The 123,772-nt window shown below is 38.2% G+C and overlaps 1 protein-coding gene across 2 annotated transcripts; it reads right to left on the minus strand.

Moving 5' to 3' along the window:
* Positions 1-36,502: 36,502 nt before the first annotated feature.
* LOC134382601 (cytochrome P450 2C18-like) lies at positions 36,503-88,028 on the minus strand. Of its 2 annotated transcripts, XM_063103302.1 has the most exons (9): positions 87,861-88,028; positions 85,807-85,969; positions 85,487-85,636; positions 75,794-75,954; positions 74,408-74,584; positions 58,794-58,935; positions 55,712-55,899; positions 38,381-38,522; positions 36,503-36,684 (listed from the first exon to the last, which is right to left on the minus strand). In XM_063103302.1, exons 1-9 carry the CDS (start codon positions 88,026-88,028, stop codon positions 36,503-36,505), a joined length of 1,473 nt encoding a protein of 490 aa, XP_062959372.1. The 2 variants fall into 2 exon arrangements, with proteins under 2 accessions (XP_062959372.1, XP_062959374.1); XM_063103304.1 differs by lacking the exon at positions 74,408-74,584.
* Positions 88,029-123,772: the final 35,744 nt, after the last annotated feature.

The raw sequence follows: 123,772 nt of genomic DNA on the forward strand, positions 1-123,772 counted from the left end.
ACAATTAAAATATGGGCAAAGGAGTTGAATAGACATTTTTTAAAGGAAGACACACAAATGGCCAATAGGTACATGAAAAAATGCTCAACATCACTAATCATTTGGGAAATGCAAATCAAAACCCCATTGAGATATCATGTCACCCCTGCTATATTGGCCAGTATTAAAAAGAGCAAGAATAACAAATGCTGGTGAGGATGTGGAGAATGGGGAACCCTACTACACTGTTGGTGGGACTGTAAAATAGTACAGCCATTATAGAAACAGTATGGATGTTTCTCAAACAGCTACAGATAGAACTACCATATGATCTTGCAATTACTCTCCTGGATATATACCCAAAGGAATGGAAATACTCATGTTGAAGGGATACCTACACTCACATGTTCATTGCAGCTCTATTTAAAATAGCCAAAAGATGGAACCAATCTAAATGTCAATCAACGAGTGACTGGATAAGTAAAATGTGGTACATATACTTACTAGAATACTAATCAGTCATTAAAAACAAATGAAATTCTATCATTTGCAGCAATATGGATGACCTTGGAGAAAATTATGTTAAGTGAAATAGGCCAGACATAGAAAGAGAAATACCTCATGTTCTTACTCATAAGTGGATGCTAAGAAAGAAGGAATGAAAGAAAGAAAGAAAGACCCACAATAATACATTGATCTTTCAGACGGAGGGAACAAACCTGTGGTAACTAGAAGTGGCAGCGGAAGGAGAGGGTAGTTGGGAAGAGATTCAGTCAGGGGCATAATGAATAATTATAAGTTGTATAATGAATATGCTAATAATACTGATTCAATAAACGCATGTTGTACACAGGTGATAGTAGTCAAAGCTGTACCCCAGAAATATGTATAATCAAGTATGCTGCAATTAAAAAGAAAGAAAAAAGAAAATGACAATGTGAAAAACAAACAAACACAAAAACACAAACAAATAACAAAAATAATCATGCTGGCCTTTGGGCTCAGTGGGTTAGAGCACAGCATTGTAATACCGAGATCAAGAGTTTGATTCCTCTTACTGGATAGCTGCCAAAAACAAACAAACAAACAAACAAACAAAAAGAAAGGTGGAAAAAAATATCATTTACTTTAGGAAAATACCTAATGAAGCCACTTCACTGAAAAAAAAAAGATAACTGAAAAAATAAACAAAGCCCAAATAAACTGGGAACATAACCATATCTATGAATTGAATGATTCCAAATGTCAAGATGTCAGTTCTTTCCAAATTGATTTATTTATTTATGTCACCCCGATAAAAATCCTAGCAGAATATTTTGGGAAATTGACAAACCAAGACTTTCAACTTTTATTTGAAAATATAAACACCTAGAAGTAGCCACAAAATTATTAAAGCAGCAGAACCATTTTGGAAGACACACATTACCAGCTATCAAGACAATAACATGAGAAAGTTTGAAATATTCAATATAGGGACTCATCAACATACCAAAAAAAAAAAATTTTTTTCTATCCAGTCCTGTAGGCCAGCATTAATTTAATAAATCTCTTATAACTTTCATGTGACCTGTGGCACACCTAATATTGCATAATCAACTTCACTGATACAAACTTATTGCTACCAACATCTGTAGTTTCTAGGCAAAGTAACCAGCCACATAGGTAACATAAACATCGCACAGTTTTCTAAATTTGTCAACTTGAAATTACTCTGAGGACGAAGAAGAATAGAGCACTTACAGACCAGTACTAATACTTCCATATGCTACAGTGCAGTTGAGGAATCAGTGTTCACATACACATAACCTATTAAAATTTAAGCTAGCCTATACAAAGCATTGTTGAAATTATAGAAAACCTAGACAAATGGGAAGACATTCCATGTTTATCTAATATAATATTTAATATTGTTAACATGGCATTATTCCCCAAATTGATCTAAAGATTCAATGCAATCCATATCAAAATTCCTGCTAGCTTCTTTGCAGAAACTGACAAGGTTATCCTGAAAGTCATATGGAAATTTAAATGACCAAAGTTGTTAAGAACAAAAACAATCCTGGAAAATAATAAAATTGGAGGACACACACTTTCCAGTTTTAAAACTTACAGCAGAGCTATGGTAATCAAGAATGTGTGGTATTAGTATATAGAAAAAGATCTATAGATCTCTGAAAGATAATTGAAAATTCTAAAATAAACCCTCACATTTAAGGTCAATTGATCTTTAACAAATGTGCCAACACCCTCAAAAGGGAAAGAATAGTTTTTTTTTTTTTAACAGATGCTGCTGAGACAACTGGATATCCACATGCAAAAGAATGAAGGTGGGCCCATACCTCACAGTATAAACAAAAATTGGCTCAAAATGGATCATAGGCCTAAGTGTGAGGGATTAAATTATAAAGCTCTTAGGAGAAAACTTGAGTTTAATCTTCATGATCTTAGATTAGGTCATCATTTCTTAGATATAACACCAAAATCACATGCATCCAAAAAATAAACAAATTGGATTTCATAAAATTAAAAGCTTTGGTGTTTCAAAAGACACTGTGAAGAAAGTGAAAAGACAATCTACAAAAAGGGGAAAAAATGTCTTCTTATCATATATCTGATAAGGAATTTTTACCCCGAATATATAAGAAGTTTTTCAGTCTTGTTGATTATAAAAATTCCAATAACCCAACTGGGAAAAGAATGTGAATGGACAATACAAATGGACAATAAGCACCTGAAAATATACTCAATATTATTAGTCACCTGGGAAATGCAAATCAAAATCACAATGATAGACTACTGCACACCCACTAGAATGGTTAGAATCAAAGAGACAGATAAGAAGCATCGTCAAGGACATGGAGAAATTGGAACCATCATACCTGCAGTGAGAATATAAAATGGCACAGCCAATTTCATGCTTAGATTTTCTTCTAAGAGTTTTATATTTTTAGCTCTTACATTTAGGTCTTTCATTCAACCACAGCTCCTCCAAAGGTTCAACATAGTTACCATAGGGCCCAGAAATTTCATCACCAGGAATATACCCAAGAAAAATAAAAACACAAATATGCACAAAAAGTTGAACACAAATGCCTATAGCAGCATTATTTATGAGAGTCAATAGGTTAAAACAAGCAAAATGTTCATCATCTGATGAAAGGAAATATAAAATGTGATGTGCCCTCTCTGGAATATTATTCAAACACATAAAAGAATGAGATACTGACACATGTTATGACATCAATGTACCTTAAAAACATTATGCTAAGTGAGAGAAGGCAGAAATAAATGACCACATATTGTATAGTTGCAGTATATGAAATGTCCAGAATAGCAGATCTTAGAGACAGAAAGCAGATTAGTGTTGCCTTGAGCTGGTGGGTGAGGGGACAATGGTGGGTGACTGCTAAAGCAATGGGTTTACTTTTCGGGGTGATGAAAACTGTTCAGAAATTGATTGTGTTGGTGGTGCACAACTCTGTGAAAATACCAAAACTATTGAATTGTACCTCATATGTATGAAGGGTGTGGTCTGTGAATTATACTCAATAAAGATGCTATTCCCCACCCCACAAGTAAAAGCTAGACTCTGAATGTTAAAGTAAGGCCCAATGAACAATGTAGTTTTAAAATATACTATTGAAAAAATAGCCACTGGAAATCAAAATACCAGACCTTAGCATCCTCCTTAACTTGGGATTAATGGAGAGCCATCATAGAATTAAGGAAAGCACTCAAAATATGGGCAAAATACTGAAAACTCCTTTTAGTGCATTCTTCTGGAAGGGTGTCCATACTTTTAACCAGATTCTCAAATTAATTGGATGCCAGAAAGTTAAGAATCATTGCACTAGGAGCTGAGAAGACAGAGAGTAGGGATAATTTGCTTCTCTCTTCCTCCAGTTTCTTCAAACCAACTCATTTTCTTCACTTTGTTCCATCTGGAACAGAGGACTCGAGCAGACCAGCTCAAATTCCATAGAAAATTCTTTGAAAGTCACATTGATCAGCATCTATAATCCTTGACATTTTATCTTGCTAACTGATTTCTCATTTATGCTCAGTGCTACAGAGAGGTTGAATAAAATAATGGTAGCTCCAGAGCAAGGATTTTTTTTCTAGAGTTACCTCTTCTCAGTTTGTTTCTGGTTCAAGTAGGACTTTGCACCTGTGTAAGTGTCCTTGTGACATCTGCATTACCCTTCTCATGCAGTTTGCGTATTGACCTTACCACTATTCAAATTCTTCATCTGAAACTGGTTTCATTACTGAGATTGCTTATACAATGCTTACAATTTGGCTCCCATCCACTCCTATAACTATAACTAATATTTATAGATCTCTGAGGTTATAACAAGATGAACAACTTACCTTTATTTTAGAATCTGCATTTTCATAGTCCAGACATTCATCAAGCCAAAGTCCACAGGAATGAAAAATCTTGCCACTGGTCCTTGAGCTCCATTGTCATCATACAGATTATTCTACACAACTCCCAGGATAATTATCTCCAGCGATTTTATACATTCCACTCTTTTTCTTGCTCACACACATATTTAATCAGATCAGAACCCTCCATGCCAACATTCAGGTTTGCAGGGTACTTGACAGGTACCTCAAACTCCATTTCAGCCTCAACGCATTTTTGGTTCCACTCGATTAAGGCTTCTCTCCTCCATCTGTTTGTCTTCACACACCTCTGAACCTCTTTACACCATTCCATGCTCCTTGAATCTCTTTCCTTTTTTCTCACTGTAAATATTTAAAGATCTATATCAAACCTCAGGACATGCCGGAGGCCCAACTAGTTTCAACTGTCCGATACACTGTGTGATATAAGCATGTCCACCTTCATTTCATGGTTTGATATTTTATATTTTCTAACTTGTTTGTATTTCTGTTTCACCTGAGGTGTGCATTCTGTTTTTCCTCAGGTATGTTATTAGTACCTACAAACAGTGCCCATGTATTTGAGTTATTTAACAATTCACTTTTAAATCTTCTGTGATACTAGTTCAGATCCACGCAAACAACAGATAGTTAAAGTGCTTGCTGAGCATTTCTTACCTGACCATTTAAACATCCCCAATTAAGTACAGAACTGGTCAATGAACCATAAAATTCAGGCAAACAAATAACATTTTACCTGTTCCATTTTGATTAGGAAACAATCAATGAATTCCCAAGGATTGTTAATATCCGGGTATTCCTGGTGTTCTTTTATTTTCTCCAGAATATAACTTTTTACCTAAGCAAAAGGTTTAAATACTGTGATCTGTTCATTTTCATGCAGTTGAAAATATTTTTAAATTTCTCTGGAGATTTCTCTTTGACCACTGTGTTATTTAGATGTGTGTTGTTTAGCTTTCATATACTTTGCGATTTTTCAGCTGTCTTTTGTTATTAAGTTCCAGCTTAATTTCATTGTGGCCTGACAGCCTACTTTGTATGATTTCTGTCCTTTTAAAATTGTTAAGGTGTGTTTTATGACCCACAGAGTGGTATTACTTGAGGACTGTTTCAAGTATGTTTGGTAATAATGTGCAATCTCATGGTGTTGGATGAAGTGTTCTACACATGTCAATTCTATCCAGTTGGTTGATGGTGCTGTGAGTTTAACTATGTCCTTACTGATTTTTTAATGCCGGATCTGGCCATTATTGATAGAGGGGTGATGAAGTCTTCAACTATAATAGTGGATTCATCTGTTTCTTCTTGTAGATCTATCAGGTTTTGCCTCACATATTTTAATACTCTGTTCTTAGCCACAAACATTCTAAGGATTGTTACGCCTTCTTGGAGAATCAAACCCATTATCATTATGTAATGCTCCCTGTTATTCCTTGTTTTTTTTTTTATTTTTTGGCTTTCTTTTCTAAAATTAATATAATTAATATAAGTCTGTCTTTTCTAAAATTAATATAATACTCTACCTTGTTGTGATTAGTGTCATCGTGATATAAAAAAAACCACGAAATATTAGTTTTTCTGAGTGTACACCCCACTGACTCTGTTCACACATAAAAAGGTGCCACATTAAAAGGAAACCAATGGTCACGGCAAGAATAACAGAGACATGGCTGCTTCAGTGAAAAAAAGATCGGGTTCTCCCCTCTCCATCACTGCCAGAGCATGACTTCCTCAGCAAAACTGAGGAAAGGACCAATCTCAGAGATTTAGTGGGGAGGGGCTGAGAAACTGACTTCTCCTACCTCCCAGTCACCTCCAGATACAGCTGCTACTTTTGCCTTTTTGGCGCATCATTTTAAGATGTAGTGGAATAAAGTAAGACACAGAAAGGAAGGGACATTACAGAAAGAACAACAAATGTGTGCTTTGGTGGTGAATGGGAGGTAGAGACTTCATTCAACACACCCACAGCCCAGAAGGACCACAATATGCAGGTCTGAATAGGAAACAACACTTAGTGGTCATGAGGGTGTATACATCACTGGAGTGACATTACTATATCTCTATTGGTAATACTTGTACAAAAATTCTTCTCTAAAGATATAATCATATTTCTTCTAAATTCATCAGTGTATTTATTTTTATGGTATTTTATTGAGGGAAAACATTTTTTTATTGGTCATGAATATTCGTAAGATACAAAGCTCATTGTTACCCCTTGTGCCCATGATGTGGGGGCCAGATTCATACCCATTACCACAAATTGCATTTGTAGCCCGTGTCCCCCACCCAATTATCCTCGACCTCCCTCCCCCTCCACCTTCACCCCCACACCACTTCATAGGCCATAGAATGTTCTCTCCCTCTGCAAGTCCAATGCACTACTGTGGTCTTTCTTTCCCTCCTTCTTTCTCTCTTAGCTCCCACATATGAGTGAGCACATGTGGGAAAATTTTTTGTTATTGTTAAGACCCCTTTTACAGAATGTTAATCCCCATATTACAGGCAGACTGACATCTTATACCAAATTTTAACATCCATACTATTTCTTTTGATTCCTTCAACTACTGTTTTCTAAGGGAAAATTATTCCCATTTTAGGGATGAAAATTTCAGTACCTTGGTCACATACGTATGGAACACAGGTGGTAGAGCTGAGACAACAACACATATCACCTAACTCTTTTGCCCTTTCTTCTGTGTAAAAAGTTTTGTTTCCTGGGATCAACACTTACTGGGTTTCTACTGTGATTCAGTATATTGAGATTTAACCTAAATCAATACTTTCAAAAAAAACCATTGAGTTAATGACTGCAGCACCAGTTATTTAAAAATGGGGTCAGACAAGCAAACAGAAAGGACATTGTTGGGGGGAGCGGGAAGGGAGGAGGGAGGGAGGTTTTGGTGATGGGCAACAATAATCAGCCACAATGTATATCGACAAAATAAAATTAAAAAAAAAATGAGTTTAGCACTGCTTTAGAGAAGGCTGACTGGTGGTGGAATCTAAAACACAACAATAGGAATCTGGTCTGTATGCCATCCTTTTCCTGGGTGTTTTTTTCTTAGAGGAAGTTGCTGCAAATCTACACAAATCAATAGTAGCACATTGATAGAAGAGATATTGTTTGGATGTGCTAACAGCACAGAGTGTTCAGGCAGTAAAATGTGATGTAATTGATCCATGCAGCCCTTGTTGCTTTTTAGCAACATTATGCATATTTATATATTTATATGTGACTAACAATCAAGTAAATGAATGACACTGACAAAAAAAAAAGGGGTCAGAATAAATTCATTTTGTAACCTTTGAAACTTGAGTTAGTTCAGGTCTCAGTAAATCTTTTGCCCAGGACAAACAGAAGCATTAACTTCCTGCTTGGCTCACACGGCAATACAATCTGAAAGACCCACAGTAGCTTATACTGGATAAAATAAGCTCAGTCGCTCTCTTTAGAGCAATCAGTTTATTCCCAAACAGATGGGTGTCTGCCCTGCTTCTCCTTTCATCTGGAAAGTCTCTTGTACATCTTGCTTGCTGTCTTTGCGACTCATGTAGCAAGCTGCAGTTTGAAAAGCTTACAGGCATGTGTGAGCCCTTAAGAGAATCTTTGTAATATCATATGCATGTGTGTGTGTGAGGGCCCTTCCTTCTCAGCCTACCAGCTTTATTTATATTTGTTAGGCTGAGACACAAACTCCATTTTGATTCTGACAACTTTCACACTCACAACATTCAATTCATCTCGATCTAGTTTTTTTTTAATAGTATGAGGAGAACCTTACCCCTTTGAATAAAATTGACAAATAGCAACAGTGTTCTTTCAAAGTTTCCCTATAATGTCAGTGTTGGGCTGGATCGCAGACCCCTGTGCCCCGTCCTGTGCAGTTTGTGAGCCAGGTAGTTGAAAACAGATTCTGGTAGCTGATAACAGGACAGACATGCTTTTATTCTGACATGAGCTCTGCGGGCCAGCAGATCAGAGCCACTGTCCTCCACACTGAAAGTAGACAAAAGGGGCAATGAGCCGAAGAGTATATGGGAGCGCATGCTCAGTTACACCACTTTTATATAATTTGTTTATAATGGATGTGTTGAATAAAATCCAGCTGAATATGAGGCGAGGATGCCTGACTATACTAACTCCATTTCTCTTACACCCACATATGGGTCCCACCACCCTAAGCTTGCACCTTACTATTCCTGTCCCTCTCCTTCCCTGAACACCTGTAGGTTCCAGGGACAGGGTCTTCAAGATGTAGAGGCTCAGTGATGAGCCAGGCACAGGGATAGTTGAACCCCCAGAGCTGATATCTTACTGCTAGAGCTGTGGCCTCTGCAGAGCTCACATTCAAACTAGGAACCAAGTGGACCTGAGGCATCAGAGCTCCTGGAGATAAGAAGACCCAGGAAGAAGATGGATGGAAGAAGGGCACACTCTCCATGAAGCTTCTCTGCCTCTTTGCTATCCAGACACCAGTGTCCAGCCCTGTCATGTCTTCTGCTAGTGGGCATAGAGGCTAGTGACCTGGGACTGTTGATGTGCCACCATACAGGGCTGTGGACTTGAGTGCCAGGAAGTAGAAGACTTTCTGTGGGATGTGCCTCCATCTGTGCCAGAGTAAGGGTTCTGATGCCTCACGGTTGGGAAGCTGGACCCAGGATGGAAGGGATGTGTTGGACCCCCAGCCTGTGGGATATTCCCCAATTGCACATGTGGAGTTCCTTAGAGATTATAATCAATTTTTCTTTGTATTGCGTATTGTTGAGAGCACAGACATTTGCAATGGAACTTGGTTTTTGCAATTCTTTTGTAGGTCTCAAATTTCATCAGCAGTTCAACATGAAGTCAGTAGCCCAAGATGGAGCCACTGATGTCAAACCCAGATCATGGCTAAGCTCACATTTCTCCCTTTTGAACAAAATGTTTCTCCCAGGAGAGAATATTTATGATCACCATAGATCCCTTCTGCACCCATGTTTACTTAGTTTGGCATTGGTTCCAACCTGTCAAGTTAGTCCAGGGTGAAATGAGGACTTATGCCCTTGGTCCTTCATGGCCCACAGAGGGGGGAAATTATGAGCCATTTCATGGCTTCACAGTAAAGCTTATAGTTCCAGGTACCATAGCTTTTTTTATTTTTTATTTTTTTTAAAGTTCAGAACAGGCTAGAGGAATCTGGGCCAAAATCAGGTGAATGGGCAGTGTTAGTGCTCATTGTAAGCACTGAGACAAATTTTTATAGATTAACAAAATTATCAGGAATGATAATGCAAAAATGATACCAACTTGTAATAGAAGTCTGATCCAGGAAATGATCCCTTCTGGCAGTGAAGTAAACAAGTCAAAGTTTGGCTTTTTCATAGATAGCTCTTGTTGTATCCAATCTGCCTGAACTTCAAGTTTATCAAGGTCAATTTCAGCTCCTTCAGTAAAACATGAGGTGTTAGCTATCACACAACAGACAATTGAGAACAATTGTTATCTAACACAATTTTTACTAATGAATTTAAAGATTATTGATGAGTGGCAATCTTCCCCATTTTATAGTGGGATTTGGTCCCTGTGGTGGGTATGTGTCAGTTTTGCAGGCCTGGGGTTGGCTTCACACAGGCATGCGGTGGAACACACAGGCATGCACTATCTTCGTAAGAATCATTCTGGCATAGAGTCTAATTTGCCACAATTAGCATTCTTCAGTATGATAGGGGTTACATAAGAAGAACCTTGGTTATTATTTTTGAAACCAAGATTACAAATAAACTTGTTCATTTGGTCAGCAAAACAGGCATTTAGTAGTCTCACTACAGCAACAAGTGGTTTGTTTGTTTCTAATCTAATGGTGACAATGTTAAGTTGAAGCAGGGTAAACTTAGGTAATAGTTTTCCTTTATATACAACAATGAACAGTAAAATCAGCATACAGTAGCTGTACTATGGCATTAGTAATTCTCTAGTAGTTTGCAACAATGATTATCCATGGGTCCTAAAGGGATGATAGAGATCTATATATGTCATGACAGATCCAACCGTCTGACAAATTACCACGATATGCGACAGAATTTGAAAATTTAACTAAAGCATTTTCATTCCAACTATTTACAAATGATATAGAGATCAGGAAAAGTAGCAGATATTCATTGTCTGTTACAACTTCGCCAATCCTTTTTTAACAAATGAACAGCAGGGGTAGGCAGTAAGATGGTAGACTAGAGGTGCCCAGGGCACGTTCCTCTCACAAAAAAGGGACCAGAACAACTAACAGACAACTAAATAAACAACCAGTAGACAGCTAAATGGAAGTGTCTGTAAGAGAGTGCAGGAATGCAGCAGAAGATTAGTGAGATCCCTGTGGAGCACAAAAGCCCAGGATGGCAGCATAGAGAGGAGAGAGAAGCACACAGCCTCAGCCACCAGGTCCCCACCACTGGCATGGGTACAGGATGAATTTTCTCTTACCAGGGGAAAAGGTAGGCAGAGAGCTCACACCAAACCCCATCCTCACCACAGAGGTCTGTAGTTCCTATGGCTGGAAAATCCCATAGGCCCTGAAAGCCTAGAGTAAAGTGTGGGAGCTACCTAAAATACATGCACTGTATTGTTCCAGAACAGGAGCACATACAGTGCCCTTCCCACCTCCACCTACATTACCCAAGCCCATGCAGTAAGGCACCATTTTCAAACTAGAGAATTTGTGGGAGCACACCCTTCCCTAGGGCCAGTATCTAAGGTGCTTCCCCAGCTTAAAGGCTTCCTGGTCATCCCTGCACACTCACCAGAGAGAGTAGTACAATGCCCTAACTTCAGTAGCTTCAGTCCTGGACTCAAGGGTGGCTGTGCCTTCACCCCTGCATATCTGGAAGCCAACCCCAGGCCTGCAAAACTGACACATACCCATATCTTCAACCAGAGATCAGATAGGCAGGTGTCCCAATTCTCATCGATCCACTCCACCAGTGGGCTGAGTTCTGTGAATCGAAGTTCCCAAGCTTTCAACCCATAAAAACAGATCACCAGTTCCTACCCTGAAGAACACACCCCCAGGTCAGTGGAAGTAAAGAGCATATGGTGCACTCTCAGAGAAGCAGCCAGGAGGTCTTGCCCTCCACAGTCCGATCTAGCAGCATCATCCACCACTCCAGAAGCAGCTGGTGGGGCCCCCTCTGCAGCCCCATCTAGGGACCTCCCCATTGTCCAGGAAGTTGCTGCCAGTGCCTCCTATCACCTGGCCTGCTCTCAGGCCTTGCCCACTTCCTGGGAAGCAGCTGGCAGTACCTCATCTCTGCACTGCCACCTAGTGGTCTCACACTACCCAGTCAAAACCCAAAAACGTATTTGCACATTAAAGTCTTGCCCCATGCAAACCCTCTACCACATTCAGAGATGACTTTTCCAGCACATACACAGATAAAAGTTCAGGAAAACAAGAAACAAGGAAAAACAAGGAAACATGACACCACCAAAGAAACAAAGTAGTGCACCAACACCTGATCACAAAAGAACTAAAAATTTCCAATTTGCTGGAAAAGGAATTCAAATTAACAATCTTAAGGAAACTCATTGAGCTACAAGAGAACACAGACAAAACATTCAAAAAAATCAGAGAAACAATTCATGATGTGAATGAGAAATTAAACAGAGAGACAGATATACATATAAAAAAATCAGACACGATTCTTGGAATTGAAGAATACCTTAAATGAGATAAAAAACACATCCAAGGGTCTCAACAACACACTAATTCATACAGAAGAAAAAACTGATCTTTAAGCCAACTGTTTTGATATAACCTAGGAAGACAAGAAAAAAAAGAAAAAAGATAAAAGAAACTTTAAAAAAAATCTTTATTGGTTGTACATATTCATGGGACACAGAGCTGTCAGCACCTGTGACCAAGATGTGATGATCATAACAATACTATCAGCATACCCACCACTTCAAATTGCAATTATTCCCCATGTGCCCCTCCCAGTCTCTCCTCAATATCCCTCTTCCTCCCCCATATTCCCCGGCAACCCTAGTTCTGTTCTCTCTCTCTGCAAATCCAGTGCACCACTGTGATCTTTCTACCCTTTGTTCTTTCTCTCTTAGCTCCCACTTATGAGTGAGGATGTGTTGTATTTTTCCCTCTGTGCCTGGCGTATTTCACTTAACATAATTCTCTCCAAGCTCATCCATTTTGCTGTGAATGGCAGAATGATATTCTTTTTTATGGCTGACTAGCATCCCATCATGTACATATGCCAAAGGACATTTAGGTTGGTTCCATATCTTGGCTATTGTAAATAGAGCTGCGATGAACATGGGAGGGTACGCATTCTTTCTACATGATGATTTTCACTCCTTTGGGTGTATTCTCAGCAGTGGGATTGCTGGGTTATGTGGCAGCTCTATCTCTAGTTATTTGAAAAACCTGCATACTGTTTTCTATGGCGGCTGTACTCATTTACAGTCCCACCAACACTGCAGAAGTGTTCCTGTCTCTCTGCATCCTTGCCAGCACTTGTTAATCTCAGTCTTTTTGACCATAGCTGGTCTAACTGGGATGAGATAATACATCAATGTGGTTTTAATTTGCATCTCCCTGATGATTAGAGATGTCAAGCATTCTTTTTCAAGAATCTGTTGGCCGTTTGTATGCTTTCCATTGAAAAATGTCTATTCAACGCTTTTGCCAATCTTTTAGTTGGGTTATTTGTTTGTTTGTTTTTACTTGTAGTTGTTTGAGTTCCTTGTATACTCAGGATATTAATCCCTTGTCAGATGTATTGTCTGCAAATATTTTCTCCCATTCTGTAGGTCGGCTTTTCACTGTTGACTGCCTCCTTTGCTGTGCAGAATTTTTTTAGTTTGATACAATCTCATTTGTTTATTTTTTCTTCTGTTGCTTGTGCTTTTGGGATCTTACTCATAAAGTCTTTGCCCAGTCAAGTCCTACTTCCTGTAGTGTTTCCCATATGTTTTCCTTTAGTAGTTCTATAGTTTCATGTCTTCTATTTAAGTCTTTAATCCATTTTGAATTGATTTTGATATATGGTGAGATGTGCAGGTTGGAAATCAACCCACATGCTTATGGCCAACTGATCTTTGACAAAGGCACCAACAACATACACTGCAGAAAAAACTGCCTCTTCAATAAATGGTACTGAGAAAATTGGATATCCATATAGAGAAGAATGAAAAAATAACTTTGAAAAATGAACAAAGCCTACAAGATTTATGGATGCTATCAAGCCAATGAATATTGAATGATGTACATTCTCAAAGGAAAAGAAAATACAGTTTTTGAAAACATGCTTAATGAAATAATAGCTAAAACATTCCCTAGTCTCAGGAAAGATATGAACATCCAAATCCAGACAGTTCAAAGATCCACAAAAAGATTAAACGAAAAACCACCCTGTCCAAGACACAGTGTAGTCAACTGTTGGAAGTTAAAGACAAGGAAGAATTCTAAAAGCAGCAAGAGAAAGACATCCAGTAACTTACAAGAGAATTTCCATTAGTCTAACAGCAGACTTCTCATCCTAAAACCTACAGGCCAAAAGAGATTGGGCTGATATATTCAAAGCAGTGAAAGAAAAAACTGCTAGTAAAGAATTTTATACCCAAGAAAGCTATCCCTCTTGGTTGAAGGCAACAAAAATTCTTCCTCGGACAAACAAAAACTAAGGAAATTCATCACCACTGGTCCAGCCTTATGAGAAATGCTTATGTGAGTCCCATATATAGAAGGGGAAGAACAGTAACAGCCATCAAAAAATGCCTGAAAATATAAAACTTACTGGTTCTATTGATACACAAACAATAAAGAGAAAGGAATGAAACCTCATCAGTACAGAAAACCCCCAATCCACAAGGGTAAAGAATAAGAGAGAAGGAGAGGAATTATATACAAAATAATGAGAAAACAACTAACAAAATGACAGGAGTAAGACCTCATATACCAATAATAACCTTGAATATAAGAGATTAAATGCCCCCATTGAAAGACATAGACTGTCTGAGTGGATAAAATAAATGAGCAATTCATCTGCTGCCTACAAGAAAAACACCTTTCCTAAAAAATGCACATAAACTGAAAGAGAAAGGATGAAAAAAGATATTCCATGCAAATGAAAAACAGAAGTGAGCAGGAGTAGCTATTCTTATATCAGATAAAGCAGATTTTAAGTTGAAATCTGTATTAAGAAGTGAGGAAAGTCATTGCATAATGATAAAGTGATCAATATAGCAAGAGGATACAATAATTCTAAGGCATCACCCAACAATGGAGCAATCAGATATATAGAGCAAATATTACTGGATCTAAAGAGAGAGGTAGACACAAACACAACAATAGTTGGGAACGTTACCACCCCACTCTCAGCATTGGAGAGATCATCAAGACACAATATCAACAAAGAAATATAAGATTTAAATGGCCCCATAGACCAGACAATTCTAACAGATATTTACAGAATATTTCATCCAACAGTTGCTGAATAAACATTCTTCCCATCAGTACATGGAACATTCTTCAGAACTGACCATATGCGGGACCACAAAACTAGTCGCATCAAGTTGAAAATAATGGAAATCGTATCAGGCATCTTTTCTGGCCAATATAGAATAAAACTAGAAATCAATAGCAGGAAGAATTTTACTTTGTTTTATTTTATCAATATACAATGTAGTTGATTTTCATGTCTTTTGCCAATTCCTCCCTCCCCCTCTGTATACCTCCCACCCTATAACATCATATCTGTTCACTTGTCTTAACAAGTTCAAGGAATTGTGATTGTTTATCTTCTTCCCCCCACCCCCAATTGTTTGTGTATTTATTTATAGCTCCCACAAATAAGTGAGAACATGTGGTATTTCTCTTTCTGTGCCTGACTTGTTTCACTTAATATAATTTTTTCTAAGTCCATCTATGTTGCTGTGAATGGCAGTATTTCATTCTTCTTAATAGCAGAGTAGAATTCCATTGTGTAGATAAACCACCTTGTCCATATCCACTCATCTGATGATGGACATTTGGGCTGGTTCCAAATCTTGGCTATTGTAAACAGTGCTGTGGTAATTATTGGGGTACAGGTATCCCTTCGACATGATGATTTCCATTCCTCTGGGTATATACCCAGCAGTGGAATAGCTGGGTGATATGGTAGATCTATCTGCAATTATTTGAGGAACCACCATTCCAATTTTCCATAAAGACTGCACCATTTTGCAGTCCCACCAACAGTGTAGGAGGGTTACTTTTTCTCCACAACATCGCCAGCATTTATCACTCTCAGTCTTTTGGGTATTAGCCATCCTAACTGGAGTGAGATGGTATCTCTGTGTGCTTTTGATTTGCATTTCTCGAATGCTGAGAGACTTGGCATATTTTCATGTGTCTGTTGACCATTCCTTTATCTTCTTTTGAGAAATGCCTATTCATCTCCTTTGTCCATTTTTTAATTGGTGATGGAGTTTGGATGTGTTGTCTCCTCCAGAACTCATGCGGAAATTTGATCAGCAATGTGGCACTGTGGGAAACTGATTGAGTTACAGGGGCAGATTCCTCAGGAATGGATTAATGCTCCCTCTGGAGGAGGGAGAATTAATGAGTGAGTTCTTGCTCTATTAGATCCCCTGAGAGCTGGTTGTTTAAAAAGACCCTGGCACCTCCTTTCTCTCTCTCTCTCTTTCTTCCTCTCTCTCTTGCTTTCCTCTCACCATGTCATATGCTTGCACCTGCTGGCTGCGTGCCATTTTCCATCATGAGTAGAAGCAGTCTGTGGCCCATGCCAGATGCAGCTGTCACAGAATCATAGCCTACGTACAACTCTTTTCATTATAAGTTACCCAGTATCAGGTATTTCTGTTATAGCAACACAAAACAGACTAATGCAACTGGGGTACTTGATTTTTTGCTGTAAAGTTGTTAGAGTTCCTTGTATATTCTGGATATTAATCCTCTGTCAGATGTATATTTTGCACATATTTTCTCCCATTCTGTTGGTTGTCTTTTAAATCTGTTAATTGCTTCTTTTGCTGTGCAGAAGCTTTTTAGTTTGATATAATCCCATTTGTTTATTTTTCCGTTGGTTTCCCGTGCTTTTGGGGTCATATTCATGAAGTCTGTACCCAATCCTACTTCCCAGAGTGTTTCCCCTATGTATTCTTTAAGGAGCTTTCTGTTTCAGGGTGTATATTTATAATCCATTTTGAGTTCATTTTCGTATATGGTGAGAGGTACAGGTCTAGTTTCATTCTCCTGCTTATGGATATCCAGTTTTCCCAGCACCATTTGCTGAAGAAGCAGTCTCTTCCCCAGTGTGTAGCCTTGGTGCTTTGTCAAAGATCAGATGGCTGTAGGTGTATTGATTGATTTCTGGATTCTCTATTCAATTCCATCGATCCATGTGTCTGTTTTTATGCCAGTATCATGCTGTTTTGCTTATTATAGCTTTGTAGTATAGTTTAAAGTCAGGTAGTGTTATGATTCCAGCTTTATTTTTTTTGCTCAGAATTGCTTTAGCGATTTGTGGTCTTTTGTTATTCCATATAAATGCCTGGATAGTTTTTACCCATTTCTGAGATAAATGTCATAGGAATTTTGATGGGGATTGCATTGAATTTGTAGATGACTTTGGGAAGTATGGACATTTTCACAATGTTAATTCTTCCAATCCAATAGCATGGGATATCTTTCCATTTTCCTGTGTCTTCTTTAATTTCTCTCAACAGTAGTTTGTAGTTCTCCTTGCAAAGATTTTTCACATCCTTGGTTAATATATTCCTAAGTATTTTATTTTTTTGGTGGCTATTGTAAATGAGTGAGCTTTCTTGATTTCATTTTCTGCATGTTCACTGTTGGAGTATAGAAATCCTACTGATTTTTGTGTGTTGATTTTGTATCCTGCAACTTTGCTGAAATCAAATATCAACTCTAAGAGTTTTTTTGTAGAGGCTTTAGGCTGTTTGATAGATAGGATCATGTCATTTGCAAAGAGGAACAGTTTGACTTCATCTTTTACAATCTGGATGCCCTTTATTTCCTTCTCTTCTCTGATTGCTCTCACAAGTACTTTCAACACTACGTTGAATAGGAGTGGTGAGAGTGGGCATCCTTGTCTAGTTCCTGTTCTTAAAGGAAATGCTTTCAGCTCTTCCCCCTTCAGGATGATATTGGCAGTGGGTTTATCATATATGGCTTTAATTGTGTTGAGATACTTTCCGTGTATACCTAATTTGTAGAGAGTCTTTGTCATGAATGAATGATGAATTTTGTCAAATGATTTTTCAGCATCTATAGAGATGATCATATGGTCTTTGTCTTTGATTTTACTGATGTGGTGTATCACATTTATTGATTTGTGTATGTTGAACCAACCTTGCATCCCTGGGATGAAACCCACTTGATCATGGTGTATAATTTTGTGTATGTGTTGCTGTATTCTGTTAGCTAGTATTTTACTGAGGATTTTTGCATCTATATTCATCAAGGATATCAGCCTGTAGATTTCTTTTTTGTTGTATCTTTTTCTGGTTTTGATATCAAGGTGATGTTTGCTTCATAGAATTAGTTAAGGAGAATGGCCTCTGTTTCAATCTTTTGGAATAGTTTGTAGAGAATTGGTATCAGTTCCTCTTTGAAGGTTTGGTAGAATTCTGCAGAGAACCCACCTGCTCCTGGGCTTTATTTGTTGAGAGCCTTCTGATAACAGCTTCAAACTCTTTTATTGTTATTGGTCTGTTCAGATTTTCTGCATCTTCTTGGCTCAGTTTTGGTAGTTTGTGTGTGTCCAGGTATTTATCCATTTCCTCCAGATATTCAAATTTGTTGGTGTATAGTTGTGTCTAGTAGTCTCTAATGATTTCTTGTATTTCTGAGGTATCAGTTATAATGTCACTTAATTCATTTCTAATTTTTGTTATTTGAGTCTTCTCTCTTTTTAGTTAGCCCTGCTAATGGTTTGTCAATTTTACTTATCATTTCAAAAAACCAACATTTTGATTATTTGATCTTTTGTAACACTTTTGGGGTTTCAATTTCATTAAGTTCTGCTCTGATTTTAATGATTTTATTCCATCTGCTAACTTTGGGCTTGGACTGTTCTTGTTTTTCTAGTTCTTTAAGGTGAAGTCTTAGGTTGTTTACTTGCCATCTCTCCATTCTTCTGAAGTAAGCATTTAATGCTATAAATTTCCTACTCAGTACTGCTTTTCCAGTATTCCACAGGTTTTGGCATGATGTATCATTATTTTCATTAGTTTCAATAAATTTTTTGATTTCCTGTTTAATTTTTTCTTGGACCCATATGTTATTAAGTAGAATGCTATTTAATTTCCATGTGTTTGTATAGTTTCCAGAGTTTCATTTGTTATTGATTTCTTTTTTAAAAAATCTTTCCCTGACTAGCAGGGAACCGTGACCCTTGGCACTTTGTTGTCTGCATCATGCTCAGACAGTTAGAGCACCAGCCATCCCCTTATAGGACCTGAATCCGCGGCCTCATCGCCACCAGTGCCATACTCTCCTGAGCAACCACAGGGCCGGCCCCATTTGTTATTGATTTGTAATTTTAATCCATTGTGATCTGAAAAAATATGTGGAATAATTCTGATTTTTAAAAATTTGTTGCGACTTGATTTGTGACTCTATTAATCCGTTTTGTGTTACTACAGCAGAATACCTGAGACCGGGTAATTTATAAAGAAAAGTGGTTTGTTTGGCTTATGGTTCTGGGACAGCTGCATCTGGCATGGGCCTCAGGCTGCTTCTACTCAAGGTGGAAAGTGGCAGGGAGCCAGCAGGTACAAGCAGATCACATGGCGAGAGGAAGCAAGAGAGAGAAAGGGAGAGAGAGAGAAGGTGCCACGGTCTCTTTAAGCAATGAGCTCTTGTGGGAAGTAATAGAGCAAGAACTCACTCATTAATCTCCCCTCCCCCAGGGAGAGCATTAATCCATTGATGAGGGATCCACCCCCATGACTCAATCAGTTTACAACACTGCCACATTGGTGATCAAATTTCCACATGAGTTTTGGAGGGGACAACACATCCAAACTGCTTCAGTAAACTAACATGTGATCTATCCTGGAGTATTTTCCATGTGCTGATGAGAAGAATGAATATTCTTATGTTTAGATCTTGTGTTTCTCTGCTGAATCTTTGCATAGATGATCTGTTCAATATTGAGAGTTGGGTGTTCAGGTTCCCTGCTATTATGGCATTAGTGTCTATCTCATTCATTAGGTCTAATACTGTTTGCTTTATAAATCTGGCTGTTTCAACATTGGGTGTGCATATATTTATGATTATTATGTCTTCTTGATGGATAAATCCTTTTATCATTACATAGTGGCCTTATCCCTTTTTATAGTTTTTTGTTTAATGTCTATTTTATCTGATATAAGTATAGCTACTCCAGCTTGTTTTTCATTTCTATTTGCACGGTATATCTTTTTCCATCCTTTCACTCTTAGTCTACGCATGTCTTTATAGGTGAGGTGAGTCCCTTGGAGAAGACTATAGTTGGGTCCACCTTTTGAATCCTGTCAGTCTGTGTCTTTTGAGTGGGGAATTTAATCCTTTTATATTGAGTTGTTGCTGAAAGGTATTGACTTACTCCTAGCATTTTATTGATTTTTGTTTGGATGTCTTAAGTATCTTTTGTCCCTTTCTTTCTGATTTACTCTTTGTCTTCTGTATATGTAAGTTTCTTGGGGTGGTAGATAACCTTTTTTTTCTCTTTATTGTTATCAGTTTAATTTTACTAGTGGGATTTGTTTCCTCTTGAGTATTTATGGCATTGGTGGTTGTTTATCAGGTACCAAACTCAGTACTGCCTTGAGATTTTCCTTTAAGGCTGGCTTTGTGGTAGTGAACTCCTGGAGTTTTTGTTTGCCTGAAAAATATACTATTTGTCCTTCATTTCAGAAAGATAGCTTAGCTGGGTAAAGCATTCTTGGCTGGCAATCTCTGTCTCTTAGTATTTTGAATATATCATCTCATTCCTTTCTTGCTTTAAGGGTTAGTGATGAAAGGTCTGATGTTAGTCTGATTTTGGCTCCCTTATACTTGACTTGATGCTGCTCTCTTGCAGCTTTTAGGATTTTCTCTTTGTCTTTGAGTTTTGCCAATTTGACTATAACATGTCTTGGAGAGGACCTTTTTGGGTTGAATATGTATGGTGATCTATGAGCCTTCTGATTCTGAAGATTTGTGTCTTCCCCTGCACCTGGGATGTTTTCTGCCATTATTTCATTGAATATGTTTTCAATGCCATTTCCTTTTTCTTCCCCTTCTTGAATACCCATGATTTGGATATTTGAGCACTTTTATTTCTCTTAGATTTTCTTCAGTGTTTTTAATTCTTTTTTCTATTTTTTGTCTGCCTGTATTATTTCAAACAGCCCATCTCCAAGGTCAGAAATTCTCTCTTTTGCTTGTTCTAGCCTGCGGGTTAAACTCTCAGTTGTGTTTTTTATTTTGTTGAATGAATTCTTCAGCTCCACAAGCTCTTCTTCATTCTTTTTCAGAGCATTGATTTCTTTGTACATTTCTTCTTTCAGGTGCTGTATAGTTTTTCTCATTTCATTGTGTTGTCTAACTGAGTTTTCTTGTGTCTCATTTAGTGTCCCTAGAATCATTGTTTGAAATTCCTCATTAGTCATTTCAAGGACTTCCTATTCTATAGGATCTAGAGCTTGAGAGTTATTATTGCTCTTTGGTGGTGGTGTACTTTCTTGATTTTTCTTATTTCTGTTATCTTTCCTTTGGTGTTTAGTCATTGTGGTAGGGGAATTCATGGTCTGCTTGTTTGACCCTAATGTCTAGTTAGCATCCTGCTGGGACTGCCAATTTGCCATGGCTGCCTTGGTGCCTGTGGGTGAGAGGCTTGGGCCTCTCAGGGCAGTGTGGACTGGCCTGGGCTAGGAGTCCTGCACCTACCTGCTCTGGCACAGTTGCATTGGGTTTTGTGAGCCCAGCAGCTCTTAGTACTCTCTGGGGGCCTCTCTCAAGGCAGCACACACTGGCCTGGGTCAGGAGTCCCATGGTGGCATGTACCTGTTCTGATATGGGTGGCTCAGGGTCCTGTGGGCCTGGTGGCATTATGGCCTCTCTGAGTAGTGCACACTGGCCTGGGCCAGAAGTCCAGCAGCAGCACTTACATGCTCTAGTGTGAGTACCTCAGGGTGCTTGGGCATGGCAGGTCCTTCTCTCAAGAAGAAATTTTGAAACTAAACAAATGCATAGAAGCTAAACAACATGCTTGCATATGGCCAATGGGAGAAAGAAGAGATTAAAAATAAAATTTTAAAAATTTATTAAAACAAGGAGGACAGAAACACAATGTACCAAATGTTATGAATACAGTCACAGCAGTATTAAGAGAAGTTTATAGCAATAAATACCTACATCAAAAAGAAAGATTTCAAAGAAACAAACTAACAATGCACCTCAGGGAACAGGAAAAGCAAGAACAATGTAAACCCAAAATAAGAAGAAAAAAATTAATAATAGAAATCAGAGCAGCAATAAATAAAATTGAGACTAAATATACAAGGCTCAAGATGAATCAAATGAAAATTTGTTTTTTTGAAAAGATAAACAAAATCGGCAAACCATTAGCCAGACAAGCCAATAAAAAAAGACCAAAATAAATAAGATCAGAAATGAAAAGGAGAGATTATAAATGATACCACTGAAATACAAAAGATCATAAAAGACTATTATGAACAATTATATGCCAACAAATATAAAAACCAAGAGGAAATGGGTAAATTCCTGCACACATATGACCTACCTAGACCGAACCAAGATAAAGTTGACAACATACTTAGACAAATAAGAAGTAATGTGATCTAATCAGTAATAAAATTCTCCAAACAAAAAAATCCCAGGACCAGGTGGCTTTACTGCTGAATTCCACCAAACATTTTTGAAAGAATAAAATACCAATACTTCTTAAATTATCTCAAAAAATTGAAATGGATGAAATTCTCCCAAACTCATTTACTGAGACCAGCATTACCCTGATACCAAAATAAGGTATGAACACAACCAAAGAGAAAAACAAAACAAAACAAACAAACAAAAAAACCCCAACCAACTACAGAAAAATACCCATAATAAACAAAGATACAAAAATCCTCAATAGAATACTAGCAATTGAATCTAATATGTCAAAAGACTACACATCATAATCAAGTGGGATTTATTGCAGGGAAGCAAGGATGGTTCATCCTATGCAAATCAATGAACACAATACATTACATAAATAGAATGAAAGAAAAAAATATGATCTTCTTGACAGATTCAGAAAAAGCATTAGATAAAATTCAACACCCTTCATCACAAAAACTCTCAACAAATTAGGTATAAAAGGAAAGTAACTTAATATAATAACAGATATATATATGAAAAAATGACAGCTAACATCATATTAAAAATATTTCAACTTTCCCCTTAAGAACTGAAACAGGACAAGTACAGTGGATTGAATGGTCCCTCAAGTCACTGAAGCTTGATCCCAACTGTAATTGTTGAGGGCAGGAAATCCTATTATAATAATTGGAAGGTGGAGCATTGAAGAGGTGATTAGATTGTAAGGAATGTGCCCTAGTTCGTGGGTGTGGTCTGAGGGTTTTTAAAGGAGAGGATGTGAGGGTATCTCTCTCTCTCTCTCTCTCTGTGCTGCCATTTTCTGCCATGTGATACCCCTGAATTGTTGTAAAACCATCACCACAGAAGACCCTCAGTAGATGTGTTCCCGTGAATTTGGACTTCTCAGTCTCTGAAATATAAGCAATAAATTGTCTTCTTACAAATTATCCAGTTCCAGGTATTTTGTTATAAGCAATAAAAATAAAATACCTAGGAATAAATTTAACCTAAGAGGTGAAAGATTTCTACAAGAAAAAGTATAAAACATTGAACAAAGGAATTATAGAAGACACACAAAAAAAATGGAAAGATATCTTGATCACATTGATTGGAAGAATCAATACTGTCAAAATGGCCTTACTACCCAAAGTTCTCTGCAAATCAAAGCAATCCCCATCAAACTATCAACTACATACTTTTCAGATATAGAAAATACAATGGAAAAATTTATATGGAACAACAAGAGACCCAGAATAGCCAAGTAATCCTGAGGAAAAATAACAAAGCAAGGGACATCACAGTCCTTGACTTCAAAATATCCTACAAAGCTATAGTAATCAAAACTGCATGGTACTGGCACAAAAACAGGCATGTAGACCAATGGAAGAGAACTCAGAATGCAGAAATAAGTCCTTTTACCTACAGCAAACTTATTTTCAACAAAGCAGTGAAGAACATACATTGGGGAAGGGACAGCCTTTTTAATAAATGGTGTTAGGAGAATTGGAGATCCATATGCAGAAGAATGAAACTATACTCCTATTCAAAATGGATTAAAGACTTAAATGTAGGACCTGAAACTATAACATTTTTAGAAGAAAACACCGGGGAAACACTTCAGGACATAAGACTGGGCAAAGATTTTATACATAAGACTTCCAAAACACAGGGAATAAAAGCAAACTTTAACAAATGGGAATATGTCAAACTAAAAATGTCTGCATAACAAAGGAAATAATAAACAGATTGAAAAGACAACCTGAAGAATAGGAGAAAATATTTGCAAACTACATTTGAAACTACATTTCAGACTATGTTTTAAAGAGGATTAATATCCAGAATATATAAGAAATCTAACAACTCAAGAGTAATAAATAAATAAATAAACTTATCTAAAAATGGGCAGAAGAGCTGAACAGACATTTCTCAAAAGAGGACATACAAATGGTCAACATGTATGTGATAAAAATGCTCAACATCACTAGTCATCAGAGAAATGCAAATCAAAACCACAATGAGATGTCACCTCACCCCAGTTAGAATGGCTGTTATCAAAAAGACAAAAAATAACAGATCTTGCAGAAGATGCAGAGAAATCAGAACTCTTGTATATTGTTGGGAATGTAAATTAGTACAGCCATTGTGGAAAACAGTGTGGAAGTTTCCCAAAGAACTACAGAGACTAATACCATATAATCCAGTAATCACACTACTGGGTGCATATCCAAAGGAATGGCAATTTTCACCTTCAAATGATATCTGCACTCTCAAGTTTATTGTGGCTCCATATCATAATAGCTAAAGTTGGAAACAAAGGTATTCTTCATCAGCAGATGACTGGATAAAGAAAATATGGTAAATATACACAATGGAATGCTACTCTGCCATAAAAAAGAATGAAAATCTACTATTTGCAGAAACATGGATGAGCTTGGAGAAAATTATATTAGGTGAAATAAACCAGGCACAGAAAGACAGATACCATATGTTCTCACTCACATCTAGAAGCTGAATAAGTTGATCTCACAGATGTAGAGAGTAGAAAAGTGGTTGCTATAGACTGGTAAGGGGAGAGAAAGAGGGTATGAGGAGAAGGTGGTCAAAGGACACAAAAATTGTAGAGAGAGAGGGAGAATAACATCTAGTGTTCTGTAGAAATAAAGGGAGACTACAGCCAACAAGGAATTACTGTATAACATCAAGCATCTAGTTGTGAGGATTTTGAATGTTCCAAACACAAAGAGGTAAGAAATGTTTGAGATAATGGACATGCTAAACACCCTGATATGATCATTGCACACAGTGTAAATGTACCCAAATATCATATTGTACTCCATAAATTATATGATTATCATGGGTCGATGAAGAAAAAATAAGTTAAAAAGAAAGAAAATTCGGAGACATAGCATTAGAAGCTATCAGAAACTGGGGGGAAAGAATAATGAGAAATTATATGCTTAATGGGTACAGTTTATATTTAAGATGATGAAAAATTTTGGAAATGGAGAGATGTAGTGGTTACACAGTGAATGTAATTAATTCCATGCAATTGTATGTTTAAATGCTTAAAATGAAAATTCTTATATATGTATATTACCACAATAAAATTTTTTTGAATTAAAAAATAACTTCAAAGGAAATCCTAAATAAGTGCTAACAGTTAGCACAATGCCTTTAGCAAATTGTCAGTCTGTGGTACTATACAACCAATCACTTTGAGGATTTGGTAAACTGTAGCTTCAGGTCTCCAATTGAAGTTTTTGTACATGTGGTTTTGGGTACTTTTTTAAGGTGACAAATATGGATCTAGGAATTTCTTATCTGTAATTTAGCAGCACAAGGATTAGTTAGTGATACTTGATAAGGCTTGTCGTACTAAAGTTCCAAAGAATTTTTGGATGCAAAGTACTGCTTACAAAGTCTCTCGGTTGGATGTGCTGTAATGTGTCATCATCACCTGGAAACTCTTTCAAAAAAGCATCTTTGGGCCCGACTCCATGGCGCACTCGGGAGAGTGCGGCGCTGGGAGCGCAGCAGCGCTCCCCGCCGCAGGTTCGGATCCTATATAGGGATGGCCGGTGCACTCACTGGCTGAGAGCAGTGCGGACGCCACCAAGCCAAGGTTTGCGATCCCCTTACCGGTCACAAAAAAGCCAAAAAAAAAAAAAAAAAAGCATCTTTGAAAAGCTGATTGTTACAATTGACTCGGGTGATTAGTTCCTCGAAGTATTGGTCCTTTAAGAAGGAGGGAGTCATAAAGAACCAAGATTGATGACACACGTCTTTCTGTAGCTATTTCGAAAGAAGATAGGTAGTGTTTTCTTAATAGACTAGCTCTCAGATTCATCAATATTAATGGTAAACTGTTTAGTCAAGGTAATTGAAAAACATCCACATATTTTCCCAACTGGGTATTTCTTATTTCATTGGATTTTTAAACCAGGTCTGTAGATTGAGGATGATATGCAAAATGAAGGTGCTGAAATATAGGTCATGCCTTGCAGAGAAGTTGGAGCCTGTCCAGTAAAATGAGTAGCCAGTGACTGTATAGCTGTTTAGGAACACCCCAGCTAGGCTTTTTTTTTTTTCTATCCATACTTTTACAAAAACCACATCAGTTGCTTGACAACAAGAGCAGGCCTCTACCTAATTTGAATACATACAGACCATAACCAAAGCATATTTGTAATCTTGAGAGGGGTGTGGCTGGGTGAAATCCATTTGGCATACATCAATGGGTGCTCCTGGCAGGACAAATTTTCCCCTTGAAGTTCTTAAGGGTTTTCCTTTCTTTTTTTTTTGACTAGCAAAATAGGAACTTTATTTTTTTTTATTTTATCAATATACAATCTAGTTGATTTTCATGTCCCTTTACCAATTTCTCCTTTTCCCGCCCTTCTCCCCCGTCTCACTCAACATCATCATCATATCTGTTCACTTGTCTTAGTAAGTTCAAGGAATTGTGATTGTCGTGTCTTCTTCCCTGCCCCCCCATTTGTTTGTCTATTTATTTACTTATGTTTCGCTCCCACAAGCAAGTGAGAACATGTGGTATTTCTCTTTCTGTGCCTGACTTATTTCAGTTAATATAATTTTTTCTAAGTCTATCCATGTTGCTGTGAATGGTAGTATTTCCAGATTGAATTTTGGATGGGCTGTGCATGAATTATCTTGTCATTGTGCCTCAGAACAAAATTTTCTCCTCTAACGTTGTTTTGAATATTAATTAATTTATTAGCTGTCCAGTGAGTTAAGTCAAGAAATTTTTCTAACTAAAACTTTGTGAAAGTTTTAGGTAATATTTTTTTACCCAATGCTTTGCATTGGGGCCTTTCCAGAGGTCCTTTTTTGTATTCAAATAGCACTCTTGTTCTTTCAATTTATTAATCTCATTGACATATGCATGCTGATGTACACACATTCTTATAGTTTCCACAGATTCCTCAAGGATCACAGTGGATTCCAATGAGGTCATGTAGCACATATTTGTACTCGGCATATAATAAAGCTAGGAATCATAAGTGCTTGCTTAGCCAAAGAATTTGCCAAGGCATTTCCTTTCGTCTCTTTAGTATCTTTAGTGCAGTGGGCTGGTACTTTAACAATAGCCACTTTCTTAGCTAATCAAATGGCATTTAGTAATGTATTAAATAGAACACCATTTTTTATGGGGTGTCTGGATAAAGTTAAGAAAACTCTCTTGCTCCAAAGCATTCCAAAATCATAGACAACATCAAAGGCATGTCTCCTACCTGTGTTATACTCACATTATGTCCTCTAGGTAGAATATAGGCCATGCTTATTGCATATAATTCAGCTTATTGAGCACTCAATATGTGAAAAAAGTCTGCCACTCTCAACTTTGTGTTTTTCTGAGGCTGTATCATACCCAATAAATCACCACCTTAATTCCAAAGTCAGGAGCCAACTGGATATCACTCAAAATCAGCATTTTTAAAAGCTAATTTCTGTAAGTCAGGACTTGGTGTGATTACATGATCAATACAAGCTATACAATCATGTTCTAAGGGATCCTGTAACTCACATGGTAAAAAGACAGCAGGATTAAGACTGGTGGTTTAAAAAAATTTTATATTAGGTAAAGAGAGAAGAATAAGCTCATATTGTGTAGGGCAGCTTGTATATCAATCTCAAGTATACAACAAACAAGAAGAAAAAGAGATCAAGAAAGCAAGCCCATTTACAACAGTCACCAAAAAATAAAATAAACAAATAAATAAGATAAAATACCTAGGAATAAATCTAACCAAAGAGGTGAAAGATCTCTACACTGAGAACTACAAATCACTACTGAAAGAAATTAAAGATGACACTAAATGATGGAAAGACATTCTTCACTCATGGACTGGAAGAATCAATGCAGTAAAAATGTCCATTCTACCCAAAACCATCTACAGATTCAGTGAAATCCCTATGAAAATACCAATGGCATTCTTTGCAGAAATAGAAAAAGCAATCATAACGTTCATACAGAAAAGAAAAAACCCTGAATAGCCAATGCAATCCTGAGCAAATAAGTAAAGCCAGACGCATTACACTTCCTGACTTCAAACTATATTACAAATCTATAGTAACAAAAACAGCATCGTACTGGCGTAAACACAGACATATGGACCAACAGAACAGAATAGAGAACCCAGAAATCAACCCATGTATTTACAGTCTACTGATCTTTGAAAAGGGCATGAAGAACATGCACTGGGGAAAAGGCTGGCTCTTCAATAAATAGTGCTGGGAAAACTGGATATCCATTTGTAGAAGAATGAAACTTGATCTGTACCTCTCACCATATACCAAAATCAATCAAAATGGATTGGAAACTTAAATATAAGGCCTGAAACTTTAAAACTCCTAGAAGAAAACATAGGGGAAACACTCCATTATTTGGGACCGGGCAATGACTTTATGAATAACACCCCAAAAGCACAGGCAACAGAAGAAAAAATAAACAAATGGGATTATATCAAACTAAAAAGCTTCTGCACAGCAATAGAAACAACCAACAATGTGAAAAGACATCCTACAGAATGGGAGAAAATATTTGTAAACTGTGCATCTGACAAGGGATTAATATCCAGAATACACAAAAAGCTGAGACTACTTTACAGCAAAAAACCAAATAATCCAATTAAAAAATGGGCTAAGGAGCTGAATAGACATTTCTCAAAGGAAGACATACAAATGGCCAACAGATATATGAAAAAATGCTCAACATCACTAATCATCAGGGAACTTCAAATCAAGACCAACTTGAAATAACACCTCACTCCAAACTGACTGGCTATTATAAAGAAGACAGAGAATAACAAATGCTGGTGATGATGTGGAGAAAGAGGAACCCTTCTGCACTGTTGGTGGGACTTTAAATTAGTACAGCCATTATTGAGAACAGTATGGAAAGTCCTTAAACAACTACAGATAGAACCTCCATACGATCCAGCAATCCGACTACTGGCGATATATCCAGAGTATTGGAAAACACTAGGTCAAAAGGTTACCTGCACTCCCATGTTTATTGCAGTTTCATTTACAATAGCCAGGTGACGGAACCAACCTAAATGTCCATCAATGGATTCTCGATAAGGAAATTGTGTTATATATACACAATGGAATTCTACTCAGCCATAAAATTAGAATGAAATTCTCCGATTTTCAGCAATGTGGATGAACCTGGAGAAAATTATTCTAAGTGAAACAACCCAGGTACAGAAAGAGAAATACTGCATGTTCTCACTCATAACGGGAACTGAATCCATAAATTAACAAATGAACAATAAAGAAAGACAGAGAGAAAGGAAGAAAGAAACAGCAATCACAGTAATATGTTGAACTTTTAGAAAACTATATGTGGAAAAGGGGAGGGAGGGGAGGGAAGGAGGGGGGCTAATGAGGACTTGGTCAGCTGACACAAAGAATGATTGCATATTGTAAGGTTGAATAAGCTAACTGTACTGATCTAACCACCACACATTGTACACAATTACTGAAAAACAACGTTGACCCCACATGTATGTAAAATAGATTATCTAAACATAAATAAATAAAATAAAAAATATATATGTAAATAAAAAAAAGCAAGTCACAACAGCATGTGGAACATAAAGGTGCAGGAGTTATCCAAAACTCTCTCTAATACTGCCTTGACCATAAAGTTAGTGGCAGAGATGGCCCAACGACAAGGAAGAAGTGCTTTATCAACTGGGCCAAGTATATGACTGAAATAGGCAAGAGGTCTCTAGCCATTGCCATGTTTCTGTGTTAGAATACCCTAAGCACATCCCTCATTTTCATATGAATATGAATTAAATTCTAATCATAATTAGAATGTCCTAAAGTAGGGAAAGAGCAAAGCGATGCTTTTAATTTTACAAAAGCTCCCTCTATCTCTGCTGTTCATTTTACTTGGTCTGGATTTCCCTTTAGTGCATAATGAAGGAGTTTAGATAAAATAGTGTATTAGTCCGTTTGTGTTGCTTATAACAGAGTACATGGAACTGGGTGATTTATAAAGAAAATGAAATGTATCGCTTATAGTTTCTGAGGCTGAGAAGTGCAAAGTCCATCTGATGGTGACAGTGACCCAGGGGTCTCACCTTGCAAGATGGTGGAAGTAGAGAGAACAAGAGAGGGGGAGAGAGAGAGACTGTCTTCTTTTAAAGCCTTCAGAAGCATGCCCCTGACCACCATTCTTAATCCATTCACTACAGCATAGTCTGTGATCCAATCACCTCTTCAAGGCTCCACCTTTCAATTACCATAATAGGATTGCTGACCAATTTAGGGGCTTGCAAAACAAACTAAGCTTCAGTTACCTTGGGTGGCTCTAAAAGAGAGGGTGTGAGACTTTTGGAAAAGGCAAACAGTAGTTTTGCCTGTGAGGGATATAAAGAGGACATTGGAGGTGGACATTCCCCTGAAGAATTTAACTTAAAATGTTCATTTTCCTTTACCAATTAAGAAATGTTATCTTGGATAGAAGGTATTTTACATTCACGATTCATTTTTGTAGCTTCAGAATACCAATTAAAGTATGCGTCCCATTTGTTTTGGGAGGCCAGACGTTTGATTCTCAAGGTGTTTTAAAAAAATAAGCTTGGGGGCCGAGCCCGTGGTGCATTCGGGAGAGTACGGTGCTGGGAGCGCAGCGATGCTCCCGCCGTGGGTTCGGATCCTATATAGGACTGGCCGGTGCACTCACTGGCTGAGTGCCGGTCACAAAAAAGACAAAAAAAAAAAAAAAAAAGAAAAATATATATAAAAAAATAAGTTTGGAAAAGTGAAATGAGCCCCCAAAGGACCACTATAATTTCAAATTAGTTGTAGTCAAATTATGCCATTTGTATAAAAACAAACAAGAAGAAGTCAGGAAACGTTTAAATAATAAACAGCTGTGGTCACTAGGGGCGTGGTGGCAGGAGAACTTTCAATTTGTATAGAAGCAAAGGTTTCCATTCTTAGCTCATCCAAACTTAAAACAAAATGGGAGCAAGCAAAACTCAGACAAGAAGTGGTACTGACAAATTCTGAACCAAGGCAAAGACACCAGCCGAGATGGTAGTTCTTTGGCATGCAAGGGAATTTAAATCTCCAGATTTCAGTTGGTGCCAAGATCTTAGAGTACAACAGGCTTTTTGTGGGTACCTCACAGATGTTAAAGCCTGCCAGAGCCACAGAGGACAAAGTCATTGTATTCTGCTTGTGACACCAAATGGCAACTCTGAAAGGAGGAATCTAAAGGTCAGGAAGCAGTCAGAGACTGTACCACCCAAGAGGGGCAAGAGGGCTTACATTTATAGAAATCAACTCAGATTACATACATGGTTTGTCAGATTATTTTATTGGTTGATTAAACAAAGAAGTCTATAATTATTAGTAGAACAGTGCATTTGTATCAGTTAGCAAGAAAAAGCTTTGTAGTGCCCTTAAACACAAGGATTAATTTCTTTGTATTGTGTATTGTTGAGGACATGAAGGTATGCAAAAGGAATGTGGTTTTCACAGTCCATTTGTGGGTCCCAGAGTTCAATAGCATTTCAAAATAGTAAGCAGCTCAAGTTGGAGTCATTTAGAACATTGCTAAGCTCATTGCTAAACTTGTATGACTTCTGAGTGAGGGCCAAGGCAAGTGGACAATCCAGGCTCTGCAGAGCCAACAGGGCCAAGACACGCTTATCCTCCTCAATGACAGGCTGCATCAGTGTCTGTTTGGAGCAGGAGAAGCTGAAGGACACTGTACAAGTGATTATGGGGAACATGCATCCCGTCTACCCTGACCTCAATCCGAGTGTGTCACTACTCAGCCTGAGCCTCAGCCAGGAGAGCTGCCTTAGAGGCCTCCTCCACACTGGTGCCAGGGGTCAGTGCACACCCATTGGCCTTCATAAGTGTGGGTTCCTCAGAAGCAGACACTGGGCCTAAGAAAGGAATGTGGCCAAGGAATAATCACTGATAGGGGAGGGAGAGGGGAGACTGGGAATTGAAGGGAACCACCGCAGGCTGGTGCTGTGGGCAACGGAGGCACCAGCCCTGCTGTTCCAGCCTCCTGCTCTCCACACACAAGCACCACCATTCAGTCCCATGACCAACCAGTCCTTAAATTACCTGCCCTTTATGAAGGTCCAGAAGTACCTTCTGCCTTCTCTTAACATGGTACTGTAAAACCACCATAACAGGGAAGTGAGGTTTGATATTTCAAATAATTCTGGTGTTTGGACTGCTCTTCTTTACAAGAAAGTAGACAGGCTTGCAGAATTAAATCTACTACCCAGACAGTACAACAGAATGTGAAGAAATTAAATGATGTTTATTCACTAAAGGTAGCCTGAAAACTATATACAATCAAGATACAGAGTGAGCAAGAGTAGAGAACTTGCACTAAAAAGTTTTTAATGTAAAAATAAATTTAACATAATTTTTGAACAAAAGGGGGAATCAAAGTGATTTACAGTGCTCTCTTTATTTCAGAGTTGTACAACTAGAGTCGTGTCAGGCTGGCTGAACCAAAGAGATGACTTACTTCTATTTTCACAATGGGGATGGAGGTTTCCATGGAAAAACCTGGGCCATGATGGATGAAAAGGGGGACAGATGTGTGAGCCAGCGCCCTCCAGAGAAGTAGCCTGACTGTCCACACAGGCCCTAGAGCTCATTGTGGATACCCTGAGCCTTTTGTCACTTGTCAATAATAATTTTAACTGTGTTTTAGCTCTTTCCGTAAGAACCCAAATGCCCCAAGGGATCACACCCTGATCACATAAGTCCTTCTCGGCCACACCCCATCATGGCGCTGGTTGCCCTTCTCTTCCATATTCTCCTTCCCGCCAGCGCGAATCACACACCAATCAGCTCACCCCAAGCCCCATGTGGTATGCTAAGTAGGGATTGTATTTTAAGCCAATCAGCCTTCCCTAGAAGCCCTATATATATGTGTGTGTGCCGCCTAATAAACGAGCTCTCTCCGGTGGATCGTCAACTGGTGTCGACTCATCCTTTCACTTTCTATTTGTGATTTTGTGGAGTTTGCTTCCCTCCTGGAGAGCCAGGAGCTTTCTTGCAAGAATAGACATGAACTGCTCTTGCTCTGAATATTGAGGGGATTTTTTTCCCCAACAATGTTTTGTTTTAATGAATATATATTTCTCAGCACAAGAGTGGACATGTCCAGCTCACCAGACAATTCTGCGTTTTTATCTTCCTCCAATGCAGGGCAAAACTTGCTGGTAGTGTTTCCTTTTTCTACAGCTAGTGCTGAACTACTCACTGTCTCACTGTAGAGAAAGCCTTTCTTTGACTGCCTAAAAAATTCTGCCTAAAAGCAAGAGAGCTGTGAACACATGAAGTATCCGAGCACTCTCCACCATTTCTCACATATATCCAGAAACAGTGAGACTTGGTGTCTCATCATCAGGGGATTCTGCAATGAAACTCCTCAGCATCACTTGGGCTTGCCAATAGTCAGATCACCAGCAGGATGAAGTCCCTCCATAGTGGCCCAATCTCATGCAGAGGCCCCTGCAGGCACTATAGCCAGCTTGAACATATCACACTGCAGAGATCACTGAGCTGGGTTCCATCAGAAATCAATTCTGCACCAGGAAACCAGAGCTGACCATAAAACAATTATTATAGTGGAGGGGAAAAAAATAATAAACACAATGAGAGTTAATAGCACAATATGAATTAACCTTGAGTATATTATGCTAAGAGAAATAAGCTAGTCTAAAAAAACCCCAAATATAATATGATTCCACTTATATGATGTACTTAGAGTAGTCAAAATTATAGAGACAGAAAATAGAATGATGGTTGCTGGGGGCTGGTGGGACAGGGAAATGGGGAATTATTGTTTAACAGCTCTAGATTTTCAGTTTTACAATATAAAAAGTTATGGCGGTTGATGTTGGTGATCACTTAAAAAATAGTTATATGGCAAATTTTATGTTATATGTATTTTAGCACAATAAAACTATTGGGAAAATAGTTAATATAAAGTTGGTTAGGAACCTCTGCTTTCCAGCCAGACATCCCTGGTTCAACTCCTGTGCCTGCCACTTACAAGCTGTGTGACTTTGAACAAGATATATAACAAAATATAACCACAGTTGTTTGGAGGTAAAATGGCTAATAACATAGTGTGGTATGTTGAGTAATGATCTTTTCTACCACCAAAAATGTCCATATCCTAATCCTTGGAACCGGTGAACTTGTAACTATGTTACTTTACATGGTAAAAGGAACATCCTGGATGTGACTTAGCTAGAGATCGTGACATGGACATGTTATAGTAGATTATCCAGTGGAGCTCAATGTAATCACAATGATCCTTACAACAGGGAAATAAAAGGATAAGAGTCAGTACTAGAACATGTGATACCCCAAGTAAGAAACTGAAATGATGTGAAGAAGTCATGTGCCAAGAACCAGTCCTGCTGACACCTTAGCCCAATGAAACTCATACAGGACCTCTGAACTCCAGAACTGTAAGAAAATCATCTTTACTTTTTTAAGCTAAACTTATTTAACTAACATAAAACACACAAAATACTAGCAACAGTGTGAGGAGAATCACAAGTTGATTGAAGGGGTAGGTGCTGTTGGAGGGGAGATTACAAGTTTCAATAAGATACTCAGGATAGGCCTCATGGACAAGCTGACTTTGTACGTGTGCAAGAGTGCCTGCCTGCCCACAAGTTTACCAACACTTATATTAATACATTTTAATTTTCCAATCAAGTAGGTTCAGAAGATATACAATGTAGTTTTAATTTTCACTTTTTACTTTTAACCTATTTTTGTGTTTAATAACCATTTTTATTTTCTCTTCCCTGTTGTTCATTAGAAGCATTTGTCATGATTTTACTAACCTGGGGGTTTTCCTGACATATTGTTTAGTAGAAAAGCTGAAAGTTGTAGAAAATATATGTAGTATGAGCCTAATTTTACAAAGAACCTCATTTAACCCCATATATACGTGTGCATGTGTATATATATGAGGGTACTTCATAAGGTTTGCGGAAAAATAGAATTAAAAGATAACACAATCTTTCCATGAAGTTTTTGAAGTGCCCTCATATATTATGTGTATGTATTTACATGTGCACTTACATACAGATACATATATACCTATACACTTACACGTTAGCCTTAAAACACAAGACAAAGTGGCTTCTTCCGGGAGATGAGCTTGGAAAGGCTAATGAGTGATGCCACTTCTCATCTCATACAATTCAGGACAGAATGGAGGGAAAGTGATGACAAGAATTTGACGTGTGTAAGATCTTCTGTCATCTGTGCTTTAAAGAGACGTCATGAAGCTAATGGTTTGAGGGCTATAGCATCAGATTCACATCACATTTATTTTATGAATAAAGCATGCATAGGAAAGTATAAGAATAATAAAATCTGATGAGGCTTTCAGGGGTTTTGCTCTTGTTTGAAAAGAGATCAACTGCACTCCAAACCTTGATTAACAATACAAAACCATATTTTACTCTAACTTGGACACAAGAAGTGAAAAGAATATTCCAAATCTTTACTCTGTGTTCACACTAAATCAAAGCAGGGGCACGAGTTCTAATACTTCATACTTACATTAAGTGTTAGTAACATTGCTCTTCATGGCTGATCTTCTCAATATTTCCCTACAGGTGGGAGCAGCTCCTGGACACTCTTTCTGTCTCTCTGAAATCCAAACCTCCAGTAACTCCAGGTGATGCTCAGCATACAGAGGTTTCTACCCTTGTCCCCTTTGTCCCTCTCTGTGCTGATCATTATGAGGAACAGCATGGCCTCTTGAGACTCTATTGTTTTTTTCATTTCTTAACTGCATTATGCAAAAAAGAAGGAAAGTCTGAAAACTGACCCAGCAATTAATAATGCTTTTTATTTAGAACATGGAGAGGAAAAATGGCTCTAAACTGCCAAATACAAATTATTTTTCTCAGTGATATATGATAGCATATTAATAGCCTCACCATTAGATAAGTGTTAGCATATGTGTTGATTAACACCAGTGTTACAGAGTACAGGAAATAGCAGATATATTTTTGCAGTGAAACATAAAGCACTTTTCTTCGTGGAGGCTGGATGTTCACTAGATCTTGAGGGAATCGAGAGATGCAAGAGGAGAGGTCAGAGAAGGCATCCCTTATATTAAGAAGGAGGTGGACAATGCCCCAAGGGGAGCTGCAGACAACAGCACAGCAGCGCAGAAAGTCTGCCCTTTTTCACACAGGAATGAAACAGAGCTGGTACGAGTGTGGCACACACATTAGCCCATTGAAAACTGAGGCAATATTGAGGTCCTTTGGGTCAACCAGAGATTTCAGCTTAAAGTTCTGTAAAATGGTGGTCAGGAACAAAAACAGCTCCATGCGGGCCAGGCCTTCTCCCACGCAAATTCGTTTTCCTGAAAATAACAAATACAGAGGGTAGTAACTCCATGTGTGTAACTGTGACTCTGACAAACACTGTGTTTGTGACATTCACAAATAGAATACACAGTAGCCGTTTGATGAATGATTGGATGGATGGATAGATAAAAAGATGGATAGAAGGCAGGATGTCTAGAAGCATGGCTTGATTGGCAGATGAATGAACAGACACACATGCCACCCACCTAACATCTGATCTTAACAGGCATCCTTCATTCAACAAATATTTCTTCAGTATCATCTCGATGCCAAATACTTCATTAAGTATTGCCACATTATAACTGCTCCTCTGACACTTTGTTTCCACCTGTATTTTTTTAGAAAAACACCTACATTCTTGTGTTTTCTGTTCCTAGTCTGATTTCATGATCTTTCCTTCCATTTCTCACATCCTGTGTGCTCAGCTCCAGCCACACACAATCTTCATTAATCTCAGACACACGGTGCAGTTTCAAGTTTTAGCTCATGTTAATGCTTTTGGCTAAGATGTGCTTTTTTCATACCACATTCAGGACCTGGGTCAAATTTCACTTCCTGTCCACACTCTTTATTATTTGCTCAAACAGTAAAATCTTTCCTTCTCTGGGTTTCTCCGATACCATATGCGTGCTTCCATTGAAGCATGGATCATTTGGCAACCTTACTCTCTACTTATTGCTTTTTTCTACTGTGCTAAAATGAGAATTCTTGAAGAGAGTTCTCTGTGCTTGCTGTGTTGGTGTTTACAGTGCCAGATATAAAGCTGACATCAGAAGTCACAGAATAAGGAAAGGAGATTCCATGGCCAGAGTCTCAGCACACACACATTGCAGGTGTGGAGATCCAGCACCCAAGACATATGGCCATAATTGAAGGAAGAGCAGAGTGCTCTGAAATTGTTGCAGAGTATCCTGCCAAATTCCCCCTGTTTCCCTCAGCCTTTTGTTATTTGGCGGAAATTCAGACAAATTGATGTACAGTAAATGTTCTGCTCTTGTGGTTTATTACCTCCATACCATGCCTCTTCTTTCCCTTCTCTCTGCCCCCATTAAGGCAGTTTAAATGCCATTTCTGCTATTAGAATGATGCTTACTCAATTTTATGCCTCTCTTTGGGGTATAACAGTTCAAGAAACAGGCAGCTTCTCCCCAACCCCCTACCCCACCAGCCACCATTGCTTTCTTCTCTCACAGAACTCGCTCTACTGGATGACAATGATCTGTTCACTCATTTACTTCTCTAACTAGGTGTGAGGCCCTTTGGTGCCCTTTGTGTGTTTGTGGATAGTTGTACAGCCTGGAGTGGGTTTTGGGGGGACACCACACAGAAGATACTCAAAGCTGGGGAGTTAGGAACCTTTCCATGGCAGGTGAGGAAAGTATAAATGAGTTTCACCTTCTAAGAGGAGCTCTTGGGTACCTTAGTGTTATGTCTAGGTACAGAACCTGATCAACCTATACTCTAGCTTTCTCAATTTGGAAGAACCAGGTCAACTCACCAAGCACCACTAATCTGGCCCAATAATTAGGATGTATCATGAACAGGAAAAGTGCATGGGCATTGGGAGTGGTGCTCCTGATCATGGACAAAGAGCAATTCTACCAGCCCCAGATGAGGCATCACATGAGTTCCAACTGAGCCCAACATGTGATCTTGTCCACTGAAGTACCAATGGGAATAAATTTCTATTACCTGCTGAGAAGGGCATGAAGTAGTCACTTTTCTTAAAGTTGCCATTCTCATCCAGAAAGTGGCCAGGGTCAAACATCTCTGGGTGTGGGAATTCTTTGTCATCATGTAGCACTGAGGTCAGTGATGTTAACACAGTTGTGCCCTGGAATGAACAGACAGAGGTAAACTGAGTTATAAAAAGTTTTGGATCGGGCCGAGCCCGTCGCGCACTCGGGAGAGTGCTGCGCTGGGAGCGCGGCGACGCTCCCGCCGCGGGTTCGGATCCTATGTAGGAATGACCAGTGCACTCACTGGCTGAGTGCCGGTCACGAAAAAATGACAAAAAAAAAAATAAATAAAATAAAAATAAAAAGTTTTGGATCTGAAAGAAACAATGGAAATCACTTGGTTCATTTTTGATCTACAGAGGAGAAAACCCTTGTCCAAAGAAGAGCAGTGACATTTCCAGCCAGCCAGACCACAAAATAAACAGGGATGAGTTTAAGGCCAGTGGCAGTGATCTTTCTCATGTGGCTTCTAACCAGGAACCATCTCATTACTTGAGGAATGTAAGATAACTAAAAACAACATTAATGACATGTGCCCTCACCTCACCAATGTGATTGAGTGGGACATATGTAGCACCTTTGGTGTTTTCCTGCCAAAATCGTAACCAGAGTCAAGTGTCTGGAAAACATTCACATAAAACCAGCCTGAGGAAAATTTTTATTTATTTTTATTTTTATTTATTATACATATTCATGGGGCAAGGGCTGACTGTCAGCACCTGTCCCCAAGATGTGATGAGTAAATAGATGCTATGAGCATGCCCACCACCTCAAGTTGCAATTATTACCTGGGTCCTCCACCCAACCTCTCCCCAATGCCCCTCTCTCTACTCCCCTGCTCTGGCTACCCTAGGTCTGTTCTCTCCCTCTGCAAGTTCTTCACACTAATGTGGGCTTTCTTTCCTTCCTTCTTTCTGTGTTAGCCCCCATGTGTGAGTGAGGACATGAGGTATTTTCCCTCTATGCAGGGTTTATTTCCACTTAACATAATTTTCTCCAAGCTCATCCATGTTGCTACAAAGATGAGAATTTCGTTCTTTTTTATGGTTGAGTAGTATTCCATTGTGTTTATGTACCACACTTACTTTTTTTTTTTTAATTTTGTTGATATACATTGTAGCTGATTATTGCTCACCATCATCCCTCCCTTCTCCCTCCCCCATCCCCCCCAACAATGTCCTTTCTGTTTGCTTGTCATATCAACTTCAAATAATTGTGGTTGCTATATCTTCTCCCCCCCCCCCCGGTTTGTGTGTGTGTGTGTGTGTGTGTGTGTTTGTGAATTTATATATTAATTTTTAGCTCCCTCCAATAAGTGAGAACATGTGGTATTTCTCTTTCTGTGCCTGACTTGTTTCACTTAATATAATTCTCTCAAGGTCCATCCATGTTGTTGCAAATGGCAGTATTTCATTCGTTTTTATAGCTGAGTAGTATTCCATTGTGTAGATGTACCATATTTTCCGTATCCACTCATCTGATGATGGGCATTTGGGCTGGTTCCAACTCTTGGCTATTGTAAAGAGTGCTGCGATGAACATTGGGGAACAGGTATACCTTCGACTTGATGATTTCCATTCCTCTGGGTATATTCCCAACAGTGGGATAGCTGGGTCGTATGGTAGATGTATTTGCAATTGTTTGAGGAACCTCCATACCATTTTCCATAGAGGCTGCACCATTTTGCAGTCCCACCAACAATGTATGAGAGTTCCTTTTTCTCCGCAGCCTCGCCAGCATTTATCGTTCATAGTCTTTTGGATTTTAGCCATCCTAACTGGGGTTAGATGGTATCTCAATGTGGTTTTGATTTGCATTTCCTGGATGCTGAGTGATGTTGAGCATTTTTTCATATGTCTGTTGGCCATTTGTATATCTTCCTTAGAGAAATGCCTACTTAGCTCTTTTGCCCATTTTTTAATTGGATTGCTTGTTTTCTTCTTGTAAAGTTGTTTGAGTTCCTTATATATTTTGGATATTAATCCTTTGTCAGATGTATATTTTGCAAATATTTTCTCCCACTCTGTTGGTTGTCTTTTAACTCTGTTAATTGTTTTTTTTTGCTGTGCAGAAGCTTTTTAGTTTGATATAATCCCATTTGTTTATTTTTCCTTTGGTTGCCCATGCTTTTGGGGTCGTATTCATGAAGTCTGTGCCCAGTCCTATTTCCTGAAGTGTTTCTCCTATGTTTTCTTTAAGAAGTTTTATTGTTTCAGGGTGTATATTTAAATCCTTAATCCATTTTGAGTTGATTTTAGTATACGGTGAGAGAGGTATGGATCTAGTTTCATTCTCCTGCATATGGATATCCAGTTATCCCAGCACCATTTGCTGAAGAGGCAGTCCCTTCCCCAGTGAATAGGCTTGGTGCCTTTGTGAAAGATCAGATGGCAGTAAGTGTGTGGGTTGATTTCTGGATTCTCTATTCTATTCCATTGGTCAGTGTGTCTGTTTTTATGCCAGTACCATACTGTTTTGGTTATTATAGCTTTGTAGTATAGCTTAAAGTCAGGTAGTGTTATGCCTCCAGCTTTATTTTTTTTGCTGAGCATTGCTTTGGCTATGCGTGGTCTTTTATTGTTCCATATAAATGTCTGGATAGTTTTTTCCATTTCTGAGAAAAATGTCTTTGGAATTTTGATGGGGATTGCATTGAATTTGTATATCACTTTGGGTAGTATGGACATTTTCACTATGTTGATTCTTCCAATCCAAGAGCATGGGATATCTTTCCATCTTCTTGTATCCTCTCTAATTTCTCTCAGCAGTGGTTTGTAGTTCTCATTATAGAGATTTTTCACATCCTTGGTTAACTCAATTCCTAAGTATTTTATTTTTTTGGTGGCTATTGTAAATGGGCAGGCTTTCTTGATTTCTCTTTCTGCATGTTCACTATTGGAGAAAAGAAATGCTACTGATTTTTGTGTGTTGATTTTGTATCCTGCTACTGTGCTGAAATCATTTATCAATTCCAACAGTTTTTTTTGTAGAGGTTTTAGGCTGTTCGATATATAGGATCATGTCATCTGCAAACAGGGACAGTTTGACTTCATCTTTTCCAATCTGGATGCCCTTTATTTCCTTCTCTTCTCTGATTGCTCTGGCTAGTACTTCCAACACTATGTTGAATAGGAGTGGTGAGAGTGGGCATCCTTGTCTAGTTCCTGTTCTTAAAGGAAAAGCTTTCAGCTTTTCCCCATTCAGGATGATATTGGCAGTGGGTTTGGCATATATGGCTTTAATTATGTTGAGATACTTTCCCTCTATACCTAACTTATAGAGGGTCTTTGTCACGAATGAGTGCTGAACTTTATCAAATGCTTTTTCAGCATCTATAGAGATGACCATATGGTCCTTGTGTTTGAGTTTATTAATATGGTGTATCACATTTATTGATTTGCATATGTTTTACCAACCTTGCATCCCTGGGATGAATCCCACTTGATCATGATGAATAATGTTTCTTATGTGTTGCTGTATTCTGTTTGCTAGTATTTTAGTGAGGATTTTTGCATCTATATTCATCAAGGATATCGGCCTGTAGTTTTCTTTTTTTGTTATATCTTTACCTGGTTTTGGTATCAGGATGATATTTGCTTCATAGAATGAGTTTGGGAGATTTGCGTCCGTTTCAATCTTTTGGAATAGTTTGTAAAGAATCGGTGTCAATTCCTCTTTGAATGTTTGGTAAAATTCTGCTGTGAATCCATCTGGTCCTGGGCATTTCTTTGTTGGGAGCCTTCTGATAACAGCTTCAATCTCCTTTATTGTTATTGGTCTGTTCAAATTTTCTACATCTTCATGGTTCAGTTTTGGGAGCTTGTGTGTGTCCAGAAATTTATCGATTTCCGCCAGATTTTCAAATTTGTTGGCATATAGTTGTTTATAGTAGTCTCGAATGATTCCTTGTATTTCAGATGAATCAGTTGTAATATCGCCTTTTTCATTTCTAATTTTGCTTATTTGAGTCTTCTCTCTTCTTTTTTTTTGTTAGCCATGCTAATGGTTTGTCTATTTTATTTATCTTTTCAAAAAACCAACTTTTTGATTCGTTGATCTTTTGCATTGTTTTTTGGTTTTCAATTTCATTCAGTTCTGCTCTGATCTTAATGATTTCTTTCCGTCTGCTAAATTTAGGTTTGGATTGTTCTTGTTTTTCTAGTTCTTAAAGGTGAAGTGTTAGGTTGTTCACTTGCCATCTTTCTATTCTTCTGAAGTGAGCATTTAATGCAGTAAATTTTCCCCTCAATACTGCTTTTGCAGTATCCCACAGGTTTTGGTATGATGTATCATTGTTTTCATTAGTTTCAATAAACTTTTTGATTTCCTGCTTGATTTCTTCTTGGACCCATATGTCATTAAGTAGAATGCTGTTTAATTTCCATGTGTTTGTATAGTTTCCAGAGTTTCGTTTGTTATTAATTTCTAGTTTTAATCCATTGTGGTCTGAGAAGATACATGGGATAATTCCAATTTTTTTGAATTTATTGAGACTTGATTTGTGACCTAATATGTGATCTATCCTGGAGAATGATCCATGTGCTGATGAGAAGAACGAATATTCTGAGGTTGTTGGGAGGAATGTTCTGTAGATATCTGCCAATTCCAATTGGTCTAGAGTCTTGTTTAGATCTTGTGTTTCTCTACTGATTCTTTGCCTAGATGATCTGTCTAATATTGACAGTGGAGTGTTCAGGTCCCCTGCTATTATGGTATTAGTGTCTATTTCCTTCTTTAGGTCTAATAGAGTTTGTTTTATAAATCTGGCTACTCCAACATTGGGTGCGTACATATTTATGATTGTTATGTCTTCTTGATGGATCAGTCCTTTTATCATTAAGTAGTGTCCCTCATTGTCTCTTTTTATGGTTTTTAGTTTAAAGTCTATTTTGTCAGATATAAGAATAGCTACTCCAGCTCATTTTTCTTTTCTGTTTGCATGGTAAATCTTTTTCCATCCTTTCACTCTTAGTCTGTGTGAATCTTTATGGGTGAGGTGGGTCTCTTGTAGGCAGCATATAGTTGGGTCCTGCTTTTTGATCCTGTCAGCCAGTCTGTGTCTTTTAATTGGGGAATTTAAGCCTTTTACATTAAGAGTTGTTATTGAAAGGTGTTGATTTATTCCTAGCATTTTATTGGTTGTTTGGTTGTCTTAGGTGTGTTTTGTTCCTTGCTTTCTGATTTACTGTTTGTTTTCTGTGTTTGTTGGTTCCTTAGGTTGTAGATAGTGTTTTTGTTAGCTTGTTTTCTCTTCATGAATGCCATTTTTATTGTACTAGCGGGTTTAGATTTTTCTTAGGTTTTTATGGCAGTGGTAGTTATTTTTCAGGAACCAAACCCAGTACTCCCTTGAGGATTTCTTGTAAGGGTTGTCATGTGGTAGTGAACTCCCGCAGTTTTTGTTTGTCTGAGAAATATACTATTTGCCCCTCATTTTGGAAGGATAGCCTTGCAGGGTAGAGTATTCTTGGCTGGCAATCTTTGTCTTTTAGTATTTTGAAAATATCATCCCATTCCTTTCTAGCTTTTAGGGTTTGTGATGAAAAGTCTGATGTTAACCTGATTGGGGCTCCCTTATAGGTGATTTGATGCTTCTCTCTTGCAGCTTTTAAGATTCTCTCTTTGTCTCTGAGTTTTGCCAATTTGACTATGACATGTCTTGGAGAAGGCCTTTTTGGTTTGAATACGTTTGGAGATCGTTGAGCTTCCTGGATCTGAAGATCTGTGATTTTTCCTGTACCTGGGAAGTTTTCTGCCACTATTTTGTTGAATATGTTTTCAATGGAATCTCCATTTTCCTCCCCTTCTGGAATACCCATGACTCGGATATTTGAGCGCTTGAGGTTGTCTGATATCTCTCTCAGATTTTCTTCCATGTCCTTGATTCTTTTTTCTTTCTTTTTGTCTGCTCGTGTTATTTCAAACAGCCCATCTTCAAGTTCAGAGGTTCTCTCTTCAACTTCGACAAGCCTGCTGGTTAAACTCTCCGTTGTGTTTTTTATTTCGCTGAATAACTTCTTCAGTTCAGCAAGTTCTGCTACATTTTTTTTCAGGACATTGATTTCCTTGTACATTTCCTCTTTCAGATCCTGTATACTTTTCCTCATTTCATCACGATGTCTAGCTGAGTTTTCTTGTATCTCATTCAGTTTCCTTAGAATTATCACTCGAAATTCCTTGTCAGTTATTTCAAGGGCTTCTTGTTCTATAGGATCTAGAGTATGAGATTTATTAACTTTTGGTGGTGTACTTGCTTGATTTTTTGTATTTCTGGTATCTTATTTTTGGTGTTTATTCATTGTGGCAGGGGGTTTCACAGTCCACCGGTTTGAGACTAATGACTAACTAGGATGTTGCTGTGGTTGCCAATTTGGTATGGCTCCCTCCGTGACTGCTCAGTTGGCCTCTAGTGTCTTGTGTGTGTCGTTGCCTCGGGTCTTGGGCTTCTCCGGGGAGCCACCTTTCTGGTCAGCTTGGACTCTGCTGGGCTGCTGGATCACGTACCACAGGGTGTGTGATCTCTGTTGAGCTTTCACTTCCTGTGCAGGACTTCTCCCCATTCCGTGTGCTCTGGCCCAGGCTGTTAGATCGTGCACTGGCAACCCCACCAGGTGTGTGGTTTCTGTCGAGTCTCCGCCTCCCTGGATGCATGTCTCCCCCCTCTGTGCGCACTGTGCTGGGCTGGGGCATGTCTTCTGCACCCCTCGTCTATCAGCTGGGCCTTCAAGACCCTGCTCGGCACTGCCTCGCCCAGGAAGTCTACCAGGTTTCTGCTAGGCACAGATGACCGGTCTCTCTGGGTGCCTTTGTAGCACTGTGTAGATCTTTCTCGGGTCTTGTTCAACTTTGTATCCCCCTGATATAAACCGAGTCTAGTGCCTGCCTGCAACCAGCTCTCCGGCAGGTTCAAGCAGACCTGGGAACTCTCCTACCACACTATTCCCAAACAGAAATTCGTTAGGCTTTTTTCCAAACTGGTGGCCACAGAGATGGTATCTGCCTCCCAGTAACAGGAAGTTTACTGGGGCTGGAGTCCAGGGTGTGGTGGAGTGACAATTGGCCTGCCCGTACTTCGTTGCCCTCCCAACACTGGCTGGGGATGCCCCACGCCCCCAGCCCCGCCAGAGAACCGCGGAGGGAGTGGGAGCGGAGGCCGGCCCGCAGGCTCTGGAAAGCCCCGCGCAGGGCCAAGCAAGTGGGAGGGCTCAGTGATGGCCGAGCAGGGCGGAGCTGCCCGCACCTGGGAAAATGGAGGCAGCACCGGGGCAGTGAGTGGCCTGGTGGTGCAGGCGGGAGCCGGGTGGGCATCCGCCCCCCGAATAGAACTGGGCCAAGGGTCACTCACAAGGTTGTGCCAGGTCGGGTGCTCGCTCTCTTTCTCTGGTTTGTCGCCTTCTGTGTTCTCGGTGCTGCCGCCTCGGGCTGTTCAGTCGCGGCGCGGCTCGGGCGCTCCCAGGAATCTTCTTTAATGCCGGCCTGAAACCTCGAATCCTGAATAGGGCAGCTGGCCGCCTTCAGCGTGGCCCCGGCCTCTGGGATCCTGTCTGCATCCACAGCAGCCCTGGTGCCGCGTTCCCTGTTTTGAGAATCGCTTTTGCAGCTAAGAAACAGTTCTTTTCCTGCTCCACACTTCAAAGCTGTGGCCTGTAAATGAGGCAGCCTCTCCTGCCGGGGGCAAAGTGGCTTTGAGCCCCCACAACCGGCCAGCAGCTGTAGTCCTCCCTTAAGAGATGGCGAGAGGAAGGTCCACAAGTTTCCCAGCTGCCTGAGGCCCAGTGGCCGCCTTTTCCACCTCAGCTACTCCGCGCCAGCTGCCGCAGCCACCACCATCTTGAAACTCCATAATGTTCGTACCACACTTTCTTTATCCAGTCATCCATCGATCGACATTTAAGTTGGTTCCATATCTTGGCTATTGTAAATAGAATTGTGATAAACACAGGAGGGCATGTATCCCTTAGACACGATGATTTCCATTCCTTTGGGTATATACCCACACGTGGAATCACTGGATTGTATAGCAGATCTAGCTGCAGTTGCTTGAGAAACATCCACACTGTTTTCCACAGTGGCTGTACTAACTTACAGTCCAACCAACAGTGTAGAAAAGTTCCCCTTTCTTCACATCCTCAACAGCATTTGTTATTCTCAGTGTTTTTGAGTATAGCTAGTCTAACCTGGATGAGAGGTTATCTCAATGTGGTTTAATTTGCATTTCCCTGGTGATTAGTGATGTTGAAGGTTCTTTCAACGACCTGTTGGCTATTTGTATGCCTTCCTTCAAAAATGTCTATTCAGCTCCTTTGCTCATTTAAAAAATTGCATGATTTGGGGTTTTTACTATGTAGTTTTTTGAATTCCTTGTTTATTCTGGATATTATTCCCTTTTCAGATGTATAGTTTGCAAATATTTCTCCCATTCTGTAGGTGGCATTTTCACTCTGTTGATTGTTTCCTTTGCTGTGCAGAAGCTTTTTGGTTTGATATAATCCTATTTATTTATTACTACTTTTGTTGTTTGTGCTTTGGTGTCTTCTTTTCCACAAAGATAATTTATTATACATATTTGAGTGGTACAACGTTGACTTTCAGTAGTTGTGCACAATGTGCAATGGTCAAATCAGGATAGTTGGCTTATTCATCATTATAATACATAATCATTTTTTGTTTCCCTGAACCAGTTTCTCATTAACCCCCTTCTCTTTTCCATTCCCCTCCCTTTCCCACCTCTAATAACCACAGTTAGGGTTTCTCTTTCCAAAAGTTCAATATATTATAGTGATTATTGTTTCCTTCTCTCTCTCTCTCTCTCTGTGCATATATATATATATATATATATATATATATATATATATATATATATATAGTTTATTTGTTTATTTATGGATTCAGCTCCTAATTATGAGTGAGGATACATGATATTTCTCTTTCTGAACCTGGGTTGTTTCACTTAGCACAATTCTTTCCTGGATGATCCATATTGCAGAATTGGCACAGACTCCAGCCCCAGAGGGACCTGCCCACAGCCCCAGGAGGCACTGAGGTGAAAGAAGTCCTATGTGCCTTCAGGGACCCAGAGTCCAGCCTCAGAGAGACCAACCCACAGCTGGAACAGGAGCCAAAGTTGTGTACCATAGCCACTGCCACACCTACTGTCACCACAAAGATGGCTCACAACCACAAAGATGGCTCACAACCACAGTAGCAGCCAGGGCCACTCTATAGGCAACCCACCACATACTCAACTACATTGATAAAAGAAGAGCCACATGCAGAGCCTGCAAATAGAGGAGGAAATCTTTATCCTCATAGCCAACCACAGAGTAATAAAAGAGGCAAATGCTCTACAAGATGACCACATATAAAGAAAAAATACTAGAACTACCAACAAACAAGAAGATATGACACCACCAAAGGAGTACAGTAATGCTCAAACACCAAATCCCATAGAACAGGAAACCCTTGAAATGTCTGAAAAGGAATTCTGAGTAATGATCTTCAGAAAACTCACAGAGATAAGAGAAGACTCAATTATAGAACACAAAGAAACAAGAAAAAATATCCAGAATATGACAGAACATATTTACAAAGAGATTAATACCTTAAAAAAGAATGTAGCAGAACTCTGAGAAATGAAAGATTCACTCAGTGGAACAAAAACCACAACAGAGCGCTTGAGTAGCAGGCTAGAGCAAGCAGTAGGAAGAATTTTGGATCACAAAGACAGTCTTTCAAAATAACCCATGTTGCAAACTTTCATTCTTTTTTATGGCTGAGTAATATTCCATTGTGTATATATACCACAATTCCCTTATCTCCCACCCATTGATGAACATTTAGGTTGGTTCTATAGCTTGGCTTATGTAAATAGAGCTGCAATAAACATGTGAGTGCAGATATCCTTTTGACATGATCATTTCCATTCCTCTGGACTAAGTAGTGGGATTACTGAATCATATGTTAGTTCTATCTATAGTTGTTCGAAGAACCTCTATACTGTTTTCCATAATGGCTTTACTAATTTACAGTCAAACTAACAGTGTAGAAGGGTTCCCCTTTCTCTGCATCCTCACCAACATTTGTTTTTCTCAGTCTTTTTGATAATATCCAGTCTACCTGGGGTGAGGTGATATCTCAAAGTGGTTTTGATTTGCATTTCCCTGATTACTATTTAAAAAGTCTTTACCTTGTCCTATTTCCTGGAGTGTTTCCCCCCATGTTTTCCTTTAGTGGTTTTATAGTTTCAGGTCTTATATTTAAGTCTTTAATTCATTTTGAGTTGATTTTGGTTCATGGCAACAGGCGCAAGTCTAGTTTCATTCTTCTACATATGGATTTTCCATTTTCCCAGCACATTTTATTGAAGAGGCAGTCTTCTCCCCAGTGCATGTTCTTGCTGCCTTTGCCAAAGATTGGTTGTCTGTAAGTATGTGGGTTGATTTCTGGGATCTCTATTCTGTTCCATTAGTTCGAGAGTCTTTTCTAATGCTGGTAATGGTACCATGCTGTTTTGGTTACCACTGCTTTGTAGTATAATTTGAAGTCAGGTAGCTTTATGTCTCCAGCTTCTTTTTTTATTTTCGGAAGGTTTAGGATTGCTTTGGCTATTTGGGGGTCTTTTGTTTTTCCATATGGATGATTTTTCTCTTTCTGCGAAGAATGTGATTGGCATTTTGGGGGGATTGCATTGAATCTGTAGATTGTTTGGGGTAGTATGCACATTTTAACAATGTTGATTCTTCCAATCAAAGAACATGGAATGTCTTTCCACCTTTCTGTGTCTTCCCTAATTTCTTTCAGTAGTGATCTGTAGTTCTCTCGTTGTAGAGATCTTTCACCTTCTTAAATTGATTCATAGATATTTATGTTTTTTGGTTACTATCGTAAATAGTCTTGCTTTCCTGATTTCTTTTTCTGCTAGTTTGTTATTGGACAATAAAGATGCTACTAATTTTTACATGTTGATTTTGTATACTGCAACATTACTGAAATGAACAGCTATAAGAGTTTTTTAGTAGAGTCTTTAGGTTTTACTGTATATAGAATGTTGTCATCTGCAAACAGGGAGAGTTTGAATTTGTCTTTTCCAGTGTGGATGCCCTTTATTTATTTCTCTTGCCTGATCACTCTTTCTAGCACTTCTAACACTATGTTAAATAGGAATGGTGATTGTGAGCATCTTTGTCTTGTTCCTGTTCTTAAGGAAAAAGCTTGGAGCTTTCCCCCTTTTTGGATGATATTGGTGGTGAATTTTTTGTATATGGCTTTTATTGCATTGATATACTTTCCTTCTGTACCTAATTTGATGAGAGTCTTTATCATGAAGAGATTTCGAACTTTGTTGAATGCATTTTCTGCATCTCATTGAGATAATCATATGGTTTTTGTCCTAGATTTTGTCGATGTGGTGTATCACATTTATTGACTTGCATTTGTTGAATGATTTCTGTTTCCCTGTGATTGATGAATACCATTTGATCATGGTGTATAATTGTTTCGATGTGTTGTTGTATTCTGAATGCTAGTACTTTGTTGAAGATTTTTGGGTATATGTTCTTCAAAGATATTGGCCTATAAAGTTTTGTGGTTTGGGGGGTATTTTTTTTTTTTTTTTTTTTTTTGTGTGTGTGTGTGTGGTATATTTCCCTGGTTTTGATATCAAGATGATGTTGGCCTCAGAATGAGTTTGGGAGAATTGCCTTTGTTTCATATTTTTAGAATAGATTGAGGAAAGTGGGTATTAATTCTTCTTTAAAGGTCTTGTAGAATTTAGCAGTAAAGCCATCAGGTCCTGTGCTTTGCTTTGTAGGGTGACTGCTGATGACTGCTTCAATTTTGTTGCCTGTTATTGGTCTGTTCAGATTTTCTGTTTCTTCTTGGTTCAGCATTGGTAGTTTGTAAGTGTCCAGTAATTTTTCCATTTCTGCCAGGTTTTTAAATTTGTTGATGTGTGGTTGTTTGTAATATTCTCCTTGTATTTCTGTGGTATGGGTTTTAGTGTCTACTTTTTCATTTCTTGTTTTTGTTGTTTGAGTCTTTCTCCTCCTGTTCCTTCTCCGCCTCCTCCTTATTAACCTAGATAATAGTTTCTCTATTTTATCTCACCAAAAAGACAATTTTTTTTGATTCATTGATCTTTTGTATTGTTTTTTAGATCTTTATTTCAGTTAGTTTTACTCTGATCTTTATTTCTTTCCATCTACTAACTTTGGGATTGGATTGTTCTAGTTCTTTGAGTAGTAGCATTAGGTTTTTTATTTGAAATCTCTCTACTTTTTTGATGTGAGCATTAATTGCAATACACTTCCTTCATATTATCACTTTTGCAATATCCCACATTTTTGATATGATGTGTCTTTACTTTCCCTGGTTTCAATAAATTTTTTGATTTCCCACTTAAAATCTTTTTGGACCTATTAGTTGTTCAGGAGCCTGTTGATTAATTTCCAAGTCTTCATATAGTGTCCTGAGTTTCACATGTTATTAATCTTTAGCTTTAATCCATTATGGTCAGAAAAGATGCTTGGGATAATTCTGATTTATTTATTTCTGTTGAGACTTGATTTGTAACCTAACTTGTGGTCTGTCCTGGAGAATGTTCCATGTGCTGATGAGAACAATGTATATTCTGTAGTTGCTAGATGAAGTGTTCTGTAGGTATCTACCAGGTCCAATTGTTCTAAAAGTGTAGTTTAAATCCTGTGTTTTTCTGTCGATTTGTTTTTCAGATGATCTGTCCAGTGGAGAGGGGTGTTCAGGAACCCCACTATTATTGTATGGGCTTTTATCTCTTTCTTTACATCTGATAGTGTTTGCTTTGTGTATCTGGATGCTCTGGTGTTGGGTGCATATGTATTTATGATTGTTACATCTTCTTGCTAGATAGATCCCTTTATCATTTTATAATGGCTTTCTTTGTCTCTTATTCTTGTTTTTGGTTTAAAGTTTATTTTATTTGAAATAAGAATATCTATTTCTGCTCTTTTTCCAGGCTCCTCTGTTGACCACTCTCCTTGTGTCACTGCAGTTGTATATGGGACAGGCAACCTGCAGGGTGGTCATGGCTGCTACTGTAGTGACTAGCCATCCTTGCAGTGGTAGAAGCTGTGGTGGTGGCTGTTATGGATGGACTACATCTTCAGAACTGGTGCTGGGCCCCTTGATTGTAGTGTGCAGATGGCACTGTGTCCTGCCTTGTTTGTAGGTGGTAGGTGGGATTCCCAAAGTTTTTTCCCTGACTTTGCATCCCCGATTGAGGTGGTCAGGCAGGTGCTGGGACCAGCCTTATGGGAAAGGGTGGGTGGGATTCCCATAGTATTTTTCACTGCCTGAGAATCCCTGGTTGGGATGGGAGGGTGGCACTCTGGGTCCTGCCTTGTGGGCAGGTAGTGGGTGGGTTTTCTGAGAAATATTTTAAATGACAAATGGCCTGGACTCTTCATAAAGGTCAAGGTTCTGAAAGGAAACAAAGGAAAAGGAACTCTTCTTGAAGACAGTAGACTAAAGAGACAAGATAACCAAATCATATGCTTGTTCCTTGAGTGGATAATGAGTTGCAAAAGAAAAAGAAAGCTCTAAAGAATTTTCTGGAAAAATTGGGATAATTTAAGTATTAGCTATATATTGGATAATTTTACTGTGTTAATGATACCTCCTGAGTGTTCATGCTATTATTATCATGTAGGACAAAATACTTGTTCTTGGGACATACATATTGAAGTACTGAGGTGTAGTTAGGTAGATATAAAAGTAGATATATACACACATATGTATGTATATGTTTTACTTTTGTTTAAATTTAAATTGTCTTTAAATACAAAGGTGGAAGGAAATCCCATCCTCTGAGTTTATCATATAAAAGCCCTATCATTTTGTTTTAAAATTAATCCCTTTAATATTTTTAAACAAGCCATACATGAAAATGTTTCTTTGAAATAGAAAAGTATATGTATATGCATTTTAAGAAATGTCACTCAAAAAATTGGTATTTCATAAGGAAGAAAATGAAGCATGACCATTACTCCATACAACAAATAAATATCAACTTGCAATGTATCATTGATCTAAATATGTGAGCTAAAACAATGAAATTTGTAGAAACATAAAAGTAAGTATCTGGGACCTTGTGCTGTCAAATTTTCTTCAGATAGGACACAAATGCACAAATACAACTCCCATCACTGCACACACTTCTACTGGACAGGAATGTCTTATACCAGATATTCACAAACAACATGCACAAATCCATCCTGCCACCTGCTTTTGTATAGGCCATAATGTCAGAATGTTTAAATTGAAAAAATGCCCAAGAGGAATACTATTTCTGACCTGTGAAAATTATGTGAAATTTAAATTTCAGGCTCCATGGAAACTGGAAGATAGCAATATCATTTATTTATACATTGTCTATGGCTATTTCCATGTTATAAAATATCTAAAATATACTATCTGGCCCATTAGAGAAAAATCTTGTCATCTCTTGTCTGAGATCATTATCTCCACCTAGATCAGTGGCTCCAGCCCATGGTAGAAGAAATCATTTATCTGATTTCTAAGAGGGTAGATTCAGCCATGCAGTGTTGCATGTTTCTATATGGGGCTGTCCCATGCAGAAGGGAGGGAAAGGGTCATTTCCTAGAGGCTATGGTATTCTAGGCTCAAAAGTCACCAGACATTGCAGGAGCCAGCATGGAAAGGGGTGAGTGGGTGACTTCAGCAGATGCAATGCTCCCCTCAAGTAGCTCACAAAGCTGATGCAGTGGATGTGAGAGTGGCAATCCCTGCCTGATTCCTCAGCTTGTTTCCCATCTAGTTACTAATAGAGAGAAAGACAACTTTCATTAATATTACCTCAGACTCTAATGTTAAGGGGCAAAAGTGTTCTCCTAGTTGTGTCCATTGGTGAAAACAGAGTGCAATGAAGTCTTAACCCTTGTACCAAATCTGTGATTATCAAGGCAAGTCCCATTACCTCTAGGTAGAATCATGAATTCTGTCTTATCCACAGGATGACTTTAGTAGCTGCAACCTTACTAGTTTCACTACTTTTTTCCCTATGAAAACATAATGCTTGGTTATATTATTTTTAATTTTAATAATAATATGCTTTAGCTTCAAGTGGTATAGAGAAGCTTATAGATAGCAAATAGAGCGTCTGGATAAACACAGAAACCATACACTAGAAGGCATTGTAAAGCTTCTAAGACAAAAATTAGTTTCAAGATTCCAGAGATGGGAGAACCTCAGAGAGGTAAGCTAACAGCTGCAGTTAATTTCTATTTATTATTTATTTTGTTTTTTTGTGCCTGGCTGGTTCAGGAATCTGAACCCATGTCTTTGGTGTTATAACACCTGCTCTAACCAACTGAGCTAACTGGCCAGCCCCTGCAGTTAATTTTTGACTATGTTCACCTCATACCCAATTCAGAACCAGGGTAGGAAGTGTTACATAATTATGACTGCCTGTGGGAGAGAAATGAAGTCATTCTGGAAGAAGAGACATCATCAGAAACTCTGAATTTTCTCATATATAATACCTGTATTTCTCCAAAAGTTACTATGCATTTCAAAGATACAGCTAAGTGTCCACAAGCAGATGACTGTGGGGAGGAGAAGGCAATAAAAAGAGACCATGTTAGAGAACATTTCTCTCAATATTATGAGGTCAGTACTATCTTCGTACCAGAAATCTGACAAGAAAATATTGATGAAGAAAAATCACAGACCAAAATCTCTTATGAATATAAATACTGAAGTCTTCAACAATATGAAGCAAATCAAATAGAGCTGTATGTGTCTACTTATGTATATTTATTAAGGAAAGTGAGGTTGATATATACAATCATACCAACAGAACCAAGGAATTGATTTAATAAAATTAGACACACTTGCAGAACAAAAATTCATATTACAATAAGACAAGAGAACAAATTTTCCTAATCTGGTAAGGCATATCTCTCAAAATTCACTTAAAATATAATATTCCATAGTTAGATGTTAAACCTCCACCCCTTCCTGCTTCTGTTTCAGAAATGAAACATGGATGCACACTATGACAAACTTCATTCAACATCACCCTGGAAATCTTAACCAGTGCAATAATGCAGAAAGGAAAAATTAAGGACAATAGAATCGGAAGATAAGAAACAAAGCAAATATCAATTCAGATAGCAGGATAATGTACGCAGAAATTTCTGATGAATCTACGAACATCTAGCAATGATTATTAAATTTACAATGCTTGCTAAATATAAGTTCATAAATGGAAAAGGCATTATCTAAATTTATAACAAAAAATATTATCTCAGAAAAACCTAAGAAAAGATTTGCAAGCCACTGCACTGAAAATACATTACTAAGAAAATAAAAGAAAGCTCAAATAAATTGGGAGCTTAACTGTAAGGTCCTCCAATTCCTACTGCTTTCTTTCTGTATCCTGACCAAAAATCACAGAGTGCCTCGACTCTCTGTGACCCAGCCAGCAGCAGGTTCCTCCCAGCAGGCTTGAAACAAAACTGGGGCCTTAAACATTCCCAAGTACTGATAAAGATATCTAGGTTGCTACCCAAACCGCTAAAAGAAACTGGTCCCACCCATTGGCCAAATTCCTTAAACCCTCATGTAAACTCCACTCCTTGGCCCCCTCACTGCTGACATACCTGAGTACAATATCTCTTTTCTCTTGCTGCCTGTCGTGAGGATATGCTGCAGGACTCTGTATGTAAGTTCTTCCAATAAATGCTTTGGACTGATGATCCTGGCATTTAGTGCTTCTTTCTTTGGAATCCCAATCAGCCCCATCTTGGGCTGGTTTGGAACACTCCCTTGTGGGAACTCCTCTGCCATCACTTTTGCAGTGATTCCAGCCACAAGTTAAGTAGAATAAAATAATAACCATATCTATCCTAATTGGAAGCATAATCACATTTATGAACTAAAAAATTCAACATGTCGTGGTGTCAATTATTTTCAAATTGATCTAGAGATTTAATGTTACCCTGATAACAAACTGACAATTTTAACATTTATTTGGAAATGTAAACACCTAAGAATGGCCAAAACATTAATAAACAAGTAGAACAAATTTGGAAGACTTACACTACCAGGTACCAAGACCTTTTAAGAAGCTTTACAACCCCAAACTGTAAACAGCATAAAGTCCATTAAGCTGCCATGCATATGAATTGGCTCTTCTCTCATACTGTGTGGGTAGAGGTCTGGAACCACACTGTGAAGCTGGAAATTTCAAGAGCACTGAGTTGGAATACAGGAGAAACAAGCTTACCTTGGGGATGAGGTAGTTTCTGAATTTAATGTCACAGGTCACTGCATGGGGTGCGTTGATGGGGACGAGGTCAATGTATCTCTGGATCTCATGCACCACAGCATCTGTGTAGGGCATGTGGCTCCTGTCCTGCATGCAAGGGCTCCGGTGTCTGCCAACCACACGTTCAATTTCTTCTTGGACTTTAGCTGATAAGACACAAGGAAGAACTGATGCAAAAAGAGAAAAATGGCACCTTTGTTGTAGCAATTCAAGGATACATAAAGCATTACAAAGGTATCCTAACATCATTATACACGTAAATTATATGAACAGATGTACTCCTAAACTTAGAGAAACTATTGCTATAACACAAATGCATGTATTTGTGCCATAAGCTAAGCATAAAGATTAATCTGCACATACATATATAACAGCATATATGATAAGTAATGTCAATAGAAATTATGAAATGTTTGCAAATATAAAGTTAGCATATAATTAGGTAAAATAATTACTCTTGCTGAAAGAGAAACAGGAATCATGTTAATTTCATATCAAAATGATTTATGGTGATTAAAAATTAAATTCTGCTAGTGAATCTATGTGTATGTATGTGTTTGTGTGTTTTGTGTGTCTGTGTGTGTGCACTTGGCAGTGGTACTCTCTTCATGTTCCCGCTTCCCGAATGTGGCCACTTTGAGTACTCTAGTAGCTTCTGAATAATACATTCATATTTCTGAATCAAGACCATCTGTTTCTATTTTCTATTTTTTCACTTATCCATTTCTAGAGAATATGTAAAGATTTCCTGATATAACAGATAAAAATTCGAATCTCCATCTCTACATCATATTTAGACACACACCCACAAACAGATACAGACACATGCACACACACATACACACATGCAGGTCTACTCACTGTGTTTCTTAGAATACCAGGGTACATCAAAACATTCAGGAACAATTTGTATTATCTTTTCATTCTATTTGTCCACAAATTTTTTGTAGTACTACGTAATATGGTTTTATGACTGATATGTTTTCTGACTACATATATATGGTTCACTGGTAAGACAACTAGGATACATTTCATTTTTGAATTTTTGTTGGACTTAAGCATGTCTCTCTTTAAATCTGTAACTTTCTAAGAGGGTGCATCAAAAAGTTCATGGAAAAATCAAATTGAAAGATAATATGAATCTTTCCATGAACTTTTTAAAGACCCCTTATATTACCTGAGTTAGAATTATTTCCCAATACCCAGGTAGATGTTTGAAATTCCTAGGAACAATTTCTCAGTTATTGAGAAACCTCATAAAATCCATCACGTCTCCTTTGTTCTTGGTGTCGGTCCTCACACCTGCATTGTCCACCTGGTCCTTTCTGAAGGAGTGTTTTCTAGGCCTGGTGCCCAGCAGCCTCCCTGACAGTCTCATCCTCCTACATGAGGCCTCCTGATTCCTGGAGCCCTGACTTCTTCTGACTTGGTTTCAGACATTTGGATGGAGCACATCCTCCAGGATTTTTCTGAGAAAGGGAATATAGGGAGTAAAAATTTTGGCAAATGTGCAGGTCTGAAAATACCCTTTTTCTATTGATACACAAGGTAATAGTTGCGCTTGAGAATTTTGATGCTGTTCTGAATCCTAATTCTTTATATATGACCTGGTATGTCTCTCCAAAAGTCTTTTATGATTTCCCCTTTAATCCCAGTGTCCTTAAATTCCATGGCCCTGGTTCTTGGGGTGAATATTTTTATTTTATTCACTGTGCTGGACATTTAGAGACAATTTTCTCATTAGCTGCAAAAATAGCGGGCTTATTTTCTTTTCCCTAAAGCTATTCACTCTCAGAAGGATATGTCTGGCTGCTGAATTTCAGAAAGCAAGATGGAGAGAAAAGCTAAGAGTCTCTGAATTCAGGGACAGAACTCTTACCAAACCTTCTTTCCCAGCCCGCACCTCACTTTTTCTGTCACTGCCCAGTGTCCCTGAGTAGAGGGATTCTTAGACATAGTTTTTCTAGAGACTGAGTCTCCCTTTCTTTGGGGGATAATCAGTTACCTGATAAAAGGAGTCGTGGACGGAACCGGGACAGGAAAAGCCTCCTTTTTCAGCATCATTTTTCACTTTCTCTGACACTTCCTATTTCAAAATATGGAATCTTATGGGACTGTTGGGACACAGACTGGCTTTACTTCTTTCATTTGTCTTCCTTCTCTGACACTAACGTTACAACTTCATCTCCTCTGCTGAGTTATTTTTATACTCCAGTCTGATTTCTGTGTTTTAGAAATTTGCTGAAGAGTTGTTGGATGTTCCAAGCACTCCTCTCCTCCTGCTTTAATAAGACTAAACTTCATGCGTAATTAGGTTATTATTATTTTGGTGGAATCCTATCAGGATTCCATTCTGCTGCTTAGCGAGAACTCTTTAAAGGTAAATTTCTAAAGGAAAGTTATTCAGAAATGATAAAATTATTGACCCTCCCCCCCCAAATTCTTATTTTTTCATACCCTACTTTTATAAATACAAACTTCTGGAATAAAAAATTCCTTTAGATACATCTTCTGCCTAAAGGTAAACATTTTTCTTATGAATCTAACTTTTTAGAATACTTCCCTGGCTAGAAATGATCTCAGACAGCATAACTAAATTTCTAGGATTTTCATTGGTACCTCCAGGAAAAGAGCTTACATTTTCCCAGCATTAGAGCACTAAATATTCAGAATGAGGAAAGGAATTTGCAAGAACATGCCTACTCTACAAATTGGTCTTTTCATAATAAAAACGATACGCAATCCCAGGCCAATTGATGCTGGCTGTGTCTGCCACAAACCACCTCCCATGAGATCCAGACATGACACCAGAGATTTATTCCTTCTCCTACTACCATGCTGTCTTTACTTCTCTCAGTCACCTTCACATATTCTGCAAAGATGCCCCATCTTAATCATATCCTTAAGATTGGACAGATTGCAGCTGGTAGCACAGATGTTTAATAATGAAGCTTGCCTAAGAGAAAGAATGTGGAGGACACTAGCAGGATCTTCCCAACATCTTTCCTGAAATTCACTCTGCTCATCACTATGTTCATACCTGTGACCTCTGGGTACTTCAGCAGGAGCAGGAGTCCATATCTCAGGGTGGTGCTTGTGGTCTCTGTGCCAGCTCCAAACAAATCAAAGACAGTAATGACCATGTGTTCAAAGGTAAACTCCAGCTGCTGTTGGTGCTTTTCCTAGGAACATTTTGATGCAATTATTTGACAAATTATTTGTTAGCATATTTAACTGCAGTGAATTCAGAATAACTCACATTGTTATAAAATTAGCCAACACAGAATCTAGAGAATACAGTATTATAACAAAACACTGTATTATGTGGCAGAGACTGTAGGTCAGTTCATCCAAACTTATTCACTGTCCCCTTACTCCTTGCTTGCCTAAAATTTCCATTCATGAGGGTCTTTACAGCTAGATGAGCCAGGCAGCATATTTCCTTCCCAAAAAAGATGTAAGCAGAAGCTTATTGGTGCCCCTTCTTCTATTTCCTCCATCTCACTCAAAACACAGATGGAAAGAGGTAGGTAAGGTAGATATCACCTTGGGACATGAAGATTTAACCATGAAAATGAAGGCTTATATACTAAATATGGTGAAGAAAAATTGGAGGAACTTGACTCTTTGATGCTTCAAAGGTGCTGTATTAGCTCTGGACTAGCCCATCATGGGAATCTTTATATTTGTGTTAAATAAACCCACTCTTTCTTTATGTCATTATTAAGTTGAATTTATCCTATTTGTAAACAAACACAATATTAATTGATGTAAGTACGTAAATTAGGACCACATCATGAAAGATGTTATGAGCCTGAATCAAAAGTTTGCCGTTCTTGACCTGGCATTCAGCCAGAAGCCACCACCTGTCCTATCCCACCACCTGGAGCAGGAGCCAGCTGAGGGAGGAACACACACAACCCACCAGCCAGTTGTAAGCAGTCACCAGCCCCCTCCGACTGCCCCAAGCAGGAGCCAGCAAAAGTAGCAACTCACATGACTCTGCACCCAGCCAGAAGCCACTGCACACCCCCTCCAGCCACTCAGAGCAGGACCCAGAAGAGATGGTCTACCACCACCACTGCCATAGCTACTGTCATCACAAGGAGGTCCCACTGCCACCGTAACAGCCTGGACCACCCTGCAGGCAGCCGGCCACACACATTTTTCAAAAGAAGACACGCAAATGGCCATAAAGTAGTTGAAAAAATGCTCGACATCACTAATCCTCAGGGAAATACAAATCAAAACCACACTGAGATATCATCTCACCCCAGTTATACTGAGCATTATCAATAAGACCAAGAAAAAGAAATGCTGGAGAGGATGTTGAGAAAAGGGGACTCTTCTACTGTGCTGATGGGACTGTAAAATAGTAAATCCATTATGGAAAGCAGTATGGAGATTCCTCAAAGAACTGCAGATAGAACTGAAAAATGGTCCAGCAATCCCACTTCTGGGTATATACCCAAAAGTATGGAAATCATCATGTTGAAGGGATACCTGGACTCCCATGTTCAATGCAGCTCTGTTTACAATAGCCAAAATATAGAACCAACATAAATGTCCATTGACAGATGACTAAATAAGAAAATTGTAGTGTATATAAACAATGAAATACTACTCAGACATAAAAAAGAATGAAATTCTGCTATCTGCAGCAACATGTATGAGTTTGGAGAACATTATGTTAAGTGAAATAAGCCAGACAAAGAAAGAGAAATACCACATGTCCTAACTCATAAGTGGGTGCTAAGAAAGAAGGAAAGAAGAAAGAAACAAACAAAAAAAGGAAGGAAGGAAAGAAGGAGAAAAAGACCACAACAATACATTAATCTTTCAGAAGTAGAGATCAAATCAATGGTTATAAGGGGATGGTGGGGTGGAGGGAGAAGGGGATGGAGAGAGATTGGATAAGTGGTATAAAGAATAAAGACTATGATTTGTAATAATGAATATGCTAATAATATTGATTTGGTTAAAATATGTTGTACACTAGTGATGGTAGTCAATGTTGTATCCTGAAAATACACATGATCAATTATGCTTCAATAAAAAAGAAAAAAAGAAATTAGAATTTTAAGTTTCTAGAAATCAGCTAATGATTATACAGTATTTAATGAGCCTCAATCTTGTATCCAGAGTTCTATCAGATATCATGAATATGAAAGGTGATCCTGGGCACCAAAGACAAAACCATTTTATTGCAGATTCAAAGTTTACATTGACATAAATCTGATAATCTTCATACAATAGCCAACAAAGCCATATTTGTTGGTATAATTAGATTAGACTGTACAAAGAAATTGAATCAAAGCAACTAGTTGCTTAGCTCATGTCAAAATATATATTGCATAGGTTAATCCAGACTTATTTCTCTATTCTTTTTTTAAGAAAATTTATTTATTTATTAATATTATTTTTTTTACATTCTAAGATGTTGCAGAGCAGTTGGGGGGATGGGGAGAGAGGAAAGGGGAGGGAAATAGGGTGGGAGGAGGAGGAGAGACGGGTCTGGTTGAGGCCCATCGGATCCCCATCAGAGACATGGGGCCTTCCATTGGCAGCTTGGTTGCTGCTGGGTTGGTGCAGTTGTTGGGGGACATGGCTGAAGTCCTTGGTCCCCCACCACCCCAGCTTGGGAGCCCAGGGTGCTTCCTGCAGTGGCTCAGTCGTCATCCCTGGGCTAGGTGCATTTGTTGGGGTGGGGGTGTCTGAGGCCCATGGCCATCTCCCCTCCCCAGCTTGGAAGTCCAGGGGGCTCCTGGTCCTTCTAGGTTGCATAGTTGTTCTTTGGTGGTGTTAGACTTATGAGTTAATATTAAATTTTGTCTTTGATCTGTGGGTATTTTGTTTTTCCTTTCAATTCTATTTTGTTTTTTCTTTCAGTTCTGTTCTGGATTGTTAGCTGTTCCTATCACTCAAACTCTGCACTGGAACTAAGTTGTCCTTTGGTTACTACTAAATGGGGAAACTTCCTGTGGGGACCAGCAGTTGACCCTGTGGTTGAGCTAAATTTCTGCTTTGCTGCTGGTTCTCTGGAGAAGGCTTTTTGTGCAGCTCAGGTTTAAATTGTTGACCATATCAATACTTCTGGGTATTGTGAGGTCCAGTACACCTGGATTGTGTGGAAACTCTGGTCTGGGCCTGAGTCTTTTCAGTAAACTTCACACCCTGCAGTTCTATATACCTGACCATTCTACATTGAGTGGGCCTGTGCTGATTGCAGGGCATATCAGCTGTCCGTGCTTTGCCCCAATGTTCCCCTGGTGGGCCCATCTCCCCCACTGCCCATACTCCAAACACTTCCCATAGGATGGGTCATGCACCTGTCCCTTGCAGTGACTTACCAGATTCTGAGTGGCTCCTTTTTTCAGTTGTCTGTGGACCCTGACTTCTATGTGAGACCATGGAACCCTGTTAGTGGTCTTGTTGGCCTGGGGTCCGCTAAGGCTCTCTTCTCCCCTGCATCCTCCGAGCAACTTCATATGAAGGGCACAGCTGTGGCTTTTGCTAACTCTTGGTCCATGTGTTCACTAGGGCCAGTCTTGGAGCAGCCTGGGATTGAAATGCTGGTAGTGATCCTTTTTTTCTTTCATCATGGTTTCTCCTGCTTTCATGTCCTCCATAGGTCTCTCCTCCTCTTCCCCTGAGCTCTAGTGGCCCCAGTTTGGCTATTGTTGCTTTTTAATAGCTGTTAATTTGTTGGTTTGTGGGAGAGAGTGATGCTGGGGACCATCTATTCTGCCATCTTGACCGCAAGTCATATCTTTATTCTTAAGAATCATTTTAACAGTTCATTTCATATAAACAAACAAAAAAGAATGCAAAAGTTTGCAATTCTCTTTTTCTGTCAAAAGTTTATGTAAGCTCAATATTGCCTGCAGACTCATTATGAAATTATGCAAAACTAATATGGCAGCAAAACCTAGGATGGATTATATGGAAAGAAACGGAATCACAAAGACACAATACGGCCAGCAGTGTTGTATTCCAGAGGCAACAGGCAACTAAATCTAGGGATTAGTGTAGGAATAAATAGGAATATACAGATTGAAGAGACATTACAATCAAGAAGACAGAAAGTTGAGGTATTAATAGTTCATATGGAATAAAGGGGAGACTAGGGGTAATGCAGGTGCCAAGGCTAAGGAACTAATTGGATGGAGCTCTCATATATTGGAAGTTGGGAGAGAGTAGTTGACATGGACAAGTAAGTTTAGCTTAGGACTCTGAAGGAGATGTAACAGAGAATTAACAACAAGGGGGAAGTTTTAAATATTGAGTACAGGGGATTAGTAAAATACAAACGTGTATTTTCTAATTAGGTCCTAGGCCAGCATTAAATTAATAACGCTTTTATAATCTCCAGGTGACCTGTGGCACATCTAATATTATGTAATCAATGTCATTAAAATAAACTAAACCCTCTCCACACATGTACTTGCTAGACAAAAACATTAATCTCCCTTCATAATATCAGCTTCACACAGTTTTCTGAGCTTAAGTTAAAATTACTCTTAAGTCAGTAAAAAATATCAATGCATTCATAGACCGATATTAATATTTGCATCTATTGAAGTTAATTTGGAGATTTAATGGTTACACACACATAACTTATGAATAACCTAGTCTATATAAGATAACTGTTGCAAGACATTAAAGAAAGCCTAAACAAATGTAAAGATATTCCGTGTCATAGATAGAAACACTAATATTATTATGATGGCATTACTAAAGTAAAGTGACCAAGATGATAGATCGGAAAGTTCAGGAATAGTTCCCTCCACCAAAATAGCCATTAATTATGCCATTAGCATAGCATAATCTGTCTAAAAATACAATTTTGGGCATTTGGAATCTAGTCAAACACTTGAAGCTTCAGGGGAGTGATAATGCTTGGTAAAGAATGTGTCTGGTAAATTTTAGAAAATTTGGCATCTCACATGCAAGGGAGCTTCAAAAGTTTGTGAAAAAATAGAATTAAAAGATAATAGAATCTTTCCAAAAACTTTTGAACACCCCTCATGGAGGCTAGCATTCCTCATAGCCGAGAACCATGGCAGGTAGTTTTGGAGACAGTGCACTATGTTGCAGTGCAACTTGCTGGTCCCAGCAAGTTGAGCAGTTGGGACTTTTTCCTTCAAAACCTAGGGTTTTGGAGTTCTGGTCAAGATGGTGGAATAGATGGTCCTCAGCATCACTCTCTCCCATAAATCAACCAATTTACAACTATAAAAGTGTAACATCAGCCAAGCTGGGGCCAGAGGAGCTCAGGGAAAAGGAGTAGAGACCTATAGAGCTCATGAAGGTGGGAGAAACAACAATGAGAGAAAGTGAAAACCGCTCTGAGTGTCTCATGCCATGGTCACTTTAAGGCTTGAGCTGCTGAGCACATGGAGCAGGAGCTAGCAGAAGCTGCAACTGTGCCCTTCAGATGGAGTTACTTGGAGGCAGCAGGGGAGAAGAGGGCCTTGGTAGCCCCCAGGACAGCAAGACCATTAATAAGGTTCCCATGGACCCTCACAGGAGTGAGGAACCAGAACAGCTGAAAAAGGGGAGCCATTCAGAGGTAGGTAACAGTGCTGGGCCCATCCCAGCTTTGGAGCATGGGCAGTGGGAGAGACGGGCCCACTGGGAGACCACTGTGACACAGCATGGACAGCTGATCCACCCCCCAATCATCACAGGACCACTCACAGAGGATTGGTCACGAATGCAGAATTGCATAGTGCAGTTTGATAAAAAAACTCAGGCCCAGATCAGAGTTTCTACACAACCCAGGTGCATCCAGTTTCTGGAAAGCCAGAAGTAGCTATAAGGTCAACCATTAAACTCTGAGCTGCACAAAAAGCCTTCCCTAGGGAAACAGCAGCAAAGCAGCAATTTAGCTCAACCACACAGCTCAAGCGCTGGTCACCGCAGGAAGTTCCCCCATTTTAGAAGTAAGCAAAGGACAAAAAATTAGTTCCAGCCCAGGCATACCATCAGCTCCTTGGGACCTGCCAGGGGACATGAGGCTTGGTGTCGGGAACTAGACCCCTGCCCACAACCACTCACACCACCAGCGCCTCAGGGTCCTCCCAGGAAATCAAGGCTTGGAGCTGGGGACCAGACTCTACTCCCACATCAAGGCATACTGCCAGCACCACAGGGCTCCACCTGAGGGCCTCAATCATGGAGATGGGGACCAGACCCCCCTCCCACAACCATGCACACTGCATGAGCCACTTGGGGCCTGCCTGGGGACCCGAGGCATAGAACCAAGGACCAGAACCCCCTTCCACAAACAGGCACATTGCACCAGTGCCTCGGGGCCCACCCATGGACCCAAGTCATGGAGAAGGGGACTGGACCCCAACTCTCACAACTAGATACACTACATCAGCATCTCAGGGCCTGCTTGGTTACCGGAGACATGGAGCCAGGGACTAGACTTCCCTCCCACAAACAGGCACTCCACCAGCACCTCACGGCCTGCCCAGGGACCCGAGGCATGGAGAAGTGGACTGGAACCCCTCCCACAACCAGGCACACCATGCCAGTGCCTTGGGGCCTGCCTGGTGACCCAAGGCTTGGAGAAGGGACCCAACCCCCCCTCACACAACCTGGCACACTGCTCCAGCACAAAGGAGCATGCCCAAAACATCACCTCCATGAGGGTTGACCACCACAGACACCACTATGACCATGACTACTGCAAAAGCAGCTAGATGCCACAACCACCACACAGATGGTCCACCAGCCACTGGAGAACATTGGTGCAAGCAGAGTTACCAGCAGAGATAAAGAAAAAAAGAGGACGTCTCTCCACAAAGCCCATTTCAGAGTGACAGAAGAAGCATCCACTCTATGACAATATTGGGGGACCTAATCATACTTCTTAGCATTAGACAGATCATCTAGGCAACAAATCAAAAGAGTAACCATTATACTTTCAGAAGGAGAGAAGAAATATAGGGCAATTAGATGGGGGAGGAGAAGGAAGTGGGGGATGGGAAGATATTGTACTAGAGTCATAAAGAATAATTATGATTTGTAACAATATATATGCCAGTAATATTGATTTGATCAACATATCTCAATGTTGAACCCCAAATATTTGTATAATCAATTTTGATTTAGTGAATATTAAAAAAAAGGAAAAACTAGTGATTTGACTTTTGATGGCTGAAGAGATGGCACAAAGACAGGCTATTGTTTCAATCCCCATAGGCTCTAACAACTTCCACAGTCACATTGGACGAGGTGATTTCAAAACACGGAATGACTTTTTTCTTTTTTTAAAAAAATTGGATATAGGGACTTAAGGAAATCTTTGTAAAGGCACCAACTGACTGCAGAGATAACAGAACAGAGATTCAAGTAGTCACACATGACAAGAAATAAAGTCTTTGTGAAATGAATTTGGGAAAGTAACTAATAAATGGATGACTGCAGCCTTTATCAAGTAATAAAACAATTGCAGGAATAGGGGAATATCTTATTTCCAGAGTTAACTCACTACTAAATATTAGATGTACATGTCTCAAGGAAAAATTACGCAGCATATAAAGAAACAAGTAAAGGTACCTATTAACAGCTAAAAATAGAATTTGAAAGAAATCATCAATGATGAAGCCCAAACATTGGAATTATTAGATAAAATCTTCATGTTAAATGTCTTAAATATCTTCAGAGAGCTGAAGAAAACCCAGCACAAAAAAACTAAAGAGAATAAGGATAGCAAAAAGTCAGGAATATCAATAATAAGAAAAAGATTTTTAAAAACAACAAAATGAAAATTCTGAAGCTAAAAATACAATAGGAGATAGAAAAAAAAAATCAACAGAGTTCAACAGCAGACTTGAAAAAGGAGGAAAACTAAACCAGCAAGCATAAAAACATGACCACAGAAATTATCCAGTCTGAGTAGCAGAAAGAAAATGGCATAAGGAAAAATAAACAGTGTGGAAAGAACCTATGGAATTTCATTGTGTAATAGTAACAGTAGAGAAAAAAAGGAGGGAGGGGGCAGAAAAATATTTAGAGAGATAACAGCTGAAATTTTTCCAAATCTGATTTTAAAAAAGCAAAACATAAATATACACTTCCAGGAAGCTCAATAACCTTCCAAAATGATAAAACCAAAAAGACTCACACCAAGGCATATTTTCACCAAACCATCAAAAGCCAAAATAAGAGAATGTTAAAAATTATCAAGGGAGAAATGAATCATCACATACAAGGGATCCTCAATATAAGTAAAAGCTAATTTTTCTTCAGAAGCTAGAGAGACCAGAAATCAGTGGAAGGCTGTATTTAAAGTGCCCACAGTAACTGTCACTCCCATGTAGGAAACTGTTGTGAAGCTCACACATCTGGGCCACTAAGATGGGATCACCAACTTTATCCCATAGAGAATTCTGAAGGGGCTGTCTTAGCTCCAGCCACTCTTGCTACAGGCAAGGAACTGTCCCACATATGCAAAAAACTGCTGGGAAACATGCACATCTAGGCCACTGTGGCAGGCTCATCAACTTCATGTTCAAGTGCACTCGGAGGGAATCCAGTCTCAGGTCCAGCCCCTCTTGCTGCAGTCAGGAAATTATCCTACCAATGCAGAATATTGCTGGGAAATGTTCTCCCACATGGGCCAAAGGGACAGGATTCTCAACTCGGGTTCCTGGCCAGTTTTCCACACAGTTCATGTAACTTCCTTGGAATTACCCCCAGGTGCATCCAGGACAGGATGCCACACCAAATTCAGAGCCTTTGAAAGACTCGTGGCAAACCTGGGTTTAGGGCACCTTGCAGAACTGAACCAGATGCAGTAGTAAAAGGCTCTAAAAACAGTGAGTTTGCTTAGATTTCTGAACAGGCCCACTGAAGAAGGAATGAGCACAAACAAAGTCAGGCAGAAAAGACTGAAATAAATACCTATCTCTTCAATGTGCAGACACAGACATATGTACAAAAGCATCAACAACAATCAGAGGATTATGACTTCACCAAATAGACAAAACAAGTTGGCAGTGACAGACCCTAAAGAGATTAAGTTGTGAGATTTGTCAAACAAGGGATTCAAAAGAGCTGTGTTAAGAAAACTCAGTGAATTGAAAAAACACAGTGAAGCAATTCAGAAATTTATCAGAGAAATGTAAAAGAGAGATTGAAATAACAACAACAACAAAATCAAACAAATTCTGGAGCTAAAATTACAAATAATGAAACAAAAATGCAATAGAGAACATAAACAGCAGTATTGATCAAGCAGAAGAATGAATCAGTGAGTTCAAAGACAGGCTATTTGAAAGTGCACAATCAGAGAAGAAAAAAAGAATTATAAAAAATGAAGAAAACGCAAGAGACTATGGGATAGCATCAAAACAGCAAGTCATCGGTTCATTGGGGCTCATGGGGGAGTGGAGAAAGAGAAAGGGTTAAAAGGCTATTCAAAGAAATAATAGGAGAAAACTTGAAAAACCTGGAAAAAGATATAAATATCCTGGTACAGGAATGTCAACATTCACCAATAAGATTCAACCCAAATAAAACTACCGCAAGACATATTGTAATTAAATTTTTATAGGTCAAAAGCAAAGAGGCCTCTGAAAACAGCAAGAGAAAATAAGCAAATAATACATAAGGCAATTCCAACATGCCTGGCAGCAGTCTTCTCAGCAGAAACTTTGCAGGTCAGGATGGAGTTGGATGATAAACTCAGAGTGCTACAAGGAAAAACCTGCTATTCAAGAATGCTGTAACCAACAAAGCTAACTTTTGGAATTAAAGAAGATATAGAGTTAGCCAGACAAACAAAAGCTAAGTGAATTTATCACCCCAGAATTGCCCTACAAGTGCTGAAGGGAGCTTTTCAAACTGAAAGAAAAGAATGTCAATGTGTAACAAGAGAACCTCTTAAAGTATAAAATACACTGGTAAAAGTAAGTATGCAGACAAATTCAGAATACTCTAGTACTAAAATTATGTTGTTTATACCAATTATATTTTAGTGTAAAGACTAAAACAGATTAAACTATTAATAATAGTAATAACTAAAATAATTGTGAAGAGATAGAGAACACAAAAATGTATAAATTGTGACATCAAAAATTTTAAATGTGGAGGAGAGTGGAGTTAAAGTGTGTAGATATTTTTGTTTCTTTTTTTCTTTGCTATCAAAATTAAGTTGTTAACAGTTTAAATAATTTGTTATAACTATAGAATGTTTTTGTATCTTGGTAACCACAAAACATAAACCTATAATGCATATACTAAAAATAAAAACATAAAATGATTCAAACATACTACTAGAGAATATCACTTAACCGCAAAGAAATATAGTAAGAGGAAGGAAGGGAAAAAGGATTTACAATACAAAGAAAACACAAGTAACAAAATGTCAGTAGTAAGTCCATAGTTTTCAATAATTGTTTTGAAAGTAAATGGATTAAATCCTCCAATTAAAAGACATAGAGTGTCTGAATGGATAAAGGAAAAAACGTCCAATTTATATGCTGCCTACAACAGATTCATTCACCTGTTGAGAAAATGCATACTCTGAAAGTCAAGGGATGAAAAAAAGGTATTCCATTCAAATAGAAACCAAAAAAGAAAGGGACTACCTACAATTATGCGAGATAAAATAGACAGTCAGTCAAAAATGTAAAAAAAAAAAAAAAAAAAAAAGACAAAGACCATTATACTATAATGATAAAAGGGTCAATTCAGAAGGAGAATATAACAAATAGAAATATGTATGCACCCAGAGGAAACTCCAAACTGTTTTCCACAATGACTGTGCCAATTCCCACCAACAATATAAGAGAGTTCCTATTTCTCCACATCCTTGACATAATTTGTTAATTTTTGCCTCATTGAAAACAGTCATTTTAGCTGGAACAAGATGCTATCTCTTGGTGGTTTTAATTTGCATTTCCCTGATGATTAGTGATGCTGAGCATTTTTCATGTTCTTGTTGGCCATTTGTATGTCTAGTTTTGAGAAATATCTGTTCAGGTCCTTTGCCCATTTTTAATTGTTTTTTTGTTTTGTTTTGTTTTTGCTGTTGCATTGTTTGAGTTCCTTATATATCCTGGATATTAGCACCTTACGTGATATGTAGTTTGCAAACATTTTTGCTCATTCTGTAGGTTGACTCCTCACTTTGTTGATGGTACCCCAAGCTTTGCAGAAGCTTTTTTATTCGATGTAGTCCCATTTGACTATTTTTGCTTTTGTTTCATGTGCCTTTCTAGTCTTGCAAAAAAAAAAAAAAAAAAAAAAAAAGCCAGTGCCCACTCTCGTTTTGTGTACTGTCTCCCCTATGTCTTTTCCTAGTAGTTTCATAGTTTCAGATATTAAATTTATATATTTGATCCATTTTGAGGTTTTTTTGTGCATGTATGGTGAGATACAGGAGTCCCGTTTTAATCTTCTACATGTGAACATCCAATTTTCAAGCACCATTTATTGAATAGGCTATTCTTTCCCCAGTGTATATTTTGGGCACCTCTGTCCAAAACCTGTTGGCTGCAAATGTTTGGGTTTATTTCTGGGCTCCCTATGCTGTTTCATTGGTCAATATGTCTGCTTTTATGCCAGTATCATGCTGTTTGAGTTCCTATAGATTTATAGTATATTTTAAAGTCAGGAAGTGTGATACCTCCAACTTTGTTCTTTATGATCAAGATGTGGTTAGCTCTATGGGGTGTCTTGTGGTTCCATACAAATTTTAAGATCATTTTTTATATTTCTGTGAAAAATGTCATTGGTATTTTGATAGGGATTGTGTTGAAGACTTTAATTCTTCCAACCCATGAACATGATATATCTTTCCATTTTTTTGTGTCCTTTTCAGTTTATTTTTCCAGTATTTTATAGTTTTTCTTGTAGAGGTCTTTCACTCCTTGGTTACATTTACTCACTACTGGGTATATACACAAAGAAAATGAAATCAATAAACCAAAAAGACACCTACACTTCTGTGTTCATCACAACACTATTCACATTAGCCAGGAGATGAAATCAACCTCAACATCCATCAACAGATGACTGAGTTTAAAAAAAAGTGTGGTATATACACACAATGGAATACTATTCAGTTATAAAAGCATGAAATCATATCATTTACAGCAACATTAATGGAACTGGAAACCATCAAGTTGGGTGAAATAAATAAAGCAGAGAAAGACAAATACAATATGATATCACTCAAAAAGTGATTCTCATTGAAGTAGAGAATATAATAATGGTTACTGGAGGTGGGGGCAGAGGGAGAAGAAGCACTGACTAATAGGTACAAAACTAGGCTAAATACCATATATGAATCATTGTGCAGTATATTCTTGTATTGAAACAACACACAGTACACCAAATATGTACAAGTAAATGTTAAAATAAAGAGAAGGAATATATATGCACCCAACATTAGAGCAGCTAAGTATATATAGCAAATATTAATAAAACTAAAAATATGGCGAGACTGCAGTGGAATAATAGTAGGGGACTTCAACACCCCACTTTCAGCAATGGACAGATTACCCAGACAAGAAATCAACTAGGAAGGATCAGAGTTAAAATATATTCTAGACCTAATGGACCTAGCAGACATTTAGACCGTCCATGCAATAGCCTCAGAATACACATTTTTCTGGACAGCCTTTGGATCATTCTTCAGGGTATATCATTTGCTGGAAAAAAAGTCAAATTGTCCCTGTCAGCAGAGGAAATGATCATATATATAGTAAGCTTAAAGCCTTCACCAAAAATCTATTAGAACTAATAAACAAATTTAGAAATGTTGCAAAATATTTTTTAAGTGTTGCTTTTTTTTCATTGAAACATAATTTATTATACATATTCATGGGGTAAAGAGTTGGCTATAAGTATTTGTGACCAATATATGATGATCAAATCAGTATAATTAGCAAATTCTTCACTGCAAAATGTAATCATTATTTGTGTCCATTAACCAAACTATATACCATTGGCAAACTATCTGAGAAAAAAATCAAGAAAACAATCCTATTAACAAAAGCTACACAAATAAATAAATAAATAAAATACCTAATGTTAGGTAAAAGACCTCTGTAAGAAAAATGATAAAACAGTGATGAAAAATGTTGAGGAGGACACAAAATAATGGAGACACATTCCATGTTCATTGTTTGGAAGAATTAATATTGTTAAAATGACCATACTACCCCCCAAAACCTAAAGATTCACTGCAATCCCTATTAAAATGCCAATGACATTTTTCACAAAAATAGAAAAAAAAATCTAAATTTCAAATGATACCACAAAGATCCTAAATAGCCAAGGCAATGCTGAACAAAATGAAGAAAGCTGAAGGCATCACACTACTTAACTTCAAAATAGAAGGATCTTCAAAAGTTCATGGAAAGATGTGTATTATCTTTTAATTACATTTTTCTGCACACTTTTTGAAGTATCTTCATATACCACAAAGCTGTAACAATCAGAACATCTAGGAACTGGCATGAAAACAGACACAAGACCAATGGAATAGAATAGAAAACCCCCAAATAGATCAATTTATTTACATCCAACTGGTTATTGACAACAATAACAAAAACACACAAGGGAAAAGGACAGTCTCTTCAAAAGCTTGTGCTGGAAAAATTAGATATCTGCATGCAGAGGAAAGAAATTAGACCCTTATCTCTCATGGTTACAAAAATCAACTCAAAATATATTAAAGACTTAAATGGAAGAACTGAAACTATCAAACTACTAGAAGAAAACATAAACGAAAAGCTTTATGATATTTGTCTGGGCAAGGATTTTTTTGGATAAGACTTCAAAAGGACAGCCCAAAAAACTCCAAAAGTAGACAAATGAGGTTATATCAAACTAAAAAGTTCTGCACAGAAAAAAAAACCCAGCAAAGCAAAGAAACAATACACAGATTTGGTGAAAATATATGCAAGCTATGCATCTGACAAGGAGTTAATATCCAGAATGTATGAGAAACTCAATAGCAAAAAGAAAAAAAAAAATTGCAATTGAAAATGGGCAAAAGACCTGCATAGATATTTCTCAGAAGAAGATATGCAAATGGCTAATAGGTATATTAAAAAAGTTCAATATCACTAAGCACTATGGAGATGGAAATCAAAACCATAATGAAATATCACCTCACTAGAGTTAGAATAGCTATTATCAAAAAGACAAAAAATAACAAGTGCTGGCTAGGATCTGCAGAAAAGAGAACTCTTTCACACTGTTGGTGGGACTATAAACCAATAAAGCCATTATGGGAAACTGTATGAAAGTTCCTCAAAAATAAAAATAGAACTACCATATGATCCAACAATTTCACTGCTGAGTGTACATCTAAATGAAGTGAAATCAACATGACAAAGAGATGTCTGCACTCCCATTTTTATTGCAGCACTGTTCACAATAGTCAAGATATGGAAACAGCTAGAGAGCCTATCACTGGATGAATGTGTAAAGAAAAAGTAGTATATATATATATATATATATATATATATGTAACGGAATATGATTCAGCCATAAAATATAATAAAATTCTGTCACTTTCAACAACATAGATAAACTTACAGGACATTATGTCAAGTGAAAATATCCAAGTACAGGAGGATACATACCGGAGAATATAAATACAATAAAATAGTAAAGTAAACAAAATATTTGTTCTTTGAAAAGATCAATAAAATTGACAAACCATAAGCTACACTGACTAAATAAAAAGAAAGAGAAAAGACATATATAACTAAAGTCAGAAATGAAAGCAGTGGTATTACAGCTGACTTTACAGAAATAAAAATCATTATAAGAGAATACTGTGAATAATTACACATCAACAAATTAGGTATTCTAGATAAATAAAAAATTTCATAAATATATATAAATTATTAAACTGACTTAGGTGAAATAAAAAATGTGAACACACCTACAACAAACAAAGATATTCAATTAGTAATCAAAATGTTCAAAAAAGAAAGATCCAGAACAAGATGATGTCACTGGTGAATTCTTCCAAAACAATTAAAAGGGATTAAAACCAGTCTTACTAATTTACAGCCCCACCAACAGTGTAGAAGAGTTTTCTTTTCTCCACTTTCTCACCAGCATTTGCTATTCTGTCATTTTGATAATAGCCAGTCTAGCTGGGGTGAGATGCGATCTCAATGTGGTTTTGATTTGTATTTCCCTGATGACTAAGGATGTTGAGCATTCCCCCCCCCCCCCCCGTCCCTCAATGCAAATCATTTAAGGCCTATTTCAATCTGCAGGACCTGCCGGAAGCCCACCTAGGTTATAGCATTTTTTTTTTCATTCTCCCTTACAGTGTATACGGTCCATCTTTTATTATGGCAGGACGTTTTGTATTTTCTCACTTGTTTGTAATCATTTCCATTTCACCTACAGTGTGCATTCTGTTTCTCCTAAAGTTGATAAATTTTTTCTTAATAACAGGGTCAAAGTATTGCAATTATTTAACAATTTAACTTTATATTTTCCATGATGCTTTGTGCAGGTTCATGCACACAATAGGTACTTAAAATGCTTGTCAAATATTACTGACCTGACCATTTAAACATCCCCAGTAAATACAGAACTATTCAATGAGCCATGAAATGCACAAGCAATTGAATGACTGAGTTGTTGTTGACATTTTACCTGCTCCATTTTGATCAGGAAACAATCAACAAAGTCCCGAGGATTGTGAATATCTAGTGAATCTTGGTGTTCTTTTACTTTCTCCAAAATATAATCTTTCACGCAGGCCGTATTTTTAAAGAATTTTTTCATAACCCCCGGTAAATAATTAATGAGAAAAGGGAAATTACTGCCGATCTAAAGGAGAAAATGATAATTTATTAAATAAAAAATATCTAATAAATACCTTCCTACACACATACACACTCACAAACACATATATAGTGTATCAAACTCTGGTTAGAAATCATATCTATAAATGTGAATAGAATAAGGCATCCATCTAGAAGGGGAAATTTTCATTGTACATATATAGTCATTCTCTAGGCTAATAGAAAAATTTGAGGGAGAAAATTATGACCAGAGGATCAAAGACCATAATCATTTCCTAGACTCAGACATCATTTTTATAGTATAAATGCATCTTTATAAGAATTCTCTCACTTTATACATTAATTCTTCCCTACAACCTTGAAATATAAGATGGCATGTGTTATTATGATTCACTTTTTTTGTAGATGACAACAGAGGTTAGGGGAGTTTGGGCAACCTGAATTAGAGCACAAAACTAGTCCCCACATTTTTAATTTCTATCAAGCAGCCTCAGAAATGGAAGTAGTATTTGAGAATTGGAAGGGTGTAGAAGATAACTTGAAAACCAACTGTGTACCAGAGCAGTTAAGTGACTTCTCCAAGATCACATCATTATTATTGAGGCAGAGTGAAGGACATGCCAATCCAGCACAAGGCAAAATTGAGATGTTTCTTTATGGTTCATGCACATAAAACCAATCATTTTGTCATTCCTAACCCAGTAAGCTTGTCAGCTAGGATCCCAGCTGAAGCATAAAACACCCCTACCCTACTCAGTGTTTCCTGGGAGGTTCTATGGTCTCCAATATTCTCCTTCCTTGAAGGAGATATTCTCTTCCTAAATCAGGATATTTCTGCCAAGTAGTACGACTAAGAGGTCACTAAGTGTTCATTGAACTGTAAGTCTTGTGAGACATGGAGGCCTTCAAAAAGGGCCTTGACGTCCATTGAATGACATGGGCATCCTAGGAAAGTTAACAAAGTGCTTTGTGGAAATGGCTTCGATGTTTAGTAGAAAAAACACCAGTCAGGGAGCTAACTGGCTTGAAAGCCAGCCCTGTATTTGGGCATTATTTTCCTGTGTGTAAAATAAAGGGCTCAGCCATTTTTGCCAGGTGGGTATTCCATGATGCTTTGGGCAGGACCATGGTTTCTATAGCAGGTTTTTCACAGTGGTTTTCATAAGTGTATGTAGAATTTTGGACTTGTCAGGAAAAAGAGCATAAGTGCCAAAGGAAAGGATATTGGTCTTACCTGCATCCATGGAGAGCTCAGATACTTGTTGTTTTCACTGATTATTTCCATCAAGTTTAGAAAATTCTGATCTTTATATTTAAAACGATTCTGGAACATAATGGAGCAGATCACATTGCAGGTAGCACAGCACAAGAAAAAAGTGGGATCACAGGGAGAGGCTAAAAAATGAAAACAATTAAAAAATATCATTAAAATACACATGTAAAATACTTTGTTTTTGTTAACAGGTGTTATGGGTCAAAAGTGTCCCCCAAGGTTTATCGTATTGGAAATTTGATCTCTATTGTAACAGTGTTAAGAAGGTGGGAAACCCTATTATGGTAATTGAGAGGTGGAGCTTTTAAGAGGTGATGAGATTGTGAGGACTATTCTCTCAAGTATGCATTAATCCATTGATGGTTTAATGGGTGTGGTTATGATGGCTTTATAAGGAGAGCAAGTGAGAAGATCAGCTCTCTCTTGGTTCAGGCCATTTGCCAGATGTGTTCCCTGCACTTCCCAGCATGTGTAACTGTAAGAAATAAATTTTACTTCTTTATAAATTATCCAGTTTCATTTATGCTGTCATAAGCAACATAAATGGATTAATACAACAGGTAAAGATAATTTAGAAATTTTATTAAACATCTTACTTACAAATTCCATTAATAGCAAAACAAAAGCAAAAACAAAGAAACAAAAAAACCAAAAAGAACAATTCAGCACACATAAAATCAACACATCACTCTTACCTTAAACATGAGTTGGCCATTACAACCTAGCTAGTTAAATCATGATATTTTAAATACTCAGTCCACATCCACTTCCTTTTTTTTTACACTTGTGCAACACAAGGTGTCTCTTATTTTGGAAGAATAAAAGATATTTTTTAAAAACCTAATAATTCAAAATTTAAAAGCAGAATCACATCTGTGTGCAAAGCCTATAGAATATAAAGCACTGAAAGAGATAAAAAAAAAAGAAAGGGACCTGGTAGCTTTTTATATATAATGAATGTGAAAGAATTGTGTGTTAAACCATGAGAGATGAACTAAAGAGAGAGAGACTATAGCTGCATTCATGTATTTGAAGATACAAACATGAAAAGCAGAATGCATCCATGTTATATCAGAAGAAAAACTGATATAAGTGAACAATAAGTATAATATGGATTGTTTGTCTAAAAAAATAAAATGACAAATTTTCATTTCAAGTATGAATCCCGGATAAGGCAAATAAAAAAAGTAAAATAAAATAGAGCCTCTATATTTTTCATTTCAATGGTTTTTTGTTTGTTTGTTTTAAATAAACTACCTTCTTTAGTAGGTAAATATCCATCACCTCCAATCATTCTCCAAATTTAATTTATTAAGAAAATGCCTCTTTCTTGTGAATTCTGAGATGTTGTTCTGTACAGCCATCAACAGAATAGAATAGTATTTATTAATAAATTATAAAATTTGACTATCAGGCCAAATCCATCCTGTGACAGGTAAAGAAATTAAATTACAGAAAAAGATTTCTTTCTTCTGTTGAGAGATTAATAAACTAAAGTTGTTGTAATAAATGGTCAATAAACCTCATATGTAATGCCCTCCCAAATTTACATCTATGGACCCTAAATAAGGGTGACATGAATTCAAAGTGTTCTGAATAAATGGCAAGGCTTTGAACAATAGGAAAACAGTTGAGTTAGCTGCTTTAATGCCAGGCTTATTTAAACATTACAGGGCTCTAAGCTTTGAAAAAAAGTTTTATTTCAGCTAGGAAGGTGGCGAGTAATTGGGGATATTTTGGGGACCGTGTGTGTTGTGTGAGTCATTAACAGGTAAAGTCTGATTTTTCAGTCTTTCCTTTAACTTCATTTGGAAGAGAGATTCTACAAATAAGGGAATTTGAAATCCAAGCTGATAATCAGATTCACTGTGACAAGCACCTCATAGTTCAGTAGAATCAACAGTGGGAGGAAAAGAATTACCATAAATTATTTATTACCACAAATCTGCTAACACATACTTTCAATAGACAGACAAAGATGGGCTCTCTGTAGTTACATGAAGACACTCTTAAAAACTACTAAACAGAACCAAACGGCTATAGTGGGATGAGGGGTTAAACACCCATCCCCAAGCTTACAACATATATGTGTGTGTTACTAACTGTCATGAGGCTTCTCTCTCCTGTAATCAAGCAGAAACCAGCTACTGGAAGATATTGTCAAATTAACTGCAGCTGGAAAATTTCTACTCTGGCCTTAAATAGTCCACCTGGATCCAGTCAATGAACCTCCCCTCATTCATGGGTTCCCCACTACAGTTCCAATTGGACAGAGAATTGGCCTTACAGATATTTCTCTCTTTATAAGAGCTGAAAGTCCAGACTAACTCTGGCCAATCTAAGAGACTGGACACTAGGTGTCTTCCATACTCTACAGTTACCTCTTTATGTCAGAGATGAATTCTACCTCATTTTAACACTAAATCTCCTCCCCAAAGTAAGCATGGGACATATGTTACATGTAAGTTTACTCCCTGTGCAAGTGCATAACTTCCCTCATAAATATTCATAGAATTCCTCCACCCCACGGCAGATGTATGTAAAGCTGACCATGCAAGGCATAAAAAAACAGTTCTTCCCTCCCTTCTTAGAGATCACATTTTCAGTTTTCTCTGGAATGCATCTTCCCCAATCTGCAGACTGTCTCTCTTCTGTAAAGATTGTTTCTCTTCTTTAAAATAAGTCTCCCCTTTTTTTTCTTTAGCTGATTACATGGTTCTTCTGTTAACAAATTCAACAATCAAAAGGAAAATGATATGTGAAACGAATACAGAGAAAAGTTACACTTAGGGAAGAAAGAGTCAAAGAGGTTATTAATGATAGTTTAATTCTAGTTAAACAAATCATTTTATATATTGATATTTGTGTATTTTATAGATCCACAGAATCATGCTATAGCATAGATGTACTCAAAATATATAAATCAATAAAGGAAGTAGTGGGTAGTGAGAAATAACTATTGCAGACATCTTTTAAATAAGGTGCATTTACAAAATAATAAATGATAAGAATTGTATTGAGATATACCTAAGCAATTAAATTTACACATAGCTTAATTATTGGCTGGAACTATAGGCCTGGAAAAAACATCAGACATGTCAGTGAGGTTGGCAGTACAAATACAGTCCAATTAAGTGAAAGCATATGCCACTTGGTTCATGCTCCAAAGGAAGGTCATTATATAATGATAAAAGGATCTATCCAGCAAGAGGCTATAACAATCATAAATATGTATGCACCCAACACCAGAGCACCTGGATATGTAAGGCAAACACTCGTAGACTGAAACAGAGATATATACCCCAACAAAATAATAGATGAGGATGTCAATACCCCTCTCTCAACATTGGGAAGATTATCTAAGCAACAAATCAACAGAGAAACACAGGATTTAAACCACGCTTTAGACCAATTGGACACAGCAAACATCTATAGAACATTTCATGCAATAATTCCAGAATATACATTCTTCCCATCACCACATAGAACATTCTCCAGGATAGACCACATGTTTGGCCACAAATCAAACCTCAACAAATTTTAAAAAGTTGAAATCATTTCAAGTATCCTTTTAGATCAGAACAGATAAAAACCAGGAATCAGTAACAAGCAAAACTTCAGAAACTATACAAATATTTGGAAAATAAACAACATGCTCCTGAATGACCGATGGGTCAAAGAATGAATTAAATGGGAAATTAAAAAATTTCTAGAAACTAATGAAAATAAAGATACATCATAACAAAACCCATGGGATACTGCAAAAGCGGTACTAAGAGGAATGATTATTGCAATAAATTCTTACATGAAAAGAATAGAAAGATTCCATATTAAGAACCTTGCACTACCTCCAAGAACTAGAAAAACAAGAACAATCTAACTCCAAAATTAGTAAATTGAAAGAAATATTTACGATCAGAGGAGAACTAAATGTAACAGGAACCAAAAATAAAAATGAAACGAAAGATCAAAGATACAAAAGATCAACTGGGTTTTTTGAAAAGATAAACAAAATTGACCAAGCATTAGCTAATCTAACTGAAAAAAGAAGAGAGAAGATCAAAATAATAAAAATGAGTAATGAAAAAGGAGGTGTTACAACCAATAACAGAAATACAAGGAATAATCAGAAACTATTAGGAAAAACTTTATGCCAACAAACTTGAAAATCTGGAGGAAATGGATGAATTTCTGGACACATACAAACTACCAAGACTGATCCAAGAAGACAGAAAATCTCAATAGGCCAATAACGAGCCACAAGATAGAATCACTAATCAGCAGTCTCCCAACAAAGAAAAGCCCATGACCAGATGGCTTCACTGCTGAATTCTACCACATAATTAAAGGAGAATAAATACCAATCCTTTTAAAACTGTTCCAAATAGTTGAAACAAAGCCCATTCTCACAAACTCATTCTATAAAGCCAGCATCACCCTGATACCAAAACCAGATAAACATATAAGAGAAAAAAAGAAAAGAAAAAGAAAAAGAAAACTACAGTCCAATATCCTTGATAAATACTGTCACAAAAATTCTCAAAAAAATATTAGCAAACAGAATAAAGCAGGACATCAAAAAGATTATACATCATGATCAATCCCTGGGATTCAACGTATTTGTCTCAACAAATGAAAATCAATAAAAATGATACACCACATCAACAAAATTAAGGACAAAAACCATATGATCATCTCAATAGATGCAAAAAATGTATTTGACAAACTTCAATATCCTCTCTTGATAAAGACTCTCAACAGATTAGGTATAGGACAGTATCTCAACACAGTGAAAGCCATAAATGACAAACCCACCAACAATATCATTGTGAATGGGGAAATGCTGGGAGCTTTTCCTTCAAGAACAGGAATAAGGTAAGGATGCCCACTCTCACCACTCCTATTTAACATAGTATTGAAAGTACTAGCCAGAGCATCCAGACAAGAGAAAGAAATAAGGGGCATCCAAATTGGAAAAGACAAAGTCAAATTGTTCCTGTTTGCAGATAACATGATCTTTCATACAGAAAAACCAGAAGACTCTACCAGAAAACTCCTAGAGATGATAAACAAATTCAGTAAAATTGCAGGGTATAAAACCAATATACAGTATGGAGATTTCTGAAACAGCTACAGATAGAACTACTGTAAGGGGCTTCCAGTCAACATGGCAGAATAGACACTCCCCAGTGTAACTCTCTCCCACAAATCAACCAATTTACAACTATTCAAAAGCAATGACAGCCAAGCTGGGGCTGCTAGAGCTCAGGGAAGAGGAGGAGAGACCTACCGAGTTCATGAAGGCAAGAGAAGCCATGATGAGAGAAAGAAAGGATCACTCCCACCATTTTGAATCCTGGCCTCCTCAAGGCTGGAGCTGGTGAACACATGGAGAAGGAGCTGGAAAAAGCCACTGATATGCCCTTTGTATGAATTTTTTTTGGCTTCAGGGGAAAGGAGGTCCTTGGTGGCCCCTAGGCCAGCAAGACCACTAACAGGGTTCCCGTGGGCCCACATAGGAGTGAGGCACCACTCTGAGGACAGTGAGTCATTGCAAGGGACTGGTGCATGGACCAGACCATGGGAAGTATTCAGAGTGTGGGTGGTGGGGTAGATGGACCCACTGGCGGAACATTGGGGTCCAACATGGATAGCTGATCTGTCACCCTATCAATGCAGGACCACTCAGTGGAGACTGGTCAGGAATACAGAACTGCAGGTGTACAATACAAACAGAAGTGCAGTTTACTGAAATGTCTCAGGTCTGCACCAGAGTTTCCACACAACCCAGGTGCACCAGAACTCACAAGACCTGGAAGTACATATAAGGTCAATATTTAAAACCTGAGGTGCACAAAAAGACTTCCCTAGGGAATCAGCCACAAAGCAGCAATTTAGCTCAAATACAGGGTTCAAGTGCCAGTACCCATAGGAAGTTCCCCCATTTCAGACGTAAGCAAAGGACAACAAATTAGTTCCAGTGCAGAGTTTAAGTGGTGGGAACAGCAAATAATCCAAAAAAGAACCGAAAGAAAAAACCAAAATTACCCACAGACCAGAAACAAAGTTTGATATTAACTAGTAAAGGTCTCACATCACCAAAGAACACTAGAAGTACCGAAAGCCCCTTGAAGTCCCAAGCCAGGGATGGCAGGAGGGCAGGGGTCCTCAGCCATGACCCTCCTACAGCCACAGCCAGCCCAGCCACTACCACCAAGCCACCACCAGAAATGCCCCAGGCTTCCAAGCTGGGGCAGTGGTGGGGGGTCAGAGAACCTCAGCCACACCCCACTGACATCTTCATCCAGCTCAGCAACAACTGAGCCACTGCTAGAAGCCCCCTGGTATCCCCTGGAAGTCTCCTGGTGTCTCCTGAAGTAATGAGGGGGGTACCATGGGCCTCAACCATGCCCCCCCTCCTTCCTCTTTCTCTCATCCTATTTCCTTCCTCCTTCCTGTTTCCACCTCTCAGCAACTGCTCTGCAACAACATCTTAGAATGTAGAAAATAATAATATAAATATATAAATAACCATATTAAAGAAAAAAAAAAAAAAAGAACTACCGCATGATCCAGCCATCCCACTTCTGGGTATATGCCCAAAGGAATAGAAATCATCATGTCAAAGGGAAACCTGCACTCCCACATTCATAATAGCTCTATATACTATAACTAAAATATGGAACCAAACTAAATGTCCATCAGCAGACAACTGGATAAGGAGAATGTGGTGTATATACACAATCAAACACTACTCAGCCATAAAAAATAAAATGAAATTCTACCATTTGCAGCAACATGGGTGAGCTTGAAAAGAAATTATTATAAGTGAAATTAGCCAGGTGCAGAAAGAGAAATTCTGCACCTCCTCACTCATAAGTGTGTAGTAGGAAGGAAGGAAGGAAGGAAGGAGGAAAAGAGGGAGGGAGGGAAGAAAGAAAAAAAAGAAAGTCCACAATAGTACATTGATCTTTCAGAAAAAGAGAACAAATCTGTGGTTCCTAGCAGTGAGGGTGGGGGGGGGTTGCCGAAGAGAGATTGGTTAGGGAGTGAAAAGAATAATGAATATATTAACAATTATGATTTGATCGATATATGTTCTACACAGGTGATGGTAGTCAACACTGTAGTCCAAATATATGTATAATTAATTATGCTTCAATAAAAATATAAATAAAATAAAAAATAAATAATATCAACATACAAAAATCAGTTGTGTTTTTATGTGCCAACAACAAACTAGCAGAAAAAGAAATCAAGAAAGCAAGATCATTTGCTATTGCTACCAAAAAATAAATTAAAACAAAATGCTTACAAGTAAATTTTAAAAAGGAGGTGAAAGATTTCTGCAAGGAGAACAACAAATCATTGCTGAAAGTAGTTAAAGAGGACACAAAAAGATGGAAGGACAATGAATTGGGCAAATTAACACTATGAAAATGTCCATACTACGCAAAGTTATCCACAGATTCAATGCAATCCCCATCAAAATACCAATAATTTTCTTCACAGAAACAAAAAAGACAATCCTAACATTCATATCATACAACAAAAGACCCTGAATAGCCAAAGCAACCCTGAGCAAAAGAAATAAAGCTGGAGGCATTACACCACCTGGCTTCAAATTATACTACAAAGCGATTGTAACCAAAACAGCACTGTACAGGCATTAAAACAGACACATAGACCAATGGAACAGAATAGAAAATCTGGAAACCATTCCACATACTTTCAGCCAACCGATCTTTGACAAAGGCACTGAGAACATACATTGGGGAAAGGACAGCCTTTTCAATAAATGGTGCGGGGAAAACTGGATATCCATATGTAGAATAGTGAAATTAGACCCATACCTCATGCCATATACATTAATCAACTCAAAATGAATTAAAAGCATAGATATAAGACCTGAAACTATAAAACTCCCAGAAGGAAACTTAGGGAAAACTCATCAGGTCATAGGACTGGGCAAAGACTTTATGAATAAGACTCAAAAGCACAGGCAAACAAATAAATAAACAAATGATATTATATCAAACTAAAAACCTTCTGCACAGCAAAGAATATAATCAACTGAGTGAAAAGACAATCTACAGAATAGCAGAAAATATTTGCAAACTATTCATCTGACAAGGGTTTACTATCTAGAATACACAAGGAATTCAAGCAACTTAACAGTAAAAAAAAAAAATCCAATTTGAAAAATGGGCAAAGGAGCTGAATAAATATTTCTCCAAGGAACACATACAAATGGCCTATAGGCACATGAAAAATGCTCATCATTAAGCATCAGGGAAATGCAAATCAAAAGCACGCTAAAATATCGTCTCACCCCAGTTAGACTGGCTATTATCAAAGAAACAGAGAATGAGAAATGCTGGTGAGGATCCAGAGAAAAAGGAAACTTCTACTGTAAGCTGATGGGACCGTAAGTTAGTACAGACTTTATAGAAAACAGTATAGAGGTTTCTCAAAGAATTACACACAGAACTACGATACAATCCAACAATCCCACTACTGGGTACATGACCAAAGAAACAGAAATCATCATGTAGAAGGGAAATCTGCACTCCCATGTTTATTGCAACTCTATTTACAATTGCCAAGGTATGGAACCAACATAAATGTCCATCAATGGATGACTGGATACAAAAAATGTGGTATATACACACAATGGAATACTACTCTGCCATACAAAGAATGAAATTCTGCCATTTGCAGCAACACAGATGAATTTGGAGAAGATAATGTTAAATGAAATAAGCCAGGCACAGAAAGAGAAATACTGCATGTCCTCACTCACAGTGGGATCTAAAAAATAAGTAAACTTTAGCTCAGTTGGTTAGACTGTAGCCTCATAACACCAAGGTAATGAGTTGAAATCCTTGTACTGGCCAGACACACAAAAATAATAAAGAATATAAAAATAATTTTATAATAATAAAGAAAGAAAGAAACAACAAACACACTAATGGAACTTTCAGAAGGAGAGAACAGAGTAGGGGAAGAAGTAGGGGGAGAGAGGTTTAGGGAGAAATTGGTTAATGGACATAAAAAATGAGTGTATTTTGTAATGATGAATTTGCCAACTATCCTGAATTCATCATCACATATTGTACACAAATATTGATGCTCAACTCTGTACTCCCAAAATATGTATAATCAATTGTGTTTCATTTAAAGAAAGAAGAAATAAAAAGGAAAAGAAAAAAGAAAAAACAAGGGTCTGTGGGTCTGATAAAGTCATTCCCATCATGTTTATCTGCCTAGTATTCTCTGATTAAATGTTCTGGAATAGGTAACTTATATTTATGCTATGCGGAAAACATTGCTCTTTATATCTTTCAGAAAATGAGCTCAAAACCCATACTCATGATTTCTGATTTGAAAACAAAGAAATAAAGTTCAGGAGAATATAGGATTAAATGGCCTTTTACTCACACTGTATGCACAATCTTACCTGTACACACACAGCACAGATATGCAAAAGCTCTCTTGGCTCTCTGCTTCACACCATCCCTCCTCCACAGAAGGGCTGACAGCCACTGCCTATAATGAAAGATCTGGCTGTCCCTGAAATGTTTGTCCCTGAAATGTCATTACAGGACAGAGCAGTCTGTGAAGGTGAGTGCTACAGAATAAAAAGGCACCCACCGTTGGTTTTTCTCAGCTCCTCCACAAGGCAGCGGGCTTCCTCTTGAACACGGTCCTCAATGGTCCTCTTTCCCATCCCCAAATTCCGCAGGGTCTTGAGCGAGAAACGCCGGGTCTCTTTCCATCTCTTTCCATTGCTAAAAATGATTCCTAACAGACAGGGAGCAGAAACTAGGAGTGAGATCCCAGGCAAGGGGGAGCAAATGGACACCTGGCAGCCACATGTCTGGGCCAAGCTCTGCCTCAGAATTTCTTCATATCTCTGTTTTCAGCTCTCCCACCCCCATTACCAATGCTGACACAGGCACACGCACACCTACCATGTCCTTTACTAACTCTGTCCATCACTGGGTGACTGCCTCTTCCAGAAAACTCCTCTCCCATATCAATCAGGGCTTCCTTCACTGCTTCATATCCATGCAACACGACCGTGGGCTTCATGCCCAAATAAACAGTGAACACAGGACCATAGACTTTTGAGAACTGGGAAAGGAGATGAAAATCATAGCGAAATAAGTGATGATATGGTTCCTATATTTTGCCTGATTCAGACATATTGTTATTTCATTCTCTATACTTTTATTCTACTACACACAGCTTCAAATATTTCTGGTTTATTTATAAATACGACTGTGATTTTTATAGTTGCCACTTATAGATCACCTATGATGTGTCATACAATGCCCAAACAATTGGTAAACAGATTACAATTAATCCTCACACCAACACATTCAGCAGGTATCTCTATCCTGTTATAAAACAAAAAGCTGAATTTAGAGAATTTTAAATTAATTTTCAGTGCCCCACAGTTAATGCACAGAAGACCAAAATTTGATCCTCTCCTAATTCAGCCTCTGATTCTGGCAATTTATCAGCCACATGCGCTCACTTTGAGACCACTACCCACCTGATGGCTTCAGGATCCCCTTTTACCATAATGATTTTCACTCAGTAGCCCTGTGATAAACACTAGAAATCTTCAGTTATAAAGTCACCCCAGGTGATTCTAATGACCATCCCCGTTTGGGACCTGCTGGTATTACCAGCAAAGACACAGTCAGCAACACATGGGAAGCACCAGGACATCCAGCATCTCCTAGAAGAACAATTTCTAACATCCTCCAGAAATTTTGGACACAGACAGCAGGTTTGTGCAGAAACCAAAAAACTTCTGTTACCACCAAGTCATTCACTTATGCTGGTCCTGAGCCTATAGCTATTTCCTTGACATCAGAGAAAATAAATTGATTCCTCAGCAAAGGAAAATTTCCATGGCTACTAGGGCTACAAAGTGGAGTGGGGGGGAGGGGGAAGGAGATTGGGGGATAACTGGGTGGGGACAAGGGGCTACAAAAGTAATTTCTGTTAGCTTTTTTTTTTTTTTTTTTTTTTGTCGTTTTGTCGTTTTTTCGTGACCAGCACTCAGCCAGTGAGTGCACCGGTCAGTCCTATATAGGATCCGAACCCGCGGCGGGAGCGTCGCCGCGCTCCCAGCGCAGCACTCTACCAAGTGCGCCATGGGCTCGGCCCAACAAAAGTAATTTCTGGTAATGGGTATGCCCCCAGTATGAATCTGTCCATAATATTATGCGCCGGAGGGGTGACAATTAGCTTTGTATCTCATGAATACATTTTTTAATAGAAGAGAAAAAAAAAAGAAGAAAAAAGAAAAAAAATTTCCACGGCTATTCTGAATAAAACACAGGAAATTATAACTGATGACATTTTAATGAAATCTCAAATCACAAACACATGCTTCCCTTATCATTTACCTTCAGCAGGAAATTACAGAAAATGGCTATAAAACAAAGGGAAGCAGCACTCCCAGTGTTTGCCATTTTATTACTTTAATTCTACCACGCAAGAGCCTAAGTGTTTCTCTACTCACAAAATTCATTACTTTCTTCCACTGTTTCTGAAAAAGAGAGACTGAAATAGGCAACAGAAACATCAATGTTTATAGGGAGCATTTTGCTTTACGATGATCAATTATGTATTTTTATTATATACAGTATTGAAAAATTATAGTACTTATTTATGAGGTAGAAAATGTATTATGATTTTAATACAACAGAGAATGATTAAATGAAGCTAATTAACATAACCATCCCCTCCAATATTTAACTTTTTTGTGATGAGAATATTAGATATTTACTCCCTTATTGATATTGAAATGCACAGCACTATTTTTTTTTACCTAAATCCAGCATACTGTGCAAATGATCTAAAGAAGAATCAGACATTCCTCCTACCTAAGACTTCATACTACAATGATCTATTACCATAGTGTGCTTCCAAAAATATATTTACTTTAAAGTATGGGTCAATATACTTACTCTTTGCAAACCACTGACGGAGCATAAAGCATACTTACATTGCTTAAAGATTTGCTGATGTCCTTAACATCTATCTGTAGGATATTTCCAATAATTGGGAGCGGAGTGGGGCCAGGTGGGAGCTTCCCTCTCCTTGAGCTCTGTCTCCAGACTGAAAGGAGAAGCAAACAGGAGAGACAGAGCACCAGGACCACCAATGGATCCATTGATGCCTTCTCTTCATATAAGACAACTATGATCTTGCAATCCAAAGCTTTTTATAACACTTCCTGCTGATTCAGTATGTGCCTCTTTGACATATAAAGCAATCGGTAAGCTAGATCCACTTATGTGCTGCTGAGTGGACTTTGGCCCAATGAGAGATAAAAATAGAATGTTTTCAAATCTTGTTCTGTCTTTCCAGTGCTTACTCTAGGCATTCTTGTTTAATGGCACTGGCCTGGAGCCCCGGTACTGGTAATAAAAGAAAACAAAAAACAAAAAGAATGGGTGACTCCAATGTGCAGCTGTAATCGAAAACCCCCAAAGTAAATCATTTGATGCAAGAAAATTACTCAAAATTCTAGATTCTCAATTAATGACCAGTTGGGAATTTATGACTTTCAGGCTAATACAGATTATTATTGTATTCTATGCCTTGTAAATAAAAAATGCATGTTAAATATTATGTCAAACACTGGGAGACTTTGTCCTCTATGCTGAAAGCTTTTCAAATATTTAGTATATTCTACTAACACTGTAGCTGCCCAAACATGAAACAGTTAACATAACTATACATCTTAAGTGACCAGACACATATCAAGTGATTGGCTTATAAATTTACATCATTTTACCATTAAATTCAAAATAAAAATACCGGAAGGCAGAGATTATTGCTTTTATTTTTCAAATGTAGGTAGGGAAACCTGTCAGAGTCACACAGATCACAGGTGAAAGAACTGGGATTTGAACCAAGATCTTTGTCTGCCCATCATGGTGCACTATGGCGTACTCCACCGCTGCCTCGAGAACAATTTTAGCAAAGCAAAACTAATCCCCAAAGATTAGTTACTCTAAAAGTGTCCCTCATTGACTAAGTTCATAAAGTAAGAGGCTTCACATTTAATAAAAGCCCCTTATTTCACTCCAAGTATAACAGGACCAGAGGTGCTCAAGAGAAGAAATAAAAGATATGGTCCTTCATCTTCATCACCACAGAGATGAAACTTGTTCAGTGCATCTGTGAGAAGCGCCAGTCTCAAAGAATTTTGTGGGAAAGGCTTGAGAAAAGATGTCATCTCCTACTTCCCAGTTGCCTCCAAACATAGCTGCTTCTGTTGTTCTTGTTCTGTCATTGTCAGAAATAACAGAATGTGATAATGAACATCAAGGAAGGGTAATTATAGACAAAACAACAGTTTTGGATTCAATAGAGGATGGGAAGAAGCAAAATCATTTAATAAGCCCACAGCACAGAACCACCATAACATGCTGACCTGAGCTAGAGATGACATTCAGTGGTCATGAGGATCTAAGTAGAACCAGAATGATATACATCAGAAGATGACTAATGGCAATGCTTGTTCAAAGATGTGTTCTGTAAGAATTTTATTTTGTTCTAAATTAATCAGTGCAGATATTATCTCTTTTAGTAAAAAAAAATAATTAGGTTATGTCAAGACCCAGTCATGTTTACAGGGATTGTGGTCATGTTTACAGGGATTCTGAAAATTTACATAGAATTTTCACACTTATAATGTCATTTTAGAGTCTTTGACTTACCTTTGCCTAAGGTAAAATAATTCCCATTTTATAGATGAAGAAGCTGGGCCTTGGAGATTCAGTGTCTTAGCCAAGGGCACAAAGACTGCAGGTTATAGAGCTGAGGCTGGAACCCATGTCTCCTGCCTCTTGTACTCTCCCCTCCAAGAAAAACGTTCAGTTCAACCGGGTTCACCAACATTTACTAGTTGTGTGCTATGGTTCAATATATCAGGAAAGCCTAATCAGCAACTTTCAAAGTAAATATTAATTTAGTTAATAATTACAGCACTACTTGACTGAAATTGAGGTCAATAAAGTTTGGTTTTATAACCTCTAGAACTTGAGTGAGTCCATGTCTTGGTGAACCTTTGTTCAGGGCAAAGAGAAACAGTAATTACTGACTGACTCACATAGCTCTAAACTTAAAGGAACTGCACCACCTTATTTTGGCTAAAATAAGCTCAGTTTTTCTCCTCAGAGCAGTGATTTCATTCCTTGAGAGACAGGTGTCCCTGCTCTGTTCCTCCTCCCTGCTGCTGAACTGAAGGTCTTGCTTGGACTTTTCTTTCTACAGAATGAAAGAATCGTGAATAATTTAAAAAGGGAAGGGATTGCTGAGATGAACTAATCTAAATTTTGCTTTGTTTTTTAAGAAAAAGCAATTAGAGACTTGGTGAGATAAAGAGTCTCCAATGCCTCAGTACAAGACTTAGTCTTAGAATGCTGGTTTTCCACATTTCCCAGAACTTTCCGTTCAGTGACATCTCCCATCCCATCCCACAGAATTCCCATCTTGGTTCAAATGATCAGGAGGGTATCAGCATTAAGCTCTCCACAGTCACAGAATAATAATACCTCAGCTTGGCTTGAGTTGTGACTTAGAAGAGGTTTTGGGGGCTTTTTTTCATTGATAGAATTTATTTTTTAGAACAGTTTGAGGTTCACAACAAAATGAAGTGGAAAGTACGTATTTCCTGCATAACCCCTCCTCACACCCACCCACAGCCTCTCCAAAATCAACAGCTCTCAAAAGTGTGGTTCATCAGTTACAATTGATGAACCAACATTGACACCTTACCAACCAAAGTTCATAGTTTACAGATTTTCATTTGGTGTTGTGCATTCTATTGGTTTTGACTAATGTATAATGACAAGTATCCACCCGTGCAGCATCACACAGAATAGTTTTACTATCCTAAAAATCACATGTGTTTTGCCTATTCATTCCTCCCTTCCCCCAGGCCCCGGTAACAAATGATCTTTTCAGTGTCCCCACTGCTTGCCTTTTCTAGGATGTCATACAGTTGGAATCATACAATATGTAGCCTTTTTAGATCAGTGTCTTTTTCTTTGTAATATCCATAAGGTTCCTCCATGTCTTTTCATGGCTTGATAGCTCATTTCTTTTTAACACTAGATAATATTCCACTGTATGGATGTACAATAGTTTATTTTTATTTCATCAGAGTTTTGTAGTTTTCCTCAAATGATATTTTACATGTTTTTCAGACTTATACATAAGTATTTCTAGAATATAAAATGTAACAACTTCTTTATATTAACTTTATATCCTTCAACCTTACTATAATTGCTTGTTAGTTACAGGAGTCTTTTTCTGTTTGGCTTGTGCTTAGGTATTTTGTTTTGCTTTTGTTTATTCTTTGGGATTTTCTATATAGACAATAATGTGATGTACAAACAATGACACTTTTATTTCTTCCTTCCCAATCACTGTACCTTTTATCTCCTTTTCTTGTTAATGCTTTAGTTAGACTTTCCAGTACAATGTGGAATAGGACTGCTGAGAGGTGACCTGTTGCCTCACTCTTGATCTTATCTAGAAGGTCTCAAGTTTTTCACAGTTAATGAAGATGTTCGCTTTCAGATTTTTGTAGATGCTATTTCTCAAATCATAAAATTTTCTGTCCTGTTCTTAGTTTGTGGAGAGTTTTTATCATGTTTGTGTGTAAGATTTTTTCAAATGCTTTTTCTATACATATTAATATAATCGTGTCACTTCTCTCTATTATTGATTGATTGATTGATTGATTGATTGATGTTACAACCTAAAGCTTTAATTAGCTGGAGATATAAAAGCAAAACCCAGGACATCTGTTCAAGTAATGCTGAGAAAATGTAACAGATTTTCTTTGACATAGTGATGGATACCCTAAAACAAACAAAAACAACAAGAGAAGAAAAATAGGACGGAATGTTTGGTAGTTGAAAGGAGAATCTTTCCTTGGGGTATAAACATGGAAGATATTTGAAAGTCACTCACAGCAAGGAATTCTTACCCTTTGACATGGGCATTCTATAAGAAGAAAAGTCAACTTAATTCAGCACCTCCTCACACTATTAAAACCTCAATTTCTCCTAGTATATGAGGATTTTCACCAATACAAAATCAAAAGAAAAATTAAAATGTTAATTTTGTGACTTCTCTTTGTTAGAAAGTTGATCTGATAGAGTACATTATTCGATTTTCAAATTTTGAGCCAGTCTTGCACACCTGCAATAAATCCCACTTGATCATGCTGTGAAGTTCTTTTTACACACTGCTGGATGTGATTTACTAATATTTTGTTAAGAACGTTTGCATCTATTTTTATTAGATATATTGGTTTGTAGTTTTCCTTTCTAATGATGTCTTTGAATGGTGTTGGTGTTAGATAAATTCTGGGTCCATACAACAAGTTAGAAAATATTTCCTCTTAAAGGCCGGAGCTGCTAAGTGCATGGAGCAGGAGGAGACAGAAGCTGCAGCTGTGTCTTTGGATGGAGTTGCTTGGAGGCAGCAAGGAAGAGGGCCTTGGTGGCCTCCAGGACAGCAAGACCACTAATCGGGTTCCCGTGGACCCACACAGGAGGGAGGAGCCAGAACAACTGAAAAAAGGAACCATTCAGAGGTCAGTGAGTCATCGCAAGGGACTGGCACACGGCTGGTGCCATGGGAAGTTTTGGGGACAAGGTCGGTGGGGGAGACGGGCCCACTAGGAGAACACTTGAACACAGCAAGGACAGCTGATCTGACCCCCAGTCAGCACAGGACCACTCAGAGGATGCTGGTCAGGAATTTAGAATTGCATGGGGTGCAGTTTGATGAAAAGATTCGGGCCCACATCAGAGTTTCTACACAACCCAGGTGCACCAGGTCTCTGGAGAACCAGAAGTACCTACAAGGTGAACCATTAAACCCTGTGTTGCACAAAGAGTCTTCCATAGGGAATCAGCAGAAAAGCAGCATTTTAGCTCAACCACACAGCTCAAGTACTGGTTCCCACAGGAAGTTACCTCATTTTAGAAATAAGCAAAGGACAAAAAATGAGATCTGGCCCAGGCACACCTCAAGTGCCTTGGGCCACCCAGGGACCGAGGCATCAAGCCATGGATCGGAATGCCCACCTACAACCAGGCACACCACCAGCACCAAGGAGCATGCCTTAAAATCACCTCCTATGTGGCCCACCACAGCCACCATAGTATCCATGGTTGTAGCAGAAGTGGCTAGACGAAACAACCACCACAAAGATGGTCCACCAGCTACTGGAGTGCATTGACACAAGGAGAGTCAACAAAAGAGACCAAAGAAAAGAAGAGGATGTCTCTCCACAAAGCCCATTCCAGAGTGACAGAAGAAGCATGTGCTGTATGACCTGAACACACTTCTCAGCATTGGACAGATCATCTAGGCAACAAATCAACAGAACAATCATTACTCTTTAGAGAGAAAGAAGAAATCTAGGGTTATCAGTGGTGGGAGGACAGAGGGAGAGGGGGATAGCGAGGGATTGGACAAGAGGCATAAAGAAGAAGTATAATTTGTAACAATATATATATACTAGTAATATTGATTGGATCAACATATGTCAACATTAAATCTCCAAAATACATATAATCAATTATGATTCAATAAAATATAAAAAATTTTAAAAAATTAAAAAAGAAAATATTTCCTCTTATTACATTCGAGAAGAGATGCTAGAGAACTGGTATAAGTCTCCCTTAAATTTTCAGTAGTAATCACCAGTGAACCCTTCTGGGCCTTGTGCTTTCTGCCTTGATGTTATTAATTATTAATTCACTTACTTTAATAATTAAACATCTATGCAGATTTTTCTTTCTTTTAGTGTGTTTTAGCACTTTGTGTCTTTAAGGAATTCATCCATTTCATCTAAATTCAACTAATTATCAAATTTGGGAGCATATCATTATTCAAAATTGTTCATATTCTCTTATGATTCTTTTAATCAGTAGTGATGGCCCCTCTCTTAATTCTGAAATTAGTAAAATGTGCCTACTCTTTTTTTTCTTGATTAGATTGGTCAGAGTTTTATTAATTTTATTTTCAAGGAACCAGCTTTTTGTTTCGATTTCACTAATTTTCTCTATTGATTTCCTGTTTTCAATTTAATTGATCTATGCTCTAATATTTATCCTTTCTTTTCTTCTGCCTACTTTGGATATGATTTGTTCTTTTTTCACTAGTTTCCTAAGTTGGATGTTTAGATTACTGACTTTAATTTATTTTATTTTTTATTTACTTCATTTATATATATATATATATATATATATATATATATATAATTTTTTAAATTTTAACTTGTCAAGATACATTGTAGTTGATTTTTGTGATCATTACCCCATTCCACTTCCCCCCCACCTCCCCCACTACATCATATCTGTCCACTTGTTTTAAGAAGTTCAAGGAATTGTTGTGATTGTTGTGTCTTCTTCCACCACTTATTTGTTTGCATGTTTATTTATTTATTTATTTTTAGCTCCCACAAATAGCTGAGAACATGTGGTATTTCTCTCTTTGTGCCTGACTTATTTCACTTAATATAATTTTCTCTAAGTCCATCCATGTTGTTGTGAATGGTTGTATTTCATTCTTTTTTATAGCAGAGTAAAATTCCATTGTGTAGATATACCACAGTTTCCTTATCCAGTCAACTGATGATGGATATTTGGGCTGCTTCCAACTCTTAGCTGTCGTAAATAGTGCTACAATAAGCATGGGAGTACAGGTATCCCTTTGGCATGATGATTTCCTTTCCTCTGGGTATATTCCCAGCAGTGGAATAGCTAGGTCATATGGTAGATTTATCTGCAATTGTTTGAGGAAACTCCATACCATTTTCCATAATGGCTGGATCATTTTGCAGTCCCACCAACAGTGTATGAGAGTTCCTTTTTCTCCACAACCTTACCAGCATTTATCATTTTCAGTCTTTTGGATATTAGCCATCCTGACTGGAGTGAGATGGTATCTCCAAGTAGTTTTGATTTCCATTTCCCTGATGCTTAGTGATGTTGAGCATTTTTTCATGTGTTTGTTGTCAATTCATATATCTTCTTTTGAGAAATACCTATTCAGCTCCTTTGTCCATTTTTTAATTGAGTTATTTCTTTTTTTGCTGAAAAGCTGTTTGCGTTCCTTGTGTATTCTGGATATTAATCCTTTGTCAGATATATATTTTGCAAATATTTTCTCCCACACTTTTGGCTGTCTTTTCACTCTGTTGATTGTTTCTTTTGCTGTGCAGAAGCTTTTTAGTTTGATATAATCCCATTGGTTTATTTTTCCTTTACTTGCCTTTGCTTTGGGAGTCAAATTCATGAATTCTGTACCCACTCCTACTTCCTGGAGTGTTTCCCGTATGTCTTCTTTAAGGAGTTGTATTGCTTTAGGATATATATTTAATTTTTTAATCCATTTAGAGTTAATTTTGGTATATGGTGAGAGGTATGGGTCTTGTTTCATTTTCCTACATATGAATATCCAGTTTTCCGACACCATTTGCTGAAGAGGCATTCTATTCCCCAGTGTGTAGACTTGCTGCCTTTGTCAAAGATCAGATGGCTGTAGGTGTATGGGTTGAATTCTGGGTTCTCTATTCTATTCCATTGATCTGTGTGTCTGTTTTTATGCCAGTACCATGCTTTTTTTTGGTTATTGTAGCTTTGCAGTATTTTTTAAAGTCAGGTAGTGTTATGTCAGCTTTATTTTTTTGCTCAGAATTGCTTTGGCTATGCATGGTCTTTTCTTATTCCATATAAATGTCTGGATAGTTTTTTCCACTTCTGGAAAAAATAATCATTGGAATTTTGATGGGGATTGCATTGAAACTGTAGATCACTTTGGGTAGTAGGGACATTTTCACAATGTTAATTCTTCCAATCCAAGAGCATGGGATATCTTTCCATATTCTTCTGTCATCTTTAATTTCTCTCAACAGTGGTTTGTAGTTTTCTTCATAGAGGTTTTTCACATCATTGGTTAATTTTATTCCTAATTATTATTTTTTGTGTGTGGCTATTGTAAATGGGCAAGCTTTCTTGATTTCTTTTTCTGCATGTTCACTGTTGGAGTATAGAAATCCTATTGATTTTTGTGTGTTGATTTTGCATACTGCAACTTTGCTGAAATCATTTATCAACTCTAAGAGATTTTTGGAGAGGCTTTAAGCTGTTCCATGTATAGGATCATATCATCCACAAACAGGGACAGTTTGACTTCATCTTTTCCAATATGGATGCCCTTTTTTCCCTTCTCTTCTCTGATTGCTCTGGCTACTACTTCCAACACTATGTTGAACAGGAGTGGTGAGAGTGGGCATCCTTGTCTAGTTCCTGTTCTTAAAGGAAAAGCTTAACAGCTTTTCCTCATTCAGGATGATTTTGGCAGTGGGCTTATCATATATGGCTTTAATTGTATTGAGATACTTTCCAACTGTACCTAACTTGTAGAGAGTCTTTCTCATGAATGAATGCTGAATTTTGTCAAATGCTTTTTCACGATCTATAGGGATGATGATATGGTCTTTGTCATTGCTTTTATTGATGTGGTATATCACATTTATTGATTTGAATATGTTGAACCAACCTTGCATCCCTGGCATGAATCCCACTTGATCATGGTGCATAATTTTGTGTATGTGTTGCTGTATTCTATTAGCTAGTATTTTAAAGAGGATAATCATCATCTAAATTCATCAAGGATATTGGTTTGTACTTTTCTATTTTTGATGCATCTTTGTCTGGTTTTGGTATCAGGGAAATGTTTGCCTCATAGAATAAGTTTGAGAGAATGGCCTCGGTTTCAATCTTTTGGAATAGTTTGTAGAGAATTGGTATCAATTCCTCTTTGAGGATTTGGTAGAACTCTGCAGTGAACCATCTAGTCTTGGGCTTTTCTTTGTTGGGAGCCTTCTGATAACAGCTTCTGTCTCTTTTATTGCTATTCATCTGTTCAGATTTTCTCTATCATCTTGGCACAGTTTTGGTAGTTTATATGTATCCAGAAACTTGTCCATTTCCTCCAGATTTTCAAATTTGTTGGCATATAGTTGTTTATAATTGTCTCTACTCATTTCTTGTATTTCTGAGTTATTAGTTGTAATATCACCTTTTTCATTTCTAATTTTTGTTATTTGGGTCTTCTCTCTTCTTTTCTTGGTTAATCTCACTAAGGGTTTGTCAATTTTATTTATCTTTTCAAAACCTCAACTTTTTGTTTCATTGATCTTTTGTATCATTTGTTGGGTTTCTATTTTATTTAGTTCTGCTCTGATCTTAGTTATTTCTTTCCACCTACTCACATTGGGCTTGGATTGTTCTTGTTTTTCTAGTTTGTTCAGGTGAAGTGTTAGGTTGTTTACTTGCCATCTTTCCATTCTTCTGAAGTAAGCATTTAATGCAATAAATTTCCCCCTTAGTACTGCTTTTGCAATATCCCACAGGTTTTGGTATGGTGTGCCATTATTTTCATTGGTTTCAAGAAACTTTATGATTTCCTGTTTAATTTCTTCTTGGACCCATATGTCATTAAGTAAAATGTTGTTTAATGTCCAAGTGTTTGTCTAGTATCCATATTTTCTTTTGTTATTGATTTATAATTTTAATCCATTGTGATCTGAAAAAGTACATGGCATAACTCCAATTTTTTGGTCATTGTTGAGACTTGCTTTGTGAACTAACATGTGGTCTACCCTGGAGAATGTTCCATGAGCTGATGAGAAGAATGAGTGTTCTGAGGTTGTTGGATGGAATGCTCTGTAGATATCTTCCAAGTCCAATTGGTCTAAATTGTTGTTTAGGTTTTGTTTCTCTATTGATTTTTTTGCCTAGATGATCTGTCCAGTGTTGAGAGTGGGGTATTCAGGTCACCTGCTATTATGTTTGTATTAGTCCATTTTGTGTTGCTATACAGAAATACCTGAGACTGGGTAATTTACAAGGAATAGAGGTTTATTTGGCTTATGATTCTGGGACAGCTGCATCTGGCATGGGGCTCAGGCTGCTTCTACTCATGGCAGAAAAGTGGCAGGTAGCCAGTGGGTACAAGCAGATCACATGGAGAGAGGAAGCAAGAGAGAGAAAGAGAGCAGGTGCCAGGTCCTTTACACAATCAGGTCTCAGGGGAACAAATGGAGTGAGAACTCACTCACTACCCCTCCTCCCCCAGGGAGAGCATTAATCAATTCATGAGGGTTCTGCCCCCATGACTCAATCACTTTCCAACACTGCCACATCGGAGATCAAATTTCCACGTGAGTTTTGGAGGAGACAACACATCCAAACTCCATCAATGGTGCTAGAGTTTATCTCTTTCTTTAGATCTAATAGTGTTTGGTTTATGAATCTGGCTGCTCTGACATTGGGTGCATATGTATTTATGATTGTTATGTCTCTTGATGGATAGATCCTTTTATCATTATTTAGTGGCCTTTTTTACCTCTTTTTATGGTATTTGGTTTAAAGTTTTTTTTTATTATCTGGTATTAGAATAGCTACTCCAGCTCATTTCTCATTTCTATTTGCATGGTACATCTGTTTCCATCCTTTCACTCTTAGTCTATGTGTGCCTTTACAGGTGAGGTGAATCTCTTGAAAGCAGCATATTGTTGGGTACATCTTTTTAATCCAGTCAGTCAGTCCATGTCTTTTGAGTGGGGAATTTAATCTCTTTACATCCAGGGTTATTATTGAAAGGTATTGATTTACTCCTAGCATTTTATTGATTTTTGTTTAGATGTCTTAAGTATCTTTTGTTCCTTTCTTTCTGATTTTCTGTTTGTCTTCTATATGTGTTGGCTTCTTGAGGAGGTAGATAAAGTATTTTTTTCTTTATTGTTAGCATTTTTGTTTTACTGGTAGGTTTTGTTCTTTCTTGAGTATCCATGGCAGTGATGGTTGTTTTTCAGGTATCAAACCCAGTACTTCCTTGAGAATTTCTTATAACAATGGTCTTGTGGTTCTGAACTCCCAGTTTTTTGTTTGTATGAGAAATATACTATTTGTCCTTCATTTTGGAAGGATAGCCTTGCAGGGTAGAGTATTCTAGGCTGGCAATTTTTGTATTTTAGTATTTTGAATATATCATCCCATTCTTTTCTGGCTTTTAGGGTTTGTGATAAAAAGTTTGATGTTAGTCTGATTGGGGCTTCCTTATAGATGACTTGTCACTTCTCTCTTGCAGCTTTTTAGATTCTTGAGTTTTTGAGTTTTGCCAGTTTGACTAAAACACATCTTGGAGAGGAACTTTTCAGTTGAATATGTTTGGCGATCTTTGGGCCTCCTGAATCTGAAGATCTGTTACTTTCTCTATATCTGGGAAGTTTTCTGCTATTATTTCACTGAATATGTTTTCAATGCCATTTCCTTTTACCTCCCCTTCTGGAATACCCATGATTTGGATATTTGGGTGCTTAAAGTTGTCTGTTATATGTCTTAGATTTCCTTCAATTTTTATAATTCTTTTGTCTTTTTTCTGGTCTGCTTGTGTTAATTCAAGCAGCCTGTGTTCAAGGTCAGATAGTCTCTCTTCTTGTTCTAGCCTGCTGGTTAGTCTTTCTGTTGTGTTTTTTATTTCTTTGAATGAATCCTTCAGCTCCACATGCTTTGCTACATTCTTTTTTAATACATTGATTTTTTTGTACATTTCTTCTTTCAGATCCTGTATATTTTTTCTCATTTCATTGTGTTGTCCGAGTTTTCTTGTATCTCATTTAGTTTCCTTAGAATTGTTGCTTTAAATTCCTTGTCAGTCATTTCAAGTACTTCCTGTTCTATAGGATCTAACTTGAGAGTTATTCTTTTTCTTTGGCGGTATGTACTTTCTTGATTTTTCATATTTTGTGTATCTTTCCTTTGGTGCTTAGTCATTGTGGCAGGGGGTATCATGGTCCAATTGTTCCACCCTGATGTCTGGCCTGGATCTTGAAGGGACTTCCAATTCTGGGTAGTGGGAACTAGCCTGGGCTGGGGGTCCCATGGCACCTGCCTGTTCTGGTGCAGCTTACTCAGGGCATGTGGGCCCAGTGGCTCACAGGTCTCTGTGCATGTTGAGGACAGGCCTGTGCTGGAGGTTCACAGCACTTGACTGTTCTGGCACAACTGACTCAGGGCATGAGTGTCCAGTGGCTCAAAGACCTCTCTGGGCAGGGAGCACTGGCCTTGGCTGGGGTCGCATGGTGTCTGCCTGTTCCAGTGCATCTGACTCAGTGCATGTGGGCCTGGCAGCTCTCAGGCCTCTCTAGCCAGTGGGGAGTGACCTGGGCTGGAGGTCCACAGTGCCTGCCTGTTCCAGTGCAGCTGACATGGGTGTGTGGTCCTGGTGGATCTCAGGCCTCTCTGGGCAGTGGTCACAGGCTGGTCTGGGGGGTCCTGCGGTGCTTGGCTCCTCCCTGTTCTGGTGTGACTCTCGAGCCTCTTGTTGTTGCTTTTTAATAGTTGCAAATTGGTTGATTTGTGGGCAAGAGCAACACTAGAAACCATCTACTCTACCATCTTGACCAGAGATCACTGATTTAATATCTTTCTTCTCTTCTAATATATTCATTCTAAGCTATACATTTTTCTGTAAACATTGCTTTTACTGTATCCCACATATATTTGAGAATTTCACTTTTTATTTAATGTAGTTCAAAATATTTTTCAATTTCTCTTGTGATATCTTCTTTGACCCATGTATTATTTAGTAATGTTGTTTAATCTCTAGTATTTTGGGATTTTCCACCTACCTAATTGCTATTGATTTCTAGTTTAATTCCACTGTGATCTGAGAGCAGACACTGTATGATTCATATTTCTCCAAGAGCACATGCTGGGGAAAGAGCAGTCTTTTCAATAAATTGTACTGGGAAAACTGGATATCTAAATGTAGAGGAATGAAACTATATCTCATTTTGTCAACATGTAAAAATCCACTCAAAATGTATTAAGGACTTATATTAGTCCATTTCTGTTGCTTATAACAAAATACCTGGAGCTAGGTAATTATAAAGAGAAACAAAATTTATTGCTTAGAGTTTCTGAGGCTGGGAAGTCCAAAGTCCATCTGGTGGTGGTGACAGTGACTCACAAATCTCACATTGTGAGATGGTGGAAGCAGAGAGAGCAGAGTGAGTATCTCTTTTCTCCTTTTAAAGCCTCCAGAACCATGCCTCTGAGCACCAGTTTTTAATCCACTCACTACTGCACAGTCTTACAATCCAATCACCTCTTCAATGTTCTACCTTCCCATTACCATAATAGGATTTCCCATCCTCTTAGCAGTCACAGTGGGTGCTAAGTTTCTAATACATAAAACTTAGGGGACACAATTCAAGCTTCAGTGAGTTTTGGGAGGACATAATTCAATCCACTACATGACTTAAATGTAAGACCCAAAACTGTGTAACAACTAGACAAAAATAAGGAAATGCTTCAAGACATAAGCCTGGGCAAAGATTTTATAAGTAAGACTTCAAAAGCCCAGGCGACAAAAGTAAAATCAGATAAATGGAATTCTATTAATCTAAAAAGCTTCTGCATAGTAAAGGAAACAATCAACAGAATGAAGAGACAACCCACATAATGAAAAAAAAAATATATTTCAAACTATACAGCCCACAAGAAATTAACACCCAGTGTATATGAGGAACTCAAACATCTCAACACAATAAAACAAATAATCCAATTAGAAGATGGAAAATAATCTGAATAGAAATTTCTCAAAAGAAGACAAACAAATGGTCAACAAGTATATGAAGGAATGCTTGAAATCACTAATCATCAGGGAAATACAAATTAAAACCACAATGAGGTATCATCTCACCTCAATTAGAATGGCTATTATCAAAAGGACAAAAAATAACAAACACTAGCAAAGGTGTGGAGAAAGAGAAACTCATATTCTCTTGGTGGGAATGTAAATTGGTACTGCCATTATAAAAAACAGTATGGATTTCCCTCAAAAATTCAAAAACAGAACTTTCATATGATCCAGCAATCCTGGTACTGGGTATATATTCAGAAGGAATCAAATCAGTATGTCAAAGAGAAATCCGCACATCCATGTTTATCGCAGCACTATTCATATTAGTGAAGATATGGAAAAACCTAAGTGTACATCCACATATAAATGGATTTTTTAAAATATGGTATATTTACCCAATGGCATACTATTTGTCCACAAAAAAGACTGAAATCCTATCATTTGCAGCAACATGGATGAAACTGGAGGTTATCATGTTTCATGAAATGAGCCAGGCACAGAAAGACAAATACTGTATGATCTCATTTATTTCTGGAATCTAAATAAGTTGATATTATTGAAGTAAAGACTAGACTTGTGGTTGCCAGACACTGGGAGAAGCAGGCAGCAGAGAAGGATGGGGAGAGGTTGCTCAGTGTGTATAAAGTCACGGACAGGTGAGAATTAGCTCCAGTGTGCCAATACACAGTGAGGGAATTGAGGTTAATAAAAATATATTATATATTTCAAGTTATCAAGAGAGAATTATGACTGTTCTGTCAATTACATGTATTAAATTTCACATTGTATCTGGTAAGTATACAGTTATTATGTGTCAGTAAAACAAAACAAAACAAAAGAAGTCAGTCTGCAAAGTCTACATAATGTATGATTCCAATTAATGACATTCAAAAAAGGCATAACAGTGGAGAAAGTAAAGGGATCAGTGGTTGATGGGGGTGCAGAGATAAGGAGGGAGGAATAAATAGTGGGAGCATAGAGAATATTCAGATAATGAAACTATTGTGCATGATACTGTGAACACATGACACTATGCATTTAGCAAAACCTATAAACTGTGTAATGCAAAGAGTAACCCCAAGGTAAACTGTGGACTTTAGTTAATAATAATTGCCATATAAATTTTAACATATAGTTTACACCAATGCAAGATATTAGTAATAGGGGAAACTTGGGCATGAAGAAAGATGTATAGAATCTCTCTAGATTCTGTTTAGTTTTTATGTTTATGTTGAACCTCAATCTGCTCTAGGAAATATACACTGTGAATTGTTTTTAAAACTCCTTCAAATTAAATCTGACATCAGATATGGAAAATTGAACGCAATATAATAGTTAAATAAAACTTTGAAAACATTTATAATTTATAAATATTTACATATACATATGATATAAAGTAGAATAGAAAAGGTAAAAATTTGAATACCAGTCCAGACATTTCAACATGTGAATAATAAAAATACCAGATAGAGAGATCAGAGAGAATAAAGTGGAAGAATTCATGAACAAAAAAGTTCAAGAGTATTTTCTTTAATTAAAGGACATGAGTTTCCAGACTGCCGGGACCCATTTCAGAGTGAATTTTTTGAATATTAGGTAGGAAAGTATATATTTTAGGATTGCAAAGGAAAAAACAGGCTTCATCCAGAGTGATACACTCACACTTACTCTGTGGTGTCCAGCCTGGCTATGGCCATTAGACATCCATGCTGTGCCATGATATGCTGTAACCAAGACCCCACTTGGATGTAATGCAACCCCACTCAGCTGCAGCTGCACCTTCAGTTCATCTCACCCTGTGGTTATCTAGCTGACACCCTGTGGTTATCACAGACTGTTGAAATTAATTTCTTTTACTCTTTGTTTTCTCTGTATTTTTCAACTCTAATATAAAACTCACCCTTACCATGCTGTAAAACCTGGAAATGCTATGATATAAAATAACTGCCCCACTGTGTTGGGGTGCTCAAAACTTTGGACATGAGTCCTTTTGGGCCAAATGTTGGCATTTCAATAAACTCTGTTTTCCTGTTTTAAGTTTTGGTGTTTCCTGCCTCTCCCTGAGAGTTCACAGGGACTCACTGCAACAAGATCAAGATTCAGGAGGGAATGCAGCTTCTCAAAAGCAACATATAAATTAAATTCAAAAGACCCCAAATACCCAAAGCAATCCTATGCAAATAAATAAATAAAGCCAAAGGCATAATACTACCTGACTTCAAATTATACTACAAAGCTCTAGTAAGCAAAACAGCATGCTACTAGCATAAAAACAGACATTCAGACCAATGAAACAGGATAGAGAACCCATCCATGTACTTACAGACAACTTATCAACCCACGTACTTACAGACAACATACCTTTGACATATGTAACAAGAGCACACATTGGTGAAAAGAATGCCTCTTCAATAAATGGTGCTGGGAAAACTGGACATCCATGTATAGAAGAATGAAACTAGACCTGTACCTTTCTCCATATACCAAAATCAACTCTAAACAGATTAAATATAAGACCTGAAACTCTGAAACTCTGAAAAGAAAACATAGGGGAAACATTTCATGAAGCAGGACTAGGCAGACTTTATGAATAAGACGCAAAAAGTATAGGGAACAAAAGGAAAAATAAACATATGCAATTATATCAAACTAAAAAGCTTCAGCACAGCAAATAAAATAAAATAAAAATAAAAAAATAACAGAGCAAAAAGACAACTTATAGAATGGAAGAAAATCTTTGCAAACTATGCATTTCACAAGGGATTAATATCAAGAATTGACAAAGTCAAACAACTTAACAGTAAAAAACCAAGGAACCCCATTGAAAAATGGGCAAATGAGCTGATAGGAATTTCTCAAATTAAGATATCCAAATGGCCAACAGACACGTGAAAAAATGCTCAACATCATTAAGCATCAGGGAAATGCAAATCAAACCACGTTGAGATATCATTTCAGCCCAGTTAGACTGACAATTATCAAAAAGACAGAGAGTAACAAATACTGGAGAGGATGCAGAGAAAGGGAACCCTCCTGCATTGTTGCTTGGACTGTAAATTAGTGCAGCCATTATGGAAAAAAGTATGAAGGTTCCTCAAACAAGTACAGATAGAGCTGCCATATGATCCAGCAATCTCACTGCTGACTATGTACCCAAAGGAACGGAAATCATCAGGTGAAGGGATACCTGCACTCCCATGTTTATCACAGCTCTATTTACAATAGCCGAGAGTTGGAATCAACCTAAATGTCCATCGTCGCATGACCGGACAAAGAAAATGTGGTATATTTATAGAATGGAATAATCTTCCATAAAAAGGAATGAAATACTGCCATTCACACCAATATGGATGAACTTAGAGAAAATCCTGTTAAGTGAAATTAGTCAGGCACAGAAAGAGACATACTGCATGCCCACACTCATAAGTGGGAGCAAAAAATGAACAAATAATTTTTTAAAAAAAATAAAGAACGATACAACAATAACAAGAATATGTTGAACTCTCAGAAGCAGAGTACAGAACTGAAGTTACCAGAGGTGGGTGTGGGTAAGGGAGAAACTGGTAAAGGGCCACAAAAAATGATTACATTGTAAGATGTTGAGTATAGGAATTAACCTGATATGAGCATCACATATTGCACACAGGTATAGATATTCATCTCTGTGCCCCACAGATCCATAAAATCAACTATGTTACAATAAGAAAAGAAGAAAAAAAAATCACACACACACATCTTCCCTACTCATGCTACATAATATGAATGTTCATTACACTAACAATGAACATTCAGGTAGTCTAAATTTTTTTTATTACGAGTATGATGCAGTGACAAATCTCCATTTACACACTCCCAGGCTTGGAGTAGATGCTAAAAATTGGAATTCTTGCATTATGGGATATTACTCTTTAAAAAATTTTTTATTGAAATATACTGTTTATACATATTTATGGGATACAGTCTTATATTTCAATACATGTGTACAATGTGTGATTATCTATTCAGGGTGATAGTATAGTCATCATTGCTAAATTTAATTTCTTTGTGATGTGCACATTTGGTCCCCTCTCTTCTAGTCATTTGGTAACATGCAATAAATGATTTTTAATTAGAGATTCCTGGGTTGACTATACAGCAATAGGACTTATTTTTCTTATCTAGCTGTAAGTTTTGTAATTTTGCCCATTACCAGCCTCTCACTATACCCTTTCTTGTCTCTACTGATCACAGTTCTTCTCTCTCCCTTTAACATTTCAACTTATTATTATTATTATTTATTTGGTTTTTGTTTTGTTTTGTATTGTTCTCTTTTTTTGATCCAACATATGAATATGACCTTGTAGTACTCCTCTTTTTGTGCCTGGCTTATTTCACATAACATAATTTTCTCCAAGCTCATCCATGTTACTGCAAATGGCAGAATTTCATTCCTTTTTCTGGATGAGTAGTATTCCACTGTGAATATATACCACATACTCTTTATCCAACCATTTTTCCTTGAACGTTTAGTTTGGTTCCAAATCTTGGCTATTGTGAAACAGTGCTGTGATAAATATGGGAGTGCAGGTATCTCTCCAATATGATGCTTTCCATTCCTTTGGGAATATATCCAGTAGAAGGATTCTTGGTTCATTTGTCAGTTCTTTCTGTATTTGTTTGAGAAATGGCCATACTGTTTTCCATAATGGCAATAATAATTTACAATCCCACCAACAATCTATAAGGCTACCTCCTTCTCTGCATCCTCACCAACATGTGTTATTTTCTGTCTCTTTGACTACAGCCAGTCTAATGGGGTTAAGAGGATATCTCAATGTGGTTTTAATTTGCATTTTACTGATGATTAATGGTGCTGAGTATTTTTTCATATACCCATTGGCCACTTGTGTGTCTTCTATTCAGAAATATCTGATCAGCTCATTTGCCCATTTTTAAATTCAGTTATTTCTTTTTTTATTATTGAGTTGTTTGAGTTCCTTATGTATTCAGGATATTTCCCCCCTGTAGTTTGCAAATATTTTCTTCCCTTCTGTATGTATTTATGTGTGTGTGCATCTTAATTAATATATAATATATTTATGTATTTTTTATATATAGGCAGACCAAAATATGTGGCCATATAAAAAGAGATAGAGAATCCATCTGATCAACTTATACATACATTCACCAAAAAAAAAAAAAAAAAAACCGTAAACAATTGGAAAGAAGGACAAACTTCCCTAATATTATTTTTTAAATTTATAAAAAATATACATAAAACATCATTGTCAATGTTGAAAATGGTTTAACTCCACCCCCTCCTAAACATCATAAATGAAACAAGGATGTCCACTATCATGACTCGGATTCAACACTTTTCTGGAAATCCTAACCAGTGAAATAGTGCAATAAAGAGAAAGCGAAGTCATAGAATTAGAAAATAAGAGATGAAACAAATATTAAACCAGATCTCAGGACTGTTTACATAAAAATTACAAATAAGATTACACATAAATTATTAGCAATGATGAGTGAATTTAGCAAGGTTGCTAGATCTAAGGTCATCAAACTGTTGATTATATTCTCCTATACAAGAAACAAACAGAAAAGGCATTCTTAAAAGTATACTATTTACATACCAGCCAGCCACAAAAAAGTATACTATTTACAATAACATCAAAAATATAATTTATTTAAGAAAGAACCTAATGGATGTGTAAACCACTGCACTGAAAACAAAACATGACTGAGAAAATAAAATAAAGCCTAAATAAATTGGAAGCCTAACTGTATTTATGAATTGAAAGATTCAACGCGACAAAACATCAACTCTTTTCAAAATTGATCTGTAGATTTAATGTCTCCATGATAAAAATTCCAACAGTGTTTTGGTAAATTGACAAACTGATACTTTCAACATTTATTTGTAATATAAAAACCTGAGTAGGCAAAAATTATGAAAGGAGTAGAACAAATTTGTAAGACTTACACTGCTGGACTCCAAGACCTGTTATGAAGCTTTAAACCCCAAACGGGAAACAGCACAGAGTCCATCAAGCTGCCACGCCTATTAGTATGGCTCTTCTCTCATCTCATGCTGGTAGAGGATCAGAACCACACTGTGAATATGGGGACTTCAAGAGCACTGAGATGCAGTGTGGGAGAAACAATCTTCCTTTATGGATAAGGTCATTTCTGAATTTATGTCAGAGGTCACCACATGGGGCAGGTTGATGGGGATGAGATCAATGTATCTCTGGATCTCTCATGCACCACAGCATCTGTGTAGGGCATGCAGCTCCTGTTCTACATGCACGGGCTCCAGTGTCAGCCTACTATGAAGCCAATCTCTTCCTGGGCTTTAGCTGATAACACAGTATTAAGACCCTACAGAAATGGAGAAAAATGGCACATTTCAGGATTATGTGACACATTATAAAGGTGTATTAACATCTTTATAAATACAAATTACATGACCAGAAGTACATCTAGGCTTGGAGATTGGTTGTGTTATAAGTACATATAATTCTACTACAAGCTAAGCATTAAGATAAATCTGTACACATTTACATATTAGCATACAGGATAATCAATACAAACATAAGTGAGGAAATGTTTCAAAATATAAATATTTAGTACATTATTTACTCAAGAAATTACTGTTCTTGAAGTAAGAAAAACAGAATTCAAGAATTAATTTTATATCAAAATAGTATACGGTGTTTTAAAAATTGAATTCTACTAACAGATGTATATTTATGTCTAGGTTTGTGTGTTGTATGTGTCTGCTTAATTGCAACTTACAATGATACCTCCCTTATCCTTAAAGTCCCCAAAGGTGACCATGTTGAAACATTCTAAAAGTTTCTCTGAAAGTTTTGTTCACATTTCTAAATAATGCCTCTAATTTTTAATTTTATTTATTTTTAGACAATTTCTAAAATATCCAAGTAAGAGAGATAAAAACTTACATCACCCTCAGCACCTTATCCAAAATATACAAAGACACACACCCACAAACAGACACAGAAACACACCCTTACCTTCACTACATTTCCCCAATTTATGTTAGAATTTTTATAATCCCAATACTCGTTGTTTACATGATGACTTAATAAATATTGTTCACAGGTAATGCAACTATGATTATGTTTCATCTGTTGTACATTCTTGGACTTAAAATCATCTGTTTTAATTCCTAATTTTTAGATGCCAATTTAGAATCATTGAAAATGCTCAGGGATGTTTCAAAGTCCTAACAATGGGCGTTTCAAGATGGTGGTGGCTGTGGCAGATGGCATGGAGTAGCTGAGGTGGAAAAGGCGGCCACTGGGCCTCAGGCAGCTGGGAAACTTGTGGACCTTCCTCTCGCCATCTCTTAAGGGAGGCCCGCAGCTGCTGGCCGGTCGTGGGGGCTGACCGCCACTTTGCCCCCTGCAGGAGAGGCCTCCTCATTTACAGGCAACAGCTTTGAAGTGTGGAGCAGGAAAAGAACTGTTTCTTAGCTGCAAAAGTGAGTCTCGAAACAGGGAACACGGCACCAGGGCTACTGTGGATGCAGACAGGATCCTGGAGGCTGGGGCCACGCTGAAGGCGGGCAGCTGCCCTATTCAGGATTTGAGGTTTCAGGCCGGCATTAAAGAAGATTCCTGGGAGTGCCCGAGCCGCACTGTGACTGAACAGCCCGAGGCGGCAGCGGCCGAGAATGGGAAAGGCGGCAAACCAGAGGCAGAGCGAGCACCCAACCTCGCACAGCACTGTGAGTGACCCCTGGCCAAGCCCTGTACGGGGGGCTGACGCCCACCCGGCTCCCGCCTGCATCACCGGATCACTCACCGCCCCGGGGCTGCCTCCATTTTCCCAGGTACTGGCAGCTCCGCCTGGCTCGGCCACCACTGAGCCTTCCCACATGCTTGGCCCGGCACGGGGCTTTCCGGAGCCTGCGGGCCAGCCTCCCCTCCCACTCCCTCCACGGTTCTCTGGCGGGGCTGTTGGCGGGGAGCATCTCTGGCCAGTGTTAGGAGGGCAAGGAAGTAGGGGCGGACTGACTGTCACTCCACCACACCCTGGACTCTGACCCCGGTAAACTTCCTGTTACTGGGAGGCAGATACCATCTCTGTGGCCACCAGTTCGGAAAAAAGCCTAACCAATTTCTGGTTGGGAGCAGTGTGGTAGGAGAGTTCCCAGGTCCGCTTGAACCTGCCAGAGAGCTGGCTGCAGGTGGGCGCTAGATACGGTCTATGCCGGGGGGATACAAAGGTGAACAAGTCCCAAGAAAGATCTACAAAGTGCTACAAAGGCACCCAGAGTGAGCAGTCATCTGTGCCTACCAGAAACCTGGCAGACTTCCTGGGCGTGGCGGTGCCGAGCAGGGTCTTGAAGGCCCAGCTGATAGACAAAGGTTGCAGAAGACACGCCCCAGCCCAGCACAGTGCGCACAGAGTGGGGAGACATGCGGCCAGGAAGGTGGAGACTTAACAGAAACCACACACCCTGTGGGGTCGCCACTGCACGATCCAACAGCCTGGGCCAGAGCACAGGGAACAGGGAGAAGTCCTGCACAGGAAGTGAAAGCTCAACAGAGATCACACACCCTGTGGTATGTGATCCACCAGCCCAGCAGAGTCCATGCTGACCAGAAAGGTGGCTCCCCGGAGAAGCCCAAGAACTGAGGCAACCACACACACAAGGCACTAGAGGCCAACTGAGCAGTCACAGAGGGAGCCATACCAAATTGGCAACCACAGCAACATCCTAGTTAGTCATTAGTGTCAAACCGGTGGACTGTGAAACCCCCTGCCACAATGAATAAACACCAAAAAAAAGATACCAGAAATACAAAAAATCAAGAAAGTATACCACCAAAAGTTAATAAATCTCAAACTCTAGATCCTATAGAACAAGAAGCCCTTGAAATGACTGACAAGGAATTTCGAGGGATAATTCTAAGGAAACTGAATAAGATACAAGAAAACTCAGCTAGACATCGTGATGAAATGAGGAAAAGTATACAGGATCTGAGAGAGGAAATATACAAGGAAATCAATGTCCTGAAAAAAAATGTAGCAGAACTTGATGAACTGAAGAAGTTATTCAGTGAAATAAAAAACACAATGGAGAGTTTAACCAGCAGGCTTGTCGAAGTTGAAGAGAGAACCTCTGAACTTGAAGATGGGCTGTTTGAAATAACACAAGCAGACAAAAAGAAAGAAAAAAGAATCAAGGATATTGAAGAAAATCTGAGAGAGATATCAGACAACCTCAAGCGCTCAAATATCCGAGTCATGGGTATTCCAGAAGGGGAGGAAAATGGAGATTCCATTGAAAACATATTCAACAAAACAGTGGCAGAAAACTTCCCAGGTACAGGAAAAATCACAGATCTTCCGATCCAGGAAGCTCAACGATCTCCAAACGTATTCAACCCAAAAAGGCCTTCTCCAAGACATGTCATAGTCAAATTGGAAAAACTCAGAGACAAAGAGAGAATCTTAAAAGCTGCAAGAGAGAAGCATCACATCACCTATAAGGGAGCCCCAATCAGGTTAACATCAGACTTTTCATCACAAACCCTAAAAGCTAGAAAGGAATGGGATGATATTTTCAAAATACTAAAAGACAAAGATTGCCAGTCAAGAATACTCTACCCTGCAAGGCTATCCTTCCAAAATGAGGGGCAAATAGTATATTTCTCAGACAAACATAAACTGCGGGAGTTCACTACCACACGACCACCCTTACAAGAAATCCTCAAGGGAGTACTGGGTTTGGTTCCTGAAAAATAACTACCACTTCCATAAAAACCCGAGATAAATCAATACCCACTAGTATAATAAAAATGGCATTCATGAAGAGAAAAGAAGCAAACAAAAATGCTATCTACAACCTAAGGAACCAATAAACACAGAAACCAAACAGTAAATCAGAAAGCAGGGAAGAAAAGACACCTAAGACAACTAAACAATCAATAAAATGCTAGGAATAAATCAACACCTTTCAATAACAACTCTTAATGTAAAAGGCGTAAATTCCCCAATCAAAAGACACAGACTGGCTGACTGGATCAAAAAGGAGGACCCAACTATATGCTGCTTACAAGAGACCCACCTCACCCATAAAGATTCACACAGACTAAGAATGAAAGGATGGAAAAAGATTTACCATGCAAACAGAAAAGAAAAATGAGCTGGAGTAGCTATTCTTATATCTGACAAAATAGACTTTAAACTAAAAACCATAAAAAGAGACAACGAGGGACACTACTTAATGATAAAAGGACTGATCAATCAAGAAGACATAACAATCATAAATATGGACGCACCGAATGTTGGAGCAGCCAGATTTATAAAACAAACTCTATTAGTCCTAAGGAAGGAAATAGACACTAATACCATAATAGCAGGGGACCTGAACACCCCACTGTCAATATTAGACAGATCATCTAGGCAAAGAATCAGTAGAGAAACACAAGATCTAAACAAGACTCTAGACCAATTGGAATTGGCAGATATCTACAGAACATTCCTCCCAACAACCTCAGAATATTCATTCCTCTCATCAGCACATGGATCATTCTCCAGGATAGATCACATATTAGGTCACAAATCAAGTCTCAATAAATTCAAAAAAATTGGAATTATCCCATGTATCTTCTCAGACCACAATGGATTAAAACAAGTAATTAATAACAAACGAAACTCTGGAAACTATACAAACACATGGAAATTAAACAGCATTCTACTTAATGACATATGGGTCCAAGAAGAAATCAAGCAGGAAATCAAAAAATTTCTTGAAACTAATGAAAACAATGATACATCATACCAAAACCTGTAGGATACTGCAAAAGCAGTATTAAGGGGGAAAATTATTGCATTAAACGCTCACTTCAGAAGAATGGAAAGATGGCAAGTGAACAACCTAACACTTCACCTTAAAGAACTAGAAAAACAAGAACAATCCAAACCTAAAGTTAGCAGAAGGAAAGAAATCATTAAGATCAGAGCAGAACTGAATGAAATTGAAAACGAAAAAACAATTCAATAGATCAAGGAATCAAGAAGTTGGTTTTTTGAAAAGATAAATAAAATCAACAAACCATTAGCATGGCTAACAAAAAAAAGAAGAGAGAAGACTCAAATAACAAAAATTAGAAATGAAAAAGGCGATATTACAACTGATTCATCTGAAATACAAGGAATCATTCGCGACTACTATAAACAACTATACACCAACAAATTTGAAAATCTGGAGGAAATGGATAAATTTCTGGACAAACACAAGCTCCCAAAACTGAACCGTGAAGACGTAGAAAATTTGAACAGACCAATAACAATAAAGGAGATTGAAGCTGTTATCAGAAGGCTCCCAACAAAGAAAAGCCCAGGACCAGATGGATTCACAGCAGAATTTTACCAAACATTCAAACAGGAATTGACACCGATTCTTTACAAACTATTCCAAAAGATTGAAACGGACGCAAATCTCCCAAACTCATTCTATGAAGCAAACATCATCCTGATACCAAAACCAGGTAAAGATATAACCAAAAAAGAAAACTACAGGCCAATATCCTTGATGAATATTGATGCAAAAATCCTCACTAAATTACTAGCAAACAGAATACAGCAACACATACGTAAAATTATTCATCACGATCAAGTGGGATTCATCCCAGGGATGCAAGGATGGTTCAACATACACAAATCAATAAATGTGATACACCATATTAATAAACTCAAACACAAGGACCATATGATCATCTCTATAGATGCTGAAAAAGCATTTGATAAAGTTCAGCACTCATTCATGACAAAGACCCTCTATAAGTTAGGTATAGAGGGAAAGTATCTCAACATGTTAAGATTGTTTTTCTACTTCTGTAAAGAATGTCATTGGTATTTCCATTGGGATTTCATTGAATTTGTAGATAGCTTTGGGTAATGTGGTCTTTTTCACAGGAATTAACATCCTATTACCAATACTTAACAAACTATTTCAAAAATTGAAGTGGAGGGATTCTTTCAAACTTGTTACACAAAGAAATCATTACTCTGATTCCTAAACCAAAAAAGGTCCTGACAACAGCAAAAAACTACAGGCCAATATTTCTAATGAACAGTGATACAAACGTTCTCAATACAAAAAATTAGCAAACCCAATTAAACATTACATCTAGAATATTTTACACGATGTTCAAATGAGATTTATGCCATGTACACAAGGATGGTTCAACATCTGCAAATCAATAAACATCACACATCACATCAACAGAAAGGAGGACAGAACCATATGATTATTACAATAGATGCAGGGAAAGCATTTGACACTATCCAGCATCCTTTTATGATAAAAACTCTCAACAAATTAGGATTATAAGAAATGTATCTCGATTCTATAAAGGTCATATATGACAAACCCACAGCTAACATTATTCTAATCAGGAGCAAGACAAGAATGCTCATTTTCACCATGCTAGTCATCACAGTCCTGGAAATTCTAGGCAGAAAATTAGGTAAGACAACCAATAAAAGGCAACAAAATTGGAAAAGAGAAATTCAAGTCATTTCTCTTCACAGATTGCATGATTTCATAGATGAAGAAAACTAAAACTCCACCAAAAAACTCTTTGATGAGATAAATACATTCAGAAAAGTTGTTTTTATGCACCAACAACTCAGCAGAGAAATGAAATCAAGAAAGCAATCCTATATAAACTAACAACAACAAAAAAAATAAAATACTTTGGAAGAAAGTTAACCAAGGAGATAAAAGATCTCTACAAGGAAAACTATAGAGTACTGGGAAAAGAAATGAAGTAGGACACAAGAAAACAGAAAGACACACCAGCTTCATTTATTGAAAGAGACAATATTGTTAAAATGTCCATATTACCCAAACTGATCAACAGTTTCAATGGAATCCCTATTAAACTATCAATAGTATTCTTCACAGAAATACAAAAAAATCCTGAAGTTCTTATAGAACCACAAAAGGCCCCAAATACCCAAAGCTCTACTGAGCTAAAAAGAACAAAGCAGGAGGCACCCCACTACCAAACTTCAAAATGTACTGCAAAATATCATAATTAAAACAGCATGGTATTGGCATAAAAACAAACACAGAGACCAAGGAAGTCAAATGGAAAACCCAGAAATAAACCCAAGCACCTATAATCAACTGATTTTCACCAAAGGTGCCAAGAACGCATGTTGGGGAAAGAATAGTCTTTTCAATAAATTGTACTGGGAAAACTGGAAATCCTATTGTAGAAGAATGAAATTATCTCCCATTTGTCACCATATACAAAAATCAACTCAAAATGGATTAAGGACTTAAATATAAGATCCAAAACTCTAAAATAACTAAAAAAAAATAATGGAAATGCTTCAAGACATGAGCCTGGGCAAAGATTTCATAAGTAAGACTTCAAAAGCACATGCAACAAAAGTAAAATCAGAAAAATGCAATTCTATTTAATTAAAAAGTTTCTGGATATTAAGGGAAACAATCAACAGAATGAGAAGACAACACCCTAGAATAAAATACATATCTATATATTTGCCAACTATGTGGCCCACAAGAAATTAACATCCACAATATACAAGGAATTCAAACATCTCAACACAAAAATCAAATAATCCAATTAAAAGATGGAACAATAATCTGAATAGAAATTTCTCAAAAGAAGACATACAACAGGTGTATGAAAGAATGCTTGAAATCACTAATCATCTGGGAAATGCAGATTAAAAGCACAATGAAATATCTTCTCACCCCAGTTAGAATGCCTATTATCAAAAAGACAAAAATAACAAACACTAGTAAGAGTGTGGAAAAAGAGAAACTCATACTCTGTTGGTGGGAATGTAAATTAGTACCATCAGTATCAAAAACAGTATGGATGTCTCTCACAAATTAAAAACAGAACTTGCATATGATCCAGCAATCCCAGTCCTGGGTGTATATTCAGAGAGAATAAAATCAGTATGTCAAATAGAAATCTGTACGTCCATGTTTATTGCAGCACTATTCACAATAGTGAAAATGTGAAATAAACCTAAGTGTACATCCACATAAAAATGGATGGAAAAATGTGGTATATTCACACATAGCATACTATTCTTCCTTAAAAAAGACTGAAATCCTGACATTTGCAGGAACAAGGATGAAACTGGAGGTTATTACGTTAAACGAGGTGAGCCAGGCACAGAAAGACAAATACTGCATGATCTCACTTATTTCTGGAATATTAAAAAGTTGATATCAATGAAGTAAAGACTAGATTTGTGGTTGCCAGACACTGGGAGAAGGAGGCAGCAGAGAAGGATGGGGAGAGGTTGGTCAGTGGATATAAAGTCACAGATGGATAGGAAGAATTAAGCATTCACAATCAATTATCTTTCAATATAAATAAATAAATTCTTAATAGTCAAAAAAGAAAAAAAAAAAAAAAGAAAATGCTTAAGCATTCTAAAGGAAATTATTTACACTCTAGAAACCTATGCCCAGCCAACTTTCAACTAAATGACAAGCAAAATATCCAAAAATTTATCTCCAATGCACTTTTTCTCAGCAAAAAATGTGTCCTTCCAAACATGAGAGTAAAACATGATAAAGGAAGGCCTGGATGCAGACACAGAAGAACAAACAAGAAAGTCAAAGGGAAAACCTCAGAGGGTGTTGAAAGCAGATCCTAAGAGAAAAGCTGAGTTCAAGACCTCAAGTGGAACTAAGGCAGTTAGAATAGATGAGAAGGTTTGGAGAGCTTTCTTCAAGAAGATAAAATTGATAGGATATGTAATGCATTTGATTGTATACATTGCGGATTTTAAAATCTGGGGAGGGTTAAAGTTTTCAGTGACAAGTATCAGACTATTCTAGAGAACTAAGCACATGGGAGAAAAAACACAACATACAGGGAGAACAAAAAATGTAAAAGAAAAGGAAGAGGAGTCATTGTATATACTACTGAGCTCTGCAGTGAATAAGCTTACATAGACATAGAAATATTGACCTAACCAAAATTGTGTTTTAACTATACTGAGAGGATTTTGGAAAGGCAGCGTGCATGCGCAATTTGTGTGGTGATGTGTATAAAGGAAGATGAAGTGAGAGACGCCACTGGGAAAGTACTCTAGGAAGCTTCAGTCTGGTTTGCTCTGACTTGTATATTCATCACTCCACACTGACTTTTCACAAGGTGACGTATTTAAAATTTGATCCTAGGCAAGGACTCCGTACTCAGGCATCTCTTCAAAGCACTTATACCTGCACAGTGATGGTCAGGCCAGACCTATCCAGCCTCATTGCCTGGACATGAGCAGGATGGGTTGAGGGTGGGACAGTGCTCCAGATGAAACCTGAGGTCTCTCTCTCAGACAGTCTATACCAAGTGACTTCAGCAGCCAGAGCAGCACCCTCTAGTGGCTCCCTGTAGGTTCTAAGGCAACCTCCTGCTCCTGTATCAGGATCCATGAAGGAAGGGAGTCTTGAACACCTGAGTACTGGAATCTTCTTTTCCCTGGGGGCCCATGATGGGCTGATTCTCCACTATGTCCTACAGAGTCTTCACACCACTCTGTCTGTCTTGGGATGTGGCCGCTTTGAAATTGTCCACTTCACCCAGGTATCTCCTATGTCCATGGCCAAGTTCCCTCTTTTGTTGCTGTTTCACATTTATTTTTACTCCCAACCCCCTAGTAGTGGCTTCTCTCCCCACGTTTGCTGCAATTTCTGTAAGGGCGTCACAGCTGAGCAGGGGCCATAGGAAGGAAGAACAGACCATAATACTTAATGGAGCAATGGCTTCCAAAATGGGGGTTGAAGTGAGCTAAACACCTCTCTCTCTCTCTCTCTTTCTCTCTCTCTCTCCCTGAGGCACACAGTTACACAGTTTCTCTATATCACATAGTGCAGAATCATGGTTGCTGCAAAACTGTGTGTCTTTCTCCATGACCACACATCCTGGTGCTCAGCCTTGGGTGATCATGGAGGAATCCCCTCCATGACTGTCTTATCCAGCTGGAAGAGAGTATCCATGCCCTGAAGCAGTATAACATGGTGAGGTTTGAGTGTTCCCAGGGGACAGGAACTCCGTCTCTGAAAGTCTTATGTGTAGAGGAGTCAGAGGCCTGAATTTTCCCTTGGGTGGTGAGATCTCTGTGGGTGGTGAGATCTCTGTGGGTGGTGAGCAAGCAGGGCGTGTCCTTCGTGTGGGTCTGTTGTGCTACAGTACTTCTATTCCACATTTTTAGCAATGACTATAACATATTAAACACAATTCTATAGGGATCAGCAAAACTTTTTTAATTACTGAAAATGGTATTTCATTGGTAAATGATTAATTGTAAATTCAAATTTGCAGATTTACAGATAATTGGGGAGGATGTTAGCCTGGTCTGATGAATGAAAATGTTTCTAATTTGAAGTTACAGATGATGTCTGCTGTCTCTTACCAGCCACAATGTCCAATTCATCTCCATCTGTTTTTGTGTGACAGTATCAGGAGAAACTCCTTCTATGGAAGGAATAGAATAATGGCATTGGTGCACCTTCAAGCTTCCCTCTAATCCCACATAGGTCTCTAGAACCTCTTGACCATGGGTACCATCATCAGAAGCCTGCACCTCACTTCCCCACCTCTTCCTCCCCTGCACACCTGTAGGTTCCAGGGGCAAGAGCTAGGAAACCTGGAGCCTCAGCTATGAACCCGGCCCCAGGACAGTTGAACCACCAAAGATGACCCCTTACAGGTGGAGCTGTGGCCTCTGCAGAGTTCACATTCAATCTAGGAAGAAGGGGATGAGAGGCTACAGAGACCCTGGAGATGGCACATCATCAGGAGGAAAGTGGATGGAGACGGGACATACCCTCCACTATGCTGCTCTGACGCTTTGCTGTCCAGGCACTGCTGTCCAGCACTGTCATGCCTTCTGCTATGGCCATGGGTGGCTTGTGACCTGGGACTATTGATGTGCCACCATCCAGAGCTGTGGCTCTGAGTGCCAGAAAGGAGAAGGCTCCCTGTGGGATGTGCCTCCATCTGTGCCTGTGTAAGAGGTCTGATGCTGGAGTTGGGGTGGGAAGGATCTGTGGGAACCCCAGCCTGTGGGATATTCTCCAATTCCAGATGTAAGGTTCTGGTTCTCAGCTCACCAGAAGGGTCTTTGTATCCTCCTGTGGGTAGACTCTCAGTGAATGTGAGTGGAGTGAAAGGAAGGATGAGTGGGTGAATGACTGGAGAAAGGAAGGAAACATACAACATATAAAAACCCAAGGACTGTGCTCTAGTGAATGGATCAATAATGGTGATCAGGCACATGGCTTGGAGAGATTTAAAAGAAGAGAGAGGAGAATCTGTCTTTCTCTGGTCTCTGTTTTGCCATTTCACAATGTGATACCCTGTCATCACTGTCGCCACCACCAAAGCCTTCCTCAAATGTGTTCCCTGGACTTTGGACTTCCTAGCTTCAGAAGTGGTAAGCAATAAATTATGTTTTCCTATCAATCACCCAGTTCTATGTATTTTGTTATAAGCAACAGAAACAGACTAAGACAGAGGCTCAGCCTCCTCAGCTACAAACTGCATTAGTGTCTGTTTGGAGCAGAAGAGGCTGGAGGCTCACACTAGACAGGCAAATGCACCGCACATGCACCATCATCTCCCCTGATTGTGTGTCATGTGTCACCTCTCACGATGGGGCCTCTTCCAGCTGAGCTGCCTCAGAGGCCTCCTCCACAATGGCTCCAGGGATCAGTCCCCATCCACTGGCCTTGGTGATTGCAGGTTTCCCAGAAGCAGACACTGGGACCAGGAAGGGGAGGTGGGCCCAGTAAATAATCACCAATGTATGTGTGTTGGGGGGGGACAGGGAACGGAAGGGAGCCACTCAGGCTGCCACTATGGACAACTGAGGCACCATCTTGCTCTGTTCAGCCTCCTGCTCTCCAGTCACCTCCCCCACAGACAGTCCCATGACAAGCCATTCTTTAAATCAACTGCCCTTTATGAAGGCCCAGAAGTACCTTCTGCTTTCTCTTACCACAGTGGTGCAGAACCACCATAACAGGGAAGTGTATTTTGATATTTCAAGTGATTCTGGTAGCTGAACTGTTCTCCTTTAGGGGAGAGTGAACAGACTTGCAGAATTAAATTTCTTACTTATATCAACCGGACAATAAAATAGGATGAGAATAACTTAAACAGTGTTAACTTTTAAAAATTAGCCTCAAATTATAATACAATCAAGATGCAAACTGATGTCAGCCTACATAACAAACCAAGAGAGGCTCTCTAAAGAATAGCAAGTTTAGTGTTTCTTCAGGAATAAACAGAAAGATGTGCACATCTAGAATGTGCAGGCATTGGGGACTCTAGACATATCAAAGAACATTGAGGTAAGGAGAGAATTTTAAAGGCAGAAGGGAAAGGTACATGTAATTTGATTTGAAAGAAAGGGAACATTGTTTACAGGAGCTTATCCAAGTAGTTGATGCCAGTTCCTTAGTGGAGATGGTGTGTCAGGCAAGTGTGCTTGGACATCCAGTTTGCTGTCCTTGTGACTCACATAGCAAGGTGTAGTTTGAAAAGTTACATGTGTGAGCCTTTCAGAGAGTCTTTGTAGTAGTTCTTGTTATGCATCTGGTGTGAGGGCCCTCTGTTCTCAGCCTTCCAGCTTTATTTATTTCTTGTTAGGATGTGATGCAATTGACTCCATTTTGATTCTGACAATGTCCATAGAAAGCAAAAATATAACAACTCACACTAAAAAGTTTCTTAAAGTAAAAATACATTTCAATAACATTTTTGAACAAAGAAGGAGACACCTAGTGGTCTACGGTGCTCACTTTGGGATTTGGATGATGAGGGTCATCACAGGCTGAGTGAACCTAGGAGGTGACCCACTGCCATTTTGTAGATGAGGATGGGGGTGACCAGGGAAAACCCAGGCCATGATGGACAACGAGGACAAACTTGCCTTGGTGGAAACAGGCTCAGTGGCTGCAGTGAGGCTTCTGGGGATGAGGGAGTACAGGGCATCCCTTGTCAGGAACTTCTTTTTTAGATCCACCAGGATCATGGTTGGGGAATGGAGGAAGACAAGGAGGTGGAGGGTCTTGGCAGCCAAGGGGAGGGTCTGAGGAGAGAGGCCAGAGACCTTCCTGTCCCAGGGGAAGCAGCACTCGGTGCACAGAGATCAGGGAGAAAATGCTCACTGACAACGGCTCCACCAAAGTCAACAAAAGCCTGGGGATTCATTTCTCGAGGCTCAAAATAAATTGCCGCTTGGGCCATTCTTTAGCTCAGCCGTGTAACCTTCTGTCTAGAAATCACAAGATTTCCTTCACCCACTCGAGCCTTCCACATATGATCATGAACTTTCAGTTCCAGCAAGGAGTTCACCTCTGAGAAGATTAAGTGTTTTTTTCCATCTATCCTTTGAGACATTTGAATCTCTTTCGGGTCTCCAGCTCTTCATATTCACAGCTCATCCACAATCCACAATATGAGGTAAAATCCGAGATGCTTCCCTTTCTCTGTTGATAAAGCTCAGTCATTTCATTTCCTCCCCCCTCAAGATGTTGATCTGCCCATTTGATTGGGGCTTCCTCTGTCTGGACGCCTTTATGGTGGCCTGTCTGTCAGGTGGACTATTTTCTTTCCTTCTTCAGCCACATTCTTGTATGACAGATTTGTCTTGCTACTTTGAAGATTTAAATGCACACTTGACTCTGAAGCCTCCCTCTGTGTCCTAAATCCTTTGCTGGGTCGTCAATATTCCATCCCTGATTCCACCTTATCAGCCATGTTTTCCAACCAAGGGGAGCTGCCAGGACTTTGACCTTGAGCTAATGTCCTGCAGAGAAGTTGCCTAACTCTCACACAGGCCTTACAGATAACTGTGGAGACCCGGAGTCTTTTGTCAGTTGCTCACAGTAGTTTTAACTGGGTTTTAGCTCTTTCTGCCTGTGCTTCTATGAAATTGTTTTCATCTTTCCCAGCCTTTATCTTTCTTGCAGGAGTAGACATCAACTGTTCTTGCTCTGAATCTTTTTAGTACAATGTTATGCTGCAATTCACATAATGTTCCTCAGTACAGGTGTAAACATGTCCAGGTCACCAGGCACTTCTGTGTTGGCATCTTCCTCCAATCCAGGATGAAATTTGCTGAGAGCATTATCTTTTTCTACATCAGTGCTGAACTGCAAGTGGCCTGATTCTTGTCTCACTGTGGAGAAAGCCTTTCTTTGACTGCTTAGAAAATTCTGCCTAAAAGCAAGATAGGAGAGCACACCTGAACTATCCCAGCACTTTTCACCATTTCCCATTAGTATGCAGGGACAGCAAGACTTGGTGTTTCATTATCAGTGGATTCTGCCATGAAACTCTTCAGCATCACGTGGTTTCTTTACAAATGCAGATCCCATGCAGGATGAAGTCCCTCCATATTAGCCCAATCTCCCCAATCTCACGCAGAGGCCCCTGCAGACACTATAGCCTTTTTGAACACATTACACTGCAGAGATCACTGAGCTGGGTTCCACTAGGAACCAATCTTGTGCCAGGAAACCAGAGCTGACCATAATACAATTATTGTAGTAGAGGAAAGTAAACAGGAAATAATAAACACAGTAAGAGTTAATAGCATAATATGGATTAAATTGGAGGACATTATGCTAAGTGAAATAAGCCAGTTACAAAAAGACAAATACTGCATAATTCCATCAATATTAAGTACCTAAAGTAGTCAAGGCCATAGGGACAGAAAGTAAAAAATGATTTCCAGGGGGTGGAGGTGGGGGACAGGGAAATGGGGAGTTGTTTAACGGGTACAGAGTTTCAGTTTTATAAGATGAAAATTGTATAGAAATGGATATTGGTGATGTTTGCACATTATGAATGTATTTACTACCACTGTACTGAACAATTAAAACAGGTAAGTACAGCCTTGTAACACAAAGTTTACAGGATCAGATCCCTGTGCTGTCGAGCTGCCAAAAATAAAAAAGAAAGAAAGACATATATGGGAACACAAACAAAATTTTTCAAATAAATAAAATATTTAAGATTGTAAATTTTGTTATGTGTATTATACCACAATTTAAAATACTGGGGAAAAAAGAATTAATAGCAAAGTGGTTAGCAACCTCTGTTTTCCACCAGATTGCCCTGGTTCAAGTCTTGCCTCTGCCACTTACCAGCTGTGTGACCTTGAATAAGATACATAACAAAATTTCACCTCAGGTGTTTAGTGCTAAAATGGACATAATAATAGTGTGGTAGGCTGAATAATGATCTCATCCCCCACCAAAGATGTCCATGTCCAAATCCTTGGAAACTGTGAACCTCTAAATGTTACTTTATGAGGTAAAAGAGACATTGCAAATGTGATTGTGCTAAGGATCATGACATGGGCAGAGTATAGTGGATTATCCAGGTGGGCCCAGTGTAATCTCAATGATCCCTATAAAAAGAAAATAAGAAGGTAAGTGTCAGTAGTAGAAGATGTGATACACCAAGCAAGAGATCTGTTCCTCTAAGAACAGATGCAAAGAAGGAGTCATTTTTATATACTTATTTTTTATTATGACTGTTCATGAGGTACAAAGCTAATTGTCACCACTCGTACCCATGATGTGAGGACCAGATTCACACTGGCAGCATACCTATTACCAGAAATTACTTTTGTACCCTGTGTCCCCAACCCAAGTAACCCCCAACCTCCCTCCCCCTCCCCTTTCCCTTCCCACTCCACTTCGTAGCCCTAGGAATGTTCCCTCCTTCTGTAAGACCATCGCACTACTGTGGTCTTTCTTTCTTGCCTTCCTTCTTTCTCACAGGAGTCATAGCCAAGAAACATTGGTGGACTCTAGAAGCAGAAAAAGTCAGAGAAATGGATTATCTCCTAGAGCTCCTAGGAGGAACCATATCTACTGACACCTTGAACTCAGCCCAGTCCAGCTGATATTGGACCTCTGAACTCCAGAATTGTAATATAATCATTTGCATTATTTTAAGACACTAAGATTGTGGTGACTTTGTTAGAGTAGTAATAGAAACTAATATAAATACTATCTACATCCTAGGTTTATAAGAAAGACTAAGTAACATAAAACATGCAAAAGACCAAAAACAGTGCAAACGGAATCAGCCATCAATTGATGCGGGTAGGTGTTCACAG

The sequence above is a fragment of the Cynocephalus volans genome, chromosome 7 (genome assembly GCF_027409185.1).
Source record: "Cynocephalus volans isolate mCynVol1 chromosome 7, mCynVol1.pri, whole genome shotgun sequence".
Taxonomy (NCBI): Eukaryota; Metazoa; Chordata; class Mammalia; order Dermoptera; family Cynocephalidae; genus Cynocephalus; species Cynocephalus volans.

Excerpts from the sequence above, each read along its gene's own strand:
- LOC134382601 (XM_063103302.1), bottom strand. The coding sequence starts at position 88,028 with ATGGATCCATTGGTGGTCCTGGTGCTCTGTCTCTCCTGTTTGCTTCTC. Across the intron at positions 74,585-75,793 it reads TGAGCTCTCCATGGATGCAG|ATCGGCAGTAATTTCCCTTT; the intron begins GTAAGACCAATA and ends TTTCTCCTTTAG. Across the intron at positions 36,685-38,380 it reads CTTCATGCCCTTCTCAGCAG|GAAAACGAATTTGCGTGGGA; the intron begins GTAATAGAAATT and ends TGTTATTTTCAG.